Source organism: Myotis daubentonii, chromosome 6 (assembly GCF_963259705.1).
Source record: "Myotis daubentonii chromosome 6, mMyoDau2.1, whole genome shotgun sequence".
NCBI lineage: Eukaryota > Metazoa > Chordata > Mammalia > Chiroptera > Vespertilionidae > Myotis > Myotis daubentonii.
Window position 1 is genome coordinate 77,077,793 of NC_081845.1, and position 143,523 is coordinate 77,221,315.

At 48.2% G+C, this 143,523-nt stretch overlaps 3 protein-coding genes and 1 pseudogene across 8 annotated transcripts; all 4 read left to right on the forward strand.

The window, feature by feature from the left end:
- The first annotated feature begins 11,069 nt into the window (after positions 1-11,069).
- Positions 11,070-102,172, forward strand: LOC132237214 (class I histocompatibility antigen, Gogo-B*0103 alpha chain-like). Of its 6 annotated transcripts, none has more exons than XM_059701389.1 (8): positions 11,070-11,221; positions 11,488-11,757; positions 11,950-12,225; positions 12,817-13,092; positions 13,211-13,330; positions 13,768-13,800; positions 13,933-13,980; positions 101,554-102,172. In XM_059701389.1, exons 1-8 carry the CDS (start codon positions 11,149-11,151, stop codon positions 101,556-101,558), a joined length of 1,101 nt encoding a protein of 366 aa, XP_059557372.1. In that variant the 5' UTR covers positions 11,070-11,148; the 3' UTR covers positions 101,559-102,172. The 6 variants fall into 6 exon arrangements, with proteins under 6 accessions (XP_059557372.1, XP_059557373.1, XP_059557374.1 ...); XM_059701390.1 differs by lacking the exon at positions 101,554-102,172 and adding an exon at positions 49,268-49,830; XM_059701388.1 differs by lacking the exon at positions 101,554-102,172 and adding an exon at positions 14,133-14,246 and having other exon boundaries at positions 11,082-11,221.
- LOC132237218 (ADP/ATP translocase 3-like) lies at positions 14,327-15,801 on the forward strand (annotated as a pseudogene).
- LOC132237211 (class I histocompatibility antigen, Gogo-B*0101 alpha chain-like) lies at positions 46,215-49,224 on the forward strand. Its single transcript, XM_059701383.1, has 7 exons — positions 46,215-46,330; positions 46,588-46,857; positions 47,088-47,363; positions 47,952-48,227; positions 48,347-48,466; positions 48,901-48,933; positions 49,067-49,224. Exons 1-7 carry the CDS (start codon positions 46,261-46,263, stop codon positions 49,207-49,209), a joined length of 1,188 nt encoding a protein of 395 aa, XP_059557366.1. The 5' UTR covers positions 46,215-46,260; the 3' UTR covers positions 49,210-49,224.
- LOC132237215 (patr class I histocompatibility antigen, A-126 alpha chain-like) lies at positions 98,637-102,172 on the forward strand. Its single transcript, XM_059701394.1, has 8 exons — positions 98,637-98,767; positions 98,941-99,210; positions 99,388-99,663; positions 100,251-100,526; positions 100,644-100,760; positions 101,186-101,218; positions 101,354-101,401; positions 101,554-102,172. The coding sequence occupies exons 1-8, from the start codon at positions 98,695-98,697 to the stop codon at positions 101,556-101,558; spliced, it is 1,098 nt and encodes a 365-aa protein (XP_059557377.1). The 5' UTR covers positions 98,637-98,694; the 3' UTR covers positions 101,559-102,172.
- Positions 102,173-143,523: the final 41,351 nt, after the last annotated feature.

Consider the following 143,523-nt stretch of genomic DNA (forward strand, 5'->3'; position numbering starts at 1 on the left):
CTTCCCCAGGTATCCAATCAAACACTACTGTATGGCTGTTGGGAAGGGATTTTGCAGATGGAAATAAGGTCTCAAATCAGTTGAGCTTTGCACTACCTGCTGGGACTGTCCTAATCAGATGAGTGCTGACTGGGGTTCCTCCTGAGCAAAGAAATTCCAAATGTGAGAGGAATTCAATGTGAGCCATTTTCCCCACTGGGGGCTTTGAAAACAAAGGGCCACATGGTATAGACTGCTGGTGCCACCAGGTGTTGGGAGCATCCTTCCCTAGGCTCCTCCTCCCTGACAGTTGCCAAGGAAACAGGGACCTCAGACCCACAACAGGAAAAACTAAATTCTGCTGACAATATATTTATTTAAAAACCCTGGGCGTGACGTCACGACCGAGGCTCGAGCAACCAGAAGGATGTCAGTCCTGCAGGGGCCGGCTTGGAAATGGCTACACCCTCCCCGAGCTGTTTCCCGCGAAGGTGGCAAGGTTTCAGGCAGGAACCCGCCCTCGGAGCATGGATGCACTGAATTCTGGGTCCTCTTAGCAAACAGCTGCACCCTTCCTGAGCTGTTTCTGGTAAGGGCGAGTGTTGAGGCAGGAACCAGCTTTCAGAGCATGGACGCACTGAGTCCTGGGTCGCGTTGCCAAGGGCTGTGCCCTCCCCAAGCTGTTTCCCAGGAGGGCGAGGTTTGAGGCAGGAACCAGCCCTCAGAACGTGGAGGCATATCTTTATAAAGTTTTAATACATTATATTAGAGGTTGTGGTAGTACTGTTTTACCCACAACGTCTACAGGAATTGCTGCAAATGTACTTCTTGGTGGAAGCACCTTTCATTCCCAATATAAATTACCCACTCCACTAAATGAAACTTCAATTTCTAGACCCAATATAAACAATGAAGTTGCTAAAACTATTAAAAAGGCCCAACTTCTCATTATTGATGAATGCACAATGGCATCCAGTCATGCTATAAATGCCATAGACAGATTACTAAGAGAAATTTGAATGTTGTATTTGGTGGGAAAGTTCTCCTTCTTGGAGGGGATTTTCGACAATGTCTCAGTATTGTACCATATGCTATGCAATTGGCCATAGTACAAATGAGTTTAAAGTACTGCAATGTTTGGGGATGTTTCAGAAAGTTGTCTCTTATAACAAATATGAGATCAGAGGATTCTGCTTATAGTGAATGGTTAGTAAAACTTGGAGATGGCAAATTTGATAGCAGTTTTCATTTAGGAATGGATATTATTGAAATCCCCTGTGAAATTTGTGATGGATCTATCATTGAAGCTACCTTTGGAAATACTATATCTATAGATAATATTAAAAATATATCTAAACGTGCAATTCTTTGTCCAAAAAATGAGCACATTCAAAAATTGAATGAAGAAATTTTGGATATACTCGATGGAAATTTTTACACATATTTGAGTGATGATTCCATTGATTCCACAGATGATGCTGAAAAGGAAAATTTTCCCATTGAATTTCTTAATAGTATCACTCCTTTGGGAATGCCATGTCATAAATTAAAATTGAAAGTGGGTGCAATCATCATGCTATTGAGAAATCTAAATAGTAAATGGGGATTTTATAATGGTACCAGGTTTATTATCAAAAGATTACGACCTAACATTATCAAAGCTGAAGTACTAACAGGAACTGCAGAGGGAGAGGTAGTTCTGATTCCAAGAATTGATTTGTCCCCATCTGACACTGGCCTCCCATTTAAATTGATTCAACGACAGTTTCCTGTGATGCCAGCATTTGTGATAACTATTAATAAATCGCAAGGACAAACTCTAGACAGAGTAGGCATGTTCCTACCTGAACCCGTTTTCACACATGGTCAGTTATATGTTGCTTTCTCTCAAGTTCGAAGAGCATGTGATGTTAAAGTTCTAAATACTTCATCACAAGGGAAATTAGTCAAGCACTCTGAAAGTGTTTTCACTCTTAATGTGGTGTACAGGGAGATATTAGAATAAGTTTAATCACTTTATCAGTCATTTTTTGCATCACTGTTGTTTTTATATCATGTTTTTGTTGTTTTCATATCATGTTTTTGTCATTTTTATATCATGCCTCTGTTGTTGTTATATCCTTTTGTTACTATTTACTTATTAATAAATTTATATATTATTTTCATATACATTTTACTAATTTCCTTTCATCTCTCATACTTCTATTATAGAGAAAGGGCAAACAGCAATATTAAAATATTTCCACTAATTAATTCCCTTTTAATGTGCATGAATTTCATGCACCAGGCTACCGGTCTCTATATAAGCTTATACAAGGGTCCTGAGTTCAGATGAGGAAACAGCCTTGTGACCCTGACCAGAGACCCCATCCACACCACGACTGCATTTCCCATTAAGGTAATGTTAGCAAATAAATAAGGGTCTACAGAGCTAGCAGGGTGTTCTTTACATTTGGTACTTAATACATTCTGTGGGGCTGCCTATAAACTAATTGCCACCTTATGTTAATCAGTTAAAAAATAATGTGTCCTGAGGAAAAAAGATGGCAGCTGGCAGGACGGAGGTGAGGGATAGGAAGTGAGTGAGTGATGGGATGAAAGGAGACTGTGTGGATGTGTGTGGTATGTGTGTGAGTGAGTGAGGGACAGTTAAATCCAGCAGGAGCAGCAGAGGCTGGCAGACCAGGCTCTCTGGGACAGAGAGAGACTACCACCACTGTGGACACTCCACAGACTGTGGGACCAGGGCACGGAGCCCAGGCCATCTTGAAGGGGAGAGGGGCCACTTCTAGGAACTCATCAGCACCACCACCCAGACAGGCCTTGGATACTGCCCAGGACCCAGCTGCGACTCCAGCCAAAATCCTGCTGCCCCACCCGCAGACTCGCAGACCCTGGGATCTCCACCTCCAAAGGAGCACCGTGCCTGCAGCAGTAATGCCACCTTCCCCCTCCGCAGCAGCAGACCTCTGACATCGCATTAGCGTGTCTCCAGCATGCGGGTCTCTGAGGCACACTACTACTTGGGAGTCACTGTGAGCCCCAGCTGGCTGTGATTTTGTACAGACACAGGCGCACTAAACCCCCAGTAGAAATTCTGAATTCCCTCTGCCTGAATAACTGCCCCCACACACCCAGTTGTACAACTTAAGTGCCAGGGCCCTTCAGCACCAGGGCCCCTCAGAGTGCGTCAGAGCTCAGCACCGGCAAACGCCCACAGTTGCTCATTCCCCCTGAGCCCATCTATCCACAGGGCACTTTGGAAAGCCACAGTGAGCCTCCGCTGGGTCTGATCTTGAACAAATAGGGACGCACTCCCCTGGGCAGTAGAAATTCTGAATTCACCCATCCTGGATACCTGCCCAAAGACACCTTGATTAAGCGTGCCAGGGCCCTTCAGACTGCTTCAGTATGCCTGCGCTAGCACACTCACTGAGGGTGCTCCTGTGTGCCACCACTGGGAGCACGTGCCTATCCACCACAGGTGCATCAGCAAAAACTGAGTTTCTCCACCCCACAACTGCAGAACTCTGGACACTATAGTTGCATGCTTTTCCAGTGTGCAGGTCTCCCAAGACCACCGCTCCATAGGCAGCCCTGGGGCCCCACTGTGAGCCCTGCTGGACACGCACTTAAACAAACAGGGGTGCGCTGCTAGGCTGTAGAAACATTGAATTCTGTCTTGTGGGATACCTGCCCACAGACACTGAAATCCAGTGGCTTCAGTGCCAGGGCCCTTCAGAGTGTGTCAGTACACCCTGCTGGCAAACACACCACAGGTGCCCCTGTGAACTGCCGCTGGGATTGCGTGTATCCAACCATAGAGGCAGCAGCAAAATCTGAGTCTACCCACCCCACAATGAAAGAACTCTGGACACCACAGTCACGCCTTTCCGGAACGCAGGCCTCTTGAGCACCACCACCCCAACAGACGGTTCCTGGGTGCCACTGTGAGTCCCCGCTGGGCACATGTGATTTCAAACAAGGGCACAAAACAGCAAAAATTGAGACACCCCCTCTAGGGCTGCTGACTTCTAGACACCTCAGTTGCACCTTTCCAGCTCGCAAGAGAACCCAAATAGCTCAGGTAGAGAGCTACACTAGACTACCAAGCCCAGGAGACCTGAGAGGTCACACCAGTAGCACCATGCCCAAAAGAAACTGGGTAGCAAAGCAATCAGAGCTACAATTAAAACATTACAGCAAAACATGGGAAGATATAAAAGCAATCCACAAAGGAAAGAAAAAGAGGAATCACCAGAAAGGGAGTTAAATGAAATTGAAGGTACTAACTTATCAGAGAAAGAATTCAGAGTAATGGTTATAAGGATACTCAAACGGCTGGATGACAAATACACACAACTCAATGAGAATTATAAGGAGCTGAATGAGAATGTCACCAACATGAAAAGGAACCAAGAGGAAATGAAGAACGACATAGCTGCAATAAGGAACACAATAGAAGGCTTAAACAGCAGACTAGAAGAGGCTGAGGACCGCATCAGTGAATTAGAAGACAAGGTAGGAAAAAACACACAAACACAGGAGCAACTGGAAAAAAACTTAAAAAGCAAGAGGAGAGCCTAAGGGAGCTTTGGGACAATGCAAAATGAAACAACATTCGCTTAATAGGGATACCAGAAGGAAAGGAGGAGAAGCAAGGAATAGAAAACCTGTTTGAAGAAATAATGACAGAAAACTTCTCTGATACTGGCAAGAAAAAAACTACACAAGTCCAAGAAGCACACAGAGTGCCAAACAAGATGAACCCCAAAAGACCAACACCAAGACACATCATAATTAAATTGGCAAACACCAACGACAAAGTAAAAATCTTAAAGGCTGCCAGAGAGACACAGAAAGTTACCTACAAGGGATCTCCTATTAGAATGTCAGCTGACTTCTCAACAGAAACACACCAGGCAAGAAGGCAATGGAATGAAATATACAAAGTGATGCAAAGCAAGGGAATGAATCCAAGAATACTATACCCAGGAAGACTATCATTCAAAATTGAAGGTGGAATCAGGAGCTTCACAGACAAAAAAAGGCTAAGAGAGTTTATTACCACCAAACCAGCAATGCAAGAAATGCTAAAGGGACTGCTGTAAAAAGAAGAAACAGAAAGACAAGAAGAAACACAAACATTAAAAATAAAAATGACCACAAACAAGTACTTTTCAATACTAACATTAAATGTAAATGGATTAAATACTCCAATCAAAAGACACAGGGTAGCTGAATGTGTAAGAAAACATGACCCATATATTTGCTGTCTGCAAGAGACCCACCTCAGAACAAAGGATTCACAAAGACTGAGAGTGAAGGGATGGAAAAAAATTTTTCAGGCAAATGGAAATGAGAAAAAAGCTGGGGTTGCAATACTTATATCTGACAAAATAGACCTCAAAGTAAAGGCCATAACAAGAGATAAGGAAGGCCACTACGTAATACTAAAGGGAGCAATTCAACAAGATGATATAATTCTGGTAAACATATATGCACCCAATACAGGAGCACCTAAATACATAAAACAACTTCTGGAACATATCAAGGGAGAGATCTATAGCAATACAGTCATAGTAGGGGACTTTAATACCCGACTGACACCACTGGATAAATCCTCTAAACAAAAAATCAGCAAAGAAACAGCAATCCTAAATGATTCACTAGATCAGATGGACTTAATATTTCACCCCAAAGCTACAGAATATACACTCTTCTCCAGTGCACATGGGACATTTTCAAAGATAGACCATATATTAGGACACAGGCAAAGTCTCTTCAAATTCAAGAGAATAGAAACCATAACAAGCATCTTCTCAGATCACAATGACATAAAACTAGAAATCAACTACAATAAAAACATTGAAAAAAATCAAACACTTGGATGCTAAATAGCATGCTACTAAACCATGACTGGGTTACCAGAGAGATCAGAGAAGAAATAAAAAGCATCCTGGAAACAAATGACAATGAAAACACAACAATCCAAAATCTATGGGACACGATGAAAGCAGTCCTGAGAGGGCAGTTCATAGCTCTACAGGCCTACCTCAAAAAACAAGAAAAACTGGTAATAAATGATGTAACTCTACAACTCAAAGAGTTAGAAAGAGAGCAACAAGAAAAGCCCACAGTATCCAGAAGAAAGTAAATAATAAAGATCAGAGCAGAAATAAACAACATAGAGACCAAAAAAAAAAAAAAAAAACCAATACAAAAGATCAATGAAACCAAGAGCTGGTTCTTTGAAAGGATTAACAAGATTGATGAACCTCTGGCCAGGCTCACCAAGAAACAGAGAGGACCCAGAGAAACAAAATCAGACATGAAAGAGGTGAAGTAACAACTGACCCTACTGATATACAAAGGATTGTCAAAAAATACTACAAATAACTCTACTCCAACAAACTGGAGAACCTTGATGAAATGGACACATTCCTAGAAAAATACAAGCTTCCAAAACTCAATCAAGAAGAATAAAAAAACCTGAATAGGCCAATAACTACTGATGAAATTGAAACAGTAATCAAAAAGCTTCCAGCAAACAAAAGCCCTGGACCACATGGCTTCACAGGGGAGTTTTACCGAATATTCAAAGAAGAACTAAAGCCAATCCTTCTCAGACTATTCCAAAAAATTCAAGAGGAAGGCACACTTCCAAGCTCTTTTATGAAGCCAGCATTACCTTAATCCCAAAACCAGATAAAGACACGACAAAGGAAGAGAATTACAGGCCAATATCCCTGATGAACATAGATGCTAAAATACTCAACAAAATCCTAGCAAATCAGATCCAGCATTACATTAGAAAGATCATACACCATGACCAAGTGGGATTTATTCCAGGAATGCAAGGCTGGTACAATATCTGCAAATCAATAAACGTGATACATCACATAAACAAATTGAGAGACAAAAATCACATAATCATATCGATTGATACAGAAAAGGCATTTGACAAAGTCCAACACCCTTTCTTGATAAAAACTCTCAGCAAGATAGGAATAGAGGGATCATACCTCAACATAATAAAAGCCATATATGACAAACCTACAGCCAACATCATACTCAATGGGCAAAAACTAAAACCACTTCCCTTAAGAACAGGAACAAGACAGGGATGCCCACTTTCACCACTCCTGTGTGACATAGTACTGGAAGTGCTAGCCAAAGCGATCAGACAAGAAGAAGAAATAAAAGGCATCCAACTTGGAAAAGAAGAAGTAAAACAGTCATTATTTGCAGATGACATGATACTGTACTTAGAAAACCCTAAAGACTCCATCAAAACTTATTAGACCTAATAAATGAATTTGGCAATGTAACAGGATACAAAATTAATGCTAAGAAATCTATGGCATTTTTATACGCCAATAGTGAACTTACAGAAAGAGAAATTAAAAAAAAACAATCCCATTTACCATTGCACCAAAAAATTTAAGATACCTAGGAATAAACTTAACTAAGGAGGTAAAAGACCTCTACCCAGAAAACTACAGGACATTGAAAAAAGAGAGAGAGGAAGACATAAACAGATGGAAGAACATACCGTGTTCATGGATTGGTAGAATCAACATCATCAAAATGTCCATACTACCCAAAGCAATCTATAGATTCAATGCAATCCCCATTAAAATACCAACAGTATATTGCACAGATCTAGAAAGAACTCTCCAAAAATTCATCTGGAATTAAAAAAAAAAAAACCAACAAAAAAATGAATAGCTGCTGTGATCCTGAGAAAGAAGAACAAAGTAGGAGGGATCTCAATACCAGATGTCAAGCTGTATGACAAAGCCATTGTTCTAAAAACTGCCTGGTACTGGCACAAGAACAGACATATAGACCAATGGAATAGAATAGAGAACTCAGGAATTGACCCAAACCACTATGCTCAATTAATATTTGACAAAGGAGGCAAGAGCATACAATGGAGTCAAGACAGTCTCTTCAATAAATGGTGCTGGGAAATTTGGTCAGACACATGCAAAAAAATGAAACTAGACCACCAACTTACACCATACACAAAAATAAACTCAAAATGGATAAAGGACTTAAACGTAAGACGGGAAACCATAAAAATAGTAAAGAAATCCACAGGTAGCAAAATCTCAGACATATGCCGAAGGAATTTCTTCACTGACACAGCTCCTAAGGCAATGAACAATAAAGGGAAAATAAACAAATGGGACTATATCAAAATAAAAAGCTTCTGCACATCAAAAGAAACCATAATCAAAACAACAAGAATGCCCACAGCATGGGAGAACATATTTGCCAACGATATCTCTGATAAAGGTTTAATCTCCAACATTTTCAGGGAACTCATAGAACTTAACAAAAGGAAGATAAACAACCCAATCAAAAAATGGGCAATGGACCTAAATAGACACTTTTTGAAAGAGGACATACATAAGGCTGGGAGACATATGAAAACATGCTCAAAGTCACTAATCATCCGAGAGATGCAAATCAAAACGACAATTAGGTACCATCTCACACCTGTCAGAATGGCTATCATCAACAAATCAACAAATGACAAATACTTGCGAGGATGCGGAGAAAAAGGAACCCTCGTTCACTGCTGGTGGGAATGCAGGCTGGTGCAGCCACTGTGGAGTTTCCTCAAAAAACTAAAAATGGAACTCCCATTTGACCCAGTGACCCCACTTCTAGGAATATATCCCAAGAAACCAGAAACACCAATCAGAAAGGATATATGCATCCCTATGTTCATAGCAGCACAATTTACAATAGCTAAGATTTTGAATCAGCCTAAGTGCCTATCAGCAGATGAATGGATTAAAAAACTTTGGCACATCTACACAATGGAATACTATGCTGCTGTAAAAAGGAAGGAACTCTTACCATTTGCAACAGCATGGGTGGAGCTGGAGAGCATTATGCTAAGTGAAATAAGTCAGTCAGAGAAAGATAAATATCACATGCTCTCACTCATTTGTGGAATATAATGAACAACATAAACCGATGAACAAAAACAGATGTAGAGACAGAGAAGCATTGATCAGATGCTGAAAACTCAGAGGGAAGGTAGATGAGGGTGGGGGTGATGGGGAGAGATCAACCAAAGGACTTGTATGCATGCATATAAGCATAAGCGATGGATGTGGACAATAGGGGGTGAGGGTGAGGGCAGGATTGGGGAGATGAGAGGACATTGGGGGGATAAGGACACATTTGTAATATCTTAATCAATAAAGAAAAAAAAGAAAAAAATAATGCATCCCAACTATGTGGAATGATATTTATCTTCCAAGTACATGGTCACCATTCTAACTGGAGTTTAAGCTATTAGAAGGCACAGGCCATGTGTCATAGACCCTTTTGTTTTGAGCACTCTATCCTGCAGTTAAAGGGCTGGCCAAAAGAAATGTTTGGGCTGTGATGGTGGTGGTGGTGGTGGTGGTGATGGTAAGAGTCATTGTGGTCGGTACTAAGTAAAGAAGCAAAAAGGTTAGAGACAATTTGTTCCCTCAATACCAACAAAAGGAAAAGTTTGTAGAAACATATAATACTAGGGGTCCAGTGCACAAGTTTGTGCACCTTGAAAGAAACTGTGGGCCACAGGGCTGTGGTAGGTATGGGGCAGGTCTAGGCCCATCCTTCACTGTCCGGATCGCCCCTCAGGAGCAGCGGGAGGTGTAGAAGCCCTAGGGCTGATCAGGGCCTGCACCAGCAGTGGGTGTGAGAGGTGACTGCCAAATCCGATCTCCCCTCAGGAGCAGGGTGAGGGAGAGAAGCGCTAAGGGGCACTTGGAGCCAGTGACCACTGCTCACACTCGCTAACAGCACCGAGGGATAGGGGCTGGCACTGGGCGCTGGCAGTGAGTGTGAGCAGTGGCTTTGGTGCCAGCAGCAGGTGCAAGCGCTGGGTGGGACAGTGGTGTGTGGGAGCAGAGAATTTCTAGTAACCACCAGAGGCTCACCCTGATGACAACTACCAGTGCCCTGCCTTGGTCTGGTGCACCTGGTCACCTGCTGCACCATCCCGCCGTGACCAATGCCTGGCATGTTCTGGGCACGCCCCCTGGTGGTCAGCTCACATCATAGCGACAGTTGTTTGGTTGTTCCAGTTGTTCCACCGTGGGGTTATTTGCATATTAGCCATTTTTTAAATAGGATGATTAAAACTCTTTTAAGAAAAGCACTACAAACTAGTAACCTATAATTCAGAATACAGGCTCTTGAGCCAGACTACCTACATTTCAAAGCCATTCCAAACATCTATTTATTAGATGTCTGACCTTAAGCACATTATTCTATCTCTCTGTGCCTCAGTTTCCATGTCTGTAAAATGGGAATAATAGTGAAACCCATGTTTGTGAAAAAAAATAATAATGTATTCTGATAAAATGTGCTCACCGCTTCCATGTGAGTAAATCATAAGGATGGGCAGGGCAGGGGCGCTGGTGAAGGGCACTGTGACCCACTGAGCACCTGCCACTGTGAGGATGCACAGGCTCCTGCTGAAATGCACAGTCACACATGCTCCCTGGGCTCCTGTAGGGAGGGTGTGGGGGACTCAAAGGGACAAGCTCAGGGCTGGGGAATGCGGGTCACTTCACAATGTAACAGCCCCAGCCACACACTTCCTGTGCGGGAAGGAGAGTGAGGAGCTTTGTAGCTCTGGCTGCTGGGCTGTTTAGACACTTTGCCTATGAAGCCTCTGAAATCACTCATTTTACAGATTAGCTTCCTGATGTCCAGGCTTCCCAAGACTGTGGTCCCCCTGCCCTTCACTGGTCTTTTCAGGCCCAGCTCCCCCAGGATTACAGAGGAGACCCTGTCCTCCGCCTCCTCTCACAGGGAGCTCACTCTCTGCCATCAAGGTCCCAGGGTGAGTTTCCCTCTAGAAGAGTCCAGGGCAGAGGTGAGGGTGGGAGGCAGAGTGCATTCCAGGGAGAGGGGTTCCAGGAGGAGAAGGGGAGGAAAGGGCTGGTCCCAGCCTGGGGAGTCTCCCTGGTTCTCACACAGCCCCTGGGCAGGACTGAGGGAGAGGGAGTGACAGAGAGCTCTGCGTGCAGGGGAGGGGTCAGGGCAAGGTCCCAGGTCCCAGGCGATACAGAAGCCAATCAGGGTCACCTTTGTCCCCAGTTAGAAGTCTCTGCGGAGACTCAGACTCAGACTCCCCAGACCCTGAGGATGCTGCTCACGGGGCCCCCAATCCTCCTCCTGCTGCTCTGGGGGCCCCTGGCCCTGACCCAGACCTGGGCGGGTGAGTGCGGGGTCCGGAGGGAATGGCCTCTGGGGAGGGGGGAGTGGGGGCCCGGCGGGGGCGCAGGACCCCGGGAAAGGGCGTCTCCACCCCCCACCCCCGCCCACACCCCAGACCCCACCCCGTCCTGACCCCTCTCTTCTCCGTCCCGCTGCCCCTGTTCCGTCTCCGGGGCCCCTTCCCCTCTCCTGTCCCTGCGACCCCGGACCCCGAACCCGCGCCGGGAGGAGGGTGGCGGGTGTCAGCCCCTCCGCCCTGGCCCCCAGGCCCCCACTCCCTGAGATATTTCTTCACCGCCGTGTCCCGGCCCGGCCGCGGGGAGCCCCGGTACCTGGAGAACGTCTACGTGGACGACACCCAGTTCGAGCGGTTCAACAGCGACTCGGAGAGTCAGAGGGCGGAGCCGCGGGCGCCGTGGATGGAGCAGTTGGAGCCTGAGTATTGGGACCAGAGCACCCGGAACTCCAAGGCCACTGCACAGATTTTCCGACTGAGCCTGCACTACCTGCGCAGCTACTACAACCAGAGCCAGGACGGTGAGCCACGGGGGCCGGGCCGGTCACCACCCCCATCCCCTCAGACGGGCCGTCGCCCCGAGTGTCCGAGTGCTTCACACCCCATCCCCCCCATAGACACACCCCGGAGGAGCCCGTGGGGACTTGGACCCGGTATACTCTCAGTTTCCGATTAATCGCCCCCACCCCCCCACCGCCCTCGGGGCGGGTCAGGGTCTCACACGCTCCAGTGGATGTTGGGCTGTGACATGGGACCGGATGGCCGCCTCCTCCGCGGGTACCACCAGTACGCTTATGACGGCACCGACTACCTCGCCCTGAACGACGACCTGCGCTCCTGGACCGCGGCCGACACCGCAGCTCAGATCACTTGGCGCAAGTGGGAGGAGGCCGGTGAGACTGAGCTAGTCAGGAACTTCCTGCAGGGGGAGTGCCTGGAGTTTCTCCACAGAGTCCTGGCGATGGGGAAGGAGGTGCTGCAGCGCGCAGGTACCAGGGGCCTGGGGCCTCCCCCCTCTCCCCTGGGGCTGGGGCCCCACAAGGAGACAGGACACAGGGTCAGTGTCAGACCCCCCTCCTGTGAGCCAGGAGACTGAGTCCGCCTGGCTTTTCAGATCCAGGGACGCCCTCCCTTCTCTCAGGGACACCTAGGGGTGCAGTCTCTCAGGGACAATTAGAGGGGAGACCAAGCCTGAAGTAACTGAGCAGCGGTTCCCACTGACCCTGCAGTGGCTCAGGGACCCATGGGGGACCTGCTCTCTCAGGCCCTGCTCCCTGCCCCTCCCCCAGTGTATCTGAGGTCTGACACCCACTCTTCTGAGTCCTTTGGCCTCCACCCAGGACAGGACCAGAAATCCCTTTCTCCCCCTGAGACCTGCCTCCTGCCCTGGGCTGTGTCACTCTGACTAGAACTTTCTAAAGAGGAGAGGTCATCCCCAGGTGCTCTGTCCAGGCTGGTGGTGCTTGTGTGCTCACTCGCCCACCCCAGGTGCCCTGTCCACGCTCAGGTGGTCACATGAGGGCTGCTGGAGGGTCCCCTGACAGTGCCAAGTTCCTGAATTTCCTCCCCCTTCTCCTCAGACCCTCCAAAGACACATGTGACCCACCACCCCATCTCTGACCGTGAGGTCACCCTGAGGTGCTGGGCCCTGGGCTTCTACCCTGCGGACATCAGCCTGAGCTGGCAGCGTGATGGGGAGGACCAGACCCAGGACATGGAGCTGGTGGAGACCAGGCCTGCGGGGGATGGGACCTTCCAGAAGTGGGCGGCCCTGGTGGTGCCCCCTGGAGAAGAGCAGAGATACACGTGCCATGTGCAGCACGAGGGGCTGCCCGAGCCCCTGACCCTGAGATGGGGTGAGGAGGGGCGTGGGCGCAGAGCCTGTTCTCAGGGAAGCAGGGGCCTGTGGAGGACCTCAGTGGGGTCGGGGCTGAGGCCTGAGGGTCAGGGCCCTCACCCCCCTTCCCTTCCCAGAGCCGCCTCCTTGGGCCACCATCCCCACTGTGGGCCTGGTTGTGGGCCTGGTCATCCTTGGAGCTGTGCTCACTGGAGCTGTGGTCACTGGAGCTGTGATATGGAGGAGAAAGCGCTCAGGTAGGGAAGGGGTGGGGCCTGAGTGTCTTGTCTCACTGGGTGTTGCAAGCCCAGGTAGAAGTGTGTTCTGCTTCATTAAGGGCAAGTACCATCCCCACACGTGTGGTTGCCCAGTGTGGGGCCCTATTTGCTGACACTCACCCTTTAGTAAGACACGTGTGGAAATGAGGGACAGAGTCATCACCTGATGATTCTAGTGATGGGGCCTGGTTCCCAGCACTCCCAGGTCAGGGTGGAAGGTCCCTGCTGAGGACAGACCTCCAGGAGGATGGTTGGTCCAGTCCCCACACGTGTAGTTTCCTCAGGTTTCCTGATCCTGCCCTGGGTCTTTAGTCACAGTTCTGGAAACTTCTCTGGGCTCCAGGACTAGGAGCTCCTTTAGGACCTCATGGCCCTCCCTCCTCCCTGTCTTCTCACAGGATGTTTTCTTCCCACAGGTGGTAAAGGAGGGAGCTATGCTCAGGCTGCCAGTGAGTATGGATGGGTGACCCCTGAGACCATGTAACAGTGCATAGGGGAGCCCATGGGGGACCTCACCCCCATAGTTACTTCCTTAGTCTCTCCTGGGGGCTCTGACCCCGTCCTGTTTTGTTCTACCCCAGGCAGCGATGGTGCCCAGGGCTCTGATGTATCTCTCACGGCTTCTGAAGGTGAGTCCCTGACGATAGCAGGGGTTGGGGCAAAAGGGACAGGACTGGTGATGGAGATTCTTTGGGACATAGTGAGCCTGTGGTGGGCTGTTGAGAATGTCACTGCTTACAGCCACAGAACTGAGTTTGTTCATGATCATTTTCTTCCACAGCGTGAGGCACTTGTTGGGAACTGAGTGATGGGAGATTTGTTCACGCCCCCACTTTGTGATTCAAGAATCTCTGAGTTTCTGACCTTTTGGTCCAGGGGCGGCTGCAGGGCTGAGCCAGCAGCGCCCACCCTCCTGGCTCCTCTCTGCTCCTCTGCTCCCCTCTGTGCCCGGGCTCCCTGCGCTGCGCGGCCAGGATGGAACAGGCCGTCTCCTTCGCCAAGGACTTCCTGGCCAGAGGCGTCGCTGCCGCCATCTCCATGACCAGGGAAGCGGGTCAAGCTGCTGTAGCTGGTGTAACATGCCAGCCAGCAGATCACGGCCAACAAGCAGTACAAGGGCATCATGGCCTGCATCCTGCGCATCCCCAAGGAGCAGGGCGTGCTGTCCTTCTGGCGGGGCACCATGGCCAACGTCATCCGCTACTTCCTCGCCCAAGCCCTCAACTTCCCCTTCAAGGATGAGTATAAGCAGGTCTTCCTGGGGGGCGCGGACAAGCACACCCAGTTCTGGAGGCACTTCGCGGGCAACCTGGCCGTGGGTTGGCCCGCGGTGCCACCTCCCTCTGCTTCGTCTACCCCCTGGACTTCGCCCGGACTGGCTGGCGGCCCACGAGGGCCAGTTCAAGGGCCTGGGACCCTGCCTGGTGCACATCACCCAGTCGGACGGCATCCGGGGCATGTACCAGGGTTTCAACGTCTCCGTGCAAGGCACCATCATCTACCCGGCAGCCTACTTCGGGGTGTAGGACACGGCCAAAGGCAGGCTCCCCGAGCCCAGGAACACCCACATCTTCATCAGCTGGATGATCGCCCAGTCGGTGATGGCGTGGCGGGCGTGGTGTCCTACCCCTTTGACACCGTGCGGCGACAGAAATGATGCAGTCCGGGCACAAAGGAGCGGACCTCATGTACACAGGCACCATGGACGGCTGGCGGGAGGTCTTCAAGGACGAGGGCGGCAAGGCCTTCTTCAAGGGCGCCTTGTCCAACCTCTGAGGGGCATGGGCGGGGCCTTGGTGCTGGTCTTGTACGAGGAGCTGAAGAGGGTCATCTAGGCGCCCCGCCTGCCCGGACATGGGACCCCAGGGCCGCGGAGGCCCCTCACGGTTACAGACCATTGACCTTCCAGAAATTCCAACGTCCCCGCCCGGCCAGATCATGGTAGCGCAGGGCGGTGCTCTAGGATGAAGCCCTTCTGATCATGACCACTGACACCCCATTCCACGCCTCCATGGGGGGGAGGGCACCCCCACGCCCTGCGGGGTCCCAGGCAGGGCCGCCCCTCCCTGCCTTGGGGGCCGTCGTGTGTAGCATTTATTTAAGGGATATCATGCCACCATCTGTGCTTCCGCTCTGTCCTCTCTGCACAGCTGAGTATCCGCAAATCCCTTCTCAGTCGAACATTCCGCAAACAATTAAACCCAGATACGGAGAAGAAGAAAAAAAGAACCTCTGATTTCTTTCTGCAAACGGCATTTGAATGTGTGAGTTCCTATCAGCATAACGTGAGGAGGTGGGAGGCTGGCCCACCCCTGTCCACCACACCCCCTCCCCAGCCTTTCCTGTCCAGTAGAGGTGGGGGCTGGGCCCTCCCCATTCCTTTTTTTACTTCCTGATGCGCTCAGCTGCAGCTTCTTACTGCCTGATTGAAATAAGAGTCTGGATATGCATTCTTCTTCACTTCTTGCAATGAAAGGGGATGGGTTCCTTAAAGGAGAACAGCCCGGCTGGTGTGCCTCAGTGGTTGAGTGTCCACCCAGGAACCAAGAGATCATGGTTGGATTCCCTTTCAGGGCATATGCCCAGATTTCAACTCAGTTCCCACCAGGGTCGTGCAAGGGACAGCCAATGGATAATTCTCTGTCATCATTGATGTTTCAGTCCGTCTCTCCCTCTTCTTTCCTCTCTCTCTGAAAATCAATAAAAACATATTTTGAAAAATGAATTAAAGGAGAAGATCCTAAATTTGAGAGGACATAAAGGGAAGCACCAAGAACTTGTCAGGTCCTGTGTGTTTGCTGTGCTGAGGCTGCTGCAGGGGGACAGGAGAGGCTGTGAGGACCGAGTGTGGTCAGGGCTGTGCCCAGGTGGTTTCCTGGTCTCTTCAGCTGGGTCACCTCTCTGCTCCTTTGTTCTCCCTTCAGTAGAACCTTGTCCCCCCAGGACTTTCCATCACAGGGACTCAAACCTCCCCAGGCCTTGTACATTGTCCTAATGAGGAACATCTCCAAACCCATGGGCAGCAAGGCCTTCCTGTGTCCGGGTCAGCCTGGGCTCAGGCCTGGGTCCTGCCCTCAGCCCTCAGCCTCTGGAACTGTATTTGTTGTTTCTTTGTTTGTGGAGAGGATTGTGCCTGTTTGTGTTCATGTTTTAAGTTTTGGTCTCATCCTTCTTTAGAGTGTCCCCTATCCAGCATTAGCAGAGGTGAGTTGTCTGTCATTGTGCCCACAAGGCTCAGGGGTCCCTGCACACAAGAGTCTATGGTATGGAGAGATGACTTTTCAATCTCATCCTGCTCTTGGCTCCTTCTAGGAATTGATTGTTCTTTCCATCTTTTCCTAAACTCTCCAAGGAACCAGGTCCTGGAATTAGCAGGAGGAGGGGGTCCTGTAATTGGTCATCTTAGATAAGTTCCTGTTAGAATTCTGCTCTGCTCACCCATCCTTTCTCCCTGCCCTTCCCTCTAGCGCTGGCTGCAGTGGGAACCCTGGGATTTCTGAAGCAGAGTCTCCTGTAGATTCAGGGAGAGCCGCTCTGTGGGAAGAGCAGGTGCCCTGATGTCAATGTGAGAGCTCGCTGTGCTGTAGCTGCCACAGGACAGCTGTGGTCTGGGGCCACGTTAATGAAGACGTGTCTCTAGCATAGGGAGGTGCTCTACACTGACCATTCATGAACCAGTATTAGTTGTGTGACAATGTTTCTGCATGTGGGGAACATTGAAGGAAAATCATAAAAGGTGCTTTCCTGTGGGACATACGTTGTGTGGGAAGACACAGAGTAAATGAAAAAGCACAGTAAACAAGGAAGGCGTCTGTGTGACAAGGGCTAAGTGTTCTGGGAAAAAATGCCATGGGGTAGGCAATCCCAAGTGTGGCTGTGGGGGACACGGAACATGGGTGTTTTTTGTTTGTTTTATATATATTAGTAGACCAGTGCACAAAATTCATGCATGGGGGTGGGGCAGAAAGGGGGCCCTCAGTCTGGCCTGCACCCTCTCCAATCCGGGTCCCCTCGGGGAATGTCTGACTGCCTGTTTGTGCCCGCACTTTAACAGATGAAGCTCCATTGTTGTTTCTTCTCATGCTTAAACCCATTGGAATTAGTAGATATTCAAAGTGTTTATACATTTTGGGGGGGCACCCTGTATATCTCTAGTCATCGGTGAAAGGAACTAACAGTGGATTTGGAACCCCCAGACAGGGAACCTCGCTCACTCCCCGCATGTTTCAACACTTCACTTTCCACCTTCATGGGCAGCGAGAGAATCAGTGTTTTTTCTCATTAACTCGGAAAAGCACATCTGGTCACCTGCTGCCCTGCAGAAGTGTGCTAGGACCCATGTGAGCGAGGTTCAGTCAGGGCAGCCTTCGCTCATGGGTGCTGGCACCCAAAGTGCACAGTCCTCCTCTGCAGTCGCCCCAACTATCCCACCATTTCAGTGAGAGAATGGAACTCCTCGCCTCCTCTGGGTCCCTTATCTTGAACTCTGAATAAAGGCACCTCAGCAAGGGCCGCCGGCAACTACCAGGTGTGTCTGTCTGCACCTGCTCCCACCTCAGCACCTGCATTAGCCCCACGGAGGTGATCTCGTCACTGCACTGGCCTCCGAGGGAACAGGGCGTCACCTCTCTGCCTGCTCACTGTCATCTCACAGGCACCCACCCTCAGCACCCAGAATACCCAGACACTCTCCAAGGACATGAGCATGTCAAAGGGGATGTGTACACATCCTGTGGGGGACTTAGGCATGCTGGGGTTGATGGAAGTGCAGCGGACGGGTGTAGGTAACTTGTGCACGCCTTGGTCCGGGACTGTTGCAGGTGTGCAAGGGTGACAGCATGCTGTGGGATGTTCACACTCCAGGGGGGCATGGAGAGGATGTGTGCACCAGAGGCCTGTGGCTTTGCAGATCTGCAAACCCCTGTGGTGCGGCCAGGAGGACATCAATCTGGCCTGTCAGGATGGCTATCCCTGCGACCCATCGTGCACCTTCTGGGCCAGGAGGCAGGACTTGCATGGCCACTCCCCGGCGCTGATGGCCTGCAGGTGCTACTTCAGCTCAGCCCCTAGGCTCCGCTTGGCTTACTCACAGCTGCCACCGCAGCCATGTGGGGAGTACAGGCTTCCCACCGCCGGCCCACCCACCCTGCACAGAGGCTTTCCCCACGCTGCCCACGGGCCTGGAGCAACCTGGACAGGGTGGGATGCTGGTGCTTGCTGCTCATCTGCCATCTTTGATTAATTTACATAGTCACTCTGATTGGCTGGTGAGCATAGCGGAGGGATGGATAATTTGCATGTTTCTCTTTTATTATATAGGATTATTGATTTCAGAGAGAAAGGGAGAGGGAGAGAGAGAGAGAGAAACATCAATGATGGGAGAGAATCATCCTACTCTTGGCTTCTGCACGTACCCTGCTGGGGATTGAGCTCGCAACCCAGGCATGTGCCCGTGACCAGAATCCAACCCAAGACTCTTCAGTCCACAGGCCGATGCTCTATATTCACTAAGCTAAACCATCTAGGGCATGTCTGTTTGATTTGGGTGGCCAGTCGGGCGGGGGGGGGGGGGGGGGGCTCACTGGGAAGGTGAGCTTGAGGAAAGCATTGAAGGACATGAGGAATTATCCCTGAGGATGTCAGAAGAAAGTCCTTTCCAGCAGTGGACCCTCCAGTGGGAATGACCTGGGGCAGGAGTGTGTCTGGTTTAAGAGGGAGGAGGCCAGAGTGGGAATGGAGCAGAGAGCAATGAAGATGAGATAAAGGCAAGGCCAGACCTCCTGGGCCTGGAGGATGGAAGACGGGCGGGGACTGTGCTCTGAGTGTGGAAAGAGCCACAGGAGCGTTCAGAGCAGGAGAGGCCCGGCCTGATACCCCTTTAAAGGATCACTGTGTCTGCTGAGCTGAGAACACGGGAGGTGAGGGGGCAGTGGGGAGGCAGGAGGATTCTGTGAGGGGCTCCAGGCTGGAGAGGCTTCCAGGGGCTGAGGGGTAGAAATAGTGGGTGTGCTGGGGTTCTGGTTCCTTCTGAAGATGGACTTTAGAGCGAGCCTAATGATTAATCTGGGGCATGCGAGAGAGGGGCCAAGGTCACCAAAAATCTCAGAGGGTACACGTAGAGAGACAGCGTTCCCATTAGCAGAGATGGGGAGACTCTGGAGCAGCCTATTTGAGGGGCATCACAGGCCTTCATTTTAAGAGATGCTGGAGCTGAGCATTTTAAGTGTCTGTTAGCAACACAAGGGAGTCGTCGGATTGGCAGTTGGACAGATGAGTCTGGAGATCAGAAGAGATGTTGGTTGGAGAAACAGACTTGGGAGGCGACACAGGTAAATGACATTTAAAGCCTTAAGAATGGACGAGGTCACCAAGGGACTGATGCTACAGGAGACCAAGGAAGAAGGACTGAACCCAGGACCCAGTGCTGAGCCGTCTGATCAGATCACACACCAGACCTGACTGCACTGTTCTGTCTCCAGGTCTAGAAGGCACAGGGCCCACGGAGCCCCCAGCGTTCCTGTGCGCAGGAACCACCTGGACCTCTTGTTGGCTCAGGACGCCTGGAGCAGAGTGTGAGAGGCCGGCTCTGTCCCAAGTTGCCGATGCTGCTGGTCTTCAGATCCCACATTGAGCAGCGAGAACCCAGACCAGGATCCCTGTGTCTGCGTGTCAGCCTCGCCTGCAGGTGTGACACAGGTGGTTCCTGTCTGTGCCTAATTCTCTGGGTCTGTGGGTGTGGGAGAGGCTTGGGTTTTGTAAGAAGCTCACAAGCAATCCTGGGCTCAGCCAGCCTGGGAACCACTGAGGCAGTGCCAGAGCTCAGGGTGGGGACTGGTTTTACGTCCACATTTAAAGGTTTCATTTTTCCTCAGAAAGAGAAGGGAGGGCATGTATCACCTGTTATGAGACACGATGTTGGGAGTTACATGTTGTTCTTGCTGCCATGGGGTAGAGTCAGGTGGAAGATTTAGGACATGGGCCCTGGGTCCCAATAATAACATCTCTGAAGGCTTGCTCTCTGAAACTCTTCCCCAGACACAGTTCTTGGAGCAAACAATGGAATCCCACTCTATTCTAGTTTAGATATAAAGTAGTATATATTTGATATTGGGGTCTAATAGTATTTTGGGGAAAAGTACAAGATTCAGGTCATACAGCCAGAAACTGATCCACATTCATCCCAGGTGGCATCCTATACAGGAGCCACTGCCCTGCTGCTGGGCACCGATGTCACTGCTCACACCACTGACCCCTGATGCTGAACCCTGGCCCTGTGGCTAGGATGGCTCCCTCTGCTGCTCCTGACACCGGCACTGTTACTGCCAGTCCCACCACCCTTCCCAGATGCAGCCTGCACAGTGCCAGCCACTCTGTTACCTGGTCCTGAGTCAGAGTCTGCCATGTGGTTATGTGTGTAGATGCATGATTTTGGGGGGACGTTGGTTTTCCTCTTTTATGGAGGGACATGATAGCTGCCCCTCACCAAGTCTCTTTGTGTGTGGAATTCTCCTCCTGTCAGAAGGGAGTTCAGTTGCTGCAGTGAGGGATGGATAAGGATGATAAATTTCAAATGGAGCAAAGATCTGAGCCTGGAACTTTGGTACTTGGCAGGCACTCAGGTTTGGCTGGAAATCAAATGACGAATAAATGACATCCCATCTGGAGGGCTACTTGCTTGCTCCTTGTGGGATGGTGAGGAATTTTTGCCTGCACTCACCAAATTAGCATTACAAGACATGTTAAAGGAACTTCTTTTTAAAAAAAAATAAAAAAAATACATAAATCTTAATAATAAAGCAGTAAAAACTACATCCTATTGATATTCACTTTAAATGTAAATGTATTAAATGCTCCAATCAAGTCATAGGGTAGCTGAATGAATGAGAAAACAAGACCTTTATATACACAAGAGAATGACTTCAGATTGAAAAACAGACCTAAAGTAAAGAGATCACAGAGATATTTCATGCAAATAGGAACAAACAAACTAAAAGCTGGGGTAGCAATACTGCCACCAGATAAAATAGATTTTAAAACAAAGGTTTGGGGAGAAACCAAGATGGCGGCATAGGTAAACACCAGAGTTTGCTGCCTCGCACAGCCACTTCAAAAATACAACAAAAGACAGAACGGACATCATCCAGAACTACAGGAAGGCTGGCTGATTGGAAATTCTACAACTAGAAGGAAAGAGAAAAGCATACCGAGACTCAGAGGAGGCGCAGTGTGAAAGTAAAATACTAAGGTACAGAGGCACATGCGGAGCAGGCTGGCGGCTGAGGGCGCGGTTATCTTTTTCAATCCTGAGGGAGTCTCAAGCTCTGAGCTCCAGTTCTGGGTGAGTCTTTGGGGACCCAGACTCATACAGGAGAAGCGGGATTGTCTGGCATCGGTCAGAACTGGAGGGCAGCTTTCTCTCCGAGGTGCTTGCAGTGATTGCCGGAACACTGAGAAGCAGGGCCTGAGGGTAGGACTGAGAGCAGCCATAACTGCTAGCCCCGCCCTGTTGATCCCCTGAGACCCGGCCCCGCCCAAGCCGTGCACAGAGGCTTTTGCTGGTAGCCTCAGGCAGAGGCTAAATTAGCACCTCCCTAGAGATCCAGGAGCTGGTGTGCCCGGTGGTCAGAGTGGGACCATCCAGTTTGCAGCTCCTCGGATCAATAAAGGACACACTCAGGGGGCAGACTCAGTGAGCATCAAAGCCCCACTGAAGCAAGTCTTTCCCCAGAAGGGTGTCTCCAGCACAGAAATTCTCCCACTGCAGACATAGCTGATTCCAACAGCCAATTGGCCTGGAGGTCAATTCCTCCTAGTGATACCTACAATAATCAAGGCTTAACTACAACAAGACTGTGCACAAAGCCCACAAAGGGGTGCACCAAGAGTGTCCACCTCAGGTAATTGGGGAGGCTGAGCCTCTGAGCCCTATAGGATACCTAGCACAGAAAGCTACTCTATCAACACAGGGAAGCATAAAAAAATGCAGAGACAAAGAAATAGGACACAAATGACAGAAATGGAGGAAAGCAAACGACTGGATATAGAGTTCAAAACCACACTTTTAAGGTTTTTCAAGAACTTTCTAGAAGCTGCCAATAAACTTAGTAAGACCCTCAAAAAGACTGGTGAGACCCTCGATGTTATGATAAAGGACCAATTGGAAATTAAGCATACACTGACTGAAATAAAGAATATTATACAGACTCCCAATAGCAGACCAGAGGAGTGCAAGAATCAAGTCAAAGATTTGAAATACGAAGAAGCAAAAAACACCCAACCGGAAAGCAAAATGAAAAAAGAATCCAAAAATACGAAGATAGTATAAGGAGCCTCTGGGACAGCTTCAAGTGTACCGACATCCAAATTATAGGGGTGCCAGAAGAAGAGAGAGAGCAAGATATTGAAAACCTATCTGAAGAAATAATGACAAAAAACTTCCCCTACCTGGTGAAAGAAATAGACTTACAAGTCCAGGAAGCACAGAGAACCCCAAACAAAAGGAATCCAAAGAGGACCACACCAAGACACATCATAATTAAAATGCCAAGAGCAAAAGACAAAGAGAGAATCTTAAAAGCAGCAAGAGAAAGAAACTCAGTTACCTACAAGGGAATACCCATACAACTGTCAGCTGATTTCTCAACAGAAACTTTGCAGGCCAGAAGGGAGTGGCAAGAAATAGTCAAAGTGATGAATGCCAAGAACCTACAACCAAGATTACTTTATCCAGCAAAGCTATCATTCAGAATTGAAGGTCAGATAAAGAGCTTCACAGATAAGGAAAAGCTAAAGGAGTTCATCACCACCAACCAGTATTATATGAAATGTTGAAAGGTATCCTTTAAGAAGAGGAAGAAGAAGAAAAAGGTAAAGATACAAATTATGAACAACAAATACACATCTATCAACAAGTGAATCTAAGAATCAAGTGAATAAATAATCTGATGAACAGAATGAACTGTTGATTATAATAGAACCAGGGACATAGAAAAAGAATGGATTGACTATTCTTGGGGGAGGGGGGTGTGGGGGATGCGGGAAGAGACTGGACAAAAATCGTGCACCTATGGATGAGGACAGGGGGTGGGGATTGAGGGTGGAGGGTGGGGTGGGAACTGGCTGGGGAGCTATGGGGGGGGGAAGGAAGAGGAACAACTGTAATAATCTGAACAATAAAGATTTAATTTAAAAAGAATAAAAAAAATAAAACAAAGGTTCTAATAAAAAAACAAAAAAGATCATTTCATAATGATAACAGGATCAATCCAACCAGAGGACATAACCCTTGTAATGCACCCAGCATAGGAGCACCTAAATGCATTTGTAAAGCAAATATTAATGGATATAAAAGGAGAGCTTGACAGTAATATAATCATAGAAGATCTATACATATAAAATGGAATATTACTCAGCCATAAAAACAATGAAATCTTATTACTTGTAACAACATGGATGGATTTAGAGAGTATTATGCTAAGTGAAAGAATTCACTTTTATGTGAAATTTAAAAATCAAAATAAATGAACAAACAAAATAGAAACACACCCAGATACAGAGAACAAACTGGTGTTTGCTTGAGGGGAGGGGGTTTGCATTGGAAGAAAAAGGTGAAGGGCTAAAGAATTTCAAATTTGCTATCTTGTAGAGGCTAAATACAGACTGACAGAAAAATAGATGAACAATTCACTAAAGAAATAATTCAAACAGCCAAAACTCTTATTTTAAATATTCAACATTTTTAGTTATCAAAAACAATAATTGCAACAATGATATAACTTTAAAAAAAAGAGAATTTCAAATTGGCAATTACAAAATAGTGCTGGGATGTAACGTACAGTATAGAGAATATAATTGATAATATTGTAATAACGATTAATGGTGCCAGTGGGTACTTGACTTATCAGGGGTCACTTTGCAGATTATATAAATGTCTAACCACTATATTGTACACCTACAACTGATATAAAATTGACTGTGAACTGCAATTGAAAAATGAAAATAATAAAGGTGTCACCTCTACCATCACCATGCACTGATTGTCTAGTGTCAATTATTTTTTCTCTGTATCTTCTATCACTACCTAACATACTGTGAAGGGTTCTTTTCCAAAGATGGCCTCAGCCACATCCCCCTCCCCACATGCTCTTTTGCCATGTGACCTAATTCCCTCCCCTTGCCTCTGGGACTAGCTCTGATGACTATCACCTGAAGAAGGGGGCATTGCTTGGCCTTTGAGGCTGTGACATAGATGCCTTGTGGTTTCTGAGTTGGGCACTTGGAACACACCCATGTGTGTTCAGGCTAGGAGCAGCCACATTAGGTGGAGAAGCAGGTGGAGAGCGCCTAGGCCACCCGGTTAACAGCCCCAGTGAGTCCCAACTGACAGCCAAAACCAGCTGCAGCCCCAACAGGGACCTTCTAGAATGTTCTGGACCAGTCAGGCCCCCAGTGACTGCAGTCCAACCCCATATGACATGGAGCAGAAGAACTGCCCCCTGAGCCCAGTCAACCAAAGAACAGGAGAGAATAAAAAGGTTGTTTTACTGTGGGAATGTTTGTTACCCAGGGGTGATAACAGGAACACAGACCATAGAATTCACTGCTGTTCCTCTGTTCTCCTTATTGTCTGTCTCTCCTGTCAGACTGTCAGCATCAGGAGAGCTGGCGTGTGTCTGTTTTCATGAAATGTTCACCAGGCCTAACGTGAAGCCTGGCACAGAGGCCTCACGACATCCTAGTGGATGAAGGAGTGAGTAAATGCTGACCAGGCTCCTTACAGCTGGTCTGAGATGGGAAGGAGGGTCACTGTGTTTGGTTTGGAGCCTGTCTCAGTCCGATGGGACTGCCATAACCAAACACCACTGACTGGGCGGCTGAAACACTACAAGTTTATTTTCTCCTAGTTCTGGAGGCTTCAAGTCCAAGATCAAACTGCCAGGCAATGTGGTTTCTGGTTGAGGGCCCCCTTCCTGCCTGGCAGATGGCTGTCTTCTCCCCATGTCTTACCAGGGCCTCTCCTCTGTGTGTGCAGGGAGCGGGGAGTGTAGGTATCTGATATCTTTCTCTTATAACCACCTGTCCTATCCAATTAGAGCCCCAACCCATGACCTCATTAAACCTTAATGATCTCCTTAAAGGCTCTGTCTCTAATTGCAGTCACATTGGAGGGTTGATGCCTCAACATATGAATTTTGGGGAACACAAGTCAGTCCATTAATGCTTTTCCTCTGATGTGTGATTTTGTTACCTACCCGCTGGTCTCCGTTTCCGGAGCCCCTCCTCAAGCCTGATGCTCAGTGCCCCCAGACTCTGGTCTCCCACAGAGCTCGGCACCTGCCCACCACCTGCCTCTGAGTCCTTTGGGCTGGGGCTGGGGGTCCGGGTAGGTTTCGGGGTCAGGGATGACTGATGCTCAGAGGCAGCCATAGCTCAGCTGCCACACATGGGGCTCTGCGGAGCCCTCCCCTGGCTTGCGGACACCCTGCCTGTCCAGCAGCTTAAACAGTAGCATAGCCTGGCTTATGAATGACAGAGCTTATTTCACACGGTTCTAGAGGCTGCGAAGTTCAAATCAAGTTGCCAGCAGATTCAGTGTCTGGTGAGGGCTTCCTGATTCATAGACGCCTGTCCACTCACTGTGTCCCCACATGGTGGGCAAGGCCAGGCAGCTCTCTGGAGTCTCTGTTATCAGGGCTCCACCCTCACATGCCAATCGCCTTCCAAAGGCCTCGCCTCCAAATACCAACACATGGGGGTTAGGTGTCCACCTGTGAATCTTGAGGGGACACACACATTCAGCCTATAGCACCCACAGCATCCTGGTTCAGCTGACAGGGTAGGAATGAGGCTTAGGGCTGAGGCTGCAGAGTTCCTATGTTCAGGGATGGGGGGAGCAGAGAGCAGGGTGGGGAGGGTCCTATCTGAGGAGGCGGGTGGGTGGGTCCCCACAGAGGCAAGAGATGGGACCCCAGAGTCCTCTGGCCACAGGCTGTGGAGGGTGACGGGACGGCAGCTGGGCCATGGGCAGCCTGGGTCCTCTTGCTGAGGTCCTTGTCGCCCAGTGAGGTGCGCAGCCCACACCCAGGTTCAGCGCCTGGTCCTCAGGGCCCTTGGCCTGTCCTGTCCCAGGGGAGGACGAGACCACTGAAGGCCAGGACAGCCTGCTGCTTGGGTTGGGCTCAGACTTGGCAGGGATACTGGCCCAGTTAGTGGGGCCTTGGAAACCCCAAAATGTTGGGGCCAGGGCTCATCCCTACAGGGACAGCCCAGCTCTTTGCTGTCTGAGACCCGGAGGACCCCTTCCAAACACCAGCAGGGATCCCCAAGGCACACCCTCCCCTGCTGCTCTCCTCCCTGAAACCTCTACCCCTCTGCGTGCTGACTCCCCCCGTCCTGACCTCCTCAGGGGCATCCTTGCCTTCCCAGGCCTGACACCCCAGCCCCACCCCCATCCCAGCTCTGAGACAGCAGCACTAGTTCCCAGGAGGAAGGATGCTCTCGCTCCAGAGGCAGCAGTGGGAACACGTGCATATGTAACGAATGCAGCCCATAACAGGTAACACTTAGCAGCTGGAATGCTATATAAGGTGGAGCAGAAGAGTCAGAAACAAGGTGGTCAGGGGACTGAACAGGAGAGAGGAGAGGAGAAGAATGTTCACTGAGCACCTGTGCTGTGCTAGGCACTGTGCCAGCACCTCACAGACACACAGACACATTTCCCATTCATTCTCATTACAGGGTAACACTGGCATCATTATCCCACGTTACGTTTGAGTAACCTAAGGTTCAGAGGGTTAAACAATGTGCCCGACTTTATACCGCTAATGAGTAGCCAACACCAGCTTTCTGATCTCTGTATTTATTCTCCTGCTTCTGTTACCACCCTCATGGCAATGAGAAAGGACAGTATGTGCTTCCTAACACTGGTCATGAGTGAAAATGGACCCAGCTCACCCTGTCAGACACACACCTGGCATTGATGTGGTCAGAGCAGAAGGAGGGGGTGAGCACAGTGCTGTAGGAACATGTGAAAGGCGCACCGCCCGCCTCTCCGGGTGGTGCGGGGGGAGGAGTCTGACCGCCCGCTCTGAGATCCCTCCGCGCCTCCCCGGAGCGGGTCTGAGTGTCCGGAGGGCTGCGTGGTGGCCTGCGGCGGGCCGAGGGGTGGGGCTGGGCGGCGACCGACCACGGGGGAGGTCATAGGAGCGGAAGGCCTCACCGCCTGGCTCTTTCCTCCCTTCCCCCGTGGTCGGCCGCCGCTTGCCCGCGCTGGGGCCGGGGGTCCATGCGGCCCTCGGGCCAGTGGGGGGGGGGGGCCTGGGTGGGCCGGCCGCCGGGCCCCATGGGGGGGGGGGCATTGGCTCCCCGGCCCACGGGAGCCCGGCGCCGGCTGCCACCCGCCCGCTGCCCTCCGGACCAGGCCCAGTGTGGCGGCAGCGGAGTGGGGCGCGTGCCCTGGCTCGGGGAGGCCGCCATGCTGCAGTGCGCTGGCCTCATGGACCGGGCCTGCTCCGAGCGGATGCCGCTCCCCCAGAGCTGGGCCGCTCCACCGGCCGCACCCCGTTTGCTGGGCCTGTGCCGCCCAGATGCGCTGGAGTCCCGGTCTGCCCGCAGGCCAGCTGCGGGTGCTGTGCGGGAGGGCCATCCTGCCTTGTGGCGAGTTCGAGCGGAGGCAGCAGGAGCCGAACAAGGACTGCGCCCTCCATCTTGCCTTGGGTCCTCCATCTTGGGACAGAGCCATGTGCGCCCTCCATCTTGCCTTGGGTCCTCCATCTTGGGACAGAGCCATGTGTGCCCTCCATCTTGCTTTGGGTCCTCCATTTTGGGATGGTGCCATGTGCTTCCTCATGGGAAGAAGCCGCTGCTAGCCATACCCAGGATTTCTCTGGACTAACCAATGATGATCAAGGGAAGTGCATGCCATCACTATGACCACATCCTGTACCGACTTGCGCCTGGCCAATCGGCGGGGCCCACAGTGCCCTCTCCTGCCCTCACTCCACCCCCCTTTAAAACCCCCTGTCCCATCAGGCCTCTCTCTCTCTCGGCCACTGGACTTTCCGCTGTGTCGGTGGGTCTGGTGAACGGGGAGCGCAGGCCGGCTTGCATAATAAAGGACTCTTTGCTTTTGCATCGGACTGACTGGCTCCCTGGGGGTCTTGGGAACTTTGAAATCTGGGCACAACACATGAAGAGAACCACTGCTTGTGGTGTGGGAAGGGGTGAAGGGAACACCCCACGGAGGGGTCACATTAGCCATGAACAGCTGTCTTTCTGTCTCCCCTGGTAGAGCCTGGTCTCTGATCAGACTGATGAGGGTTCAGACCAGGTACTGTCTCTGTGACCTGGACAAGTTACTTCTTGCTGCCATAGTTTCATTATCTGAACTGAGTGAATGAGGAAGTGCATATGAATTGCTTGGCAGAGTGAGGTATATGATAAACACTTGATAAATGTTCACAATCAATAGTATTATTGTTTTTCCTTTAAAATTGACTTTCTCTTAATGAGTGTTTAGTTATCAGTTCTACTGTACATGCTCACCCACCAGTGTGTTTCTATAAGGGGGGAAATAGCTCCCTACATGAACTGGGTAAGCGTTGAAAGAAGAAGAGAGGAGAGGGCCAGGGGCAGAGGCGTCGCTTCTGCTTTATGCTTTGCTGAGCCTGCGGCGGAGGCGGCGGGCTGAGCCCAGAGAAGATGGGGTTTGCACCCGCCCCGACATTGCTCCTCGCAGCCCCGGCGCCGCCGCTGCAGTCCCTCCCCAGGAAGCGGCGCCTGTTGGGCCGCGCAGGGTGAGCGCGGCGGCACCTCGCCCCGAGCTGGAGGGGAGGGCGCAGCGGGGCGCGGCGGGGACTCCGTGAACCGGGAGGCCTGTGCCTCCCCCGAGCGCAACAGCTCCCGCTGCCGCCAGATCGCGGCCAGGACCGAGCTCCGCCGCGCCCCTCGCGGACCGGCGGCATCTGGGAGGCAGCCCGGGGCTGGGCTCCTCCGCTCCGCAGCTCCCGGCTCCCGGCTCCCGGCGGCGCCTGTTCCTGGGACTATGCCCGCCACCCGCTCAGTCTCATGGGCCGCGTCACCCTGATGTGTTTACCTGTTGGATATTCCTTTGTGCGCCGGGACCTGCTTCCCACCGCGTTGTGCGAGTGCAGTTCATACCAACGGACCAAAACAGAGTCTCTGGATCCCCATCCGTGAATGCGACTTATTTTTACGCGTTTAAAACGGAGTGGTCTTCTTAGCATTTTAATTTTCATGCGTTTTACTAAACTCTTGCAACATATTTCATTCTATCTTTTCGTTTTCCTGGCTGTTTGGGACCCGTGCATGATACCAGACTTGGAAATATTACTCAAAGGACTAACTCGTCCCTATTGGAAAACCCCCACAAGCCCCAACATCGGGAAGCTGTAGGATTGACCTGTGTGGGCACAGGTGGCTGATAACTGCTGTATTTGTATTTTATTTTTTTATTTTGTGGTGAGGAAGTTCTTCAAAGCAGAGGCCAGTGATTTTTACAAGATTCAGCAAAATGTTGTGGTTTAATGGTGTGTTTACTTTCTTTTGAATCCAATTTCTCTTTAATTCCTTGCCATATTTATCGAAGACTGCTGAAATCTAGTGTCTTGTACTCCTGAAACTACAGTTCATAGCTCTTAAGTGCCTCCCTTCTAGCCTACAAAGTGGAAAGAAACTGACAAATGTGAAGCCATCCTATGAACTGATGTTTAAATAAGTCTTTTCTAGCGACCCCAACAGGTGACACTGTGTTAAGTGTGTGATCTCCATCCGGGAAATGGTGGTTTTCCAACGTGGGTCAGCCTTAAACTCCGAGGTTGATCAGATCCTATGTTACCTGTGGCCATCCATGCTTGTTACTGTGAAATAATATAAAATGTTTACCTTCCATGTCCAAGGGCCAAGCCCAATTACACCGGCTCCCGGAGGCACCTGTTCCTGGGACTATGCCCGCCCAGGAGTGTTCAACTCTTAGGGCCCTTTCTCTGTGGAGCTTCAAGAGTAGAAACAATTCCTTGAAAGAACATGAACTTGAACGTTCGCCCTAGTTGCATTAGGCCTACCTGTTGTCTGAGTATTTCTGCCATGGCTCACTTTTAAACATTTTTCTTTTTCCTTCTGGGACCACTCAGAGTTCTTGGGCGAAGCCCAGTGTGTAAGTCAAACTATACATTGATAGTGTTTTGGTGACTCATTATTAATGTCTGCAAGTCCCAAAGTTAAATGAGATGATGTAAAACATTTAAAGAAATCATGTCTAAACTATTAAAAGTGTATTTAAGGTTAAAAAAAAAAGAGGAAAGGAGAGAGAGAGAAAAAGAGAGAGAGAGAGAGAGAGAGAGAGAGAGAGAGAGAGAGAGAGAGAGAGAGAAGGAAGGGGATAAAGCCAACAGGTGTGTGCTTTGAGACAATGAGTGTGTGAGGCGAATGAGCACCTCTGGGAGCAGAGGCAGGGAGGAGGGAGGGAGGGAGGCTGGCATGGGACTCTGTAGGGAGCAAAGGCTGCATTTTATTCGCCTTCATATTGTCATCACAGCATCAGGTCCACAGTCATTCAGTAAATGAGGGAAGCCATTCACTCTTCCATTCAGCAAACACTAACTGAAACCTATTGTGTGCCATCATTTTTTCTGTGAGGCAACCGCTTTAATGAAGGCCTCGTCCTCCTGATATACCATGACGGGGCCATTTAAGTCTGTGTCTCTGTTATGATGACGGTGACACTTAAAGGAAGAAAAATAGGATTCACATTCTGGGCTGCCTTCTGCAGTCACCCATCCTTCATGCTGCTGTCTTCCCAGGACTGAGGCTGGGTTTGTATTAGTTTCCTGTTGCCACTGTTAACAAATTACCTCAACCTTAAATGGCTTAAAAACAGCACACATGCATTGTTTTACATGTGGAGATTAGAAGTCTGAAATGGGTCAAAGAGCTAAGATCAAACCTGTGGAGAGTGGCTACAGGGTTGAAACAGTTTCAAGCCTCGGATTAATGAGAGGGCAGGGTCCTCTCGTGGCAAAGCCATGCGCCAGTCCCAGCTTGGAGGGCAAAGCCCTCCCAGCACAGTTATAGACAAAGGCTATAGTTGTCAGCTTGACCTTATGGTCTGAACCTGTGGTCCCAGGTGACTAAGTGACATAGGCTGCGGGAGGTGCAGCTAGTGCTGCCAAAACAAAGCTTGATAGAGTTCAGGTGCATATAATTGAGGAGATTCAAAACCGGGAGAACATTGTAAACACATTGACCATGCCCATACTCTGCCCCATAAAATCTGACTATAAAAGAAAGACTCTGCTTGCAGGCTGTGGCACTCTCTCTCCATCTGAGAGCAGTGTCCTATCCAGCCCCAGCTTTATTCTCTTGTCTGTCTTCTTTAATCCTTCACCCCTGGCCGTGCTGAGTGGGGCTCACCAACCTATTCTGGAGATGCTAGGACAGATCCATTTCCTTGCATTTGCCAGCTTCTTGGGCCCAACTGCATTCCGTTGGTTTGTGGTTCCTTCCTTCGTCTTCAAGGCCAGCAGTGGAGCATCTTCAAAATTTTCTCTGATCCTGAACTTTGGCCTCCCTCTTCCACATTTTTTAAAAAATTGATTTCAGAGAGGAAGGGAGAGGGAGAGAGAGAGAGAGAGAGAAACATCAGGATGAGAGAGAATCATTGACCTTCTGCACACCCTTCACTAAATGAAGTAAATTAGTTGTTAAGGCCACTCTTGAGTATGGTGAGGTTCAACTATCCTATATAACAGTGATGGCAAACCTTTTGAGCTCGGCGTGTCAAACTTTTGAAAAACCCTAACTTAACTCTGGTGCCATGTCACATATAGAAATATTCTCTTTTTTTTTGATACTTGCAACCATAGGAAAAAAATTATTTATATTTTTGATATTTATTTTATATATTTAAATGCCATTTAACAAAGAAAAATCAACCAAAAATATGTATAAAGTGAACAAAAACAGAAAAACAATGTACATTTAGGAAAAAATAATAATAAAAACAATGATAATCAAATGGTACAAAAACTAGAAATTAGTGACTTTTTTGGTGCTGAAGTTTGTCTGCTAATTCTTCGATTACAGGTTCATACTTGGTGCACTTTATCTGTTAGCCAGTTTCTTTTGTTCGTTTTAATATTATTTAATGCTGAGAACAAAGTCTCACAAAAATATGTTGATGAAAAAATTGTTAGCAAAGCCATCGCTAGATTTTTTTTATGTTGCTAAAAGTGTCAGGTACTCTGTTCCAAGCACTCAAAATTTCTTGTTTGTAGTTGCACTCTTCTTCATTATTCAAATGATTTCGTTCCAGATTTTCAAGTTTCAACCTTAAGTCGACAAACACATGAGTCCAAAGGCTACCTTGAAAATCGGCAAGTTGCATCTCTAAATCGTCAATTTGCATCCATTGGAAATCCTTTAATCCCAAAGTACTGTAAACAACTACATCCAGATACTTAATTATTTAAATGGTCTGTTCTAGGCTTCTAAATTGGTCGAATCTTTCGCTGAACTGTTCAAATAACGAGTTTACTATATTCTGGTACATAAGTATGGACTCCATTACATTCATTGTAGTGGCCTTCTCAAAATACTTTTTTATTCAAGGAAAATACTTACAAGTTTTAGTTTCAATATCTCACTTGAAAATTTTAAGTTTACTTTTAAAAGATTTGATGTATCCAGACATAACATCAATACTTTTGCCAAAACCTTGTAATTTTAAGTTCAGTTCATTCATATGAACAGAGAGATCTGTAAAAAACATCAAATGCTGACGCACTCATGATCATTGATCTGAGGAAAGTTTGCCCGATCCTTATTCTCAATAAATACCATAATTTCTTCAAAGCACTCCACAAATCATTCAAGTACTTTACCTCGACTCAGCCATCTCACATTATTGAACATCAGTAGTCCACTGTAGGTTGAATCAACTTCCTGTAAAAGTGCAGAAAATTCTCGCTTGTGAAGGGGTCGAGAAGCTATAAAATTCACAATTTTTGTTACAACTGACATTAAATCATTCAATTCTGAGAATCCCGATTTGGCACACAACACCTCCTGATGAATAATGCAATGAAAAGTTACAAGTGGATGTCTAATAGCTTCCATAAACAATTTCAGGAATCCCACATTTTTTCCCCACCATATTTGGTGCCCCATCTGTCGTGACTGACACAATTTTAGAGATACCAATGTTTAGGTCACTGAATGTTTTTATAACACCCTTACATATTTCGTTTCCTGATGTACTTATTGTCACTGATTCTAACTTTATCAACTCTTCTCTCATTGTGAGACCATCAGAATATCTAGCAATAATGGCCAACCGAGCATTTGATGTGACATCAGTAGTTTCATCAAGAGAAAGTGAAAAATGTTTACAACTATTTAAGTCTTTTTTTAATTGATGTACATTTTTTAAGATCGATTATTCTGTCTTTGATAGTATTTCTACTGAGTGGTAACTCAGAAATTCTTTTAATAATATCATCTTTATTTTTCATATCGTGAAATAGAGCTGGTGCACATCTTAGAAATGTTTCCATCACTGAGGGCTTTTCCATGCTGAGCTATGGAGTGAGCAATACAGTAACTTGCTGATGTTAAATTTGTAGAGCATCTTACAAATTAAATGATGGAATTTGATTGACTTTTATAGAGGTGTAGCTGCCTAGAAATGTATTCCTTCCTTTCATAGATACTTTTTTTCAAGAGCTGACAATGATTAGCTTCAAAATGTCTCTTTACATTCCACATTCTGCTTACTACCGTTTCATTACACAGTATGCAAAATGATCTGTTGTTGCTGTCGACAATCCCGTACATCTTGGTCCATAGTCTTGAAAGGGTCGGCTACTGCTACTTCCACTTCCTTTATCATTCAATCTTGCTTTTTTATTTTTTTGATTCTCCAACACTAGGCTGCAAAAATAAATAAATAGAAATCATGGCGGGTTTTATAAAAGGTTGATAGGTTCCTTACCTATTAACTTTTTGCAGTGTTGCGCTGACTCCTGGTGCAAAACAACTCAAAGATAGTATGTATAACCAACAAATATATGGTGCTGCAGTCAATTATCCGACACCCAGAATGTCTCGTCGAGCACTGTTGCACTGTATATCTTTTTCTACTAACCCTCCCACTCCCGTCTCCTAATGAACATGGCGATCAAGTGGGTCCATTTGCCGAATGCACCCGAACGCAGGGGAAGCTTACCCAAGGCACATGTTGACAATAACGAGGTCGTTTCCAGAATTGGGCATTTTGTCACTCAAGTAAAAATAAAGTGTCATGAGTAAAGATTAATCTCTTTATAGTGCAATTCTTAACCTTTTTATATTAATGTCAATATTGGAACAATGTATCTTGGATTTTTTCACTATGTATCTTTGCTACGCAACACCGATGTACATGTTTACATCCGGTTTTAGAATTGTATTATTGATCATGAGTAACGTGAGTAATAACATTACTTGAGTGATGCCCAACTCTGGCCGTTGCCTGAGACAAATATTTGAATTATGCAATTTTTTGTCTGTCGATGCGTGTCACCCAAAATGAGTTCGCGTGTCACCTCTGACACGCGTATCATAGGTTCGCCATCACTGACCTAGCCAGTGGTCGGCAAACTCATTAGTCACCAGAGCCAAATATCAACAGTACTTCTTCAAAATAGACTCGCCCAGGCCGAAAACCGACTTCTGCGCTTGGACCACGAAGTTTCAATTACACTGTACGCGTGCCTGCACGTGGTATTTTGTGGAAGAGCCACACTCAAGGGGCCAAAAAGCCACATGTGGCTCGCGAGCCGCAGTTTGCCGACCACGGAAGACCCAGCTTATTCTCTTTGTCTTTTCTACATCCTTCGCTGCCCCTACGCCCTCAGGCTCATCAAACCTTTGGCTGTGCTGGCACTGCACAGGGTTTAATTCCCAGGCGCTTCCCATAAATTGTGGAAGGCCACCGCACAGAGAAAGACAAGCCTTTTTCCTGTCCTTACAGCAGGAACCTTTGCAATTTCGCCAGGAGAAGAGTGGGAGCTAGAGGGAAAGATGACATTTGCTTTCAACAACTTTGAGTAATGAGACTTCCTGCCGTGCACATGACAGGGGGCTCTGGTAGAGATGAGGAGAGAGGGAATGGGAGGTCATCTGTGAAAGTGGTTTTCCTCACCAGGCACAGGGCACACGTCCACTGCAGGGATATAAGTCAGCTGCTCCGGGGCCACGCTGGCCTTCCTGGGTCCCAGGAAGCACTCCCAGTCACTCCTCACACGTGCCCCGATGTCAGGCAGCAAGCCCTAAGGGAACCATAGACATAGGGCTGTTTCACACTGGGACCACCCCGTCCTTTACCGAACATTTCTCCCCTGAGCACAGCGCTTTGTAAGAGAATTAAAGCAAGGGGATGTGTGCTCTTGCTCTCTGAGAGTTTCCACAGAGTCCTGGACAAGCTGGAAAGAGTTTCAGGCAGGGTCCCCACAGGAAGCAGGTGGCATGCCCAAGGGAGGGTAATTCACAGAGGGTTTGTGCACTAATGTGTGGGAAGGTGCAGGGACCCAGCAGAGAGCGTGCAGGAAGGAACCCAGAGCTTTAGCAGTGGAGCAGTCACTGCCCCTGGATCGGGGACAGAGGGAGGAAGCAGTAATGGGGAGGCTGAAGGGGAGAGTCATGGAGAGCAGGCCTCCTTGTGAGGAACTGATAACCTGTGCTCATCAGTTTCATCAACATCACAGAGGGCACTTATACAAACCAGATGGTAAAGCGACTGCACACTTGGCCATATGGTGGAGCCTGTGGCTCCTGGGCTACATACTGTACAACATGTTACTGCACAAAACAACACAGGATCAAATCACGCACAAGAGGAAATGATGTAATTAAGGGGTACAATAGCCATGAGATGTATGAGGCTGCTGCCAGCACAACACTTCCACAGCAAACGTTTTTTCATGAGTAGAAAGAGTAGACTCTAAAATAACAGTGACTGTGGGAAGGTGGGGGTAGGGGGATGAATGGGGAGTGATTAACGTGGGAATTCATTTATTTGCATATATGCATAGCCCATGGACTCAGACTATAGAGTGGTGAAGGCCTGGGAGGGGCGGTTCCTGGAGGAGCAGGTCAATTGTAAAAGAAAACAAATGGAACATCTGTAATACTTTCAACAATAAAATTTTTTAAAAAGTAAAGTAAAATAACAATGAAATATGAAGTACAGTAAATACATAAACCAGTAGTATAGTCACCATTATCAAGTTCTATGTACTGTGTGTAATGGCATGCACCATACTTTTTGCCATTGGCAGCCCAGTAGGTTGTTTCTACCAGCATCCCCCACAAACACATGAGTAACGTGTTGCCCTATGACCTATGGCAGCTACAGTGTCCCTAGGCAATAGGAATTCTTCAGCTCCATTGTAAGCTATGGGGCCTCCTTTGTATGTGTGGTCCCTGACTGACAGACACCTCACTACGTAGCCTGTGACTCTAACAATGCTGACCTCACTCTCTGCCCTCCCTCCAGGCCCTTTCGGGGTCCTCACTGGCCAAGCCTAATGGAAAGCCAGAGGGCAGGGGATTCGGATGGGAGAATCCTTTAGGTCAGACTTCTGGGTGAGACATCAGGCTGGACATAGTCACGCTCACCTGAGAGAAGCCATTGGCACGTCATCCCTGTGGTGCATGCAGAGGCTCACCTGGGCTCACTGCAGCCAGTCTGGTCGGTCGCCAGAGAGTAATGAGGGCCGCTGGCTGGTCTGTGGGAACTGTTTCTTCCCAGGAATCAGGATGTTGAGCAGTTGTTCTCAGTCTGTGTAGTTCTTTGCAGGTAATCTACCTTTTCTCTGGCTGTTTCTCAGAGTGTCTCTTTATGTTTGATAACGTGAAACTTTATGATGATGTATCTTGGTGAGGATTTCTTTTTATTTATTTTATTTGAGGCTCGTGAGGCTTCCGGAATCTCTGGAATATCACATCCTATCAGGTCACTTTTGGGAAATTCTTAGCGAATATCTTGTACCTCATTCCCTTTTCCTCCTTCTGGAACTTCCATGTTGGATCTTTCCGTTTTGTTTGGTTAACCTCTCTGTGATATTTTCTATTTATCTTGTCTCTCCGGAGTGCAGTCTGTGCAGTTCTTCAGCTCCTTCCAGTACACCAGTGCTCTGCCTGAACCCAACCTGCTGCTCAGGACATTCACTGAGTATGATTTTCATTGTTTCCTGTGTGTTCAGTGAGTGGGTGTACAATGTGCTTCTGTTCAAATCTCCCTTGTCAGTGGATGGTCTCTTCTTTAGTCATAATTCTGATTTCCACATTTCTTTCTTCAAAAATGTAAGACATGTGTGTTCTAGAAACACTGACTTCGATACCTGAAGCCTCTGTAGACCTGACCCCTCAGCAGGTTATCTCAGCTAACGCTTATTGTTGGGCCAGGTTTCCTTTTTATTTTTAAAAAGTAATTATTTGGATTGTGAGTTCAGAGTTCTTGGAACGTCATTTGTAGGAATGCTCTGATAGCTGGTGTTGGTGGTTTCTCTAAAAGGGATTTATGTTTGCCTTGGCGGGTACATGGGGGATGGGCTACTACCAGCCTGTGATGTAACCTCACCTTCTTTGCTTGGGATTTTGGGGGCCCATGAAGATAGGGTGAGTTTGATCTCCAAACTGGCATGGGAACTGGCTTCTGTTACACATTCTTAATAGAAATGTTTGGTGTTTCTCATGTTATTAAGAGGAAAGGGAGAGACCAGCAAGTTTCCCTACTTTTAATCTTTGTGGCATTCCTTCAGGATTCTGGCTAAATAGGGGCACCCACATACTCACCTTGCTAATTCCCTGCCTGTTTTTGCACCCTGTCTTCCATGTAGCCATGCATCCCGGTATATTATTAAAACCAAACTTCTAGGTCCCAGCGGATGTCTTTAGAGCAGCCTGTGGTTTCGGTGCACAGTTTCCTCTGCATTTTGCACTCTGTACGTTTGCATGCATGGATTTTCCTTTTTCCCTTCTCAGTTGTTTTTTAATCCTCACCCGAGGATATGCTTTTACTGGTTTAGAGACAGAGGAAGGGAGAGAGAGAGAAACATCGATGTGAGAGCCAAACATGGATCAGTTGTGGCCAGTATGAGCCCCAACCAGAGACAGAACCTGCAACCGAGGAATGTGCCCTGACCAGGAATAAAACCTGCAACCTTTTTGTGCACAGGACAACACTAACAAACTGAGCCACCTGGTCAGAAATTCCCTTATCAGTTTTAACTCTTCATTTTGAAAAATCTTCTAATAATTTTTAATCTAGCATTCATAGTTAGGTTAAGCATGGATTTTTAGAGTTGTTTTCTGTTATATGCCCAGAGACTTTCAGATCTGAAAAAAGAACTCTGATAGTAGTTTTTGTTTTTAAACTTTGTGGCAAGTACTGTCTAAATACAAAATGAATTATTTTATTTAATCCTCGAAACAATCATATCAGGAAGGAATGATCAATCTCACACTTTATAGAGGGGCAATGAGGCTCGGAGAGAATAAATAAGTTGCCCAGAATGGCATGGTTATTAATTGATGAAGCCACAGTGAACACAGCTGTCTTAAAGCATTGGAGACTCTAGTACATGGTAGCAGATCTCTGCATCCCTAAGCACTTAACCAAGTTGTTTGTTTTTTCTTAACCAAAGTCAGACCTAAGGTGGCAAATCTCCATCGGAGTTCAAACAGGAAAACAGCCATTACAGTCTTACAGGGACGTGGGGGGCACTATTGACCTCAGAGCCCACAGAATGGGAGGTGGGGGGTGAGGAAGGCCTGGGTGTAGAGCTGGGGGACCAGAGACACAGTCACCCACGGGCGAACACCCAGTGTTCCTCTGTGTTGCTGTGTAACAAACATTGAATTAGTGACTCACACTTTATATTATCCTTCCACTTGTCACGGCCTTTGGTTTGTTTTCAGGGTGTGGAAATTATAAACAATGTTGCTTTCAGTTTTCTTTTATGCTCATGTATCTCTCAAAGGTATTCACCTAGGAGTGCTCTGTGCCCTGGGAGGGGGATCTCGTTGTGTCACTTTATGGTATGAACTCTGTACCCCAGTGCTCCCCGCCTTCTGGAAAGCTGGGAGCATAAGAGCATTTATCTCTTAGCCCATTGTATGCCATAAGCGTCTGCTGACTGGCCCACATTCAGGGTGACATGGAGGCTGCCAGCTCTGAGTGGGACGGGGACCTGGCAGGACACGGCAGCGGATCCACATCCCGGTGCAGTCAGCCTCCACCCAGCAGCCCCCCTGGCGCTGGAGTCAGTGGTGGGAAAGACGCTGTGGAGCTGAGCCAGGCACCAGTGGAGCAGCACAGTGCGGGCCCCGGGGGCTCTGGGTGAGGCCCCACCATCCACAGCAGACACATGTACCCCTTCGGAAGCTGCTCTGGGTGTGTGACTGGGACCTGAGAAGACAGAGCACGTGGCCATGGGACACCAGCAGCCATGTGACTACAAGTGCCCACATGCCCGGTTCTGGGTCCCCATGAGGTCATAACTCTACAGGCCACCAGCCCATCATGAGGTGGACAAGGCGCATCTATGGCTGAGACTGAACCACGTCAGCACCCACCAGAAAACACCCTCCCCTCATAAGGCTCTGAGCAACTAGGCAGACAGACAGACCTCAGCCAGCCTGCATCACCGCTCAGCCCAGGACGGGCAGGACGGGCACAGGAATGCAGGGACCTCATGGCAGAGATGAGGGCCAGCAGCACTGACTCCCTCTGACCAAGGCTGTCCCAGGTATGGCCACGCCTCCATGTCCAGATGTCAGAGTCAGACCAATACTGGGCCCTTATGTGGCTCAGTTTCCTTAGGTGACCAATTAGCCACCAGGTGACAAGGTGACTACAGTGAGCCCTGCCCTCTTGGAGGGTCAGAGGGTCATCCTTACAGGACAGCTGCGTAGTCCACGGTGGGCTCTCCTTTCCTGTGCTCAGACTTCAGCCAGAACCACGATCTGGGGGCTCCAAATGCCTGCTCCATGGGCTTGGGCCTGCTCTTAGCACAGTATCAGACCTGGGGCCCCAGCTCCCAGGGAAGGAGGTGCAGGCTGGGCTGTGACCATGGGATCCCCTGGTCATATCCCATCTGCACCGTCCAGGGGCTGCCGGCCACACAGGACCTTGGACAGGCTTCTGAAGCGGTGATGGATACACCAGCTCTGAGGAAACGCCCTGAGAGGCCGGGTTACATCTCCCGGGACCCCGTGGATATTGGGGCAGGGACCTCTGTGTGGTGCCGACTTCTCAACAGGAACAGTGTGAGGGCCCAGGACCAAGGGATGGAAGCAGGGTGACCCCACTGTCCATCACTCAACATCACCCACTGGGGATGTTGCACTTCCTGTCTGCACATCTCTGGGCTCTCCAGGGTGGGAGGTCCAGGTTCTCAGAAGTGGGAGTGCTCTACAAGGGGCCACCCGAACTATATTATGTTTGTTACCAGGGAAGTGTGGACTTCAGGTGCCTAGAGGAGTCCCCGCTCCGTGAGGCAGGAGGAATGAACCTGATCCACAGGGTGTGGGGCTGCTGTCACTCAGTGGGGGCAGGAGGAGCATGTGGGGAACTGGGTACAGCACTTCCCTCCTGCTCCCTGTGCCTGTGGATGGACATGTACAGCAGCCCAGCATGAGGAGGGCTGCAGTTCCAGGACCCAGACCCCTCAGGAGGAAGGTTAGGATCACACCCCAGGCAAGTCATAGGGGTCCCCACCCCTGAGCTGGGAAACCCATGGCAGCCCCTGTGCAGAGGCCCCGCCTCCCACAGGCTGTTCCCAGACAGTGACCGTGCCCTGCAGGGACCCAGGCAGCCATTCCTGGGGTCAGGGCCTCCTCTGATGCTGACAGTGACTCAAGGACTGTCCTGTGGCCTCGCTCAACTTCACTGAAATCGCACCGTAGTGACCTAAGACACGTCTGACAACCTCCTCTTCCTGACCATCGGGTTGGATCTGGGTCTGCTGTCTCGCCCAGCGAGTTCTGGCTCCCTCTCCATAGGCTCTGACAGGTGTCCCCCTGGTACACACCGCTGAGGGCAATCCCACCTGAGAATCTGCTACCTGGGGGACTCGGACTCACAAAATCATTTGCATCTCTCTGCCAGCGATCTCTTACTCCATCGGGTCACATCCTTCTCTTTCCCCAACTTCTCCTCCAGCATCAGCCCCCTTGTGCTGGCCTTTGTATTATCTTTCTGAGGTAACAGATGCTTATGTTTCAAGTCACTAAAGTTCAGGAAAGTTCTGTGCTCTGCAGGGAATAAGTCACAAGGCTCTCTTTAGTTTCTTTTAGTCTGCATCGCTGTTTTCTTGCACTTGGAAAACGTTACCTGCACTCACTATTTTCAGTTCCTCTCCTCCTGTTCTCTCTTTTATTCTGTCTTTTCTCTATTCTTCCTTTTCTCTTTCTTTTCTCTATGCATATTATCAGATGTCTCAACCATCCTATATAATAAAACCCTAATGTGCAAGTTGACCGAACGGCGGAACAACCGGCAGAATGACCAGTCACTATGAGGTGCACTGACCACCAGGGCAGACGCTCAGCGCAGGAGCTGCCCCCTGGTGGTCAGTGCACCACCACATTGGTTTTGCTGCTCAGCCATAAGCGAGGCTCATGGCTGGTGAGTGCAGGGGTGGTAGTGGGAGCCTCTCCTGCCTCCGTGGCAGCGCTAAGGGGTGACAAGCCAATCAGTAAGGAGCAAGCAGGCGGGCAGTAATGAGTGAGCTGGAGTGCGGTTAGGAGCAAGGGGTCCTGGACTGTAAGAGGGTGCAGGCCGGACTGAGGGACACCCCCTTCCTCCTGTGCACGATTTTGTGAACCAGGCCTCTAGTATGAAATAATACTCTGTGGTTATGCTAAAGGAAGAATTACCTGGGTGTATATGTTAAAAGTATAAACACAAGAGATATGGAATAAAAGGAAAGGAAAGGAGTAATTAATAGTCTGAAAAGAAAAATCCCCAGGTGATTCTGCAACCAAGGACCTGACAATCCACTTTCAATGCTTCTATTTAAGCTGAGGTTGGTTTATTTTCAGAACAACTACATCAGCAACATAAAGTCTTCCACATTCCTGGTTAAAGTTTAAACTGGCACTCGCACTTCTAAATCACATGAGCATCATCAGGTCTGGCTAAAGTTACAGGCCCCACAGGGCCCAGCATTGCCACCCCTGTGTACCCCCTCTGGGGAATTTCTTGCTTTGTGCCCCAGGAGACATGTACACAAATGGTTGCAGCAAAAACTGGAATGACCACGTATACATCAATAGGAAAATAGCAAAATTTCACTATAACCATCTATAATAATAAAAGTGTAATACGCTAATTAGTCCAGACGTACTTCTGGATAACCTTCCAGACAAAGCCTGGGCTGAGAGCACTGAGACAGAGGCAGCCACCGCAGCGGTGGGGGCCGAACCCCTTGCACGAAATTCGTGCACCAGTCCTCTAGTAAAATATAAGACTTCAGCACTTAAAGTGTAAGGAGAGCCTCACAGATGAGAGATGACCCTTATGTAATGCTGAGCCTCAGAAGACTCCATGCAGTACAAGTTCACTTTACAGGAAATTTAAAGCTGGTAAAACTGAAAAACATTCGTTTGGGAGATTATATATATATATATATATATATATATATATATATATATATTAGATAGATAGATAGATAGATAGATATAAATTATAAAATCTTTAGGGAGGCTCAAGGGTGTAAAAAACACAAGACGGAGAACAGAGATTACATCTGGGGGACAGGGCTGTGAGTGTCAATGCCAACAGGAGTCCCACAGTGAGGTGGCTGAAGGACACTGTATTCACTGCAGACAGCTGGATGGTAACACAGCTCATCAGCGAGACCCGCACGGCTGTGGGACAGCTGGGTGGGATACAGCAGGGCTGTTACGCTCTCTGCCCGCAGCGTCTCACCCAATTGCTGTCAGGATGCCAAGGTGGTGTGTAGATCGAGTTTAAGATCCACATTTTTCTGATTAAAAATTGATTTCCTGACACACAGGTTTTTGAAGATGCTGAATACGAAAAAACTGACACTTTAGCCAATGTTTTTACATTCATAATGAACTAAATTTGAAAATTCTGAGAAATAGCAAAGAATTATTTTAAAGGCATTATTGTTATGGAGCCAGCCTTTAAACTGTTTGATCTAGCTACCATGTGTTCTCAATGTTGTTGCCACTTAAGTAGGGAACATTATTACTAAAGGCAGCTCTAAGAAAAATGTACAAATATTGTTGTATCTCCTTGCTCTGTCTCAAACTTTTAATCATTACTTTCCATAAGTGAAATTTAGAGCATTGAATGAAATAATCAGATAAAGGAAACATTGACTTACAGCATCCTGAAACAGCATGTAGTGAGAACTTTGGTTTTCACATGTGTGTGAATTCTGTGACACTCCCCCTTCCGGAGGTGGAGCGATTTTCTCCTCTTGAGGGCGGGGGCTGGACTTGCTCATTCACTTCTAACTGAGCAGTAAGGCTGATGTAATGTGTGTGACTCTCAGCCTAGGACATTCACCTCACTCACCTTCCACACTGGTTGCTGTCTCTCATCACTTGCTCTGGGACAAGAAGTTCTAGTCATTCACTGCCTTATGGCCGAGTCCCCATGGCTAGGATCTGAGGGCTCCTGGGACCATCCAGGGAGGAAATCAGGCCACTGCCAACAGCCCTAGGAGTGAGCCATGTGTCAGCGAGTCCTCCAGCCCAGCCACCCTTCAGACCATGCAGCCATGGCTGACAAGTGACTGCAACCTTGAGAGACACCTGAGCCAGAAGCACTCAGGACAACCCCTCCTGGGTTCCTGACCCTGGGAAACTGGGAGATAACACACATTTGTTGTTTTTAGCTGCTGAGTTTAGAGTAATTTAAGCTGAAAACATGACCAATACAGTGTCCAAAGAGAGAATGAGTGATTGCACTTAATTTCCATTTGTTCTAAATTAATTATATATGATACTAGGTGCTCAGTGCACGAATTCGTGCACCTTGAAAGGAATTGTGGGCCACGAGGCTGCAATGGGCACAGGTGAAGGTCTTGGCCCAACTTCTGTGCCCTGCCCGGCCCCTCCATCCATGACCCATGCCCCTGTCTGCCCACAGCCCTGCTCACACATGATGATGGAACCGGCCCTGCTCACACCCACTGACTGGCCCAGAGCAATTGGGGCCAGCACCAGCAGTGGGTATGAGTGGGGCCGGCACTGTCAGCAGGTGTGAGGTACCCTGATCGCCACTCAGGGGGAGATGGAGAAACTCTCAGGGGCAATAGAGGCTGGCAGCAGCCACTTGCACCTGCTGACAGCGTTGAGCAATCAGGACTGGCGCTGGGCGCCAGGAGCGGGTGCAAGCAAGGCTGGTGCCAGCAGCAGGTGTGAGCACTGGGCGTTATCATAGGGCATGGAAGCAAAGAATATTCAGTAACCACCAGAGGCTTGCCCCGATGACAGTGACGGGCGCCCCGCCTTTGTCTGGCTCCCCCAATCACCTGTTCCACCATCCCCCAGCTGCCGACACACAGCATGTTCCATGCACGCCCCCTGGTGGTCAGCACACTTCATCGCGACCAGTTGTTCAGTTGTTTGTTCAGGTTGTTCCCCTGTTCTATTTGCATATTAGCCTTTTATTATATAGGATGATTAAAACTCCTTTAGGAAAAGCTGTACAAACTACTAACCTATAATTCAGAGTACAGGCTCTGGAGCCAGACTATCTTACATTTGAAAGCCATTCCAACATCTAATTATTAGCTGTGAGACCTTAAGTACATTATTCAAACTCTCTGTGCCTCAGTTTCCTTGCTGTAAAATGGGAATAATAACCGTAAAACCCATGTTTGTGAAAAAAATAATTATGTGTCCTGATGAAATGGGCTCACTGCTTCCATGTGAGTAATTCATAAGGATGGGCAGGGCAGGAGCGCTGGGAAGGGCACTGTGACCCACTGAGCACCTGCGACTGTGAGGATGCACAGGCTCCTGCTGAAATGCACAGTCACACATGCTCCCTGGGCTCCTGTAGGGAGGGTGTGGGGACGCACAGGGACAAGCTCAGGGCTGGGGAATGCAGGTCACTTCACAATGTAACAGCCCCAGCCACACACTTCCTGTGCGGGAAGGAGAGTGAGGAGCTTTGTAGCTCTGGCTGCAGGGCTGTTTAGACACTTTGCATATGAAGCCTCTGAAATCACTCATTTTACAGATTCGCTTCCTGGTGTCCAGGCTTCCCAAGACTGTGGTCCCCCTGCCCTTCACTGGTCTTTTCAGGCCCAGCTCCCCCAGGATTACAGAGGAGACCCTGTCCTCCGCCTCCTCTCACAGGAAGCTCGCTCTCTGGCATCAAGGTCCCAGGGTGAGTTTTCCTCTAGAAGAGTCCAGGGCAGAGGTGAGGGTGGGAGGCAGAGTGCATTCCAGGGAGAGGGGTTCCAGGAGGAGAAGGGGAGGAAAGGGCTGGTCCCAGCCTGGGGAGTCTCCCTGGTTCTCACACAGCCCCTGGGCAGGACTGAGGGAGAGGGAGTGACAGAGCTCTCCGTGCAGGGGAGGGGTCAGGGCAACGTCCCAGGTCCCAGGCCTGGTCTCAGGGTCCCAGTCCGAGGGCGGAGACTGAAGCGGGAAGCTCAGTTTGGGGGGGTCCCCACCTCCCTGCAGTTTCACTTCTCCCTCTCACAACCTGTGTGGGGCCCCCCTTCCTGGATACTCGTGACGCGTCCCCAGTTCTCACTCCCATTGGGTGGCAGGTGCTACAGAAGCCAATCAGGGTCACCTTTGTCCCCAGTTAGAAGTCTCTGCGGACTCCCCAGGACTCACAGACTCCCCAGACCTGGAGGATGCTGCTCTCGGGGTCCCCAACCCTCCTGCTGCTCTGGGGGGTCCTAGCCCTGACCCAGACCTGGGCAGGTAAGTGCGGGGTCGGGAGGGAATGGCCTCTGTGGAGCAGGAGCGAGGGGACCTGGCGGGGCGCAGGACCTCGGGAAAGGGCGTCTCCACCCCACACACCCCAGACCCCACCCCGTCCTGACCCCTCTCTTCTCCGTCCCGCTGCCCCGGTTCCGTCTCCCGGGGCCCCTTCCCCTCTCCTGTCCCTCCGACCCCGGACCCCGAATCCGCGCCGGGAGGAGGGTGGCGGGTGTCAGCCCCTCCGCTCCGGCCCCCAGGCCCCCATTCCCTGAGATATTTCCTCGCCGCCGTGTCCCGGCCCGGCCGCGGGGAGGCCCGGTACCTGGAGGTCGGCTACGTGGACGACATGCAGTTCGAGCGCTTCGACAGCGACTCTGAGAGTCAGAGGTCGGAGCCGCGGGCGCTCTGGGTGGAGCAGGTGGAGCCGGGCTATTGGGACATGACCACCCGGAACGCAAAGGCCAATGCACAGGATTTCCGAGTGAGCCTGCAGATCGCCCTGGGCTATTACAACCAGAGCCAGGAGGGTGAGCCACGGGGCCCGCGGCCGGTCACCACCCCCATCCCCACGGACAGGCCGGGGTCGCCCCGAGTGTCCGAGTGCGAGGTTCACCCCGGACCCCCCCCCCCTCCATTGACACGCCCGGGAGGAGCCCGCGGGAACTTGGACCCGTTTTCATTTTCAGTTTCTGTTTAATCCCCGCGAGCGGGGCGGGGGCGGGGCTCAGTGGGCGACACTGACCTCGGGGCGGGTCAGGGTCTCACACGCTCCAGGGGATGCGAGGCTGTGAGATGGGACCAGATGGCCGCCTCCTCCGCGGTTATTTCCAGACCGCCTACGACGGTACCGACTACATCGCCCTGAACGAGGACCTGCGCTCCTGGACCACGGCCGACACCGCAGCTCAGATCACCCGGCGCAAGTGGGAGGCAACTGGTGAGGCTGAGGGAATCAGGAACCAACTGGAGGAGAACTGCATGGAGTGGCTGCGCAGATTCCTGGCGATGGGGAAGGAGGTGCTGCAGCGCGCAGGTACCGGGGCCTGGGGCCTCCCTCCTCTCCCCTGGGGCTGGGGCTCAACAAGGAGACAGGACACAGGGTCAGTGTCAGACCCCCCTCCTGTGGGCCAGGAGACTGAGTCCGCCTGGCTTTTCAGATCCAGTGACGCCCTCCCTTCTCTCAGGGACACCTAGGGGTGCAGTCTCTCAGGGACAATTAGAGGGGAGACCAGCCTGAAGGAACTGAGCAGCGGTTCCCACTGACCCTGCAGTGGCTCTGGGACCCATGGGGACGTGCTCTCTCAGGCCCTGCTCCCTGCCCCTCCCCCAGTGTATCTGAGGTCTGACCCCGACTTTTCTGAGTCCTTTGGCCTCCACCCAGGACAGGACCAGAAATCCCTTTCTCCCCCTGAGACCTGCCTCCTGCCCTGGGCTGTGTCACTCTGACTAGAACTTTCTAAGGAAGAGAGACCATCCCCAGGTGCTCTGTCCAGGCTGGTGGTGCTTGTGTGCTCACTCGCCCACCCCAGGTGCCCTGTCCACGCTCAGGTGGTCACATGAGGGCTGCTGGAGGGTCCCCTGACAGTGCCAAGTCCCTGAATTTCCTCCCCCTTCTCCTCAGACCCTCCAAAGACACACGTGACCCACCACCCCATCTCTGACCGTGAGGTCACCCTGAGGTGCTGGGCCCTGGGCTTCTACCCTGCGGACATCAGCCTGAGCTGGCAGCGTGATGGGGAGGAGCAGACCCAGGACATGGAGCTGGTGGAGACCAGGCCTGCGGGGGATGGGACCTTCCAGAAGTGGGCGGCCCTGGTGGTGCCCCCTGGAGAGGAGCAGAGATACACGTGCCATGTGCAGCATGAGGGGCTCCCCAAGCCCCTGACCCTGAGATGGGGTGAGGAGGGGCGTGGGCACAGAGCCTCTTCTCAGGGAAGCAGGGGCCTGTGGAGGACTTCAGTGGGGTCGGGGCTGAGGCCTGGGGGTCAGGGCCCTCACCTCCCCTTCCCTTTCCAGAGCCGTCTCCTTGGGCCACCATCCCCCCTGTGGGCCTGGTTGTGGGCCTGGTCATCCTTGGAGCTGTGCTCACTGGAGCTGTGGTCACTGGAGCTGTGATGTGGAGGAGGAAGCGCTCAGGTAGGGAAGGAGTGGGGCCTGAGTGTCTTGTCTCACTGGGGGTTGCCAGCCCAGGTAGAAGTGTGTTCTGCTTCATTAAGGGCAAGTACCATCCCCACACGTGTGGTTGCCCAGTGTGGGGCCCTTTTGCTGACACTCACTCTTTAGTCAGACACGTGTGGAAATGAGGGACAGATTCATCACCTGATGATTCTAGTGACCGGCCTGGTCCCAGCACTCCCAGGTCAGGGAGGAAGGTCCCTGCTGAGGACAGACCTCCAGGAGGATGGTTGGTCCAGTCCCCACACGTGTAGTTTCCTCAGGTTTCCTGATCCTGCCCTGGGTCTGTAGTCACAGTTCTGGAAACTTCTCTGGGCTCGAGGACTAGGAGTTCATTTAGGACCTCATTACCCTGCCTCCTCCCTGTCTTCTCATGGGATGTTTCCTTCCCACAGGTGGAAAAGGAGGGAGCTATGCCCAGGCTTCCAGTGAGTATGGAGGGTGACCCCTGAGATCCTGTGATAGTACAGACTGGATCCCATGGGGACCTCACCCCTGTAGTTCCTCCCTTAGGCTCCTCTCCTGGGGGCTCTGACCCCATCCTGTTCTGTACCACCCCAGGCAGCGATGGTGCCCAGGGCTCTGATGTATCTCTCACGGCTTCTAAAGGTGAGACTCTGGTGATAGCAGGGGTTGGGGCGAAAGGGACAGGACTGGGTGATGGAGATTCTGTGGGACATAGTGAGCCTGCGGTGGACTGTTGAGAATGTCACTGCTTACAGCCACTGAACTGAGTTTGTTCATGATCATTTTCTTCCACAGCGTGAGGCACTTGTCGGGAACTGAGTTATGGGAGATTTGCTCAAGCTCACACTTTGTGAATCAAGAACTTCTGATTTCTTTCTGCAAATGGCATCTGAATGTGTGTGTTCCTATCAGAGTAATGTGAGGAGGAGGGAGGCTGGCCCACCCCTGCCCACCACTCGCCCTTCTCACACTTTCCTGTCCTGTAGAGGTGGGGCTGGCCCTCCCCATTCCTGTCTTTATTTCCTTGTGCGCTCAGCTGCAGCTTCTTACTGCCTGATTGAAATAAGAGTCTGGATATGCATTCTTCTTCACTTCTTGCCATGAAGGGGTGATGGGTTCCTTAAAGGAGAACAGCCCGGCTGGTGTGCCTCAGTGGTGAGTGTCCACCCAGGAACATGGAAGTCATGGTTGGATTCCCTTCCAGGGCAAATGCCCAGATTTCAGCTCAGTTCCCACCAGGTTGTGCAAGTGAAACCAATGGATGTTTCTCTTTCATCACTGATGTTTCAATCCGTCTCTCCCTCTTCTTTCCTCTCTCTTGGAAAATTAATAAAAATATATTTTTGAAAAAAATTAAAGGAGAAGATCTTAAAATTTGAGATGAAATAAATGGAAGCCCTAAGAACTTGTCAGATCCTGTGTGTTTGCTGTGCTGAGGCTGCTGCAGGGGGGACAGGAGAGGCTGTGAGGACCGAGTGTGGTCAGGGCTGTGCCCAGTTGGTTCCCTGGAGTCTTCAGCTGGGTCACCTCTCTGCTCCTTTGTCCTTCTCCCTTCAGTAGAACCTTGTCCCCCCAGGACTTTCCATCACAGGGACTCAAACCTCCCCAGGCCTTGTACATTGTCCTAATGAGGAACATCTCCAAACCCGTGGGCAGCAAGGCCTTCCTGTGTCCGGGTCAGCCTGGGCTCAGGCCTGGGTCCTGTCCTCATCTTCTGGGACTTTATTTGTTGTTTCTTTGTTTGTAGAGAGGATTGTGCCTGTTTCGTTCCTGTTTTGAGTTTTGGTCTCATCCTTCTTTTGAGTGTCCCCTATCCAACATCAGCCAGAGGTGAGTTGTCTGTCATTGTGCCCACAAGGCTCAGGGGTCCCTGCACATAAGAGTCCGTGGTATGGAGAGAGGAATTTTCAGTATCATCATTCTCTTGGTTCCTTCTAGGAATTGATTGTTCTTTCCATCTTTTCCTAAACTCTCCAAGGAACCAGGTCCTGGAATTAGCAGGGAGGAGGGGTCCTGTAACTGGTCATCTTAGATAAGTTCCTGCTGGAATTCTGCTCTGCTCACCCATCCTCTCTCCCTGCCCTTCCCTCTAGCGCTGGCTGCAGTGGGAACCCTGGGATTTCTGAAGCAGAGTCTCCTGTAGATTCAGGGAGAGCCGCTCTGTGGGAAGAGCAGGTGCCCTGATGTCAATGTGAGAGCTCGCTGTGCTGTAGCTGCCACAGGACAGCTGTGGTCTGAGGCCACGTTAATGAAGACGTGTCTCTAGCATAGGGAGGGCTCTACACTGGCCATTCATGAACCAATGTTAGTTGTGTGCCAGATGTGTGACAGTGTTTCCGCATGTGGGGACCATTGAAGGAAAATCAGAAAAGCTGCTTTCCTGTGGGACATACGTTGTGTGGGAAGACACAGAGTAAATGAAAAAGCACAGTAAACAAGGAAGGCGTCTGTGTGACAAGGGGTAACTGTTCTCAGCCCAAAAGTGGGGAAGGCAATCCCAAGTGTGGCTGTGGGGGACACAGAACATGGGTTTTTATATATATGTATATATATATATGTATATATATGTATACACACACACACACACACACACACACACACTAGTAGCCCTGTGCATGAAATTTGTGCATGGGGGTCCAGGGGGAAAGGGGGCCCCTCAGTCTGGCCTGCACCCTCTCCAATCCGGGACCCCCTAGGGGAATGTCTGACTGCCTGTTTGTGCCCGCACTTTTAATAGATGCCAACTCCATTGTTGTTTCTTTTCATGTTTAAACCCATTGGAATTAGTAGGTATTCAAAGTGTGTATACATGTTGGGGAGACACCCTATATATCTCTAGTCAGCGGTGAAAGGAACTAACAGCGGAACCTCGCTTACTCCCCACATGTCCCCCCACTTCACTTCCCACCTTCACGGGCAGCGAGAGAATCAATGTTTTCTCACATTAACTTAAAAAAGCACGTCCTGTCACCCGCTGCCCAGCAGGAGTGCTGTAGGATCCACGTGAGTGAGGCTCAGTCAGGGCAGCCTTCATTCATGGGTGCTGGCACCCAAAGTGCACATTCCTCCTCTGCAGTTGCCCCGACTATGCCACTATTTCACTGAGAGGACAGAACTCCTTGCCTCCTCTGGGTTCCTGATCTTGAACGCTGACCAAAGGCACCTCAGCGAGGGCCGCCTGCCCCCACCAGGTGTGTCTGTCTGCACCTGCTCCTGCCTCAGCACCTGCATTAACCCCCTAGAGGTGATCTCATCGCTGCACTGGTCTCCGTGGAAACAGGGCATCACCTCTCCGCCCTCTCACTGCCATCTCACAGGCACCCACCCTCAGCACCCAGAATACCCAGACACTCTCCAAAGGACATGAGCATGCCAGAGGGGATGTGTGCACATCCTGTGGGGGACTTAGGCATGCTGGGGTTGATGGAATGCGGCGGAGGAGTGGGGGGAACTTGTGCACGCCTTGGTTTGGGACTGTTGCAGGTGCGGGAGGGTGACAGCATGCTAGGGGATGTTCACACGCCAGGAGGGGAGGAGAGGATGTGTGCACCAGAGGCCTGTGGCTTCACAGATCCACAAACCCCTATGGCACGGCCAGGAGGACATCAATCTGGCCTGTCAGGATGGCTGTCCCTGCGACCCATCGTGCACCTTCTGGGCCAGGAGGCAGGACTTGCGCAGCCACTCCTGGGCGCTGATGGCCTGCAGGTGCTACTTCAGCTCGGCCCCCAGGCTCTTCTTGGCACGCTCTCGGCTACCAATGCAGCCATGTGGGGAGTATAGACTGCCCTTCGCTGGCCCGCCTCCCCTGCACAGAGGCTCTCCCCACGCTGCCCACAGGCCCGGAGCAGCCTGGGCGAGGCGGGATGTAGGTGCTTGCTGCTCACCCGCCGTCTTTGTCTGGTTAATTTGCATACTCACTCTGATTGGCTGGTGATCATAGCGGAGGGATGGATCATTTGCATGTTTCTCTTTTATTATATATGATTAGTGGCCCGGTGCACAAAATTCGTGCACGGGGGAGGGTGTGTTGCTCAGCCTGGCCTGCACCCTCTCCAATTTGGGACCCCTCGAAAAATGTCCTGCCAGTTTACAGGGATTGGGCCTAAACCAGCAGTTGGACATCCCTCTCATAATCCGGGACTGCTGGCTCCTAACCGCTCACCTACCTGCCTGCCTGCCTGATTGCCTCTAACCACTCTGCCTGCTGGCCTGTTCACCCCCAACTGCCCTCCCTGCCCCCGCTGCCGGCCTGCTTGCCCCCAAATGCCCCCCTGCCAGCCTGATCACGCCAAACTGCCCCCCCGCTGGCCTGCTCACTCCAAATTGCCCCCCTGCTGTCCTGATCACCTCCAACTGACCCCCACTGATGGCTTGCTTACCCCCAACGGCCCTATCCCCCACCAGCCTGATCACCCACAACTGCCCTCCCCTCTTGACCTCTAACCGCCTCTACCTCGGCCCTGCCACCATGGCTTTGTCCAGAAGAACATCTGGAAGGTCTCCTGGAAGGTCTCCCAGTCTAATTAGCATATTACTCTTTTATTAGTATAGATTATATTTGTCTGTAAATATGGTTATGATTGCAGATATGAGTAGGACCAGGTAAAATTTTATAGAATGGGCCTTTTATTACAGATGGTTTGCCATGTATGCATTTTTTCTAAAGAAGTGAAAATTACTTTAAAAAATGTTTCAGGAAGACTTTGAGGAATTTACAGTATCTGCTTTTCTTCCAAGAAAGTTGTCAGTTTTATGCCAGAGTGAGAATTATTTGTATGCTTTGTATGTCAGCATTGGGCCACTGTGACTGGGGGGCACTTAGCTTGACCTCAGAGTAATTATCTTGCTCACTGGCTAGGAGGGAGGGTGTGTGACAGAGGAGATAAATACTGGGTTCTGGATTATTCATAGATTGCAGACTTTCTGGATTGATTGTGCAAGCCCCTCCTTTTATTGATGTCCACCTTCTGTTAACAGACATCTACCCTGGGAGAGAAATGAGATGAAACTCTCTTTCTTGTCATTGTAAAAAGCATTTGAATTCCTAAGGTGTGCTAAGGCCACCCAGCCATCCACAGTCAAGGTACACATTTTCATGGAGGATGTTCCCACTCTTGAATAAATTAAAACAATTTTTTTCTTTTAATTTAAACTTTCTTATATAACTGTTTTCTTGTTACTTAAAAGCTAGTTTTTTTAAAAACTGCTTCCAAAGCTTTTAAAGCTGTATATATCCTTGGACTGAATCAACACTAATAAAAGAGAAAAATGGTAATTGGCGTACGACGATACCCTTTTCATTGGCTAATCAGGGCTATATGCAAATTAACTGCCAACTAAGATTGGCAGTTAACTGCCAACTAAGATTGGCAGTTAACTGCCAACAAGATGGCGGTTAATTTGCATATGTAGGCACAATGCAGGGAGGCGAAAGGGAAAGCAGGAAGAAGGCCCCTGCCACTGACAGTGATCGGAAACCCAGGGGGGAGCTAAGAGCTGGGGGGCAGGGCAAAGGCGGCCCTGGGGCCGCCTTTGCCCTGCCCCCCAGCCATGATCAGAGAATCAGGTGCCTTTTCCGCCCTGGCCAGTGATAGCAGGAAGTAGGGGTGGAGCCAGCGATGGGAGCTGGGCACAGTCGAAGCTGGCAGTCCCAGGAGCTAGGGGCCCCTTGTCTGGGCCTAAAGCGGAGCCCACAATCGCGGGGCCGCTGCAGCTGTGGGTCCCCGCTGCCGGGCCAGACGCCTTGGCCAGAGGCATCAGGCCTGGGCTGGGGGCAGAACCAGTGATGGGGGGAAATGAGGGTCCCCTGCCTGGGCAAGGGGCCGATCCTGCGATTGGAGGGTGATGGGGGTCAACGCCTGAGAGTTCCCAGTATGTGAGAGGGGGCAGGATGGGCTGAGGGACACTCCCCCCCACACACACACCCAGTGCACAAATTTCGTGCACCGGGACCCTAGTTTATAAATAAGAATTGAGCCCTGCGGGTGTGACTCAGTGGTTTAGCATCGACCTATGAACCAGGAAGTCACAGTTTGGTTCCAGGTCAGGCCACCTGCCCAGATTTTGGCCTGATCCCCAGTACGGGGTGTGTAGGAGGCAGCCGATCAATGATTCTTTCTCATCATTGATGTTTCTATCTCTCTCCCTCTCCCTTCCTCTCTGAATCAGTAAGAATATATTTTAAAGAGAGAGAAAGAGAGAGAGAGAGAGAGAGAGAGAGAGAGAGAGAAGAGTATATATGTTTTTAAATAAGAAAACATGTATTTGATGCTCTTAGAAAGTCTTATTTTTCTTTCATTAAAACTTGTGCAGTATAGGGAACTCCATAGATTCTCTTAATTTGAAGAAAGTTAGAGGGAAAGGTACTAATTCAGAGTACCTTGGGAAAATGTGTCACTTATATTTTTTTATGTTTTTTTTAATCAAAAACTGGAATATTTTCTATTCAGAAAATATATTTGGATCTAAATATCTTCTATAATTTTAACCCTAAAATATCAATTTAAATATTTTAAAAATGGTTGGGATGTTTGTTTTTTTAAATAAGTTGGGTTACTGGAGTTCTACATGTTACTGGATCACCTGGGGTAATTTTCTGATTGGAAAATTAAGAATTATAGTCAGAGGGAAGGACATTAGAATTTTAAAAGAACATATTCAATTTACTTTAGAAGCCGAACCTATCTTAACATGTGACTTGTTTTGTATGTCTGTTAAACTATATTATCACATAAGCATTGCTGCTATTGGGACAAATAGTGACAGTTGATTCAGGTCATTTGAATGTCCACCGTCTGTTTTAATTTGTATGTTCGTTTTGACTCTGTCATATGTTCAATCTTCAGTGGAAGTCATGAGAACCTATTATTTTTGCCTGCTCTTACCTTTACATTGGAAATATTCTTTTTTACCCAGAGGGACCTTAACTTTGATGTAAGGGATTGTTTCCGTTGCCAACTCTTTTCTTCCTTGCCAAGTAAGAGAGTTGTGAACTCCTCAGTGATGCTTTCCCCAGGATATTTGCAGATGTGGTTGAGAAAAGTCATTTCATCCCTGACCTTTGCATGTCAGGTGCTGGGGTGCCCGGGTGCCACCTGGCCTGCACCCCAGCTCTCCCGCCCTCCGATCGCCATGGCGATCACGGGGCCGCAGAGTTTTATTTTTTTTTTTCCAGAAGAGTATAAATTATTTAAGAATTAAAGCTATGTGCACACGGCCAAAAAAAAAAAAAATAGAAAGAAAAATAAAATCAGCTCCACCAGTCCCACCTGTTCCACCCGTCCCGGCAGGGACTGACAGCAAAGCCCCTCTCCATCCTGAGCCCTCCAGCCCCGTGCAGACGGAGCCCCCCCTTCCCCGGGCGAGAGCCGAGCAGCGTGGACCTGAGGGCAGTGCACCTGGAGCGACTGCAGAGGGAGAGGGGCAGGCAGGAGCAGCGAGCCAAGTAGGGCCCACGGGCCGCAGGCCGGGGGCTGCAGAAGTTACCAGAAAAGAAAAAAAAGAAAGATGCAAAAGGACCCCGGCCCTGGATCTGCCCTCCACGGTGGACTTCGAAGCCCTGGTCTCGGCTGCCATGAAGGCTGATAACACCTGTGGCCTCGCCAAGTGCCGGGCCAGCGTCGTGACTCTGGGCCAGCTCTGGCCACACGGCTACTGCCTCAGCCACTGCCTGCCCGAGATCCATGGCTGTGGGGAGAGGGCCCACGCCCACGCCCAGCAGACAATCAGCCAGGAGGGAGTGCTGTACGCCGGCAGTGGGGCCAAGGACCAGTCCCTGGACCGCACCAAGAGGGCCCAGCTGCATAGGAGCCTGGATAAGAAGCTGGGCGAGCTGAACAGCCAGAGGAGGAGCAAAAGGAGGGAGCAGGAGATGTGAGCCGGCCCTCACACCCTCCAGCCTTGTCTTTACAAATGCGGGTGGGGGCAAGCAGTCATCCCTGGTGCTTTCTGTGCCTTGTAGCTGCTCTGGTGACGTGACCAGGGCTGCATGAGCAAGCGAGGGGCCTCTGGGAGGGGGTGGGTCCTCAGGCCCAGCTCGCCCTGCCTTGTGCTGGGGTGGGGGTGGGCTGCAGTGGCTGTTCCCTGGACCTTCCTGGAAGAGAGTTGCCCCAGGTCTCAGCTTTGCTGGCACAGGGCCCCTTGGGGGTCTCCGAGGTCCCTTGCCAACTGCTTTAAGAGAACCTTTAAGAGAGGTTCTGGGGGACCGGGGTTGCCGCCAGGCCTGCCTCCCGGCTCTCCCGCCCTCCGAACGCCATGGAGGTCACAGGCCGCAGGCCAGCTGGTAAGCCCGGCCCCCCGGCCTGGCTTTCCGATGGCCATCACCGGCTGGGGGTGGGGAAAGGCGGCCTTTGCCCACCCCCCAGCTCTTGCCTGCTGCCTGGGTTGCTGATCACCATTCTTCCTCTTTCCCCTTTCGCCTCCCATCATTGCACATATGCAAATTAACTGCCATCTTTGTTGGCAGTTACTTTGCATATCGCCCTGATTAGCCAATGAAAAGCATAGCAGAGGTATGGTTAATTACCCTTTTTGTCTATTATTAGATAGGATTATATAGGATTATTGATTTCAGAGAGAAAGGGAGAGGGAGAGAGAGAGAGAAACATCAATGATGGGAGAGAATCATCCTGCTCTTGGCTCCTGCACGTACCCTGCTGGGGATCGAGCCCGAAACCCAGGCAGGTGCCCTTGACCAGAATTGAACCCAGGACTCTTCAGTCTGCAGGCCCACACTCTATCCACTGAGCTAAACCACCTAGGGCAGGGGTGGGCAAACTTTTTGACTCAAGGGCCACAATGGGTTCTTAAACTGGACCGGAGGGCCGGAACAAAAGCATGGATGGAGTGTTTGTGTGAACTAATATAAATTCAAAGTAAAGATCATTACATAAAAGGGTACGGTCTTTTTTTTCAATAGTTTTATTCATTTCAAACGGGCTGGATCCGGCCCTCGGGCCGTAGTTTGCCCACGGCTGACCTAGGGCGTGTCTGCTTGATTTGGGTGGCCAGTCGGGCGGGGGGGGGGGGGGGGGGGGCCTCCCTGGGAAGGTGGCTTGAGGAAAGCATTGAAGGACATGAGGAATTATCCCTGAGGATGTCAGAAGGACGTCCTTTCCAGCAGTGGCACCTCCAGTGGGAATGGCCTAGGGCAGGAGTGTTTCTGGTTTAAGAGGGGGGAGGCCAGTGTGGGAATGGAGCAGAGAGGAATGGAGATGAGATAAAGACAAGGCCAGACCTCCTGGGCCTGGAGGAAGGAAGAAGGGCGGGGACTGTGCTCTGAGTGAGGAGGGAGCCACAGGAGAGTTTAGAGCAGGAGAGGCCCGGCCTGATTCCCCCTTTAAAGGATCACTGTGTCTGCTGAGCTGAGAACACGTGGGAGGTGAGGGGCCATGTGGAGGCAGGAGGAGTGTGTGAGGGGCTCCAGGCTGTAGAGGCTTCCAGTGGCTGAGAGGTGGACAGAGTGGGTATGCTGGGGTTCTGGTTCCTTCTGAAGATGGACTTTAGAGCGAACCTAATGGTTAATCTGGGGCATTCAAGAGAGGGGCCAAGGTCACCAAAAATCTCAGAGGGTACACGTAGAGAGACAGCGTTCCCATTAGCAGAGATGGGGAGACTCTGGAGCAGCCTATTTGAGGGGCATCACAGGCCTTCGTTTTAAGAGATGCTGGAGCTGAGTGTCTGTTAGCAACACAAGGGAGTCGTCGGATCGGCAGTTGGACAGATGAGTCTGAAGATCAGGAGAGATGTTGGTTGGAGAAACAGACTTGGGAGGCGACACAGGTAAATGACATTTAAAACCTTGAGAACGGACGAGGTCACCAAGGGACTGATGACTACAGGAGACCAAGGAAAAAGGACTGAACCCAGGACCCAGTGCTGAGCCGTCTGATCAGAACACACACCAGACCTGACTGCACTGTTCTGTCTCTGGGTCTAGAAGGCACAGGGCCCACGGAGCCCCCAGCGTTCCTGTGCGCAGGAACCACCTGGACCTCTTGTTGGCTCAGGACGCCTGGAGCAGAGTGTGAGAGGCCGGCTCTGTCCCAAGGTGCTGATGCTGCTGGTCTTCAGATCCCACATGGAGTAGCGAGAACCCAGACCAGGATCCCTGTGTCTGTGTGTCAGCCTCGCCTGCAGGGTGTGACACAGGTGGTTCCTGTCTGTGCCTAATTCTCTGGGTCTGTGGGTGTGGGAGAGGCTGGGGTTTTGTAAGAAGCTCACAAGCAATCCTGGGGCTCAGCCAGCCTGGGAACCACTGAGGCCAGTGCCAGAGCGCAGGGTGGGGAGGGGTTTCACGTCCACATTTAAAGGTTTCATTTTTCCTCAGAAAGAGAAGGGAGGGCATTTATCACCTGTTATGAGACATGATGTTGGGAGTTACATGTCATTCTCTCTGCCATGGGATAGAGTCAGGTGGAAGATTTAGGACATGGGCCCTGGGTCCCAATAATAACATCTCTGAAGGCTTGCTCTCTGAAACTCTTCCCCAGATACAGTTCTTGGAGCAAACAATGGAATCCCACTTTATTCTAGTTTAGATATAAAGTAGTATATATTTGATATTGGGGTCTAATAGTATTTTGGGGAAAAGTACAAGATTCAGGTCACACAGCCAGAAACTGATCCACATTCAGCCCAGGTGGCATCCTATACAGGAGCCACTGCCCTGCTGCTGGGCACCGATGTCACTGCTCACACCACTGACCCCTGATGCTGAGCCCTGGCCCTGTGGCTAGGAGGGCTCCCTCTGCGCTCCTGACACCTGCACTGTTACTGCCACTCCCACCACCCTTGCCACATGCAGCCTGTGCAGTCCCAGCCACCTGGTCCTGAGTCAGAGTCCGGCATGTGGTTATGTGTCCAGATGCATGAATGTTGGGGGACGTGGGTTTCCCTCTCTTGTGGAGGGACATGCTATCTGCCTCTCACCAAGTCTCTTTGTGTGTGGAATTCTCCTCTTGAGGGAAGAGAGTTCAGTTGCTGGGTGAGGGATGGATAAGGATGACAAGTCTCAAATGGAGCAAAGATCTGAGCCTGGAACTTTGGTACTTGGCAGGCACTCAGGTTTGGCTGGAAATCAAGTGACCAATAAAGGACATCCCATCTGGAGGGCTACTCGCTTGCTCTTTGTGGGATGGTGAGGAATTTTTTGCTTGCACTCACCGAATTAGTATTACAAGACAAGTTAAAAGGGATTCTCCTTAAAAATATAAGGGGAAAAAAGACATAAATCTTAATAATAAAATGGTAAAAACTACATCCCTATTGATATTCACTTTAAATGTAAATGCATTAAATGCTCCAATCAAAAGTCATAGGGTAGCTGAGTGGATGACAAAACAAGACCCTTATATACGCTGTCTATAAGAGACTGACTTCAGATGGAACAACACAGACCAAAAGTAAAGAGATCACAGAGATATTTCATGCAAACAGAAACAAACAAACTAAAAGCTGGGGTAGCCCTAACCGGTTTGGCTCAGTGGATAGAGCATCAGCCTGTGGACTGAAGGGTTCTGGTTCAATTCTTGTCAAGGGCATGTACCTTGGTTGCAGGCACATTCCCAGTGAGAGGTGTGCAAGAAGCAGCTGATGGATGTTTCTCTCTCATCGATGTTTCTAACTCTCTACCCCTCTCCCTTCCTCTCTGTAAAAAAATCAATAAAATATATTTTAAAATAAATAAATAAATAAATAAAAGCTGGGGTAGCAATACTACTACCAGATAAAGTAGATTTTAAAACAAAGGTTTTAATAAAAGATAAAGAAGAACATTTCATAACGATAACGGGATCAATCCAACCAGAGGATATAACCCTTGTAAACATTAATGCACCCAACATAGGAGCACCTAAATGCATATGGAAAGCAAATATTAATGGATATAAAAGGAGAGATTGACAGTAATACAGTCATAGAAGATCTATACATATATAATGGAATATCACTCAGCCATAAAAAGAATGAAATCTTATCCCTTGTATCAACATGGATAGATTTAGAGAGTATTATGCTAAGTGAAAGAAGTCACTTATATGTGATATTTAAAAATAAAAATAAATTAACAAACAAAATACAAATAGACACAGATACAGAGAACAAACTGGGGTTTGCTAGAGGGGAGGGGGTTTGCATTGGAAGAAAAAGGTGAAGGGATAAAGAATTTCAAATTTGCTATCTTGTAGAGGCTAAATAGAGACTAACAGAAAAATAGATGAACAATTCACTAAAGAAATAATTCAAACAGCCAAAACTCTTATTTTAAATATTCAACATTTTTAGTTATCAAAAACAAAAATTAAAACAATGATATAACTTAAAAAAAGAGAATTTCAAATTGGCAATTACAAAATAATGCTGGGATGTCAAGTACAGTATAGAGAATCCTATATAATAAAACCCTAATATGGAAATTGACCAAATGATGGAATGACCGGTTGCTATGATGCACAGTGACCACCAAGGGGCAGATGCTCAAAGCAGGAGCTGCCCCCTGGTGGTCAGTGGCTACCACAGAAGGAGCGCCACTCAGCCAGATGCTGGGCTCACAACTGACGAGTGCAGCGATAGTGGCAGAAGCCTCTCCCTCCTCTGTGGCAGTGCTAAGGACCCCTCAGGGGGGGATGTCCGACTCCCGTCTTTGGGGGAGCTGGCGTAAGCTAGTAAGCAGATTTCCCCTGAGGGGTCCCGGAATGCGATAGGGTGTAGGCTGGGCTGAGGGACTGGCCTTCCCCCTTTGTATGAAAGTGGTACACCAGGCCTCTACTATAGTTGATAATATTGCAGTAACAATGCATGGTGCCAGGGGGGACTAGATTTATCACAGATCACTTTGTAGATTATATAAATGTCTAACCACTATATGGTACACCTATCCTATATAATAAAAGAGAAACATGTAAATTGACTGTCCCTCCACTATGCTCACCAGCCCAGGAGTGAGTATGCAAATTAACCTGGCAAAGATGGTGGGTTAATTTGCATACACAGGTGTCAAGCACCCCGAGAGGCAATGGCGGCTGCAGGCTCACAGGACATTCGCTGGCCTAGGAGGTGAGGCCGGCCATGCCAAGCCATGCCCACGGGCTCTGGGGACCTTCACAGGTGGTGAGCAGAGCAGGAGAGTGAGTGGAGAATGGGAGGTTTGGAGGACTTGGCAGAGCAGGAGGCTGCTGGACATAGAGCAGAGCGAGAGAGGATGGCTTGGGGGGGCGTGATTCCCTCTGTCACCCCAGCTTCCTCATCACAGCTGTGGAAACTGACAGCAGGGAGGAGGAAGTCCCACCCCCACAGAATCAGCCAGAATCAGCTGTTGGTTAGACAGCTCTCAGCGGCCTGACAGCCAGGACTCTCATTCACCTGCATCTCAGACTGTGACAGTAGAGACGGACTATGTCTAAAGAACAACTGTTGATACAACGTAGCTCTGCAGCCAAAAGATGCCAGTGTTATCGACAAAAAATGTCTGAAGAGCAACGTGCCTTTGAAATTGAAAGAAGGCGGTGGCAACGACAAAATATGTCTAGAGAACAGTCATCAACAAGTACTACCAATACTGGTAGGAACTGCCTCCTCAGCAAAAATGGAGTACATGAAGATGCAATTCTCTAACATAGTTGTGGTGGAATGACTGTTAGATTTGAATTTTGCCTATCACTAAATTTCTCTGATGAAAAACCATCCAATGGGAAATTTACTCGATGTTGTAGCAAAGGGAAAGTCTGTCCAAATGATATACATTTTCCAAAATACCTGCCATATTTAACAAGATTAATGACAAAGATTCTGACAGTAAAAAATTCATGGAAAATATTCATTCCATAGTTCTTTTGCTTTTGCTTTCATGGGTGCAAATATTGCCTCGCCATCAAGATGTGGGCCATACCGTTTTAGAATACACGGACAAGTTTATCACCGTACTGGAATTTTACATCCTTCAGATGGTGTTTCTCAGAAGTTTGCTCAACTCTATATTTTGGATACAGCCAAAGCTACAAGTAAAAGAATAGCAATGCCAGAAAACCAAGGCTGCTCAGAAAGACTCATGATCAACATCAACAACCTCATACATGAAATAAGTGAATTAACAAAATCGTACATGAGGTAGAAAAGGAAGCCCAATCTGAAGCAGCAGCAAAAGATACTGCTCCCACAGAAGTAACAATGGCAATTAAATATGATCGTAACAGTGACCCGGGTAGATATAATTCTCCCCGTGTAACCGAGGTTGCTGTCATATTCAGAAACAAAGATGGAGAACCTCCTTTTGAAAGGGACTTGCTCATTCATTGTAAACCAGATCCCAATAATCCAAATGCCACTAAAATGAAACAAATAAATATCCTGTTTCCTACATTAGATGCAATGACATATCCTATTCTTTTCCCACATAGTAAAAAAGGCTGGGGAACAGATACTGCATTAAGACTTGGAGACAACAATGTAATCAACAATAATACTAGACAAAATGTAAGGATAAGAGTCACACAAATGCAGTATTATGGATTTCTTCTCTCTGTGTGGGACACGTTCAATTCTATTTTAAATGCAGGAAAATTAACTCAACAGTTTATCGTGGATTCATATTAAAAAATGGAGGCCAAATCGGATACATCTCATCAAAGCAAACCAATCTAAGTTGAAAGTTGAAAAATATAGTGTTTTGATGGATTATCTCAAATCTAAATCTGAAAATGACAACGTGTCGATTGGTAAAATGATAATACTTCCGTCATCTTTTGAGGGTAGTCCCAGAAATATGCAGCAGCAATATCAGGATGCTATGGCAATTGTAACGAGGTATGGCAAGCCCGATTTATTCATAACCATGACATGCAACCCCAAATGGGCAGATATTGCAAACAATTTACAATGCCGGCAAAAAGTTGAAAACAGACCTGACTTGGTAGCTAGCGTTTTTAATATTAAGCGGAATGCTCTTTTAAATGATATCTGCAAAATAAATAAATAAATAAATAAATAAATGATATCTGTAAATTCCATTTATTTGGCAAAGTAATAGCTAAAATTCATGTCATTGAATTTCAGTAAAGCAGACTGCCTCATGCTCACATCCTCTAATTAATTCCCTTTCAATGTGCACAAATTTTGTGCACCGGGCCACTAGTAACTAATATAAAATTGACTGTGAACTGTAATTGAAAAATGAAAATGAATAAAGGTGTCACCTCTTCCATCACCATGCACTGATTGTCTACTGTGAATTATTTTTTCTCTGTATCTTCTATCACTTTCTAACATACTGTGAAGGGTTCTCTTTCCAAAGATAGCCTCAGCCATATACCCCTCCCCACAAGCTCTTTTGCCATGTGACCTCTCCATCCCCTGGGTAGAGGTGGGGCCTATTTCCCTCCCCTGGCCTCTGAGACTAGCTCTGATGACTAGAATCTGAGGAAGGGGGCATAGCTTGGCCTTTGAGACTGTGACATAGATGCCTTGTGGTTTCTGACTTGGGCACTTTGAACACACCCATGCCCTTGCTCTGGCTGGGAGCAGCCACGTCAGGTGGAGAAGCAGGTGGAGAGCACCCTAGGCCACCCAGTTAACAGCCCCAGTGAGCTCCCAACTGACAGCCAACACCAGCTGCAGCCCCAACAGGGACCTTCTAGAATGTTCTGGACCAGTCAGGCCCCCAGTGACTGCAGTCCAACTCTGTGTGACATGGAGCAGAACTGCCCCCTGAGCCCAGTCAACCAGAGAACGGGAGAGAATCAAAAGGTTGTTTTACTGTGGGAATGTTTGTTACCCAGGGGTGATAACAGGAACACAGACCATAGAATTCACTGCTATTCCTCTGTTCTCCTTATTGTCTGTCTCTCCTGTCAGACTGTCAGCATCAGGAGAGCGGGCGTCTGTCTGTTTTCATGAAATGTTCACCAGGCCTAACGTGAAGCCTGGTACAGAGGCCTCACGACATCCTAGTGGATGAAGGAGTGAGTAAATGCTGACCAGGCTCCTTACAGCTGCTCTGAGACGGGGAAGGAGGGTCACTGTGTTTGGTTTGGAGCCTGTCTCAGTCCGATGGGGCTGCCATAACCAAACACCACTGACTGGGCGGCTGAAACACTGCAAGTTTATTTTCTCACAGTTCTGGAGGCTTCAAGTCCAAGATCAAAGTGCCAGGCAATGTGGTTTCTGGTTGAGGCCCCCTTCCTGCCTGGCAGATGGCTGTCTTCTCCCCATGTCTTACCAGGGCCTCTTCTCTGTGTGTGCAGGGAGAGGGGGGTGTAGGTTTCTGATATCTTTCTCTTATAACCACCTGACCTATCCAATTAGAGCCCCAACCCATGACCTCGTTTAACCTTAATGATCTCCTTAAAGGCTCTGTCTCTAATTGCAGTCACATTGAAGGGTTGATGCCTCAACATATGAATTTTGGGGGATACAACTCAGTCCATAACAGGCTTTTCCTCTGATGTGTGATTTTGTTACCTACTCACTGGTCTCCGTTTCCTGAGCCCCTCCTCAAGCCTGATGCTCAGTGCCCCCAGACTCTGGTCTCCCACAGTTCTCGGCACCTGCCCACCACCTGCCTCTGAGTCCTTTGGGCTGGGGCTGGGGGTCCGGGTAGGTTTCGGGGTCAGGGATGACTGATGCTCAGAGGCAGCCATAGCTCAGCTGCCACACATGGGGCTCTGCGGAGCCCTCCCCTGGCTTGAAGACCCCCTGCCTGTTCAGCAGCTTAAACAGTAGCATAGCCTGGCTTATGAATGACAGAGCTTATTTCTCCCAGTTCTAGAGGCTGCGAAGTTCAAATCAAGTTGCCAGCAGATTCAGTGTCTGGTGAGGACCACTCCTGGTTCATAGACGCCCGTCCACTCATTGTGTCCCCACATGTGGGCAAGGCCAGGCAGCTCTCTGGAGTCTCTGTTATCAGGGCTCGACCCTCACATGCCAATCACCTTCCAAAGGCCTCACCTCCAAATACCATCACATGGGGGTTAGGTGTCCACCTGTGAATCTTGAGGGGACACACACATTCAGCCTATCGCACCCCAAGCGTCCTGGCTCAGCTGTCAGGGTAGGAATGAGGCTTAGGGCTGAGGCTGCAGAGTTCCTATGTTCAGGGATGGAGGAGCAGAGAGCAGGGTGGGGAGGGTCCTATCTGAGGAGGCGGGTGGGTGGGTGCCCACAGAGGAAAGAGATGGGACCCCAGAGTCCTCGGGCCACAGGCTGCGGAGGGTGACGGGACCGCTGCTGGGCCATGGGCAGCCTGGGTCCTCTCGCTGAGGTCCTTGTAGCCCAGCGAGGTGCGCAGCCCACACCCAGGTTCAGCGCCTGGTCCTCAGGGCCCTTGGCCTGTTCTGTCCCAGGGGAGGGAGGAACCAATGAAGGCCAGGATGGCCGGCTGCTCGGGGCTGGGCTCAGACTTGGCAGGGATACCGGCCCAGTCAGTGGGACCATGGAAACCCCAAAATGTTGGGGCCAGGGCTCATCCCTACAGGGGCAGCCCAGCCCTTTGCTGTCTGTGACCCGGAGGACCCCTTCCAAACACCAGCAGGGGTCCCCATGGCACACCCTCCCCTGCTGCTCTCCTCCCTGAAACCTCTACCCCTCTGCGTGCTGACTCCCCCCATCCTGACCTCCTCAGGGGCATCCTTGCCTTCCCAGGCCTGACACCCCAGCCCCACCCCCATCCCAGCTCTGAGACAGCGGCACTAGATCCCAGGAGGAAGGTGCTCCAGCTCCAGAGGCAGCAGTGGGAACACGTGCATATGTAACGAATGCAGCCCATAACAGGTAACACTTAGCAGCTGGAATGCTATATAAGGTGGAGCAGAAGAGTCAGAATCAAGGTCGTCAGGGGACTGAACAGGAGAGAGGAGAGGAGAAGAATGCTCACTGAGCACCTGTGCTGTGCTAGGCACTGTGCCAGCACCTCACAGACACACAGGCACATTTCACATTCATTCTCATTACAGGGTAACACTGGCATCACTATCCCACGTTACGTTTGAGTACTAAGGTTCAGAAGGGTTAAACAATGTGCCCTACTTTATACCGCGAAGTAGCCAACACCAGCTTTCTGATCTCTGTATTTATTCTCCTGCTTCTGTTACCACCCTCATGGCAATGAGAAAGGAGAGTATATGCTTCCGAACACTGGTCATGAGTGAAAATGGACCCAGCTCACCCTGTCAGACACACACCTGGCATTGATGTGGTCAGAGCAGCAGGAGGGGGTGAGCACAGTGCTGTAGGAACATGAAGAGAACCACTGCTTGTGGTGTGGGAAGGGGTGGAGGGAACACCCCACGGAGGGGTCACATTAGCCATGAACAGCTGTCTTTCTGTCCCCCCTGGTAGAGCCTGGGCTCTGATCAGACTGATGATGGTTCAGACCAGGTACTGTCTCTGTGACCTGGACAAGTTCCTTCTTGCTGCCATAGTTTCATTATCTGAACTGAGTGAATGAGGAAGTGCATATGAATTGCTTGGCAGAGTGAGGTATATGATAAACACTTGATAAATGTTCACAATCAATAATATTATTGTTTTTCCTTGAAGATTGACTTTCTCTTAGTGAATGTTTAGTTACCAGTACTACTGTACATGCTCACCCACCAGTGTGTTTTTATAAGGGGGGAAATAGCTTCCTACACGAATTGGGTAAGTGTTGAAGGAAGAGAGAGAGAGAGAGAGAGAGAGAGAGAGAGAGAGAGAGAGAGAGAAGAAAGGGGGATAAAGACAACAGGTGTGTGCTTGTGAGACAATGAGTGTGTGAGGCGAATGAGCACCTCTGGGAGCAGAGGCAGGGAGGAGGGAGGGAGGGAGGCTGGCATGGGACTCTCTGTAGGGACAAAGGCTGCATTTTATTCGCCTTCATATTGTCATCACAGCCTCAGGTCCACAGTCATTCAGTAAATGAGGGAAGCCATTCACTCTTCCATTCAGCAATCACTAACTGAAACCTACTGTGTGCCATCATTTTTCTGCAAAGAACCAATTCCCTTGACGGGAATCAGACCTCTGATCCTTCAGTCTGGGAGCCAACGCTCTATCCACTGAGCCAAACCAGCAGGGGCAGTCTTCGGGGACTTAAAGGCTGGGAGTTAGGGGAGGTCTTAGATCAGGATCTCAATAGAATATTCATGATTTTTCCCAGGTGTGTTCTTTCAGGGTCATGTTCTCTACTGATTGGTCAGCAGCAAAGCAAGGGGTCATTAGTCATTGTCCCTGGTCCTGGCATCACATAATAACAAGCAACTGCACACTTGTTACTTTGAAATACAGTTTTTATTCCATTATCCACAATAACTGTTATGGATACCTGAAAAAATATGATGTATTCAGTCAACCAACACAGCTTGGCCCTTATGTATTTAATGATGTTTGCAGTGGCCCATTAATTGTGATTTCCTCCTGCCCCTCACTGCCCCTACTTCGAGGTCACAAACCTGGAATAGTGTGTTCCTTGTATTCATTCATTGGTTTCTTCAATTATTTCTTTTCACTGAAAACAAAAAAACGTATTAGGAGCCTCCTATATTCTGAGCATCATGCTAGAGGTCATAGATATAAAGTCAACAAACACCTGGTGTCTGCCCCCAAGGACTTTAAGTCCAAGTAGGGAGATAGATATCAAAGGAGGATGTGGTCAGCTCTACTGGGGGAGAGGTGTAGCAGTCAGCTACTGCCACAATAATGCTATGCCATAAATTGCTCAAAGACATGCTGGCTTAAAACAGTAATCTGCAGGCTCATGGTCTGCAAGATGATGGCCAAATTCCTGTCTGTGCTGGACTCCAAGCTGTGAGCTCCAGGCTCTATGTTGCTTCTCAGGGCTCTCATCCTTCTTAGATCAGATTATGTTTCCTTACATTAAGGTTGGGGAAAGTCTGTCCCGAGGGCCAAAATCATTTGGTCTGGCACTGCCAAGGCATTAGGGGCGAGTAAATTTAAATCAGCAGTCACCAACCTTTCGGACCTCACGGACCACCAGCTGGTGATCGCTGAATTAAATGTTTGGCCAAACATAGCAGGCTAATTGTGTATGGCCAAATGATGTTATAAATACCCAAATGGCCCTTGGCATAAATAAAAGGTTCTCCACCCCTGTCACAGATAGAGGTCAGTCAAGAGCCAGAGTGCCCAGTTGGGCAAAAGTTGTTCAAGTCTTTGTTCTCGCTGCCGTCACTAAATGCCATTGACCAAGACAAGTAGCACGCCAAGCCCAGCGTCAATGGACGGGGGTATACTCCGCCTTCCCATGAGGCAGCTGTGGATGCTACTACAGAAAAGTGAAGACCTGGGACCCAAACTATAATTTGCCACAGGAGAGAAGCTTCAATCTATATCCTGAGAGGTGATTACAAGCTTATCAGGTGGATCTAAATATCTGAAATACGGAGCAGGAGGAATTAAGGACGGTTGGTGCACAGTATTTGGCCTAAAAGAAATGAGGGGTAGGAGTTGGGACTGCTTGGAGGCATCCATGCTCGGTGTCCGTCATGGAATATACTGGGGCCATTGGTGTGTAGAGGTGGGCACAGCCTTTGCATGCCAGAGCCAGATGGATCTAGAGCTTTAATGAAGGCCTCATCCTCCTGATATACCATGATGGGGCCATTTAAGTCTGTGTCTCTGTTATGATGACAGTGACACTTAAAAGAAGAAAAGTGGGACTCACACTCTGGGCTGCCTTCTGCAGTCACCCATCCTTCATGCTGCTGTCTTCCGAGGACTGAGGCTGGGGTTTGTGTTAGTTTCCTGTTGCCACTGTTAACAAATTACCTCAAACTTAAATGGCTTAGAAACAACACACATGCATTGTTTTACAGTTCTGGAGGTTAGAAGTCTGAAATGGGTCTAAGCTGAAATCAAAAGTGTGGAGAGTGGCTACAGCGTTGGGACCGGTTCAAGCCTCGGACTAATGAGAGGGCAGGGTCCTCTCGTGGCAAAGCCACAGGCAAGTCCCAGCTTGGAGGGCAAAGCGCTCCCAGCACAGTTTAGACAAAGGCTATAGTTGTCAGCTTAACCTTATTGTCTGAACCTGGGGTCCCAGGTTAAGTGACACAGGCTGCAGGAGGTGCAGCTAGTGCTGCCAAAACAAAGCTTGATAGAGTTCAGGTGCATGTAATTGAGTAGATTCGAAACCCCCAAGAACATTGTAAACATTTTGACCACACTCTTACTTTGCCTCGTGAAATCTGGCTATAAAATAAAGACTCGGGGTTCAGGAGAAAATGGCGACCAGCAGGAAGGTAGGGAGGGAGAGAGTGTGAGAGCACAAGGAAGTGATAGAGGAGTGTGTGGACGGGTGTGGTGTGTGTGTATGAGCTCGGGACAGTTAGATTCTGCAGGTCTTCTAAGGGGCTGCTAAACCGGGCAGTCTTAGGCGGCGGAGTCCCGCTCCCTGCACGGACACTCCTGGGAGGCCAGCACAGGCATGGCGACCATGCCATCTTGGGAAACATAGCTGCTTGAGACTGCGATCCTGGCCTCAGCACCACCCAGTCTGACCTCAGACGCATACAAGGACCCTGCAGCCACTGGGGACAGAGACCTGCGACCACAGCTACAGACCTGCGGACACCAAAAATTCAGAAATCCCTGAGTAACAGAGCCCATCCCCCCTTCCCGCAGGCTTGCGGGCAGCGCCAGAGTAACTAACTGATAGACCCACCCCTTGCCGGGCCTCAGCGCTCCAGGAACTTTAGCCTGGAAGTGCGCGAGCACCTTGGAACTGATCCCATGCGCACTGCCAGCTTCTGAGCCTTGGGCTGGGAGCAAACGCGCGAACCCCAGGAACTGAGCCTACGCACACTGCCGGCTTTGGAGCCCTGGGCTGGGAGCAATCGCAGGAACACCGGGAATTTGTCCCGCATATCACAGGCTCAGGGACCCCAATTCTCTGGGCAGGAGGCAGCACCAAGCACCAGTGACTTGACTGTGTTTCTTATCACCTGCGCCTGAGATCCTGATTCCCTGTGCATTCATACTAAGAGCCAGTGACTCCAATTCCTGGTGCAAGGGCACACAGGGACCCTGATTCTCAAGGCAAGGTCGTGCGAAGCAACAGAGACTCTGATACTGGATTCTGGGGAACTCTGACTCCTGGCGCACGCTAGGGGGCTCTGGTTTTCAACACGCTTCAGGGGGGTCTCTGTTTCAGCGCGGTGCAGGCAGGGTTCCTGATTCTAAGGGCGCGTTCGAGGCCACATTGAGCGCTGACAACACTGACTCTGAGCGAGCCTGGTTCCCACCAACTCACCACAACCACACATCTTAGTGTCAGAGCTCTTCAGTGACACTAGGGTGGTGGGAGGCTCCCACTGCACACGGCCCAGGCCCACGCAACTCGACGTTTGAACCATCGGGAGATAATCAGAATGAAGAGATGAAACAACACCCAGAGGAAAGACAATGAGGAGTCACCAAGAAAGGACATTAATGAAGTTGAAGCATGCAACATGACAGAAAAAGAATTCAAAATAATGGTTGTACAATTCATTCACCGGATGGATGAGAAAATCAACAACCTATGCAAGAATCAGGAAGAAATGAAAAATGATATAGCTACAATCAAAAACACCATGGAAAGTTTCAACAGCAGACTGGAAGAAGCAGAGGACCGAATTAGTGAATTAGAAGATAAGGCAGAATAACAAGCTCAATCTGAACAGCAACTGGAGAAAAAATTAAAAAGCAGGAGGAGAGCCTAAGGGAGCTTCGGGACAATATGAAACGAAGTAACATACGCATAATAGGGCTGCAAGAAGGACAAGAAGAGCAGCAAGGATTAGAAAATCTATTTGAAGAAATAATGTCAGAAAACTTCCCAGATATGGGGAAGAAAAAAGTTACACAAGTACAGAGAGTCCCAGGCAAGATGAACCCCAAAAGACCCACACCAAGACACGTCATAATAATGATGGCAAATGTACAAGACAAAGAGAGAATCTTAAAGGCTGCAAGAGAGAAACAGAGAGTTACCTACAAAGGATCCCCCATCAGATTATCAAATGATTTCTCAACAGAAACACATCAGGCCAGAAAAGAATGGACAGAAATTTACAAAGTGATGCAAAGCAAAGGACTGAATCCAAGAATACTCTATCCAGCAAGGCTATCATTCAAAATTGAAGGGGAAATAAGAAGCTTCACAGACAAAAAAAGGCTAAGGGAGTTTATCACCACCAAGCCAGCAATGCAAGAAATGCTAAAGGGACTGGTGTAAAAAGAAGAACTAAAAAGCCCAGAAAGAAAACAGCCACACACAAAAAAAATAGATATGGCTACAAACAAGTACCTTTCAATAATAACTTTAAACGTAAATGGACTAAATGCTCCAACCAAAAGACATCGAGTGGCTGAATGGATAAAAAAACATGACCCATATATTTGCTGTCTGCAAGAGACCCACCTCATTAGAAGGGACTCACACAGACTGAAAGTGAAGGGGTGGAAAAATATCTTTCAGGCAAATGGAAATGAAAAAAAAGCTGGGGTAGCAATACTTATATCAGACAAAATAGGCCTCAAAGTGAAGGCCATAACAAGAGATAAGAAAGGCCACTTCATAATACTAAAGGGATCAATACAACAAGAGGATATAACCCTGATAAACATATATGCACCCAATGCAGGAGCACCCACATACATAAGAAAACTCCTGGAAGATATCAGGGGAGAGATCGACAACAATACAATCATAGTAGGGGACTTTAATACACCACTGACATCACTGGATAAATCCGCTAGACAAAAACTCAGCAAAGAAACAGCAATCCTAAATGACTTACTAGATCAGATGGACTTAATTGACATTTTCAGAACACTTCACCCCAAAGCCACAAAATATACGTTCTTCTCAAGTGCTCATGGGACATCTTCAAAAATAGACCACATATTGGGTCACAAACAAAGTCTCCCCAAATTCAAGAAGATTGAAATCATACCAAGCATCTTCTCAGACCACAAGGCCATAATATTAGAAATAAACTACAATAAAAACAACTCAAAATACTCAAACACTTGGAAGCTGAATAGCACGTTATTAAATATTGATTGGGTTACCAATGAGATCAAAGAAGAAATTAAAAACATCCTGGAAACTAATGACAATGAAAACACAACAATCCAAAACCTTTGGAATGCAATGAAAGCAGTCTTGAGAGGGAAGTTTATAGCTCTACAGGCCTATCTCAACAAACAAGAAAAAATGGTAGTAAATCATCTAACTCTACAGCTCAAAGAATTAGAAAGAGAGCAACAAGAAAAGCCCAGAGTGAGCAGAAGGAAGGAGATAATAAAGATTAGAGCAGAAATAAATGACATAGAGACCAAAAAAACAATAGAGAAAATCAATGAAACCAAGAGCTGGTTCTTTGAAAGGATAAACAAGATTGACAAACCTCTAGCCATACTCACCAAGAAGCAAAGAGAAAGGACCCAAATCAACAAAATCAGAAATGATAGAGGCAAAATAGCAACAGATCCCACAGAAATACAAATGATTGTTAAAAAATACTATGGACAACTCTACTCCAACAAACTAGACAACCTGGAGGAAATGGACAAATTCCTAGAAAAATACAACATTCCAAAACTTAATCAGGAAGAATCTAAAAATCTCAATAGGCCAATAACTATGGAAGAAATTGAAGCAGTCATCAAAAAGCTTCCAGCAAATAAAAGCCCGGGACCAGATGGCTTCACAGGGGAGTTTTACCAAACATTCAAGGAAGACCTAAAACCTATCCTCCTCAGACTATGTCAAAAGATCCAAGAGGAAGGAGCACTTCCCAGCTCATTCTATGAAGCCAACATCACCCTAATCCCAAAACCAGATAAAGACAATACAATGAAAGAGAATTATAGGCCAATATCCCTCATGAACATAGATGCCAAAATCCTCAACAAAATCCTAGCAAATCGGATCCAGCAGCACATCAAAAAGATCATACACCATGACCAAGTAGGATTTATCCCAGGGATGCAAGGATGGTACAATATCCGCAAATCAATAAACGTGATACATCACATAAACAAATTGAAAGAAAAAAACCACATGGTCATATCAATTGATGCAGAAAAAGCATTTGACAAAATTCAACACCCATTTTTGATAAAAACTCTCAGCAAGGTGGGAATTGAAGGATCATACCTCAACATAATAAAAGCCATATATGACAAAACCACAGCCAACATCATACTCAATGGACAAAAACTAACACCATTTGCCCTAAGAACAGGAACAAGACAGGGATGCCCACTCTCACCACTCCTGTTCGACATAGTACTGGAAGTGTTAGCCATTGCAATTAGACAAGAAGAAGAAATAAAAGGCATCCAAATTAGAAAAGAAGAAGTAAAACTGTCCTTATTTGCAGATGACATGATATTATACATACAAAACCCTAAAGATTCCATCAATAAACTATTAGACTTAATAAAAGAATTCGGCAATGTAGCAGGATACAAAATTAACGCCAAGAAATCTATGGCATTTCTATACACCAATAGTGAATGTGCAGAAAGAGAGACTAAAAAAGCAATCCCATTTACCATCGCACCAAAAAATTTAAGCTACCTAGGAATAAACTTAACTAAAGAGGTAAAAGACCTCTTCTCAGAAAACTACAGGACGTTGAAAAAAGAGATAGAGGAAGACATAAAGAGATGGAAGAACATACCATGTTCTTGGATTGGTAGAATCAACATCATTAAAATGTCCATACTGCCCAAAGCAATCTATAAATTCTACACACTTCCCATTAAAATACCAATGGCATATTTCACAGACCTAGAACGTACTCTCCAAAAATTCATCTGGAATAAAATACGACCCCGAATAGCTGCAGCAATCCTGAGAAAGAACAAAGTAGGTGGAATCTCAATACCAGATATCAAGCTGTATTACAAAGCCACTGTTCTCAAAACTGCCTGGTACTGGCACAAGAACAGACATATAGATCAATGGAATAGAATAGAGAGCCCAGAAATCAGCCCCAACCAATACGCTCAATTAATATTTGACAAAGGAGGCAAGAACATACAATGGAGTCAAGATAGTCTCTTCAATAAATGGTGTTGGGAAAATTGGACAGATACATGCAAGAAAATGAAACTAGACCACCAACTTACACCATACACAAAAATAAACTCAAAATGGATAAAGGACTTAAATATATGACGGGAAACCATACAAATACTAGAAGAATCCAAAGGCAACAAAATCTCAGACATATGCCGAAGCAATTTCTTCACCGATACAGCTCCTAGGGCATTGGAAACTAAAGAGAAAATGAACAAATGGGACTACATCAAAATAAAAAGCTTCTGCACAGCAAAAGAAACCATCAACAAAACAACAAGAAAACCCACTGCGTGGGAAAACATATTTGCCAATGTCATATCTGATAAGGGCCTAATCTCCAAAATTTATAGGGAACTCATACAACTTAACAAAAGGAAGATAAACAATCTAATGAAAAAATGGGCAAAGGATCTAAATAGACACCTTTAGAATGTCCTCAAAAGAGGACATTCAGAAAGCCAAGAGACATATGAAAACATGCTCAAAGTTACTAATCATCCGAGAGATGCAAATCAAAACAACAATGAGGTATCATCTCACACCTGTCAGACTGGCTATCATCAACAAATCAACAAACGACAAGTGCTGGAGAGGATGTGGAGAAAAAGGAACACTTGTGCACTCCTGGTGGGAATGCAGACTGGTGCAGCCACTATGGAAGACAGTATGGAGTTTCCTCAAAAAACTACAAATGGAACTCCCATTTGGCCCTGTGATCCCACTTCTAGGAATATATCCCAAGAAACCAGAAACACCAATCAGAAAGGATATATGCACCCCTATGTTCATAGCAGCACAATTCACCATAGCTAGGATCTGGAAACAGCCTAAGTGCCCATCAGTAGATGAATGGATTAGAAAACTGTGGTACATCTACACAATGGAATACTATGCTGCTGTAAAAAAGAAGGAACTCTTACCATTTGCAACAGCATGGATGGAACTGGAGAGCATTATGCTAAGTGAAATAAGCCAGTCAATGAAGGAAAAATACCACATGATCTCACTCATTTCTGGATAATAAAGACTATTATAAACTTTTGAACAATAATAGATACAGAGGCAGAGCTGCCTTGAACAGACTATCAAACTACAGCGGGAAGGCCGGGGAGGGAGCCAGGGCAGGAGGGGGGTGGGTAAGAGATCAACCAAAGGACTTGCATGCATGCATATAAGCATAACCAATGGACATAAGACACTGGGGTGTAGGGGAGGCCAGGGGATTGTCAAGGGCGGGGGGGGGGGGGGGAAGGGAGACATATGTAATACTCTTTGTAATACTTTAAGCAATAAAAAAATAAAATAAAATAAAATAAAGACTCGGCTTGCAGGCTGTGGCACTGTCTCTCCATCCAAGAGCAGTGTCCCACCTACCCCCAGCTTTATTCTCTTGTCTGTCTTCTTTAATCCTTCACCCCTGCCCCCCTTTCAGGTTCACCTCTGGCCGTGCTAACCACGGCTCACAAACCTATTCTGGAGACTCTAGGACAGATCTTGCCTTTGCCAGCTTTTTGGGCTCAACTGCATTCCTTTGGTTTGTGGTTCCTAACTCTGTCTTCAAAGCCAGCAGTCACACATCTTCAAATTTTTTCTCTGACCCTGAACTTCTGCCTCCCTTTTTCACATTTTTTTATTGATTTAAGAGAGGAAGGGAGAGGGAGAGAGAAAATCATCAATGATGAGAGAGAATCATTGATCAGCTGCCTCCTGCACAACCCTCACTGGGGATCAATCCTGCAAATGGGGCATGTGCCCTTGACCAGAATCAAACCCAGGAACCTCAGTCCACAGGCCAATACTCTATCCACTGAGCCAAACTAGCTAGGTCCCTCTAACACATTTAAAGGACGCTTGTATCCATACTGGGCTCACCCGGATAACCCAGGCTGACATTATTGTCAGGACAGGCGGTGAGCCACCCCAATTCCTTTTTGCCATGTAACATAGGCCTTAGTCTCCCTACCACCTGGTTCTGGGGTGAGGCATGTAGGAGGGCAAACTGAGCAATGCCTCCTATTAGTACAATGCTTATGACAGGCCAAACACTTTCATTTTTTATGCTCTCACTTTTGAATTAGTAGCATGGTGAGCTGCCGGGGTCCAACCCCAGCGGGTCCAGGGGTTCCCCAAGGTGTGGACGGAGTCGGCAAAGAAGGAAGGGCACAGGGACTTCTCCAGCCAGGTTTGGTTGCCAGGTTCTAGTCAAGTTCTCTTGCCAATTTCTGTAGTCAGGTTCAGTCCAGGATCTTTTGCCATGTTCTCTCCAGTGAAGTTCTTCTGTCTCCAGGCTCCATGTAGGTTCTGTCTTCTGAATTCTCTTCTAAGCTCTGTCTCTTTCTGTCTTGTTACATCTGTATTTATACCAGTTGATTCAATCCCATCAATCTCTATTCCAAAGGTTAGGGCGTTTCTTATCTCCATTCCAGGGAGTAAAGATTATGTAGCTTAAGCATGATTTGTTCGTAGTTAAAGTGATTAATTACCCGCCTGGCACTTAGTTAAGGGGTTTTATTCCCTCCCTAACTTCAGGGGAAAATCCCTACCTGGGGATTCAACCTTTCTCGGAGAGGTGACCTTGTTTAAAACACAGCGCCAAGAAGGTGAGCAAACATATTAAGAACTGTATGCTATATATGCCAGGTCCCTTGAAACAGCAAGGATGGACCGGCTCCCGGCAGTGAGCAGACAACCATTTTACAAGGGAAGACATTGAAATCCGGATTTGCTAAGAGGTCACACAACATAGTAGTTACTTGCTGCTTTTCAATTACTTCAGAGCACCCAGAATGTGTCCAGATTGGTCCCTGTCTCACTCTATTGCAGTTATTGGTTCCCCATCTGCCTCACCACCACCAGGCAAGCATAGAGTCTTCTATGCCCTGTGCCTCGGTAGTTAAGGATGGTGAAAGAAAATAATATTTTTAAGGCACTCTTTGGGTCCATCATGTGCTGGGGACTCTATGTGTGTAATTGATTCTCCCCCCTGCTTTGAGGTAAGTAAATGTAGGCCCAGGGTCACGCAGGTCACAGCCAAGGCCGAGGCTGGAGTTCACACCGAGACCTGCTGACTCACAGCCAGGGCTCTATCCAGGCTTCCTATGGGCCAGAGATTTTCAAGCCACATTTTCAAGCAGCAGCAGTGTGGGCTACATGGAGTTCAAACCCAGACCTGCAGAAGCACGGAGCAGTTTCCATACCCTAATTTCCTTTTGTTTGGTTCACAATGTTTCATGACTCTCCTAGTGGAGAGAATGTCTAACGCCAGTCGTTTCAGGAACAATCAGTGTGGCCTCGGTGCATTCACTGCATCTGTGAGCTGGTTCCTTCATGATGAGGGGTGGGAGGAGGTGACCTGCTTCCCTCTGTAACTGGAGACATTGATATTCGCATTAGCACAGGAAGAGCTCGGGCTGAGACACAGATGCTCTATGTTCAGAAGGGAGCAGCTTTTCCCATTAAGTCTTGGATCATTCCAGTTTTAAAACAGAACTTTGTAACGGAAACTACATAATTAATACATTTGTCCAAACCATAGTGAACAACACCAAGAGTGAACCCTAGTTAAACTATGGACTTGTAGTGATGTGTCAGTACATCTGTCACAACAGATGAACCACTCGGGGGGAAGGGGGTCATAATGGGGGATGAGATAGAGCCATTAGCATGTAGGGGGGGCATATGTGGGATATCTCCATACCTTCCCCTCAATTGTTCTGTGAACCTAAAATCTAAATTAAGTTTATGTCTCTAAAGCTACATGTGTTCTGCCCAAATAAACTTTGACACAACTGTTTCAATTTTTCAAAGACATAGTGAATTTCCTTGAACTGTTTTCATTGCCTTTTTAAATTAAAAATCATAAAGTAATTCAAACATCTTAAAAAGGGAAAAAACATGGCACCCAGGTACCTAATACCTAGATTTAGCAAATATTTATATGATACACTATCTGTTTCAATGTTTTATAGAAATAAGACATGACAATAAAATCCAAGTTCCCTAGTCTCCCATTCTTTCTCACTCTCCTAGAGGAAAATCACTGACCTGAAGGTGGTGTGTGATCTCCCGTTCCTTAATATCCACAAGACCTTTATCTAATGACACATTAACTATTTTTGAAATTCATATAAATGGCTTATACAAGAAATATTCTTTTGACAATATTTTTCATTCAGTGTTTTGATTTCAAGATATATCCATGTTGGATAATAGAGACCATTATAAACTTTTGAACAATAATAGATACAGAGGCAGAGCTGCCTCAAACAGATTGTCAAACTGCAGCGGGAATGCCGGGGAGGGTTGGGGGGCAGGAGGTAGGGGGGTAAGAGATCAACTAAAGGACTTGTATGCATGCATATAAGCATAACCAATGGACATAAGACACTGGGGGATAAGGGAGGCTAGGGGACTGTCTAGGGCGGGGGGGAAAAATGGACACATATGTAATACCCTTTGTAATACTTTAAGCAATAAAAAAAAGATATATCCATGTTAATATGTGTAAATCTAGTTTATTCATTTCCATTGTGTTGTATTTCATTGTCTGACTATAATGCTCATTTTCCCCTATGCGAGTGAATTTTTAAATTTTTACATTTAAAATAGTGCTGCAGCGAACGTCCTTCCTTGAATGCATCTCCTCCTTGCTGTGGGCTGGCGTGACCTCTGGCCCCTGCTCCTCACACTGGGGACAGCGCACTCCTTCCGGCCCAGGACCCGGTGAGTGCAGACTGAGAACAGCATCTGGAAACTGTAAAAGCAACGCAGCTGAGTACTCTTCTGTCTATTGGGTCTAAGAATTTAAAAACTACCCAGGCTTTTAATTTATATGTGTGTTTTTACATTTCTTGTAGTTTTTTCATTTTTATTGCATTTTATAAAAATATTGAGCCTCAACAAGTTGGAATTTTTTATAAAAAAAACCTTGGATTTTCTTATAGACAGTTTGAGAATCTCTGCACAGTTCCTTCTTAACAGTGGCGTTTCTGTCTTGATGGGTAGGTGCATCTCTGGCTCGACAAGCTGTTACCAAGTCGCACTCCAGAATGGTCAAGTCAGTGTCCAATCTCATCTGCAGCCTAAGAGTTTCCTTTTCGTCACTGTCACACTATTAGACGTTAAACCTTCGCCCCTCGATAGCTGTGAAATATTTGCTTTTAATTAGCATTTCTCTGATTGATAGTGGTTTGTTAGGTTCCCATTTGTTAAATCTCCTTAGCAAGGTGGGTTTTCTCAAGTGCAGTTGTGGGGAAAGTGTGTCTTTAACAATCTAGCTATAAGGTAAAGTGTTATTACAGGCATCACTGGTTTGATGAGGAAGAGCCTAAGGATAGCTAGTTCTGACTCGATGGAGGACAGGAAAAGCAGGTTGTCGCAGATTCATGCACAGGCAGTCCTTCAGTGTTGCTTTTTTTCCTGATATTTCATTTTGGGGACAATCGTTTCTGAATTGCCTGATTGCATCTTCTCCCCATTTTTCCTAAGTAAAACAGAACCCGAAATGCAATGTGTATACACCAGAAAGCTTTTCAGTTCCTGGTCTGTGTTCTAATTTGTCCTGGGTGCGTATTACAGAGTTTGACAGGATGGGCTAGAGGTGACAGCAAGTGAGGCAACACTGGTTCTGAGAAAAGTCACATGACCGACGCCAGCAGTGCAAAGAGCAGCTCGGTTTGTGGCCCTGATGCAAAGATGACACCAAGACCGTGCCCTGGGAAACATAACTGCCAGGGGCGCCTCAATAAAAATGTATTTTTGAAAAAAATCCTAAAAATTACCACACCACCACCACTGTCAACAACAAAAGTAACTTTCTTATTTATTTATTTATTTTTAATATATTTTTATTGATTTCAGAGAAAGAGAGAGGGAGAGAGAGATAGAAACATCAATGATGAGAGAGAATCATTGATCAGCTTCTTCCTGCAGGACCACTAATGGGGATGGAGCCTGGAACCTGGGCATGTGCCCTTGACTAGAATCGAACTCGGGACCCTTCAGTCCGCAGACCGACGCTCTATCCACTGAGCCAAACCAGCTAGGGCCAAAAGTAACTTTCTTTACCTTGATGAGGCTTGATGAAACACCTCTGGTGCGTACTGGGTCATTTGAGTTGCATTGTTACTGTGGAATTGTATTTGAATATTTACCCTGAGGGACTTTAATAACCAGAGCCTTGGCAAACTTTCTCTGCACAGGTGGCCCATGCATCTGGGGAAACATCTGTGGTACAAGAGGAAGGAAACATCTAGAGTGGCCTACGGGATGCTGCTGGCACCCTAACATTCAGTGTGGCGGGAAATCTGTTCTTAAACACACTGACTCCCTTCCTGGGAAGCCCTCCTGCTGAATGTGACCACAGACTCTTGACCAGAGGTTCACAACCTGTCCTAGAAAGCAGCAAACGAAGCTGAGAGGACAGCTGGGTATGCAGTGCTCAGGTTATTTACAGGCTGGAATCCAGTACCCTCTGGAGAGCTTTTACATAGTAATTCAGTCTTTGAAGGTGTTCTGCAACCTGACCACCACCAGAGGGCGGAGCAGACCACTTCAGTTTTCAAGCACTTTCTCCAGAGTGAGGTTGAAAGAAAGTTGTGAGGATGACGTGCTGGGCAGACCTGTACACTTAGATATCTCTCCAGCCCGTGACTTTACCCCACGGTGTGCTGGAGTGCTACGTGCTAACACAGGGGTTCTCCATCCTGCTGCACCCTCACTTGGGAGCTTCTGAAAAACACAGATGTCCAGCTCACCACCCCTCCTTCATTCTGATTTCATGTTTGAAAATTTTCTAGATTATTCTAACGTAAAGGCGGGATGGAGGCCTCTTGAGCTGTACACTGGTCATATTTCATAGCGGAAAGAAAAAATTCCAATTAGGATATGGGCATCACCTCTTACTTTTCTTGAGCCCCAGGAATGAATTGAAACTTCTATGTAGCTTTTCCTTCCACCTTCAATACCTGGAGTGTTTAGTAGGTAAAATCTGTTATCACAAATAAAATGATATCAAAATAAAAATGAGTAGGGTTGGGAATGCTGCACAATATTTATTTTTACTGTTCTCATGAGTCACCTTCTCATTTCTAGAGCTCCCCCTCAGCTGGGCATGGTCAGGTCCTCCCTTCAGGATGCTCTGTGTACTGCTCTGCCCTCCCCTGGGGATCCCAGGCTCACCTCTGAACAGCAGGGGCGATGCTCAGCCTCCCAAGCTCCCTCTTGCCTCCTCCTGGACTATGGGTGGCAGCGCCGCTGTGCTTTCCTATAGAGAACATGTGGGGACAGCCATGTGGAATTCTTCATCTTAGAGCATCTGCAAGACTTTCTTTTGCTATCAGTTACCTCCTCTCATTATTACGCTAACACCTTACTTGCCTTTGTCACCTGACTTAGTCTTTCAAATAACTTTCCCCTGTGATGGTCAACTTGGTATGTCAACTTGCCTGGACCATGGGACACCAAATATCTAGAGAAACGTTATTTCTGGGTGTCTGTGAGGATGTTTCCAGGAGAGATAAGCATTTGACTTGGTGGACTGAGGAAAGCAGATTGCCCTGTCAGGGTGGGTGAGCACCATCTAAAGGTTGAATTCTCATTCTCTCTCTCTCTGACTGATACATTTCCCATCAGGACAGAGTGTGAGAGGAGGATAGAGATACAGGCGGTGGGAAGAAGGGGACTGGCCCTGCCACATGTCTCCGGTATCCAGCAATCCCTCCTCCAGTGTGCTGAATGGGAGGCTCATGGCAAGGGGCCGGGTCCCATAACTGTTACTCCAAAATGGCGTGTTCTGTGCAGCAGGATGTCCGACATTTCGCGGGCACTTTGACTGAAACTAGGGCCCAAGACGGCTGCTGTCCATTAAAGGCGTCCTCTTCTGGCCGGAGAGCTGCATCAACCACGAACTCCAGCAGAGCTCTACTGAGAAATAGCCAGGGCTGAGCCTTTCCTCCCTGGAAGCCTCATGCAGCTGAAAGGCAGAGCAGCCGCGGCACTGGCACGTCTCTGCCACTAGAGGGCGGGGCAGAGCCGCGGCTCAGGCACTGGATGCTGGGAGCTCCCTGTTGGGGCAGCTGTAGCTGTCAGGGACTGGAGCTGCTCATCAAACAGGCACAGAATAAAGTGTCCAGCCAGGAAGGTGTTAGGGTTTGGCCAGTGATGTGCGATGGGAAAGAATTCACAACTGAGAGAAGAGAGAGAGGCCGGGAGGAAATTTAGTCTACTTTCCAAGGGAGGTAAGGGCCTGTGTATTGCTAGTCAACACAGGCAGGAAATAAAGGATCTCCTGCTCTTACAAAGCAGAGGCTTTTTGCTAAGGGACAGTGAGGGGAGGGGAATTCTATTGAGGTTGAGCAGATATCCGGCGTTGTCTTGAAGAGTTACGTTTTCTCTGCTTTCCAGGAGACAGTCTGGCAGGTGTTCTAAAGAGGTGTCCCATTAGTATTTCCTCCCAAACCCCTACAGCTCAGAGCAGCGGTTATGAAAAGCTCAAAAGAGGCTCGTTTGAAGGGGACAGGAGAAGGGAACTTTCTGCTAACTAGAGACTCCTTGGTGCTAATTTTCCCTGAGCTATGACAACAGTAGGTAGGAGAAGGGGGTGCGACAACGTAGCCTGGAGAGTAGCTTCTCTTGGTCCTGCTGAGCTGTTTGAATCAGAAGAGCTAAAAATTTGGGGTTTAATTCCCAGGAGCTTCCCATAAATTGTGGAAGGCCCAGCAAAGAGACAGACAGGCCTTTTTCCTGTCCTTACAGCAGGAACCTTTGCACTTTCGCCAGGAGAAGAGTGGGAGCTAGAGGGAAAGGTGACATTGGCTTTCAACAACTTTGAGTAATGAGACTTCCTGCCGTGAACATGACAGGGGGTTCTGGTAGAGATGAGGAGAGAAGGGAATGGGAGGTCATCTGTGAAAGTGGTTTCCTGCACTAGGCACAGGGCACACGTCCACTGCAGGGATATAAGTCAGCTGCTCCGGGGCCGCGCTGGCCTTCCTGGGTCCCAGGAAGCACTCCCAGTCACTCCTCACACGTGCCCCAATGTCAGGCAGCAAGCCCTAAGGGAACCATAGACATAGGGCTGTTTCACACTGGGACCACCCCGTCCTTTACCGAACATTTCTCCCCTGAGCACCGCGCTTTGTAAGAGAATTAAAGCAAGGGGATGTGTGCTCTTGCTCTCTGAGAGTTTCCACAGAGTCCTGGACAAGCTGGAAGGAGTTTCGGGCAGGGTCCCCACAGGAAGCAGGTGGCATGCCCAAGGGAGGGTAATTCACAGAGGGTTTGTGCACTAATGTGTGGGAAGGTGCAGGGACCCAGCAGAGAGCGTGCAGGAAGGAACCCAGAGCTTTAGCAGTGGAGCAGTCACTGCCCCTGGATCGGGGTCAAAGGGAGGAAGCAGTAATGGGGAGGCTGAAGGGGAGAGTCATGGAGAGCAGGCCTCCTTGTGAGGAACTGATAACCTGTGCTCATCAGTTTCATCAACATCACAGAGGGCACTTATACAAACCAGATGGTAAAGCGACTGCACACTTGGCCATATGGTGGAGCCTGTGGCTCCTGGGCTACAAACTGTAGAACATGTTACTGCACAAAACAACACAGGATCAAATCAAGCACAAGAGGAAATGATGTAATTAAGGGGTACAATAGCCATGAGATGTATGAGGCTGCTGCCAGCACAACACTTCCACAGCAAACGTTTTTTCATGAGTAGAAAGAGTAGACTCTAAAATAACAGTGACAGTGGGAAGGTGGGGGTGGGGGATGGATGGGGAGTGATTAACCAGGAAACATATATGCATATATGCATAGCCCATGGACTCAGACTATAGAGTGTGAAGGCCTGGGAGGGGCAGGTTCCGGGTAGAGGAGCTCAATTGGAAAAGAAAACAAAGAGAACATCTGTAATACTTTCAACAATAAAAATAATTTAAATAAAATAAATCAAATATGTAGTATAGTAAATACATAAACCAGTAATATAGACATCCATTATCAAGTACGATGTACTGTGTGTAATGGCATGCACCATACTTTTATGACACAGGCAGTTCAGTAGGTTGTTTCCACCAGCATCCCCCTCAGACACATGAGTAACGTGTTGCCCTATGACCTATGGCAGCTACAGTGTCCCTAGGCAATAGGAATTCTTCAGCTCCATTGTAAGCTATGGGGCCTCCTTTGTATGTGTGGTCCCTGACTGACAGACACCTCACTACGTAGCCTGTGACTCTAACAATGCTGACCTCACTCTCTGCCCTCCCTCCAGGCCCTTTTGGGGTCCTCATTGGCCAAGCCTAATGGAAAGCCAGAGGGCAGGGATTCGGATGGGAGAATCCTTTAGGTCAGACTTCTGGGTGAGACATCAGGCTGGACATAGTCACGCTCACCTGAGAGAAGCCATTGGCACGTCATCCCTGTGGTGCATGCAGAGGCTCACCTGGGCTCACTGCAGCCAGTCTGGTCGGTCGCCTGAGAGTAATGAGGGCCGCTGGCTGGTCTGTGGGAACTGTTTCTTTCCAGGAATCACGATGTTGAGCAGTTGTTCTCAGTCTGTGTAGTGCTTGGCAGGTAATCTACCTTTTCTCTTGCTGTTTCTCAGAGCGTCTCTTTATGTTTGATAACGTGAAATTTTTTTATGATGTGTCTTGGTGAGGATTTGTTTTTATTTATCTTATTTGAGGTTCGTGAGGCTTCCGGAATCTCTGGATATCACATCATATCAGGTCACTTTTGGAAAATTCTTAGCGAATATCTTGTACCTCATTCCCTTTTCCTCCTTCTGGAACTTCCATGTTAGATCTTTCCGTTTTGTTTGGTTAACCTGTCTGTGATATTTTCTATTTATCTTGTCTCTCCGGAGTGCAGTCTGTGTAGTTCTTCAGCTCCTTCCAGTACACCAGTGCTCTGCCTGAACCCCACCTGCTGCTCAGGACATTCACTGAATATGATTTTCATTGTTTCCTGTGTGTTCAGTGAGTGGGTGCACAATGTGCTTCTGTTTAAATCTCCCTTGTCAGTGGATGGTCTCTTCTTTAGTCATAATTCTGATGTCCTCATTTCTTTCTTCAAAACTGTAAGACATGTGTGTTCTAGAAACACTGACTTCGATACCTGAGTCCTCTGTAGACCTGACCCCTCAGCAGGTTATCTCAGCTAACGCTTATTGTTGGGCCTGGTTTCCTTTTTATTTTTAAAAAGTAATTATTTGGATTGTGAGTTCAGAGTTCTTGGAACGTCATTTGTAGAAATGCTCTGATAGCTGGTGTTGGTGGTTTCTCTAAAAGGGATTTATGTTTGCCTTGGCGGGTACATGGGGGATGGGCTACTACCAGCCTGATGTAACCTCACCTTCTTGGTTTGGGATTTTGGGGTGGGGGCCATGCAGATAGGGTGAGTTTGATCTCCAAACTGGCATGGGAGCTGGCTTCTGTTACACATTCTGTGGGAAACCGCCTATTGTCTTCACTGGCAGAGAAGTATAGACAGAGAACCCGGAAAGCTGGTGACCCTTGGAGCCCTAGCAAAGGTCGGAGCTGTGCACCCAGTTAGTCCAGACAATGGTAGCTGAAGCAACTCCCCCACCAGATAGTCATGTAAATCCTTATTGATAAGATAGTTTGCCTTTTACTGGAAATTGCCTACTGATGGGCTAGTCTGTGTGTTACTGGAAATTGCCTGCCTAAGGGCTATGCTATGGGTGTATCCCAGATCAATAAAAGCTTGGTGAGGCCTGAGCACCAGTGGAAGTCCTTGCTCTTGAGTTGGATTTACCCGCCTGGCCCCCCAATATTTCCAAATAATCTCTTATCTCTTCTCTTTCATTTGTGTGCGGCTCCTCTTCCAGATCCTGAACCCTGAACCACGCGGAACATGGAGGGAAACATTTACAACACATTCTTAATAGAAATGTTTGTTGTTTCTCATTTTATTGAGGAAATGGAGAGACCAGCAAGGTTCCTTACTTTTAATCTTTGTGGGCATTCCTTCAGGATTCTGGCTAAATGGGGGCACCCACATATTCACCTTGCAAAGTCCCTGCCTACTTTTGCACCCTGTCGTCCATGTAGCCCTGAATCCCAGTATATTATTAAAATCAAACTCCTAGGTCTCAGCGGATGTCTTTAGAAAAGCCTGTGGCTTTGGTGCACAGTTTCCTCTGCATTTTGCACTCTGTATGTTTGCATGAATGGATTTTCCTTTTTCCCTTCTCAGTTGTTTTTAATCCTCACCTGAGGATATGCTTTTACTGGTTTTAGAGACAGAAGAAGGGAGAGAGAGAGAAACATCGATGTGAGAGCCAAACATGGATCAGTTGCCGCCAGTAAGAGCCCCAACCAGGGACAGAACCTGCAACCCAGGAATGTGCCCTGACCGGGAATCAAACCTGCAACCTTTCGATGCACAGGACAACACTCTAATGAACTGAGCCACCTGGCCAGGAATTCCCTTATCAGTTTTCACTCTTCATTTTGAAAAATCTTCTAATAATTTTTAATCTAGCATTCATAGTTAGGTTAAGCACAGATTTTTAGACTTGTTTTCTGTCATATGCCCAGAGACTTTCAGATCTGAAAAAAGAAAAAAATCTAATAGTAGTTTTTGTTTTTAAACTTTGTTCCAGGTACTATCTAAATGCTAAATGAATTATTTTATTTAATCCTCGAAACAATCATATCAGGAAGGAGTGATCAATCTCACACTTTATAGAGGGACAGTGGGGCTCTGAGAGAATAAATAAGCTGCCCAGAATGGCATGGTTATTAATTGATGAAGCCACAGTGAACACAGCTGTCTTAAAGCATTGGAGACTCTAGAACATGGTAGCAGATCTCTGCATCCCTAAGCACTTAACCAAGTTGTTTGTTTTTTCTTAACCAAAGTCAGACCTAAGGTGGCAAATCTCCATCGGAGTTCAAACAGGAAAACAGCCATTACAGTCTTACAGGGTGTGGGGGGCACTATTGACCTCAGAGCCCACAGAATGGGAGGGGAGGGGGGGTGAGGGAGGCCTGGGTGTAGAGCTGGGGGACCAGAGACACAGTCACCCACTGGCGACAGCACCAGCTGGGCCCACGCCTGGGGGAGCATGTGAGAAACTGCTCGTGTTGGCTGCTGAGACGCGACTGTGGAAACTGTCACCACCAGAGGCCCCCGTCCTGTGGGCTTCAGCCAAGGGCCGGCTGCTGTGGGCAGGTCAGACCGGCAGCTGGGAGGACGGGCTAGACCAGGAGCAGAGGACAGCGGGACGAGCTGCCTCTTGTCAGCGGGTCACAGAGTCCGAGCACCACCGCCCCCAAGAGCAAAGGCCTCCTGCCCACCTGACTTCATAGTCGTCATGTTCACGCTTTTCTCTACTTTTTACCCCGGTGTGTGCGTCTCCAAGCAATACGGGTTATCTTGAGTTTTACGTAAATTTTGAATATTTAATACAAATAAAAGCATGCCATATACACACTTATAAGGCTGTGTTTTAGCTCAGCAGTATGCCTGACAAGTCGTTATATGTATCTGAAGAGTGTTTGTCTGTGTTGCTGTGTAACAGAACATTGAATAAGTGACTCCCACTTTATATTATCCTTCCCCTTGTCTTGGCCTTTGGTTTGTTGTCAGGGTGTGGAAATTATAAACGATGTTGCTGTCAGTCTTCTTTTACAGGTATGCTTGTGCACATAAGCATATATCTCTCAAAGGTATTCATCTAGGAGTGCTCTGTGCCCTGGGAGGGACTCTCGCTGTGTTACGTTATGGTATGAACTCTGTACCCCAGTGCTCCCCGGCCTTCTGGAAAGCTGGGAGCATAAGAGCATTTATCTCTTAGCCCATTGTATGCCATAAGCGTCTGCTGACTGGCCCACATTCAGGGTGACATGGAGGCTGCCAGCTCTGAGTGGGACGGGGACCTGGCAGGACACGGCAGCGGATCCACATCCCGGCGCAGTCAGCCTCCACCCAGCAGCCCCCCCGGCGCTGGGGTCAGTGGTGGGAAAGACGCTGTGGAGCTGAGCCAGGCACCAGTGGAGCAGCACAGGGCTGGCCCCGGGGGTTCAGGGTGAGGCCCCACCATCCACAGCAGACACAAGTACCCGCTTCGGAAGCTGCTCTGGGTGTGTGACTGGGACCTGAGAAGACAGAGCACGTGGCCATGGGACACCAGCAGCCATGGGACTACAAGTGCCCACATGCCCGGTTCTGGGTCCCCATGAGGTCGTAACTCTACAGGCCACCAGCCCATCATAAGGTGGACAAGGCCCATCTGTGGCTGAGACTGAACCACGTCAGCACCCACCAGAAAACACTCTCCCCTCATAAGGCTCTGAACAACCAGGCAGACAGACCGACCTCAGCCAGCCTGCATCACCGCTCAGCCCAGGACGGGCAGTACGGACACAGGAATGGAGGGACCTCATGGCAGAGATGAGGGCCAGCAGCACTGACTCCCTCTTACCAAGGCTACGGTCACCTCTGCATGTCCAGATGTCAGAGTGAGGCCAATACCGGGCCCTTATGTGGCTCAGTTTCCTCAGGTGACCAATTAGCCACCACGTGACAAGGTGACTACAGTGAGCCCTGCCCTCTTGGAGGGTCAGAGGGTCACCCTCACAGGACAGCCCCCTAGTCCATGCTGGGCTCTCCTTTCCTGTGCTCAGAACTTCAGCCAGAACCACCATCTGGGGGCTCCAAATGCCTGCTCCATGGGCTTGGGCCTGCTCTTAGCACAGTATCAGACCTGGGGCCCCAGGTCCCAGGGAAGGAGGTGCAGGCTGGGCTGTGGCCATGGGATCCCCTGGTCATTCCCCATCTGCACCGTCCAGGGGCTGCCGGCCACACAGGACCCTGGACAGGCTTCTGAAGCTGCAATGGAAGCACCAGCTCTGAGGAAACGCCCTGAGAGGACGGGTTACCTCTCTCGGGACCCCGTGGACATCGGGGCAGGGACCTCTGTGTGGTGCCGACTTCTCAACAGGAACAGTGTGAGGGCCCAGGAACAAGGGGTGGAAGCAGGGTGACCCCACTGTCCATCACTCAGCATCACCCACTGGGGATGTTGCACTTCCTGTCTGCACATCTCTGGGCTCTCCAGGGTGGGAGGTCCAGGTTCTCAGAAGTGGGGGTGCTCTACAAGGGGCCACCCGAACTATATTATGTTTGTCACCAGGGAAGTGTGGACTGCAGGTGCCTAGAGACCAGTAGGGGAGGAGTCCCCTCTAAGTGAGGCAGGAGGAATGACCCTGAGCCACAGGGTGTGGGGCTGCTGTCACTCAGTGGGGGCAAGAGGAGCATGTGGGGAACTGGGTACAGGACTTCCCTCCTGCTCCCTGTGCCTGTGGATGGACATGTACAGCAACCCAGCATGAGGAGGGCTGGAGTTCCAGGACCCAGACCCCTCACGAGGAAGGTTTTGGGTCACACTCCAGGCAAGTCATAGGGGTCCCCACCCCTGAGCTGGGAAATCCATGGCAGCCCCTGTGCAGAGGCCCCGCCTCCCACAGGCTGTTCCCAGACAGTGACCGTGCCCTGCAGGGACCCAGGCAGCCATTCCTGGGGTCAGGGCCTCCTCTGATGCTGACAGTGGCTCAAGGACTGTCCTGTGGCCTCGCTCAGCCTCACTGAGATCGCCCAGTAGTGACCTAAGACACGTCTAACAAACTCCTCTTCCTGACCATCGGGTTGGATCTGGCTCTGCTGGCTCGCCCAGCGAGTTCTGGCTCCCTCTCCAAATGCTCTGACAGGCGTCCCCCTGGTACACACTGCTGAGCGCAATCCCACCTGAGAATCTGCTGCTTGGGGGACTCAGACTCACAAAATCATTTCCATCTCTCTGCCAGCGATCTCTTACTCCATCAGTAAAATCCTTCTCTTTCCCCAACTTCTCCTCCAGCATCTGCTCCCTTGTGCTGGCCTTTGTATTATCTTTCTGAGGTAACAGACGCTTATGTTTCAAGCCACTAAAGTTTGGGGAAGTTCCTTGCTCTGCAGTGAATAAGTCACAAGGCTCTCTTTGGTTTCTTTTAGTCTGCATCGCTGTTTCCTTGCATTTAGGAAATGTTACCTGCACTCGCTATTTCCAGTTCCTCTCCTGTTCTCTCTTTTATTCTGTCTTTTCTCTATTCCTCCTTCTGTCTTTTCTTCTTTTATGCTTATTATCAGATATCTTAACCATATAAAATAATGCTCTGCGGTTATGCTAAAGGAAGCATTACCTGGGTGTATATGTTAAAAGTATAAACACAAGGGATATGGAATAAAAGGAAAGAAAAGGAAGTAATTAATACTCTGAAAAGAAAATGCCCAGGTGATTCTGCAACCAAGGACCTAATGCTTTCAACTCCTAATGCTTCTATTTAAGCTGAGGTTGGTTTATTTTCAGAACAACTATATCAGCAACATGAAGTCTTCCACATTCCTGGTTAAAGTTTAAATTGACACTTGCATTTTTAAATCACATGAGCATCATGGAGTCTGGCTAAAGTACAGGCTCACAGGGCCCAGCATTCCCACCCCTGACCACCCCCTCAGGGGGATTTCTTGCCTTGTGCCCCAGGAGACATGTTTGCAGCTAAAACTGGAATGACCACACATAAATCAGTAGGAAAATAGCAAAATTTCAGTCCAAACATAAAATTTAAGACTTCAACGCTAGAAATAGAAGAAGGAGAGTCACAGATGAGAGATGACCCTTATTAATGCTAAGCCTCAGAAGACTCCATGCAGTACAGAAAATTTAAAGCTGGCAAAACTAAATTACATTTATTATGGAGATATATACACTGATTATAAAATCTTTAGAGAGTCTCAAGGCTGTAAGAAATGCAAGACTGAGAACAGAGATTACATCTGGGGGACAGGACTGTGAGTGTCAATGCCAACAGGAGTCCCGCAGTGAGGTGGCTGAAGGACACTGTATTCACTGCAGACAGCTGGATGGTAACACAGCTCGTCAGTGAGACCAGCACGGCTGTGGGACAGCTGGGTGTGATACCGCAGGGCTGTACCCTCTCTGCCCACAGCGTCTCACCCAATTGCTGTCAGGACACAAGGTGGTATGTACACCGAGTGTAAGATCCACATTTTTCTGACTGAACATCAGTTTCCCGACACACAGGTTTTGAAGATGCTGAATACGCAAACTGACATTTTAGCCAATATTTTTGACATTCATAATGAACTGAATTTGAAAATTCTGAGAAAAATCAAAGAATTATTTTAAAGGCATTATTGTTATGGAGCCCAGCCTTTAAACTGTGTGATCTAGCTACTATGTGTTCTCAATGTTGTTGCCACCTACTGTACGGAACATTATTACTAAAGGCAACTCTAAGAAAAACTTACAAATATTGTTGTATCTCCTTGCTCTGTCTCAAACTTTTAATCATTACTTTCCAAAAGTGAAATTTAGAGCATTGAATGAAATAATCAGATAAAGGAAACATTGACTTACAGAATCCTGAAACAGCATGTAGTGAGAACTTTGGTTTTCACATGTGTGTTAATCTGTGACACTCCCCCTTCCGGAGGTGGAGCGATTTTCTCCTCTTGAGGGCGGGGGCTGGACTTGCTGACTCACTTCTAACTGAGGAGTAAGGCTGATGGAATGTGTGTGACTCTCAGCCTAGGACATTCACCTCACTCACCTTCCACACTGGTTGCTCTCTCTCTCATCACTTGCTCTGGGACAAGAAGCTCTAGTCATTCACTGCCTTATGGCCGAGTCCCCATGGCTAGGAACTGAGGGCTCCTGGGACCATCCAGGGAGGAAATCAGGCCTCTGCCAACAGCCCTAGGAGTGAGCCATGTGTCAGCGAGTCCTCCAGCCCAGCCAGCCTTCAGACCATGCAGCCCTGGCTGACAAGTGACTGCAACCTGAGAGACACCTGAGCCAGAAGCACTCAGGACAACCCCTCCTGGGTTCCTGACCCTGGGAAACTGGGAGATAACACACATTTGTTGTTTTTAGCTGCTGAGTTTAGAGTAATTTAAGCTGAAAACATGACCAATACAGTGTCCAAAGAGAGAATGAGTGATTGCACTTAATTTTCATTTGTTCTAAATCAATTTTAAGATATACAAACATGTCATTTCCTTTTAAGATGTAAGACTTTCCATGGCTAGGAAAGACGAAGAAGGTGGAAGAGGAAGCAGAGAAGAAGAAGAAAGAGGAAGAAGAGAGGGAGAGGAGGAGGAGGAAGATTAAGAAGGAGGAGAATTTCCATGGCTAATAGGCAGGATGCATTTTATTACCATTGACAACAATCTATTTATTTGCACTTCCATTTCCAACCATGACCAATAAACACTAAAGGAAGGACAGGTCATGCTATGCTGACTCTGTGATGGTCCTGGCAGGCAGCCAGGAGAGCTCTGGGCACTTGCTGGGGACGGGGAGAGGGCAAAGCTGGAGCGAAGATCTTTCTGCTTTGCCTTGCCCCAGCCGAGTGGCACTGCGCTGGTCACTCGCTGGTGTCCTCCTCCTCTGGCCCCCAGCAAACAACAGCAGTGCTGCATCTACCTCTAGTGTCTGCTTGTTTGTTTAAATTCTCAGGCAGAGACATGCTGTCCCGGGGGTGGGGAGTGGGGGGGTGCGGGGGGAGGGAGGGGGGGAGAGACACTCCAGCTGGGTGGGCTGCTTGGCCTCAGAACCTTCATGGCACTCTGTGCCTCGCTCAGGGGCTTCTCTCTCATCGTACCTTCTGGGTAACTGTGTGCACAGCCATCTGTGCAGCAACCCTCCTATGCCGGCATTTTCAGTCACTTTTACAGACAAGGGGAACTGTAGACCAGAGAGGTTGAGTAACTTGCCTAAGGTCACACAGTTAAAAAGTGGCAGAGCCAGGAGTGCCATTTGTGTTCATCTGGACCCAAAGCCCCTGAGCTTTCCACTAACCTCCTGAAGGTCTCCCTGTACCTCCTACAGTACCAGCACAGTGTCTGGTGCCTGGTAGGCCCTGGAAAAGAGACACAGGTTGAAATGAAGCTTGGTCCAGGCAGGAACCAGGTTGGAAGGGGGAATATATCTTTAGGACGTTCGCTACCACCTTGTACCATCATCTTCTTCCCAGCAGAGAGACTCCCTCCAAGACTGGGCAGGGGTGTGGATGGGGCAACAATGGGCAGGATGGGGGTCTGACTTTGAGGGTTAGCAAGGACAGGGGCGTCAGGAAGTGGACATGTCTGGCGCTGACAGGGAGAAGCAATCCAGGGAGACAGCCTGGTGTTAGGGGGTTACACTGAGGCCCAGGAAGGAGAGGCAGAGATTTGGCTGATGGGGCAGGGGGTGGTGTGCTCCCCAGTTAGTCCCTGCCCAGCCCCTCTGCCCTGTCTCCCGCCTGCTTCCCATCCTGCTTCCCTCCCTTTTCCTGATTGGATTCTGAAGGGAGTTAACCTCTCTGGCTCCCTCTGCTCCCATCGTGTTACCATTCGGCACGATTACCTGTCATTAACCGAGTCAAGCCTCCAGGTCCAGATGTGGCTATGATGCTGGCCCTGGAAAAGAGGCCCTTCCTCCTGGCTTTTGCTTTGTCTCTCCATTGCTTTGTTGCAAAGACCTAGTGAGAGACACAGAGAGAGACTGACCCACGGCCAGATGGTATTGAGAGGAACCCACCCCATTCTCTCTCCTTCAATTCAACTGGCTGGTATTCCTGCCCTTGCTGCGAGTGAGATCTGTGGACCACTCCGCGTCTGGGGGTCGGGAGTTGAGTGGAGGGAGAAGACCTTCCTTCCATCACAGAGAGACCACGTGGAGAAATGTTTAGACAACAGCAAGACTCAGGACCCTCTCCTCACTTGAGAGGGGCTCTGTGCCTTTATGCACAGGCGTGGAGGTTCACTGTTCACACCCACACGGGCGGGAGAGCTTCCCTGAACATCAGAGGTGACAGGACCTCAGGACAAAGTACAACTATTGTGCCTTGGGCCAATCACTGCTTCCTTTGTTTGGCTCCTGGCCACCTTTCACGTTCTTTTCCACCCCATCCCTGCCCCTCTTTTCACTCCCCCCTCACCTGGAACACCTTCCCCTTCCTCCTAGGCGCTTTCTGAACTGCACAGAGCCTTCTGTGGAGGCCTCCTCAGGCCTGAGTGCAGATGAGGTTGCCTCTGAGGGGCCCAGCATGACCTCTGTTTGGGCTGCTCTCTGCTCCTTGCCCCATCCCACACCATGTTGTTGGGTGATCTTGGGTCCCTCTGTGCCCGTGGGATTCTCTGGAGCAGTGGTCGGCAAACTCATTAGTCAACAGAGCCAAATATCAACAGTACAACGATTGAAATTTCTTTTGAAAGCCAAATTTTTTAAACTTAAACTATATAGGAGGTACATTGTTATTAACTTAATTAGGGTACTCCTAAGCTGGCCTTTGCTAAAAACGTCCTCAGTCTGACTGAGGTACATTCGAGGAGGTCGACCTCTTCCAACTCTCCCATCCACACTTGTCTTGTATACTTGTTTCCTCTATCTCCTTTCGTTCATCCTCTCTATATGTCCACCCCCCACTTCTTCTAACGCCACTTCTTCAAAATAGACTCGCCCAGGCCAAAAACCGACTTCTGCGCATGGGCCACGAAGTTTCAATCGCACTGTACCTGCGCGCCCGCACATGGTATTTTGTGGAAGAGCTACACTCAAAGGGCCAAAGAGCTGCATGCGGCTCGCGAGCCGCAGTTTGCCGACCACTGCCCTAGCTGGTTTGGCTCAGTGGGTAGAGTGTCAGCCTGCGGACAGACTCCTTCCCCCGCCCGGGCCCTGGTCAGGGCGCTTGTAGGAGACAACTAATCGATGTGTTTCTCTCACATCGATATTACTCTCTGTCTTTCCTTCTCTCTTCCGCTCTCTCCAAAACTCAATGGGAAAATATCCTCAGGTGAGGATAAAAAAATATACAATTGTCATTCATCCATTCATTCATTCAACAATAATTAACTTACTGTCTACTATGTACCAGAAGCAGCTTCATGTGATAAGAGACAACTTTGACCCAAAGCCTCTGTGCTCCCATGTCTTACCTGCTAGAGGCTTCTCAGAGTGAGATGCATTTTTAGAGCTGAAACTGAACAACCTGAGGGGGTGCACCAAGGAAGCATAACAAAATGCGGAGACAAAGAAACAGGACAAAATTGTCAATGGAAGAAATAGAGTTCAGAACCTCACTTTTAAAGTCTCTCAAGAACTGTTTAGAAGCTGCCGATAAACTTAATGAGATCTACACGAAAACTAATAAGACCCTCGATCTTATATTGGGGAACCAACTAGAAATTAAGCACACACGGACTGAAATAACGAATATTATACAGACGCCCGACAGCAGACCAGAGGAGCGCAAGAATCAAGTCAATGATTTGAAATGCGAGGAAGCAAAAAACATCCAACCGGAAAAGCAAAATGAAAAAAGAATCCAAAAATGCGAGGATAGTGTAAGGAGCCTCTGGGACAGCTTCAAGCGTACCAACATCAGAATTATAGGGGTGCCAGAAGATGAGAGAGAGCAAGATATTGAAAACCTATTTGAAGAAATAATGACAGAAAACTTCCCCCACCTGGTGAAAGAAATGGACTTACAGGTCCAAGAAGCGCGGAGAACCCCAAACAAAAGGAATCCAAAGAGGACCACACCAAGACACATCATAATTAAAATGCCAAGAGCAAAAGATAAAGAGAGAATCTTAAAAACAGCAAGAGAAAGAAACTCAGTTACCTACAAGGGAATACCCATACGACTGTCAGCTGATTTCTCAACAGAAACTTTGCAGGCCAGAAGGGAGTGGCAAGAAATATTCAAAGTGATGAATACCAAGAACCTACAACCAAGATTACTTTATCCAGCAAAGCTATCCTTCAGAATTGAAGGTCAGATAAAGAGCTTCACAGATAAGGAAAAGCTAAAGGAGTTCATCACCACCAAACCAGGATTATATGAAATGCTGAAAGGTATCCTTTAAGAAGAGGAAGAGGAAGAAAAAGGTAAAGATACAAATTATGAACAACAAATATGCATCTATCAACAAGTGAATCTAAGAATCAAGTGAATAAATAATCTGATGAACAGAATGAACTGTTGATTATAATAGAATCAGGGACATAGAAAGGGAATGGACTGACTATTCTTGGGGGGGGAAAGGGGTGTGGGAGATGTGGGAAGAGACTGGACAAAAATCGTGCACCTATGGATGAGGACAGTGGGTGGGGAGTGAGGGCGGAGGGTGGGGCGGGAACTGGGAGGAGGGGAGTTATGGGGGGGGGGGGGAAAAAGAGGAACAAATGTAATAATCTGAACAATAAAGATTTAATTAAAAAAAAAAAAAAAGAGAGAGAAGACCCAAATTACAATATCAGAAAAAAAAAAAAAAAAAGAAAGAAACTGAACAACCTGACTCACATTAGCAGGACAGCTGATCCTGTGAGGATAATAGACCCCAGGTGGCAGGTGAGGGGGTGACACTAATGCCACGGTCAGGAGTGGGAGGGTGATAGAGACAAAGGGGTGAAGAGGCCTGAGGGGTGAGAGACAGAGGGCTGGACAAGCAAGGGTGAGTAAAAGAAGTGGAGGTAGAGATTCTAAAGCAGTGGAACTCTGAGATTTAAATGTGGTTTATAGATCTATAGTAACTATATCCACAGAGCTAGCAGGGTGTTCTTTGGATTTGATACTAAATACATTCTGTGGGGCTGCCTATAAACTAATTGCCACCTTATGTTAATCGGTTAAAAAGTACTTTGTCCCGACTATCTGGAATGATATTTATCTTCCAAGTACATGGCCACATTTCTAACTGGAATTTAAGCTATTTGAAGGCAAAGGCTATGAGTCACAGACCCTTTTGTCTCCCTGTTTTGAGCACTCTATCCTGCAGTTAAAGGGCTGGCTCAGTACAAGTGTTTTGGTTGTGGTGGTGGTGGTGATAGTGAGAGTAATTGTGTTGATACTAAGTAAAGAAGCAAAAGGGTTAGAGACAATTTGTTCCCTCAATACAAACAAAAAGAAGTGTTTGTAGAAACATATATGATTAAAACTCCTTTAAGAAAAGCACTGCAAACTAGTAACCCATAATTCAGAGTACAGGCTCTGGAGCCAGGCTATCTACATTTGAAAGCCATTCCAACATCTATTTATTAGCTGTGAGACCTTAAGCACATTACTCAATCTCTCTGTGCCTCAGTTTCCTTGTCTGTAAAATGGGAATAATAATAGTAAAACCCGTGTTTGTGAAAATAATATTGTGTCCTGATGAAATGTGCTCACTGCTTCCATGTGAGTAATTCATAAGGATGGGCAGGGCAGGAGCGCCGGTGAAGGAAGGGCACTGTGACCCACTGAGCACCTGCGACTGTGAGGATGCACAGGCTCCTGCTGAAATGCACAGTCACACATGCTCCCTGGGCTCCTGTAGGGAGGGTGTGGGGGCCTCACAGGGACAAGCTCAGGGCTGGGGAATGCAGGTCACTTCACAATGTAACAGCCCCAGTCACACTTCCTGTGCGGGAAGGAGAGTTGAGGAGCTTTGTAGCTCTGGCTGCGGGGCTGTTTAGACACTTTGCCTATGAAGCCTCTGAAATCACTCATTTACAGATTAGCTTCCTGATGTCCAGGCTTCCCAAGACTGTGGTCCCCCTGCCCTTCACTGGTCTTTTCAGGCCCAACTCCTCCAGGATTACAGAGGAGACCCTGTCCTCCGCCTCCTCTCACAGGGAGCTCGCTCTCTGGCATCAAGGTCCCAGGGTGAGTTTCCCTCTAGAAGAGTCCAGGGCAGAGGTGAGGGTGGGAGGCAGAGTGCATTCCAGGGAGAGGGGTTCCAGGAGGAGAAGGGAGGAAAGGGCTGGTCCCAGCCTGGGGAGTCTCCCTGGTTCTCACACAGCCCCTGGGCAGGACTGAGGGAGAGGGAGTGACAGAGCTCTCCGTGCAGGGGAGGGGTCAGGGCAACGTCCCAGCCCCAGGGCGGAGACTGAAGCCGGAAGCTCAGTGTTGTGGAGTCCCCACCTCCCCGCAGTTTCACTTCTCCCTCTCACAACCTGTGTGGGCGCCCTCCTTCCTGGATACTGGTGACGCGCCGCCAGTTCTCACTCCCATTGGGTGTCAGGTGCTGGAGAAGCCAATCAGCGTCACCTCCGTTCCCAGTTAGAAGTCTCTGCAAACTCACCAGGACTCAGACACCCCAGACCAGGAGGATGCTGCTCACGGGGCTTCCAACTCTCCTCCTGCTGCTCTGGGGAGCCCTGGCCCTGACCCAGACCTGGGCGGGTGAGTGCGCGGTCGGGAGGAAATGGCCTCTGGGGAGGAGGAGCGAGGGCACCCGGCGGGGGCGCAGAACCCTGGGAAAGGGCGTCTCCACCCCCCAACCCCCGGCCCACACCCCAGACCCCACCGTCCTGACCCCTCTCTTCTCCGTCCTGTCCCCCTTTCCCGGCCCCCAGGCGCCCACTCCCTGAGATATTTCTACACCGCGGTGTCCCGGCCGTACCAGCTAAGACCCCGCTTCATCATCGTGGGCTACGTGGACGACACGCAATTCGAGCGGTTCGACAGCGACTCGGAGGGGCCGAGAGCGGAGCCGCGGGCGCCGTGGATGGAGCAGGTGGAGCCGGGCTATTGGGACGGGAGCACCAGGAACGCCAAGGACTCCGCACAGACTTTCCGAAGGAACCTGCACACCCTGCGCGGCTACTACAACCAGAGCCAGGAGGGTGAGCCTCGGGGCCCGGGGCCGGTCACGACCCCCATCTCCACGGAAGCCCCGAGTGTCCGGGTGCGAGCTTCACCCCGAGACTGCGGGCCCCGCGCGGCCCCCACCCGGGAGGAGCCCTCGGGGATTAGACCCGGTTTTACTCTCATTTTCTGTTTAATCCCCGCGGGCGGGTCAGGGTCTCACACGCTCCAGTTGCTGGTTGGCTGTGACATGGGACCGGACGGCCGCCTCCTCCGCGGTTATGACCAGTCCGCCTACGATGGCACCGACTACATCGCCCTGAACGAGGACCAGCGCTCCTGGACCGCGGCCGACACCGCAGCTCAGATCACCCGGCAGAAGTGGGAGGAGGCCAGTGAGGCTGAGCGATTCAGGAACCTCTTGGAGGGCAGGTGCCTGGAGTGGCTGCGCAGATACCTGGCGATGGGGAAGGAGGTGCTGCAGCGCGCAGGTACCGGGGCCTGGGGCCTCCCTCCTCTCCCCTGGGGCTGGGGCTCAACAAGGAGACAGGACACAGGGTCAGTGTCAGACCCCCCTCCTGTGGGCCAGGAGACTGAGTCCGCCTGGCTTTTCAGATCCAGGGACGCCCTCCCTTCTCTCAGGGACACCTAGGGGTGCAGTCTCTCAGGGACAATTAGAGGGGAGACCAGCCTGAAGTAACTGAGCAGCGGTTCCCATTGACCCTGCAGTGGCTCAGGGACCCATGGGGACGTGCTCTCTCAGGCCCTGCTCCCTGCCCCTCCCCCAGTGTATCTGAGGTCTGACCCCCACTCTTCTGAGTCCTTTGGCCTCCACCCAGGACAGGACCAGAAATCCCTTTCTCCCCTGAGACCTGCCTCCTGCCCTGGGCTGTGTCACTCTGACTAGAACTTTCTAAGGAGGAGAGGTCATCCCCAGGTGCTCTGTCCAGGCTGGTGGTGCTTGTGTGCTCCCTGGCCCTCCCCAGGTGCCCTGTCCACGCTCAGGTGGTCACATGAGGGCTGCTGGAGGGTCCCCTGACAGTGCCAAGTCCCTGAATTTCCTCCCCCTTCTCCTCAGACCCTCCAAAGACACATGTGACCCACCACCCCATCTCGGACCGTGAGGTCACCCTGAGGTGCTGGGCCCTGGGCTTCTACCCTGCGGACATCAGCCTGAGCTGGCAGCGTGATGGGGAGGAGCAGACCCAGGACATGGAGTTTGTGGAGACCAGGCCTGCGGGGGATGGGACCTTCCAGAAGTGGGCGGCCCTGGTGGTGCCGCCTGGAGAGGAGCAGAGATACACGTGCCATGTGCATCACGAGGGGCTGTCCAAACCCCTGACCCTGAGATGGGGTGAGGAGGGGTGTGGGCACAGAGTCTGGTCTCAGGGAGGCAGGGGCCTGTGGAGGACCTCAGTGGGGTCGGGGCTGAGGCCTGGGGGGCAGGGCTCTCACCCCTCTTCCCTTCCAGAGCCGCCTCCTCGGGCCACCATCCCCCCTGTGGGCCTGGTTGTGGGCCTGGTCATCCTTGGAGCTGTCGTCACTGGAGCTGTGGCTGGAGCTGTGATGTGGAGGAGGAAGCGCTCAGGTAGGGACGGGGTGGGGCCCGAGTGTCTTGTCTCACTGGGGGTTGCAAGCCCAGGTAGAAGTGTGTTCTGCTTCATTAATGGCAAGTACCATCCCCACACGTGTGGTTGCCCAGTGTGGGGCCCTATGTGCTGACACTCACTCTTTAGTCAGACACGTGTGGAAATGAGGGACAGATTCATCACCTGATGATTCTAGTGATGGGGCCTGGTTCCCAGCACTCCCAGGCCAGGGCGGAAGGTCCCTGCTGAGGACAGACCTCCAGGAGGGTGGTTGGTCCAGTCCCTACACGTGTAGTTTCCTCTGGTTTCCTGATCCTGCCCTGGGTCTCTAGTCACAGATATGGAAACTTCTCTGGGCTCCAGGACTAGGAGATCCTTTAGGACCTCATGGCCCACGTCCTCACAGGATGTTTTCTTCCCACAGGTGGGAAAGGAGGGCGCTATGCTCAGGCTGCCAGTGAGTATGGTGGGTCACCCCTGACATCCTGTGATAGTACAGACTGGATCCCATGAGGGAACCTCACCCCCATAGTTCCTCCCTTAGTCTCCTCTCCTGGGGGCTCTGACCACGTCCTGTTTTGTTCTACCCCAGGCAGCGATAGTGCCCAGGGCTCTGATTTATTTCTCACGGTTTATAACGGTGAGACCCTGACAATAGCAGGGGTTGGGGAAAAGGGAGAGGACTGGGTGATGGGGATTCTTTGGGACATAGTGAGCCTGTGGTGGGCTGTTGAGAATGTCACTGCTTACAGCCACTGAACTGACTTTGTTCATGATCATTTTCTTCCACAGCCTGAGGCACTTGTCGGGGACTGAGTGATGGGAGATTTGTTCACGCTCCCACTTTGTGATTCAAGAACCTCTGATTTCCTTCTGCAAACGGCATCTGAATGTGTGTGTTCCTATCAGCATAACGTGAGGAGGTGGGAGGCTAGCTCACCCCTACCCTCCACACCCTCTCCCCAGCCTTTCCTGTCCAGTAGAAGTGGGGGCTGGGCCCTCCCCATTCCTGTCTTTACTTTCTGGTGCACTCAGCTGCAGCTTCTTACTGCCTGATTGAAATAAGAGTCTGGATTTGCATTCTTCTTCACTTCTTGCCATGAAGGGGTGATGGGTTCCTTAAAGGAGAACAGCCCGGCTGGTGTGCCTCAGTGGTTGAGTTTCCACCCAGGAGCGAAAAGGTCATGGCTGGATTCCCTTTCAGGGCATATGCCCAGATTTCAGCTCAGTTCTCACCGGAGTCATGCAAGTGAAGCCAACGGATGCTTTTCTCTCATCATTGATGTTTCAATCTGTCTCTTCCTCCTCTTTTCTCTCTCTCTGAAAATCAATAAAAAGATACTTTTTAAAAAAAATTAAAGGAGAAGATCCTAAAATTTGAGAAATAAATGAAAGCACTGAGAACTTTTCAGATCCTGTGTGTTTGCTGTGCTGAGGCTGCTGCAGGGGGGACAGGAGAGGCTGTGAGGACCGAGTGTGGTCAGGGCTGTGCCAGTTGGCTCCCTGGTCTCTTCAGCTGGGTAACCTCTCTGCTCCTTTGTTCTTCTCCCTTCAGTAGAACCTTGTCCCACCAGGACTTTTCATCACAGGGACTCAAACCTCCCCAGGCCTTGTACATTGTCCTAATGAGGAACATCTCCAAACCCGTGGGCAGCAAGGCCTTCCTGTGTCCAGGTCATCCTAGACTCAGGCCTGGGTCCTGCCCTCAGCCCTTATCTTCTGGGACTGTATTTTTTGTTTCTTTGTTTGTGTAGAGCAGTGGTTCTCAACCTTCTGGCCCTTTAAATACAATTCCTCATGTTGTGACCCAACCATAAAATTATTTTCATTGCTACTTCATAACTGTAATGTTGCTACTGTTATGAATCGTAATGTGCAGGATGGTCTTAGGAGAACCCTGTGAAAGGGTCGTTTGAGAACCGCTGGTGTAGAGGATTGTGCCTGGACTCTTCAATCTGCAGGCCAACACTCTATCCACTGAGCTAAACCAGCTAGAGCATGTCTGTTTGATTTGGATGGTCAGTAAGTGGGGGCCTCACTGGGAAGGTGGCTTGAGGAAAGCACTGAAGGACATGAGGCATTATCCCTGAAGATATCGGAAGGAAGTCCTTTCCAGCAGTGGCACCTCCAGTGGGAATGGCCTGGGGCAGGAATGTGTCTGGTTTAAAAGCAAGGAGGCCAGTGTGGGAATGGAGCAGAGAGTAATGGAGATGAGATAAAGACAAGGCCAGGCCTCCTGGGCCTGGAGAATGGAAGAAGGGCGGGGACTGTGCTGGGTGAGGAGGGAACCACAGGAGAGTTTAGAACAGGAGAGACCTGGCCTGATATCCCCTTTAAAGGATCTCTGTGGCTGCTGAGCTGAGAACACCTGGGAGGTGAGAGGGCAGTCGGGAAGCAGGAGGACGCTGGAGGGGCTCCAGGCTGGAGAGGCTTCCAGGGGTGGAGGGTGGAAAGAGTGGGCATGCTGGGGTCTTGGTTCCTTCTGAAGATGGACTTTAGAGCGAGCCTAATGGTTAATCTGGGGCATTCGAGAGAGGGGTCAAGGTCACCAAAAATCTCAGAGGATACACGTAGAGGGACAGAGTTACTATTAGAGATGGGGAGACTCTGGAGCAGCCTATTTGAGGGGCATCACAGGACTTCATTTTAAGAGATGCTGGAGCTGAGTGTCTGTTAGCAACAGAAGGGAGCTGTTGGATTGGCAGTTGGACAGACGAGTCTGGAGATCAGGAGAGATGTTGGTTGGAGAAACAGACTTGGGAGGCAACACAGGTAAATGACATTTAAAGCCTTGAGAATGGACAAGGTCACTAAGGGACTCATGGCTACAGTGTTATAGAAAAACCGGACAAGAACCAAGCAACGCTCTGAGAGTTTGGAGTTACAGTTTTTTCACCGCGCTGGGCTTAGGGAAATGAATCCAAATTCTAAGCAAAGCAACAAGCAGAATGAAAGGGCGAAGACTACGCCCTCCATCTTGCCCCAGGGTAAGGGCTACGCCCTCCATCTTACCCTGGATCCTTCATTTTTGGGCAACCATGTGCTCAGCAAGGCTTCTTCCCGGAAACCCAAGCCTCTGCTAGCCACACCCAGGACTTCTTTAAACTAACCAATGACAATCAAGGGAAGTGAGCGCCATAGACATGACCACATCCTGTGTAACAAGACACCGACTTGAGCCTGGCCAATCGGCAGGGCCCAGAGTCCCCTCTCCTCCCCTTACTCCACCCCCCTAAAAAACTCCTCTTCCCACCGGGCTAGCTCTCTCTCTGCCACTTGCTGCTGTGCCAGTAAGTAGGGGAGCCAAGCCCCGGTTTGAATAAAAGTCTCTTTGCTTTTGCATCGGACATGGCTGGCTCCCTGGTGGTCTTTTGGGGATCCTGAAATCTGGGCATAACACAGAACTTCCCTTTTTATGGAAGAGCCAGCCCTTAGTGTGCTTGTTGGCAGCCTTGAAAACTACAGAGTTCTATCCAATTAAAAAATGCACCTGGCATGGCATTGGGTATATCTAGTCTCTGGCCTACAAGGTCAGACAGCTAAGTTTATCTCCCTCATTATTCAAGCAGGCTAGAAAGCAAAGTTATTTTTTCAGAATAATAGGCCGTCTAAAGAATAGCAGAGCATTCTGCTGGAAACCATTTACTGTCTTCATTAGCTGAGTATAGACAGAGACCCCAAAAGTTAGTAACCTTGAAGCCCGAGCAAAGTTCAGGGCTGTGTACCACCCAGTTAATGTAGATACCACCCAGTTAATCTAGATAATGGTAGCTGAAGCACCCTCCCCACCTTTAATCATGTAAATTGCCTAAGGGTCATGCTATGACCTAATCTGTGTGTCATTGAAACCTCCTTACCCTAGGGCTACCCCAGACCAAATAAAAGGTTGGAGCAGCCAGAGCATCGGAGGAAGTCTCTCTCCTTGAGTTGGACTTACCCGCCTGGCTCCCCGACATTTCCAAATTATCTCGTGTCCTTTTCTCTCATTTGCTGTGCAGCTCCGCTTTCAGATACCGAACCCTACTCCACACAGAATGTGGAGGGAGTGTTACTTGACATCTGGCGCCTGACGGGTAATCTGGAAGTGCAGGCTTTGCTGGAGCGAAAAAAGGAAGTTTTCACTGAAAAGGTGTGGAAAAGTCACCGAAAAAAGATGAGGGGAATTCTACCACATGCAATGCCCAGGATCAACTACAGAAGCCTGGCTCTGTAAGTAAACTGGGAACGTTTTCTTAACCAGGCTAACCAACGGGCAGGATTTGGCTTTAAAAAAGTAGATTTGGCTTTAAAAAGGTATATTTGGCTTTTAAAAACTAAGAAACTGTATTATAGGCTTTTGATTTGCATGTTTAAAGTGTTAAAAATTTTAGAAGGTAATCTCATATTTTTTGCATGTTATTATAGAACATAACCCTTGGTTTCTTGAAAAAGGTACTTTTTTAAATCAGGTTGAAAAAAAATAGTGCCATGGTCATCTTAATGTGTTTTCTTGTCCAAATTAAAATCTTAATTTGTATTTGGAGTCTAAAATCTAATGAAACCCCGCTGCCAAATCTCTCTGGTTTGGAGAAATTCAAAGGTGGGAAGAGAGGACAAAGCTTTCGGCTCACCCGCAAAAAGACTAGCTTTGTTTAAAAATTACCTGAGAACATGTCGGGAAGTGCAAAGTCTAGCCAAGGTCACCTTGGGTGCTAGCTATTACTTTGGAAAGCGAAAAAGAAAAATTAAAATCTGTTTTTCTATTAAGCTTGACTTTGGGAACATATATGCCATCTGAGTCATTTGCTGAAACTTTCCCCAAAGCAGGATGTGGGGGAAAGGAAAAGGGAGCACATGGTGATCCAATATGGATGCCTCCTCCCCAAGTATTCTAATTTAAAGTCTCCTTCTCATAAATGAAAAGTTTTACAAAATTTAAAAAATGCATCTGGGATTTCTGTTCATGTGTAAAGAGAAAACCTGGCTTGAAACTAATGCGTGCATCATCTGATTTTTGGACATCTAGGTAGAGTTTTGAGCTGGAGTCTCTTTACAACTGTACAAAATAAAACCCGAGACTGATTATTTCCTAAGGAAAATGGCGAATTTGACCCAGGGTAGAAATGCTAGCTAGATTCTAGCAACAAGATTGGTATTTTTCCATAATAAAGTGATTTTTGAAATGTTAATGAAGCCTGTTCCAAAGCTAACTTTAAGACCTCCAAAAGAAAATTCAGTAAAATTGTCTCTGTTATGAAAATTTGCTAAAGCAAATGCCTTAAAATAATAATTGGATTTGAATCAAAGTAGCCCAGTAAAAAACTGGCCCTTTGTTAATTAAAAAGGCTAGCCAAGACTTTCTAGAGGAGAAAGGGGCTAATCGCTTCCCGCCTGTAGCAAATTCTTAAAGAATATGGTCAATTTACATCTGATTGGTCCAGGGTAGGCCAAACCTATTTTGCCAGGGGAAAACAGTCCCCCCCACCCTGCAGGCTGCGATCTCATGGCCAATTTTGAAACTTCCCCCCAGCAAGCAACCGTAAGGAAACAATGTAGCTATAAGCTTGCTTCTTGACCTTCCCCCAGAGAAAAAATTATGGTCATTTTAAAATCAAGGGCTGGGCCAGGCCTGCCTTGCCAGCCTCAAGTGTGGTTTTCCAGAGCTGCTGGAAATTTGAGACCTTGGAGTTTACTGAATCAAATGATAAAAACTTATGTCTAGATATTTTGAAGTGACATAATACTGAATTAAATGAGATCTGAGTATGCCTTGTACAAAATCTAAAAGAACAGAATTGAATCTGTTGGTTGATTATGTCTTGCATTTTTAAAGTTTATTCTTAAAAATGTTACTGATTGGGAAATGCTAAATACTTGACTTGCCAGCTAAAAGTTTAAGATTTGGATTGAATTGGGAAAAATTGTATATTTATGATAGCTAAATGCCTAAAAAGTAAAAATTTATTTTTGAGAAAATAATTTTTGTTTTCTCTGAAATAATTAGAATTCAAAATATGTTGCTTATTGGTCTGATTAAAAAAGGATTAATTTTATGATCTCAACTGAAAATTTTTAATATAAAAACCATTTCAAATTTAATTGAAAAGAAGAATGTAGACAGCCACCATTTTGGGCTGTGTAACTTGGCAGCCACCATGTCAGCCACGTGGCTTGCCGCACCCCTGAGGGTTGCCATCTTGAAACAGCAAAGGCCCCTCCCTCTGATTTAGCCAAAAATGAATGTCTTCTCACTGAGGCAGAATGGGATTTCAGGGGTGGAGCTTTAAGGCAGAATTTTACTACAGAAATGCAGATGGGGCAGAAAGTGTGCTTGCCTCGGGGATTTATTTAATACTGTTTTTAAGAAGATATTTTTAATGCTTAATAAATTAGCAATCACGGTCTTAATATAATTTCAGTGGTATGATAGACCAATGTTTTGAGCAATTGGCCTATAAGGGCCAACAATAGAGCTCATATTCCTTTAAAAGGCTAAGTCATTTTTCTAATCTCTTAAATCTAGAAAACCCTACTTTCCTTAAACTAAGGACAATTAAAGGTTATATGTTCCCTCCCTAAACAAAAGTTAAGTAGCTTATGTCAAAGAATTTAAAAGGGACTGATAGCAGTAATCCAATTTCTGTGATCCCAGCGGAAATTTTAAAACCAGTTTAAATTTAATTAATATCTCTTAATAATTATAAGAAGTATATAACTTTAAATTATATATATATATATATATATATTTGATGGTCTTTCAAGTTTGATTTCAAAACTATAACCAAGGAATGACTTTGAGAAATTTCACAGGCCCTGAAATGTTTTCAAAAGTTTATTCTCTCTTTAAGTTTTTGCCTCTGAGAAAGAGCAAAACAATTTATTTTGTTTAATATTTCTTAAAATACAGCAGTGGAATTTTAAGATGTAATTTGAAATAACAAAAGCTCCTTGCTGCTGCATTTTAAATTGGGCTGGAGGTGCGGCAGCATTTGCCCCTTGTGAATCAGAAGTTTACTAAATACTAAATTTACTTTCTTTGCTTTGCTTTTTCAAAAATACTTACTTAAATAACTATCTTTGTAAGCAGTTGAATCCTAGTAAAGTAAATTCTTCAAAAAAGATTACTGAAAGCCGAAACCGGTTTGGCTCAGTGGATAGAGCGTCGGCCTGCGGACTGAAAGGTCCCAGGTTCGATTCCGGTCAAGGGCATGTACCTGGGTTGCGGGCACATCCCTGGTAGGAGATGTGCAGGAGGCAGCTGATCGATGTTTCTCTCTCATCGGTGTTTCTAACTCTCTATCCCTCTCCCTTCCTCTCTGTAAAAAATCAATAAAATATATTTTAAAAAAAATTTTAAATAAAAAAAAAAAGATTACTGAAGGCTTCCCATGATTCCTCTGTATACGCAAATAAGCCAAAGGGGATACGCTTTAAAAATATAATTGCTAACATTTACAGATTGTTGTTAAAATATTAAATCTGACAATAATTACAGTCACTATAAATGAAAAATCACTTGAAGTATATGGCTTTGCGGCAGTATTTGTTAAAATCTCAAAAGGCAACCATGTTTCTTACATTTGTTGCTTGTGTGAGAAAGAAGTGTCTGGAAGGAAATAAAAAGAGGTTTCCTTCATATGTCTAACTAAAATTAAAAATCAATATATTGGTTCTCATAAGCTAGAGTAAATAATTTGTGTTTTGTCTCCTTAAACAAAGTTTATGTAAATTTACCCAAAGACTAATACCAGAAATTTAATTAATGTCATTTACTGTCCATAACTTAGAAGTAAAGTTAAAAGAATAAATGTTATTTCAAACTGACTTAAAATTGGCAAATTGGGTTAAGTGTATATTTAGGGGAACTTAGCTTTCACCTATTAAAATATAAACTACTACAATTTTTATATAAGACCTCCATTATTATACCAAAAAATACTAGGCAGGAACCAATTCCTGGAGCCTTAACTGTTTTTACTGATGGGTCATCTAATGGGAAAGCTGCCTATCAGACTATAAAGTCTGACTGAGTCATACTGACCAGTCATACTTCTGTGCAAAGAATTGAATTAAAACCTATTAATGCTGGGTTGCAAGATTTCCAACAGCCTATTAATATAATTTCTGATTTCTCTTATGCTTCGGGCCTAGTAAGTAGAATTGAAACTGCTCGGTTGAAATGGCTTAGTGAGCAAAATTTATTCTTACTGTTTAAAAAGGTTCAGCAGATTGTGCAGCAAAGAAAATACCCTTTTTATATCACTCATATCAGGGCTCACAGTGTATTACCTGGCCCATTAACTAAGGGAAATGCACATGCTGATCAATTGGTTGCTTTATTAAAAGAGGCCTCAAAATCTCATCAGCTTTTACATCAGCCTGCTAAAATGTTGTCCAAACAATTCTCAATCTCAGAAAGCAAAACAGATTATCAAGGAATGTCCCACTTGCATGTTACATCTACCTCAAGGTCCTAATACAGGAGTCAACCCTAGAGGTTTGTTAATGGACCATATCTGGCAAATGGATGTAACACATTATACTCCTTTTGGATGTCTTAGGGCATTACATGTCTCTGTAGACACCTTTTCAAAAGTCCTATGGACCATATAATTCCCAAGGACAGGCCATTATTGAACGACAACATCAACGACTGAAATCTCAACTAGAAAAACAAAAAGGGGGGATGATGGAGAAATCACCTACGGATAGGCTGCACCAAGCCTTAATTACTAAAATGGTCTAGTTAAATGGAAGGATCCCAAATCTGGTTTATGGAAGGGACCTGACCCATTATAAACCTTTGGCAGAGGGTACGCTTGTATATCCCCAGTGAATTTTTCCAAACCCAAATGGATTCCTAATAGAAATATTAAAACACATTGTATGTGGGAAACGTATTTATACGTTTTACGTATTTATACATTCTACCAGTGTAGTAGAGCGCGGGACACATATTAATACGTTTTTTAATAGACTAGCGGTAGAATGCGGGTAACGTATAAATACGTAAACTAAAGTTATGGTAATTTTACTGAACATTGCCATTTGTGCAAAAAAAATTAGCAAAAATGGCCCGCACCACCTGTTAGCACGCGATAAAAACTACCCGCAAACCATGTGTTAAACTGCATCAGGAATCTAGCCAGACTGAAGATCTTGTGCCTGGAGCCATACCAGCTAGCTGTAAACAATCAACAACCAACAGCCTAGAGACCACCTGGGGCACGGTAAAGTGAAGTATGGTAACAATCATTTCAGGTAAAAACTATAGTTTCATACTGGTCTTAGAAGGCACATTTTTCCTTTACCTGGGAAGAACAGCACAGCTATCCCAAGGTCAGAGGGCTCCAGTTAATGTGTCAACTCAGTGTTCTGGAGACCCAAAACTGTAATTTAGGTAAAGTGCTAAGTTTAACCCAGGTCACTCAAGGGTTCGAGACCCAAAACTGTAATTTAGATAAAGTGCCTAAGTTTGACCCAGGTTGCCCAAGGGTTCTAGACCCGAGACTGTAATTTGGATAACATGCCTAAGTTTAACCTAAGTTACCCAGGGACTCTGGATGATGTGTTTGCCCAAAGCTGTGATTTGGATGGCATGCTGTCTCTGCTTCTGTAAATTGCTTTTTTTTTGAAAACTAGGTTCCTCATTCCAAACCTTGAGTTTAAAATTAAGTTGTCATGACCTAGAGCAAAGAATATTCTTGCATGGTATTATTCTACAAGTTTCATTAATAATTTTTGATGCTTTACAACAGTATATTGTGCATTTATCCCAAACAAACTTATAAATTAATTCTTTGAATGTTTGGAAGCAACTTAAGGACATGAAAGGGTTTATTCCCTTCCACTGTGTGGAAGGCCCCCTGGGGAAGGCACTTAAGCATTCTGTATTGACCTCTCTTGACCTTTTTTGCCAAAAGGATTCCAATTGTCTACAGCTGTTATCTGAGCTCTCCATTCAAGCTGAGATCATGAAAAGCTGGTACCATGGAAGAAACCTGGATTCCTTATGATCAATGCCAGGGCCCCGCCAGCAGGCGAGGGCATCCAAAGGCAGTTGCTGGGCATGAAGGCCAGAGGAACATAGGTTAACAAGGAGACAGAACTGAACCTCACATCACCCTACTTGGCCCAGAGGATGGCTGGTAGTCAATGACGGGTAAGATGCCTCAGGGAGGGACGACCTAAGACAGGCACAGTCGGGGGAGGCAGTAGAAGAGAACTTGGGGTCCAACAGAGGTGGGGCGCAGATCCTCACCCCCCCCATTGTGCAGGGGCTTGAACACTCACCCCTTCTGAGGAAGGTCTCCTGCCCCCATGGCTGCTTCTCTGCTTCCCATGCCCAGCCCAGATTGGGACCCAGGTAACAGAAAGAGACTTGGTCCAGCTGAAATCAGAATCCAGATAAACGGAGGCTTGGCTAACAGACCCTATGTCTAAATCTAGCCTAACAACAGGAATGCTCAGAGCCTTCACAAGGATGTAAAGTGATCCTTTCCATTAATATTTATAGTGTAAATTAAGATTATTGTTAAAATATTAAATTTGACAGAAAATAGTTGTCAAGTTTTCAAATTAATTAAATTTGGCTAATTTGAAATAAGTAATTATTCAAAAAGTATTAACCAAAATTTTCATTTCGTGGTAAAATTGCTTAACATTCTATGAACCTAAAGCAGTCATATTTTTGTGCAAAAAAATCAACATTTAAAGTTATGCAGGCTGCATTATAAATTTTCCAAAAAGCCTTCTAATTAAATCAAAAAAGGGGAGATAGTGGAAAAATATAGTGGAAAAATACCATGAAAGGAAATAGATCCTGTAACTAAATTACATTTAAATAAAATTTTTCGTTTATAATGCTAATAGCAAGACACCCAGGAAAAACACACATGATGCCAGGGTAAGCCAGGGAAAGATCATTTTAAAGAAAAAACCCCAAGTAAGGTTTCCTTTATTAACATTTGATTGAGAATACATTTGTATACTTTTAGAGAACAGCTCCAAGACTATGTGGATTCCTGCGACAACAAATCCCAGAGGGAATTGCTCCAGCCACAAAGACAGGAGAGACAGTTCAGAGATGGAGATGGTGAAGATGCCTTGCCATGCTAGCAGTCAGCAGCTGTGCGTTGCTGCAGGGTGCCCAGGACCAGACCAGAAAGGACCGGACCTGCATTACCACCGTTAGTCCACCATCCAGAACCAGCATCTCATTGCTGGCATGTACACATGAACTGTCAGACATTGAAACTTGGACTCAGAACTGTTGGACATTGAAATTGGGACTTGTTCTTATATTTCTAGATTTTTCAAAGAAAAAATAAAGGGGAGATGCTGGAAACCATTTACTGTCTTCACTAGCTGAGTATAGACAGAGACCCCAAAAGTTAGTAACCTTGAAGCCCTAGCAAAGTTCAGGGCTGTGTACCACCCAGTTAATGTAGATACCACCCAGTTAATCTAGATAATGGTAGCTGAAGCAACCTCCCTACCTTTAATCATGTAAATTGCCTGAGGGTCATGCTATGACCTAATCTGTGTGTCATTGAAACCTCCTTACCCTAGGGCTACCCCAGACCAAATAAAAGGTTGGAGCAGCCAGAGCATCGGAGGAAGTCTCTCTCCTTGAGTTGGACTTACCCGCCTGGCTCCCCAGCATTTCCAAATTATCTCGTGTCCTTTTCTCTCATTTGCTGTGCGGCTCCTCTTTCAGATACCAAACCCTACTCCACACAGAACATGGAGGGATTGTTACTTGACAAATTTCAAACAGTAGTTTTATAGAATAGGGGTTTGACTTCACATTCCCCCCCACCCCACCCCTTGTCCCACAAGCTTTTCAGCCTTGTGGTACAACAACCACAGGATGTTACAGTGAACAGGGGTGTCGATCGATCTTTTACTACTTCCTGCTGGAAAGGGATGACATCCAAGGGGTTAACATCCCGTTTCTTCCTCTTGGAGAGGTTGGTAGGGAATTCTTCTGGCTTGTAGGACCATTTGAAGTTTAAAGGCATCTAGACGGGATGAGATAAAGCGAATTAACAGATTTAGAAGACATGGTCCTAGGATTATGACCATGAGTAGCATTAACAGTGGTCCTGTCAATGGAAGGAGCCATTTCCAGATATCCCCCACCCCATGCAGCCCAGGTCTCAGATAACGCCTGTCTTATTTTTGAAGCTCGATCAGCTAGTTTCTTCTGTCAGCAAGGTCCTTGGATAGGCTCTGATAGTAGGAGAGGGAAATTGCTAGTCCCCCTGTTGAAATGCCAAGTGTTATAAGGAGAGGGTGAGGTTCTCAAGAGGCAGAGTGTAAACCTGAGAGTGGTCGAGATTAAGAAAGTTCAGTAACAGCAAAAGAGTTAGCCTTAGCTTCATCTTGTTAAGCAGTAATTTATGGCGCTTCTATATTCCAACAAGGGCAGAAGAGTTCTCCTCCTGGGACCATCCTTGGGTTCTGGCGGCACCCATAAAAAGACAAAATGAGAATTGCTTGAAAGATAAAAACAATGATTATCCAGAAATACCAGAGCATTTTGCCTTTACACTCTGATCCAGGACACCCTTAAGGACAAATCAGCCGGCCCCCACCCATGCACCAGGCCTCTATCCTATATAATAAAAGGGTAATATGCAAATTGATGCTGACAGCAGAACTACTGGGAATGACTGGTCACTATGACACACACTGACCACAAGGGGCAGACGCTCAATGCAGGAGCAGCCCCCTGGTGGTCAGTGCGCTCCCACAGGGGGAGCTCAGCTCAACCACAAGCCAGGCTGACGGCTGCCAGCACAGCAGTGGTGGTGGGAGCCTCTCTTGCCTCCTCAGCAGCGCTAAGGATATCCAACTGCAGCTTCAGCCTGCTCCCTGCTGGCAAGTGGACATCCCCTGAGGGCTCCCGGGCTACCAGAGGGATGTCTGACTGCCAGCTTAGGCCCGATCCCCCCTGGGGAGCAGGCCTAAGCCAGCAGGTGGACATCCCTCCAGGCATACCAGACTGAAAGAGGGCACAGGCCAAGCTGAGACCGGTCTATATCCTATCTAATAAAAGAGAAACATGGTAATTAGCCGTACATCCGCTACCCTTCCCATTGGCTAATCAGGGCAATATGCAAAATAACTGCCAGCCAAGATGGCGGCCGGCAGCCAGGCAGCTTGAAGCGAACATGAGGCTTTCTTGCTTCAGTGACAGAGGACTCCAATGTTCCCCGCCTGCTGCTGCCGGCCTCTGAGCTTGCAGTTTGAAACTTTGTTACAAATATAGAAGCTAAACAAAACCCCAGAAACCTGCTTTCAGCCAGCCGGTATCTCAGAGCTGGAGTTGAAACAGTTTTTCGATTATAGAACTCAAACAAACCAGATACCTGCTTTCAGCAGCCGAGGCCTAGAGCTGGAGCCAAGCCTCAAAGCTAAAGCTGGCCCAGAATTTAAAAAAAGAGAAAAAAAGGAGCGGTTGGGAGCTTCAGTCACTCGCCAGCCTGAAAACAGCCCTCATCCTCTCACCCAGACTGGCCAGGCACCCCAGTGGGGACCCCCACCCTGATCCAGGACACCCTTCAGGGCAAACCAGCTGGCCCAACCTGTGCACCAGGCCTCTATCCTATATAGTAAAAGGGTAATATGCTTTCCAGCACCGGGATCAGCGGAGCCGCGAGGCCTCCCAGCACCAGGATCAGTGTGACAGGGGGCAGCGCCCAAACCCCCTGACCGCCCTGCGGCTCTGTGTGTGACAGGGGGTGGGGCCACAGCCTCCCTATCCACCCTGCTTTGTTCGTGACAGGGGAAGGCACCCCAACCCCCTGATCAGGCCTGCTCTGTGCCTGATAGGGGGAAATCCCCAACCCCCTGATTGCCCTGCGGATCTGTGTGTAACAGGGTGTGGCACCCCAACCCCTGATCGGCCCTGCTCTGTGTGTGACAGGGGGCAGTGCCCCAACCCCCCGATCGGCCCTACTCTGTGTGTGACGGGGTAGAGCCATAACCTCCCCCATCGGCCCTGCCCTGAGTGTGACAGTGGTGGCACCCCAACCCCCTGATTGGCACTGCTCTGTGCTGGGGTCCAACCCCAGCAGATCCAGGGGTCCCCAAAGGTGTGGATGGAGTCGGCGAAGAAGGAATGACACGGAGACAGCATTCAGTTGATCAGCAGCCTCGCCAGGATCTCCAGTCAAGTTCTGTTCAGGATCTCCAGCGAAGTTCTGATTAGGATCACCAGCCAGGTTCTGTGTCCATGTTCTCTTGCTAGGTTCTCCAGCCAGGTTCTGTCCAGGTTCTCCAGCCAGGTTCAGTCACCAGGTTCCAGTCAGGTTCTCTTGCCATGTTCTATCCAGGTTCTGTAGCCAGGTTCTGTCTCTAGGTTCTTCAGCCAGGTTCTCTCGCTAGGTTCTGTCTCTAGGTTCTGTGGCCAGTTTCTGTCCAGGATCTTTTGCCATGTTCTCTCCAGCGAAGTTCTTCTGTCTCTAGGTTCTGTGTAGGTTCTGTGTCTAGTTTCTGAGTCCTGTTGTCTTGTTACATCTGTATTTATACCAGTTGATTCCAATCCTATCAATCTCTATTCCAAAGGTTAGGGCGTTTCTTATCTCCATTCCAGGGAGTAAAGATTATGTAGCTTAAGCATGATTGTTCGTAGTTAAAGTGATTAACTGCCCGCCTGGTACTTAGTTAAGGGGTTTTATACCCTCCCTAACTTGAGGGGGAAATCCCTACCTGGGGAAACAACCTTTCTCAGAGAGGTGACCTTGGTTAAAACACATAGTGCCAAGAAGGTGAGCAAACATATTAAGAACAGTATGCCATATATGCCAGGTCCCTTGAAATAGCAAGGATGGACTGGCTCCCGGCAGCTCTGTGGGTGATAGATGGTGGCGCCCAAACCCCCTTATCCGCCCTGCTCTGTGTGTGACAGGGGGGAGCTCCTCAACCCCCTGATTGGCCCTGCTCTGTGCGTGACAGGGGGTGGTGCCACAACCTCCCTATCGACCCTGCCTTGAGTGTGACAGGGGGCGGTGCTCCAACCCCCCAATCGGCCCTACCCTGAGCGTGACTGAGGGTGGCATCACAACCTCCCAATCCACCCTGCTTTGTGCATGCCAGGGGGTGGCGCCCCAGCTCCCCAATCAGCCCTACTCTGAGCCCGACCAGGGCCTGAACCTAGGGATTGGGCCTGCCCTCTGCCACCTGGGAGCAGGCCTAAGCCAGCAGGTCGTTATCTCCAGAGGGGTCCCAGACTGTGAGAGGGCACAGGCCAGGCTGAGGGACCCCTCCTCCCCCCCGAGTGCACAAATTTTTGTGCACCGGGCCTCTAGTCTATATAATAAAGAGGTAATATGCAAATTGGTCCTAACAGGATCACAGTATGACCAATTTGCATATTGACAGACCAGCAGGAGGCTGCGCATGTAGCAGGGTGACTTTCCATGCCCGACCGGACTCCCCAGGAGGGTTGAGACCCCTCGCTTCCGAGCCAGGGGCAGGTGTGGAAACCTGGGGCTTCATTAGGGCCCTGCCTACCCCTGCACCCCTCTCAGTGGGAGTCAGGCCCCCATTGGGAAGGGGAGTGGTCAGTCTGGTGCCCTGGAGGCCCTGCTCTGGGGGTTCTGCCCCACAGCAGGAGAGGGTGCTGGGCTGAGGGTGTGGCCTGCTCCTGGGTAATGGCTTCTTGTTCATTGAGAGGAACCTGGGTGGACAGTAAGCACCAACGTGGGATGGAAGCAAACACCCGCCACCCCGCTTGGCCTCAGTTGGCTCGGCACCTTCTGAGCAGCAATCTCAGGTGCTTCAGGGAAATGGGGCGCACTGGCCACCTTGCTTCCCTGCACCCGGCACTGGGCGGGGGGGGGAGTAAGGCTGCATCCCCCGCCTGGCACTGGAGTCCTCTTTTTCTCCCTGGTGCACACGCCAGACAAACAACCCGCATGCACCACACCCGATCTGAGAGCACTCTGCCTGGGGGCGCCACTAACCCTGTCCCCCATCATCCCCCCCCAAACTCCTGTAGGAGGAGAGATAAAGAGGGTGGGAAGAAAAGTTTTAAAGGGGAGTTGGTACAGCTTAAAAGGAGAATGGGAAGAAGGAAGAAATGGGGGAGGGAGCAAAACAGGTCCGAGGGAGGAAGTAAAGAAAAAAATTAAGGTGGGAAGGAAGGGAAAGGACAGGGAGGGCAGGGGTAAAGATAAAGGAAAGAAGGAATGTGGGGAGGGAGGGAGGGAGGGTAGGAGAAAGATGGGAAGAAGGATGATGGAACAGAACTAGGAAATAAGGAGGAAAGAAAAGTTTATAAATAATGAGTCAGTACGAAAAAGTGTTACATAAAGGAAAGAGAAATATTGTGTCAGAAGCCAATAAGAAAGTCAAATACAATTGTGTGTGAACAGGATAAGATTTTTTTAAAAAGTTAATAGGGGTGACCAGGCCAGTAGGGAGGGCAATTAGGGTGATCAGGCTGGCAGGGAAGGGTAGTTAGGGGTGACCAGGCCAACAGAGGAGGGCAGTTACGGGTGACCAGGCCGAGAGAGGAGGGCAATTAGGGGTGACCAGGCCGACAGGGGAGGGCAGTTAGGGGTGACCAGGTCAGCAGGGGAGGGCAGTTAGGGGAATCAGGCAGGAAGGCAGAGTGGTTAGGGCAGGCAGGCAGGTGAGCGGTTAGGAGCCAGAGGTCTCGGATTTTGAGAGTGAGGTCCTAACTAGGATCGGGCCTAACTAGGCAGTTAGACATCCCCTGAGGGCTCCTGGATTAGTGAGGGTGCAGGTTGGGCTGAGGGACCCCTCCCCCTGTCCCCCATGCATGAATTTCATGCACTGGGCCTCTAGTACATATATAATGGAATATTACTCAGCCATAAAAAGAATGAAATCTTATCACTTGTAACAGCATGGATGGATTTAGAGAGTATTGTGCTAAGTAAAAGAAGTCATTTATATGTGGAATTTAAAAATCAAAATGAATGAACAAACAAAATAGAAACAGACCCAGATACAGAGAACAAACTGGTGTTTGCTAGAGGGGAGGGGGTTTGCATTGGAAGAAAAGGGTGAAAAGATAAAAAATTTCAAACTTGCCATCTTGTAGAGGCTAAATACAGACTGACAGAACATATATGAACAATTCACCAGTCAGGCCCCAGTGACTGCAGCCCAACCCCATGTGACATGGAGCAGAAGAACTGTCGGCTGAGCCCCGTCAACCAGAGAATGGGAGAGAATTGTGGGATTGTTTGTTACCCAGGGGGGATAACAGGAACACAGACCATAGAATTCACTGCTATTCCTATGTTCTCATTATTGTCTGTCTCTCCTGTCAGACTGTCAGCATCAGGAGAGCGGGCGTCTGTCTGTTTTCATGAAATGTTCACCAGGCCTAATGTGAAGCCTGGCACAGAGGCCCTCACGACATCCTAGTGGATGAAGGAGTGAGTAAATGCTGACCAGGCTCTTTACAGCTGCTCTGAGACGGGAAGGGAGGGTCACTGTGTTTGGTTTGGAGCCTCAGTCCCATGGGGCTGCCATAACCAAACACCCCTGACTGGGCGGCTGAAACACTGCAAGTTTATTTTCTCACAGTTCTGGAGGCTTCAAGTCCAAGATCAAAATGCCAGGCAATGTGGTTTCTGGTTGAGGCCCCCTTCCTGCCTGGCAGATGGCTGTCTTCTCCCCATGTCTTACCAGGGCCTCTCCTCTGTGTGTGCAGGGAGAGGGCGGTGTAGGTATCTGATATCTTTCTCTTATAACCACCTGTCTTATCCAATTAGAGCCCCAACCCATGACCTCATTCAACCTTAATGATCTCCTTAAAGCAGTGGTTCTCAACCTTGGCTGCACATTAGAATCACCTGGGAATGTTTTTAAAATTCTGATTTCTGGGCCTCATCCTCTGGAAATTTTGTTTCTTTGTTATGGGGTGGGGCCACAACATTAGTAACAAAGAAACAGAATTTCTGGAGGATGAGGCCCAGAAATCAGGATTTTAAAAACATTCCCATGCCGAAACCGGTTTGGCTCAGTGGATAGAGCGTTGGCCTGCGGACTGAGGGGTCCCAGGTTCGATTCCAGTCAAGGGCATGTACCTGGGCTGCGGGCACATCCCCAGTGGGAGATGTGCAGGAGGCAGCTGATCGATGTTTCTCTCCCATTGATGTTTCTAACTCTCTATCTCTCTCCCTTCCTCTCTGTAAAAAATCAATAAAATATATTTTTTAAAAAAACACACAAAAAACATTCCCAGGTGATGCTAATGTGCAGCCAAGGCTGAGAACCACTGCCTTAAAGGCTCTGTCTCTAAATGCAGTCACATTGGAGGGTTGATGCCTCAACATATGAATTTGGGGGGGACACAGCTCAGTCCATAAATACTTTTCCTCTGATGTGTGATTTTGTTACCTACCCGCTGGTCTCCATTTCCGGAGCCCCTCCTCAAGCCTGATGCTCAGTGCCCCCAGACTCTGGTCTCCCACAGAGCTCGGCACCTGCCCACCACCTGCCTCTGAGTCCTTTGGGCTGGGGCTGGGGGTCCGGGTAGTTTTCAGGGTCAGGGATGACTGATGCTCAGAGGCAGCCATAGCTCAGCTGCCACACATGGGGCTCTGCGGAGCCCTCCCCTGGCTTGCGGACCCCCTGCCTGTTCAGCAGCTTAAACAGTACCATAGCCTGGCTTATGAATGACAGAGCTTATTTCTCCCAGTTCTAGAGGTGGAGAAGTTCAAATCAAGGTGCCAGCAGATTCAGTGTCTGGTGAGGACCACTCCTGGTTCACAGACGCCCGTCCACTCACTGTGTCCCCACATGTGGGCAAGGCCAGGCAGCTCTCTGGAGTCTCTGTTATCAGGGCTCCACCCTCATATGCCAATCACCTTCCAAAGGCCTCGCCTCCAAATACCATCACATGGGGGTTAGGTGTCCACCTGTGAATCTTGAGGGGACACACACATTCAGCCTATAGCACCCCCAGCGTCCTGGCTCAGCTGACAGGGTAGGAATGAGGCTGAGGGCTGAGGCTGCAGAGTTCCTATGTTCAGGGATGGAGGAGCAGAGAGCAGGGTGGGGAGGGTCCTGTCTGAGGAGGCGGGTGGGTGGGTGCCCACAGAGGAAAGAGATGGGACCCCGGGGTCCTCTGGCCACAGGCTGCGGAGGGTGACGGGACCGCAGCTGGGCCATGGGCAGCCGGGGTCCTCTCGCTGAGGTCCTTGTCGCCCAGTGTGGTGGGCAGCCCACACCGAGGTCCAGCGGCTGGTCCTGAGGGCACTCAGCCTGGCCCAAGGCCTGTCCTGTCCCAGGGGAGGAAGGGACCACTAAAGGCCAGGACAGCCTGCTGCTCAGGGCTGGGCTCAGACTTGGCAGGGGTACTGGCCTAGTCAGTGAGACCCTGGGAACCCCAGGACTTTGGGACCAGGGCTCATCCCTACAGGGGCAGCCCAGCCTTTTGCTGTCTGTGACCCGGAGGACCCCTTCCGAACACCAGCAGGGGTCCCCATGGCACACCCTCCCCTGCTGTTCTCCTCCCTGAAAACTCTACCCCTCTGAGTGCTGACTCCCCCCGTCCTGACCTCCTCAGGGGCGTCCTTGCCTTCCCAGGCCTGACACCCCAGCCCCACCCCCATCCCAGCTCTGAGACAGCGGCACTAGTTCCCAGGAGGAAGGTGCTCCAGCTCCAGAGGCAGCAGCGGGAACAGGGGACAGGTTCTTGGGTGTCCAAGGTCCCATCCGGGAGACTAAGGACTCCTGGTTTGATTGTGGGGTGCAGCTGGACCTGGGAGCCAGCGGTTATGGCCCAGGAGACCTCGCTCTTTCCTGAGGCAGCGTCCACGGTGACTCAATGGGGAGGAAGCATCGATATCAGTGTGCATTTGGAGAAACACTTTGCACCCCGAATTTGACATAGGACAGGGCCCCCTCCTGCGTTCAAAGTCCTGTTCTGGTGCTGGAGCAGAGCGACACCCTGGGAGGTCCTGGCTCAGCAGCAGAAAGGGGAGCGGGCTCTTCTGTCCTAAGCCCTGTGGCCACACGGGGGCGCGGTCGCTCCATTCCCGAGGCTGCCTGCGCCCTGGCAGGGGCTGTGCTGTGAGTGGGTCAGAGGAGACTGACTTGAAGGTGGGGCATCCGCTGGGGATGAAGCTTTGGGGAGTCCTGGGATCCACAGTATCAAGGTCAGGACAGGACAGGGATTGACTAAGAAGAGTGCTCAGGAGCCAGGAGCCATCTCTGAGATTTCCATCTCTCCACTGTCACCCCTTTCACCAATCCCTTGAGGACAACACCATGGGAACCTGAAAAGTAGAAACATTTTCTTCCACTCCCTATTCCTTCCTTCCTTCCTTCCTTCCTTCCTTCCTTCCTTCCTTCCTTCCTTCCTTCCTTCCTTCCTTCCTTCCTCCCTCCCTCCCTCCCTCCCTCCCTTCCTTCCTTCCTTCCTTTCTTTTTTCAAACTCAGTTTTCAAAATAAAATCATCTCTTATTTGGGAACCACATCTCAATGTCTACACAATCTTCCACAGCGCGGGGATGCGCACTGGGACTCTTGGGGATAAAGCACAGCCTCCCAGGTCCCTCTGTCCCCCAGAAGGACAGCAGAGGGTCCCCTGTGCCAGGGGTCACACCTGGTGCCCCAGAGGTCACAGCTCCAACCCCAAGCTGTCCCTGAGACCTCCTGTGAGCACAGCCCCTCTCTCAGGGTCCAGAATGAGCCCATGCACATCCACTAAGATCCCTCCTTTCCCTCAGGCATCCACCCCCTGATCCAGAAAGGCTCCACACACTGGAATGAAGACCCGACCACCCTAAACCTCCTCATCTCCATCCTCAGAGCCCAGTGACAGCCCCAAAACTGTGTTCCTCCCACCTCCTCTCTCACACACTCACCACCACCATCAGCCCTGAATCCACCAAGACTGACCTCATTCTGTCCTGTCCCTGTTTGTCTCGGTCACTCAATCTCCCAAACACCCTACATGCTCCTCTCCACAGGCACACCCCCCCACCACACACACACACACACACACACACACTGTCTCCTCACACAACACCTCCCCCACTCCTGAAACCTCCCCACTGCCCTTCCCAGGGTTCTCAGCCCAGGACCCGCCCAATGTGCACAGCCCTCCCAGGATGCTCCTGCACCTCACAGCTCTGAGGGAAACCTGGTCTCCCTGAGACACGGCTCCCTCTGAAGTATCTTCTTATGGGGTGTCTCCCCTCCCCAGACCTGGTGCTCCGTGTTCCTCACTCCTCCCTGAACATTTTCTCCCATGAATCTTCTGCCATCAGATTGAGCCCCAGTCCCCTCCTTGTAGGTATTCGCTGTGGGCCCCGAGGCCATTCCTGATTTCCTTCAGCTCCTGGCTCACTGTCACCCTCCCCAGAGGGCTCCCCCTTTGATCCTCGATTATTTCAATAAAGTCAGATGCAGAAGGCTGAACAGTGGTCCCCAGAGATGTCCAGTGGAATCCATGGATCCTGTGAGCAGGTTTCCTGACCCGGCAAAGGGACGAGGGTGAGGTAATGAAGGTGAAGGACCTTGCATGGGGACACTGTCCTGGGAGATCTGGGGGTGGGGGGTGGGGACAATCAGGGCACATGGACCCCGAAAGCAGAGAAGTTTCTCTGGCTGGAGGCACAGGTACTGCAGGAGGGATGGGGTGGAGGGGAGTCAGAGAGTCTCCACGTGGGGGAAGGCCTGGGTGTGCTGCAGGGGCCACGGTCCAGGGCCGCAGGCATCCTCTGGGAGCTCAGGGGCTCCAGCTGGCAGCCAGCAAGGAGACGGGGACCTCAGTCCCACATCTGCAGGAATCTGCCTTCACACAACCAAGTGAGTGAGCCTGGCAGTGGGCTCAGGAGGAGCAGAGACCTGGCCACACGTGTGCTTAGCCCAGAGAGGACATGTGGGACGTGGAACCTGCACAACCATGACCTAGTAAATGGGTCTGTTCACAGTAACTCGGTTTGTGGTCATTGTCCAGCAGGACAAGCACCACCCAGCAGTGAGGATGCTCTCAGCCCCTCTTCTCACGCCCCTGAGCTCCTCTCCTCCCTGACCTTCTGCTCTGCTCTCCCTGGGCCCCACTCCCTCCTCCCCTAGACCTTGACATTGCCAATTACCCAGCCCTTCCCCAGTCTCCATCTCTGCTTCCCACACTGTCCACCACCCCTACTCATCCCCATGGATTGGCCCCCTCCCACCTGCTCTAGCCCCCGGAAACCACCTTTCTACTCTCTGTTTCTATGAATTTTTAACTTTTTTAAAAGTCCACATATAAGTGATACCAGGCAGTATTTGTCTTTCTCTATCCAACTTAGTTCTTGTAGCATAATGCCCTCAAGATCTACCCATGTTGTTGCAAATGGCAGGATTTCTCTTTTCTCATAACTGAATAGTATTCGATTGCATGCATTCACCACATCTTCTTTATCTGTTATCCACTGTCACATTGTTTCCATCGTTTGGCTACTGTAAAGAATAATACAAGGAACATGGGAATACGGATATGGCTTCAGGACCCTCTTTTCATTTCCTTTGACTATACGCTCAGAAGTGGGCTTGCTGGATCACATGGCAGGGTTTTTGAAATTTCTTGAGGGACCCCACACTGTTCCCCATCGTGCCTGTGCCAGACTACATTCCCACCAGCAGTTTACAAGGCTTCCCTTTTCTATGCATCCTTGCCAACACCTGTTATTTATTTTTAATGAGAGCCATCCTAACAGGTGTAATTTGGACTGTGGTTTTTTATTTAAATTTCTCTGCTGATTAGTTATTTTAAAACCTTTTCATGTATTTATTTGAGATTTGGATGTATTCTTTAGAAAAATGTCTATGCCATCCCCCTGCCCATTTTTAAATTGGATGGTTTCCTATGTTCCTGTTGAGTTGTATGAGTTCTTCACATATTTTGGATATTAACCCCTTATCATATATATGATTTGCAAATATTTTCTTCCATTCCATAGGTTGCCTTTTCATTTTATTGATGGTTTCTTTTGCTTTGCAGAAACTTTTTAGTTTAAAGTAGTCCCACTTGCTTATTTTTGCTTTGTTGCCTTTTCTTTTTGGTGTCAAATTAAAAAATCCATTGTCAAGAAGCTCTATGTTTTGTTATAGGAGTGTTTTGGTTCCAGGTCATAAATTAAAGTCTTTATGCATTTTGAGTTGATTTTTATGTATGGAGTTAGATAGTGATCAAATTTTCTTTTGCAAATGGCTGTTCAGTTTTTCCAAATACAATTTATTAAAAAGTCCATCATTTCCTATGGAATATTTTAGCCTCCTTTATGCAAATTAATTGACCATATAAGCATGTGTTTATTTTAGGGCTTTTTATTCTGATCCATTGATCTCTGTGTCTGTTTTTATGCCAATACCATACTGTTTTGATTACTATACTTTGTAATATGGTTTGAAATTAGGAAGCTTGATGCCTCCAGCCTGTTCTTCTTTCTCAAGATTGCTATTCAGCACATCTTCCAGAATGGCTATCATCAACGAACAACAAGTGTTGGTGAGAATGTGGAGAAAAGGAAACCCTCATACAGTGCTGGTGGGAATGCAGACTTGTGCAGCCTCTGTGGAAAACAGTATGGAGTTTCCACAAATAATTTAATAATGGAACTCCCATTTGACCCAGTAATCCCACTTCTAGGAATATATCCCAAGAAACCAAAAACACCAATCAGAAAGGATATATGCACCCCTATGTTCATAGCAGTGCAATTTACAATACCTAAGTTTTGGAAACAGCCTAAGTGCCCATCAGCAGATGAGTGGATTAAAAAAATAATGGTACATCTACACAATGGAATACTACACAGCTGTAAAAAAGAATGAACTCTTAAAATTTGCAACAGCCTGGACCAACCTAAAGAGGATTATGCTACATCAAATAAGCCAATCAGAGAAAGATAAGTATCACATGATCTTACTCATAGATGGACTGTAATGACCAATAAAAACTGATGAACAAAAATGGATCCAGAGACACAGAAGCATTGACAAACTGTCAAATCTCAGAAGGAAGGCAGGGGAGGGCAGGTGGGTGAGAAGAGATCAACCAGTGAACTTGTATGCATATATGCATAACCCATGGACACAGACAACAGGGGGTGAACACCTGGGGTGGGGAGTGAAGGCCAGCTAGGAGAGGTCGGTGGGGGGAAAAGGGGGACATATGTAAAACTTTCAACAATAAAGATTTTTTCTTAAAAAGTCTGTGGCTTCCATCTTGGATGCTCTCCTGCTCTCTCTTGGATTGTGTGCTCTGGGGAAATAAGCTGCCAGAGGCTGTGACAGCCCCGTGGAGAGACCCACATGAGTCAGCTGGGAAGCCAGCCTCCTAAAGCAGGTCAACAGCCACATGAGCGAACCTGGAGCAGATGCTCCCGGCCTTGAGCCTTGAGATGACCACAGCTCCAGCTGACATCTTGGCTGCAGTCTCAGGAGGGACTGAGCCAGAACCAGCAGCGAAGCTTCCTGGATCCTGAACCACAGACACTTTGAGAAAATAAATGTTTGTTGTTTCAAGCTGCAAAGTTTAGGGCAATTTGTTGCACAGTAATAGATAACGAATGCAGCCCATAACAGGTAACACTTAACAGCTGGAATGCTATATAAGGTGGAGCAGAAGAGTCAGAATCAAGGTAATCAGGGGACTGAACAGGAGAGAGGTGAAGACAAGAACGCTCACTGAGCACCTGTGCTGTGCTAGGCACTGTGCCAGCACCTCACAGACACACAGGCACATTTCACATTCATTCTCATTACAGGGTAACACTGGCATCATTATCCCCACGTTACGTTTGAGTAACCTAAGGTTCAGAGGGTTAAACAATGTGCCCTACTTTATACCGCGAAGTAGCCAACACCAGATTTCTGAACTCGGTATTTATTCTCCTGCTTCTGTTACCACCCTCATGGCAATGAGAAAGGAGAGTATATGCTTCCTAACACTGGTCATGAGTGAAATGGACCCAGCTCACCCTGTCAGACACACACCTGGCATTGATGTGGTCAGAGCAGAAGGAGGGGGTGAGCACAGTGCTGTAGGAACATGAAGAGACCCACTGCTTGTGGTGTGGGAAGGGGTGGAGGGAACACCCCACGGAGGGGTCACATAAGCCATGAACAGCTGTCTTTCTGTCCCCCCCTGGTAGAGCCTGGGCTCTGATCAGACTGATGATGGTTCAGACCAGGTACTGTCTCTGTGACCTGGACAAGTTCCTTCTTGCTGCCATAGTTTCATTATCTGAACTGAGTAAATATAAATTGCTTGACAGAGAGTGAGGTATATGATAAACACTTGATAAATGTTCACAATCAATAGTATTATTGTTTTGCCTTTAAAATTGACTTTCTCTTAATGAATGTTTAGTTACCAGTTCTACTGTACATGCTCACCCACCAGTGTGTTTCTATAAGGGGGGAAATAGCTCCCTACATGAACTGGGTAAGTGTTGAAAGAAGAAAAGAGAGGAGAGGGCCTGGAGCAGGGGCGTCGCTGCTGCTTTATGCTTTGCTGAGCCTGCGGCAGAGGCGGCGGGCTGAGCCCAGAGAAGATGGGGTTTGCACCCGCCCCGACATTGCTCCTCGCAGCCCCGGCGCCGCCGCCGCCGCCGCAGTCCCTCCCCGGGAAGCGGCGCCTGTTGGGCCGCGCAGGGTGAGCGCGGCGGCACCTCGCCCGGAGCTGGAGGGGAGGGCGCAGCGGGGCGCGGCGGGGACTCCGTGAACCGGGAGCCCCGCGCCTCCCCCGAGCGCAACAGCTCCCGCTGCCGCCAGATCGCGGCCAGGACCGAGCTCCGCCGCGCCCCTCGCGGACCGGCGGCATCTGGGAGGCAGCCCGGGGCTGGGCTCCTCCGCTCCGCAGCTCCCGGCTCCCGGCTCCCGGAGGCGCCTGTTCCTGGGACTATGCCCGCCACCCGCTCAGTCTCATGGTCCGCGTCACCCTGATGTGTTTACCTGTTGGATATTCCTTTGTGCACCGGGACCTGCTTCCCACCGAGTTGTGCGAGTGCAGTTCTTACCAACGGACCAAAACAGAGTCTCTGGATTCCCATCCGTGAATGCGACTTATTTTTACGCGTTTAAAACGGAGTGGTCTTCTTAGCATTTTAATTTTCATGCGTTTTACTAAACTCTCGCAGCATATTTCATTCTATCTTTTCGTTTTCCTGGCTGTTTGGGACCCGTGCATGATACCAGACTTGGAAATATTACTCAAAGTACTAACGCGCCCTTATTGGAAAACCCCCACAAGCCCCAACATCGGGAAGCTGTAGGATTGACCTGTGTGGGCGCAGGTGGCTGATAACTGCTGTATTTGTATTTTATTTTTTTATTTTGTGGTGAGGAAGTTCTTCAAAGCAGAGGCCAGTGATTTTTACAAGATTTAGCAAAATGTTGTAGTTTAATGGTGTGTTTACTTTCTTTTGAATCCAATTTCTCTTTAATTCCTTGCCATATTTATCGAAGACTGCCGAAATCTAGTGTCTTGTACTCCTGAAACTACAGTTCATAGCTCTTAAGTGCCTCCCTTCTAGCCTACAAAATGGAAAGAAACTGACAAATGTGAAGCCATCCTATGAACTGATGTTTAAATAAGTCTTTTCTAGCCACCCCAACAGGTGACACTGTGTTAAGTGTGTGATCTCCATCCGGGAAATGGTGGTTTTCCAACGTGGGTCAGCCTTAAACTCCGAGGTTGATCAGATCCTATGTTACCTGTGGCCGCCCATGTTTGTTACTGTGTAATAATGTAAAATGTTTACCTTCCATGTCCAAGGGCCAAGCCCAATTACACCACCCCCAGGAGTGTTCAACTCTTAGGGCCCTTTTCTCCGTGTAGCTTCAAGAGTAGAAACAATTCCTTGAAAGAACATGAACTTGAACGTTCACCCTAGTTGCATTAGGCCTACCTGTTGTCTGAGTATTTCTGCCATGGCTCACTTTTAAACATTTTTCTTTTTCCTTCTGGGACCACTCAGAGTTCTTGGGCGAAGCCCGGTGTGTAAGTCAAACTGTACATTGATAGTGTTTTGGTGACTCATTATTAATGTCTACAAGTTCCAAAGTTAAATGAGATGATGTAAAACATTTAAAGAAATCATGTCTAAACTATTAAAAGTGTATTTAAGGTTAAAAAAAAAAGAGGAAAGGAGAGAGAGAGAAAAAGAGAGAGAGAGAGAGAGAAAGAGAGAGAGAGAGAGAGAAGGAAGGGGATAAAGACAAGAGGAGTGTGCTTGTGAGATAATGAGTGTGTGAGGCGAATGAGCACCTCTGGGAGCAGAGGCAGGGAAGAGGGAGGGAGGCTGGCATGGGACTCTGTAGGGAGCAAAGGCTGCATTTTATTCGCCTTCATATTGTCATCACAGCATCAGGTCCACAGTCATTCAGTAAATGAGGGAAGCCATTCACTCTCCCATTCAGCAAACACTAACTGAAACCTATCGTGTGCCATCCTTTTTTCTGCGAGGAAACCGAGGTATGTGCCTTTGGCTGGAACCAACCCTTGATCCTTCAGTCCTTGGGCCAACGCTCTATCCACTGAGCCAAACCAGCAGGGGGAGTCTTGGGGGACTTAAAGGCTGGGAGTTAGGGGAGATCTTAGATCAGGATCTCAATAGAATATTCATGAGTTTTTCCAGGTGTGCTCTTTCAGGGTCATGTTCTCTACTGATTGGTCAGCACCAAAGCAAGGGGTCATTAGTCATTGCCCCTGGTCCTGGCATCACATAATAGCAAGCAACTGCACATATGTTACTTAGAAATACACTTTTTATTTCATTATCCACAATAACTTTTAGGGATACCTGAAAAATATGATGTATTCAGTCAGCCAACAAAGCTTGGCCCTCATGTATTTAATGATGTTTGCAGCAGCCCATTAATTGTGATTTCCTCCTGCCCCTCACTGCCCCTACTTTGAGGTCATGAACCTGGAATAGTGTGATCCTTTTATTCATTCATTTGTTTATTTAATTATTTCTTTCCCCTAAAAACAAAAAAGTATTAGGAGCCTCCTATATTCTGAGCATCATGCTAGAGGTCATAGATATAAAGTCAACAAACACCTGGTGTCTGCCGGCAAGGACTTTCAGTCCAATAAGGAGATAGATATCAAAGGAGGATGTGGTCTGCTCTACTGGGGGAGAGGTGTAGCTGTCAGCTATTGCCACAATGATGCTATGCCATAAACTGCTCAAAGACATACTGGCTTAAAACAGTAATCTGCAAGCTCACGGTCTGCAAGATGATGGCCAATTCCCTAGCTGTGCTCGACTCCAAACTTAGAGCTCCAGGCTCTATGTTGCTTCTCACGGCTCTCATCCTTCTTAGATCAGATTATGTTCCCATAGATCAAGGTTGGGGAATGTCTGGCCTGAGGGCCAAAATCATTTGGTCTGGCCCTGCCAAGGCATTAGGGGTGAGTAAATTAAATCAGCGGTCACCAAGCTTTCGGACCTCACGGACCACCAAGTTGGTGACCGCTGAAAAATATGTTTGGCCAAACATAGCAGGCTAATTGTGTATGGCCCAAGAATGATATTATAAATACCCAAATGGCCCCTGGCATAAAAAAGGTTCCCCACCCCTGTCACAGATAGAGGTCAGTCAAGAGCCAGAGCCTCCAATTGTGCAAAAGTTGTTCAAGTCTTTGTCCTTGCTGCAGTCACTAAATGCCATTGACCAAGGCAAGTAGCATGCCAAGCCCAGCGTCAATGGACAGGGGTATACTCCGCCTTCCCATGAGGGAGTTGTGGATGCTACTACAGAAAAGTGAAGAACTGGGACCCAAACTTTAATTTGCCACAGGAGAGAAGCTTCAATCTATATCCTGAGAGATGATTGCAAGCTTATCAGGTGGATCTAAACATCTGAAATCCGGAGCAGGAGGAATTAAGGATGGTTGGTGCACAGTGTTTGGCCTAAAAGAAATGAGGGGTAGGAGCTGGGACTGCTTGGAGGCATCCATGCTCGGTGTCCGTCATGGAATATACTGGGGCCATTGGTGTGTAGAGGTGGGCACAGCCTTTGCATGCCAGAGCCAGATGGATCTAGAGCTTTAATGAAGGCCTCGTCCTCCTGATAGACCACGATGGGGCCATTTAGGTCTGTGTCTCTGTTATGATGACAGTGACACTTAAAGGAAGAAAAATAGGACTCACATTCTGGGCTGCCTTCTGCAGTCACCCATCCTTCATGCTGCTGTCTCCCGAGGACTGAGGCTGGGTTTGTATTAGTTTCCTGTTGCCACTGTTAACAAATTACCTCAACCTTAAATGGCTTAAAAACAGCACACATGCATTGTTTTACATGTGGAGGTTAGAAGACTAAAATGGGTCAAAGAGCTAAGATCAAACCTGTGGAGAGTGGCTACAGGGTTGAAACAGTTTCAAGCCTCGGATTAATGAGAGGGCAGGGTCCTCTCGTGGCAAAGCCACACGCAATTCCAGCTTGGAGGGCAAAGCCCTCCCAGAACAATTATAGACAAAGGCAAGAGTTGTCAGCTTGACCTTATGGTCTGAACCTGTGGTCTCAGGTGACTAAGTGACATAGGCTGCGGGAGGTGCAGCTAGTGCTGCCAAAACAAAGCTTGATAGAGTTCAGGTGCATGTAATTGAGGAGATTCAAAACCGGGAGAACATTGTAAACACCCTGACCACGCCCTTACTCTGCCTCATAAAATCTGACTATAAAAGAAAGACTCTGCTTGCAGGCTGTGGCACTCTCTCTCCATCTGAGAGCAGTGTCCTACCCAGCCCCAGCTTTATTCTCTTGTCTTTCTTCTTTAATCCTTCACCCCTGGCCGTGCTGAGTGGGGCTCACCAACCTATTCTGGAGATGCTAGGACAGATCTGTGTCCTTGCCTTTGCCAGCTTCTTGGGCCCAACTGCATTCCGTTGGTTTGTGGTTCCTCCTCCGTCTTCAAGGCCAGCAGTGGAGCATCTTCAAAATTTTCTCTGATTCTGAATTTTGGCCTCCCTCTTCCACATTTTTTTTTAAAAAAAATTGATTTCAGAGAGGAAGGGAGAGGGGGAGAGAGAGAGAGAGAGAGAGAGAGAGAGAGAGAGAGAGAGAAACATCAGGATGAGAGAGAATCATTGACCTTCTGTACACCCTTCACTAAATGAAGTAAATTAGTTGTTAAGGCCACTCATGAGTATGGTGAGGTTCAACTATCCTATATAACAGTGATGGTGAACCTTTTGAGCTCGGCGTGTCAAACTTTTGAAAAACCCTAACTTAACTCTGGTGCCATGTCACATACAGAAATATTCTTTTTTTTTTTTTTAATATTTGCAACCATAGTAAAAAAAATGATTTATATTTTTGATATTTATTTTATATATTTAAATGCCATTTAACAAAGAAAAATCAACCAAAAATATGTATAAAGTGAACAAAAACAGAAAAACAATGTACATTTAGGAAAAAATAATAATAAAAACAATGATAATCAAATGGTACAAAAACTAGAAATTAGTGACTTTTTTGGTGCTGAAGTAAGTCTGCTAATTCTTTGATTGCAGGTTCATACTTGGTGCACTTCAAGGCCAAGCAAGTGCCACTAACTTTATCTGTTAGCCGGTTTCTTTTGTTCGTTTTAATATTATTTAATGCTGAGAACAAAGTCTCACAAAAATATGTTGATGAAAAAATTGTTAGCAAAGCCATCACTAGATTTTTTTATGTCACTAAAAGTGTCAGGTACTCTGTTCCAAGCACTCAAAATTTCTTGTTCATAGTTGCACTCTTCTTCATTATTCAAAGGATTTCGTTCCAGATTTTCAAGTTTCAACCTTAAGTCGACAAACACATGAGTCCAAATGCTACCTTGAAAATCTGCAAGTTGCATCTCTAAATCATCAATTTGCATCCATTGGAAATCCTTTAATTCCAAAGTACTGTAAACAACTACATCCAGATACTTAATTATTTTAATGGTTTGTTCTAGGCTTCTAAATTGGTCGAATCTTTCGCTGAACTATTCAAATAACGAGTTTACTATATGCTGGTACATAAATATGGACTCCATTACACTCGTTGTAGTGGCCTTCTCGAAATACTTTTTTATCCAAGGAAAATACTTACAAGTTTTAGTTTCAATATCTTGCTTGAAAATTTTAAGTTTACTTTTAAAAGATTTGATGTATCCAGACATAATGTCAATACTTTTGCCAAAACCTTGTAATTTTAAGTTCAGTTCATTCATATGAACAGAGAGATCTGTAAAAAACATCAAATTGCTGACCCACTTATGATCATTGATCTGAGGAAAGTTTGCCAGATCCTTATTCTCAATAAATACCATAACTTCTTCAAAGCACTCCACAAATCGCTCAAGTACTTTACCTCGACTCAGCCATCTCACATTATTGAACATCAGTAGTCCACTGCAGGTTGAGTCGACTTCCTATAAAAGTGCAGAAAATTCTCGCTTATGAAGGGGTTGAGAAGCTATAAAATTCACAATTTTTGTTACAACTGACATTAAATCATTCAATTCTGAGAATCCCGATTTGGCACACAACACCTCCTGATGGATAATGCAATGAAAAGTTACAAGTGGATGTCTAATAGCTTCCATAAACAATTTCAGGAATCCCACATTTTTTCCCCACCATATTTGGTGGCTCATCGGTCGCAACTGACACAATTTTAGAGATATCAATGTTTAGGTCACTGAATGTTTTTATAGCAACCTTACATATTTCGTTTCCTGATGTACTTATTGGCACTGATTCTAACTTTATCAACTCTTCTCTCATTGTGAGACCATCAGAATATCTAGCAATAATGGCCAACTGAGCATTTGATGTGACATCAGTAGTTTCATCAAGAGAAATTGAAAAATATTTACAACTATTTAAGTCTTTTTTTAAATGATGTACGTTTTTGTTAAGATCTATTATTCTGTCTTTGATAGTATTTCTACTGAGTGGTAACTCAAAAATTCTTTTAATAATATCATCTTTATTTTTCATATCATGAAATAGAGCTGGTGCACATCTTAGAAATGTTTCCTTAATAAATTCTCTGTCAGTGAGGGCTTTTCCATGCTGAACTATGGAGTGAGCAATACAGTAACTTGCTGATGTTAAATTTGTAGAGCATCTTACAAATTTAATGATGGAATTTGATTGACTTTTATAGAGGTGTAGCTGCCTAGAAATGTATTCCTTCCTTTCATAGATACTTTTTTTCAAGAGCTGACAATTTTTAGCTTCAAAATGTCTCTTTACATTCCACATTCTGCTTACTACCATTTCATTACACAGTATGCACAATGATCTGTTGTTTCTGTCGACAATCATGTACATCTTGGTCCATATGTTTTGAAAGGGTCGGCTACTGCTACTTCCACTTCCTTTATCATTCAATCTTGCTTTTTTATTTTTTTGATTCTCCAACACTAGGGTGCAAAAATAAAGAAATAGAAATCACGGTGTTTTTTATAAAAGGTTGATAGGTTTCTTACCTATTAACTTTTTGCAGTGTTGTTGCACTGACTCCTGGTGCAAAACAGGAGTATGTATAACCAACAAATATATGGTGCTGCAATCAATTATCCGACACCCAGAATGTCTCCTCGAGCACTGCTGCACTCTATACCTTTGACTTCTAACCCTCCCACTCCTGTCTCCTAACGAACATGGCGATCAAGTGCGTCCGTTTGCCAAATGCACCTGAACGCACGGGAAGCTTACCCGAGGCACATGTTGACAATAACGAGGCCGTTTCCAGAATTGGGCATTTTGTCACTCGAGTAAAAATAAAATGTCATAAGTAAAGATTAATCTCTTTATAGTGCAATTCTTAACCTTTTTATATTAATGTCAATATTGGAACAATGTATCTTGGATGTTTTCACTATGTATCTTTGCTACGCAACACCGATGTACATGTTTACATCCGGTTTTAGAATTGCATTATTGATCATGAGTAACGTGAGTAATAACATTACTTGAGTGATGCCCAACTCTGGCCGTTGCCTGAGACAAATATTTGAATTATGCAATTTTTTGTCTCTGTCGATGCGTGTCACCCAAAATGAGTTCGCTTGTCACCTCTGACACGCGTGTCATAGGCTCACCATCACTGACCTAGCCAGTGGTCGGCAAACTCATTAGTCACCAGAGCCAAATATCAACAGTACTTCTTCAAAATAGACTCGCCCAGGCCGAAAACCGACTTCTGCGCTTGGACCACGAAGTTTCAATTACACTGTACGTGTGCCCGCACGTGGTATTTTGTGGAAGAGCCACACTCAAGGGGCCAAAAAGCCACATGTGGCTCGCGAGCCGCAGTTTGCCGACCACGGAAGACCCAGCTTATTCTCTTTGTCTTTTCTACATCCTTCGCTGCCCCTACGCCCTCAGGCTCATCAAACCTTTGGCTGTGCTGGCACTGCACAGGGTTTAATTCCCAGGAGCTTCCCATAAATTGTGGAAGGCCACCGCACAGAGACAGACAGGCCTTTTTCCTGTCCTTACAGCAGGAACCTTTGCACTTTCTCCAGGAGAAGAGTGGGAGCTAGAGGGAAAGGTGACATTGGCTTTCATCAACTTTGAGTAATGAGACTTCCTGCCGTGCACATGACAGGGGGTTCCGGTAGAGATGAGGAGAGAGGGAATGTGAGGTCATCTGTGAAAGTGGCTTCCCTCACTAGGCACAGGGCACACGTCCGCTGCAGGGATATAAGTCAGCTGCTCCAGGGCCACGCTGGCCTTCCTGGGTCCCAGGAAGCACTCCCAGTCACTCCTCACACGTGCCCCAATGTCAGGCAGCAAGCCCTAAGGGAACCATAGACATAGGGCTGTTTCACACTGGGACCACCCCCTCCTTTACCGAACATTTCTCCCCTGAGCTCAGCGCTTTGTAAGAGAATTAAAGCAAGGGGATGTGTGCTCTTGCTCTCTGAGAGTTTCCACAGAGTCCTGGACAAGCTGGAAAGAGTTTCGGGCAGGGTCCCCACAGGAAGCAGGTGGCATGCCCAAGGGAGGGTAATTCACAGAGGGTTTGTGCACTAATGTGTGGGAAGGTGCAGGGACCCAGCAGAGAGCGTGCAGGAAGGAACCCGGAGCTTTAGCAGGGGAGCAGTTATTGCCCCTGAATCGGGCACAAAGGGAGGAAGCAGTAATGGGGAGGCTGAAGGGGAGAGTCATGGAGAGCAGGCCTCCTTGTGAGGAACTGATAACCTGTGCTCGTCAGTTTCATCAACATCACAGAGGGCACTTATACAAACTTAGATGGAAAAGCAACTGCACACTTGGCCATATGGTGGAGCCTGTGGCTCCTGGGCTACGAACTGTAGAACATGTTACTGCACAAAACAACACAGGATCAAATCAAGCACAAGAGGAAATGATGCCATCAAGGGATACAATAGCCATGAGATGTATGAGGCTGCTGCCAGCACAACACTTCTACGGCAAATGCTTTTTCATGAGTAGAAAGAGTAGACTCTAAAATAACAGTGACAGTGGGAAGGTGGGGGTGGGGGATGGATGGGGAGTGATTAACCAGGGAATATATATGCATATATGCATAGCCCATGGACTCAGACTATAGAGTGGAGACGGCCTGGGAGGGGCGGTTCCTGGAGGAGGAAGTCAATTGGAAAAGAAAACAAAGAGAACATCTGTAATACTTTCAACAATAAAAATAATTTAAATAAAATAAATGAAATATGTAGTATAGTAAATACATAAACCAGTAATATAGACATCCATTATCAAGTACGATGTACTGTGTGTAATGGCATGCACCATACTTTTATGACACAGGCAGTTCAGTAGGTTGTTTCCACCAGCATCCCCCTCAGACACATGAGTAACGTGTTGCCCTATGACCTATGGCAGCTACAGTGTCCCTAGGCAATAGGAATTCTTCAGCTCCATTGTAAGCTATGGGGCCTCCTATGTATGTGTGGTCCCTGACTGACAGACACCTCGCTATGTGGCCTGTGACTCTAACAATGCTGACCTCACTCTCTGCCCTCCCTCCAGGTCCCTTTGGGGTCCTCACTGGCCAAGCCTAATGGAAAGCCAGAGGGCAGGGGATTCGGATGGGAGAATCCTTTAGGTCAGACTTCTGGGGGAGACATCAGGCTGGACATAGTCACGCTCACCTGAGAGAAGCCATTGGCACGTCATCCCTGTGGTGCATGAGAGGTTCACCTGGGCTCACTGCAGCCGGTCTGGTCGGTCGCCAGAGAGTAATGAGGGCCGCTGGCTGGTCTGTGGGAACTGTTTCTTCCAGGGGAATCATGATGTTGAGCAATTGTTCTCAGTCTGTGTAGTGCTTTGCAGGTAATCTATCTTTTTCTTGCTGTTTTTGTTTTGTTTTGTTTTGTTTTTTTAAATATATTTTATTGGAGGAACCAAGATGGCGGCATAGGTTAACGCCGGAGTTTGCTGCTTTGAACAACTACTTCAAAAGTGAAACCAAAAAACGGAAGGGACATCACCCAGAACCACCGGGGCGCTGGCTGAGTGGAAGTCCTACAACTAGGAGGAAAGAGAAACGCATACGGACACTCAGAGGCGGCGCAGTGCTGAAGTCAAATTCTGAGGTGCGGAGTGCGCGGAGCGGGCTGGCGGCGGAGGGCGCGGTTGTTGTTTTCAATCGGGAGGGAGTCGCAGACTCTGAGCTCCAGATCCGGGCGAGTCTTTAGGGACCCAGACTCAGGCGGAAGAAGCGGGACTGTCTGGCTTCGGTCAGAGCGAGTGCAGCTTTCTCTCCGAGCTTTGCAGCGGGTGCTGGGACTCAGAGAGGCAGAGCCCCTTGGGACAGGACTGAGAGCCGCCATAACTGCTCTATCCGGCCCACCCTGTTGATCCTGTTCGACCCGCCCTGCCCAAGCCCTGCACAGAGGCATTTGCCAGATAGCCTCAGGCAAAGGCTAGATTAGCACCTCCCTAGAGGACAGAAGTTCTCTCACCGCTGACACAGCTGAATCTCATAGCCACTTGGCCTGGAGGTCAAACCCTCCCTGGAATTAGCTACAGCAATCAAGATTTATCTATAAGACTGCGAACAAAGACCACTAGGGGGTGCACCAAGGAAGCATAACAAAATGCGGAGACAAAGAAACAGGACAAAATTGTCAATGGAAGAAATAGAGTTCAGAACCACACTTTTAAGGTCTCTCAAGAACTGTTTAGAAGCTGCCGATAAACTTAATGAGCTCTACACGAAAACTAATAAGACCCTCGATCTTATATTGGGGAACCAACTAGAAATTAAGCACACACAGACTGAAATAACGAATATTATACAGACGCCCGACAGCAGACCAGAGGAGCGCAAGAATCAAGTCAATGATTTGAAATGCGAGGAAGCAAAAAACATCCAACCGGAAAAGCAAAATGAAAAAAGAATCCAAAAATGCGAGGATAGTGTAAGGAGCCTCTGGGACAGCTTCAAGCGTACCAACATCAGAATTATAGGGGTGCCAGAAGATGAGAGAGAGCAAGATATTGAAAACCTATTTGAAGAAATAATGACAGAAAACTTCCCCCACCTGGTGAAAGAAATGGACTTACAGGTCCAAGAAGCGCGGAGAACCCCAAACAAAAGGAATCCAAAGAGGACCACACCAAGACACATCATAATTAAAATGCCAAGAGCAAAAGATAAAGAGAGAATCTTAAAAACAGCAAGAGAAAGAAACTCAGTTACCTACAAGGGAATACCCATACGACTGTCAGCTGATTTCTCAACAGAAACTTTGCAGGCCAGAAGGGAGTGGCAAGAAATATTCAAAGTGATGAATACCAAGAACCTACAACCAAGATTACTTTATCCAGCAAAGCTATCATTCAGAATTGAAGGTCAGATAAAGAGCTTCACAGATAAGGAAAAGCTAAAGGAGTTCATCACCACCAAACCAGGATTATATGAAATGCTGAAAGGTATCCTTTAAGAAGAGGAAGAGGAAGAAAAAGGTAAAGATACAAATTATGAACAACAAATATGCATCTATCAACAAGTGAATCTAAGAATCAAGTGAATAAATAATCTGATGAACAGAATAAACTGTTGATTATAATAGAATCAGGGACATAGAAAGGGAATGGACTGACTATTCTTGGGGGGGAAAGGGGTGTGGGAGATGTGGGAAGAGACTGGACAAAAATCGTGCACCTATGGATGAGGACAGTGGGTGGGGAGTGAGGGCGGAGGGTAGGGCGGGAACTGGGAGGAGGGGAGTTATGGGGGGGAAAAAAAAGGAACAAATGTAATAATATGAACAATAAAGATTTAATTAAAAAAAAAATAAAAAAAAAAAAATAAATATATTTTATTCATTTTTTACAGAGAGGAAGGGAGAGGGACAGAGAGTTAGAAACATCCATGAGAGAGAAACATTGATCAACTGCCTCCTGCACCCTCCCTACTGGGGATGTGCCCGAAACCAAGGTACCTGCCCTTGACCAGAATCGAACCTGGGACCCTTCAGTCCACAGGCCTACGCTCTCCAGCCGTGGGCAAACTACCTATGGCCCGTGGGCCGGACGTTTGAAAATGAATAAAACTAAAAAAAAAAAAAGACTGTACCCTTTTATGTAATGATGTTTACTTTGAATTTATATTAGTTCACACAAACACTCCATCCATGCTTTTGTTCCGGTCCTCCGGTCCAGTTTAAGAACCCATTGTGGCCCTTGAGTCAAAAAGTTTGCCCACCCCTGCCTAGCCACTGAACCAAACTGGTCAGGGCTCTATGGCTGTTTTTAAGAGCATCTCTTTATGTTTGATAACGTGAAACTTTATTATGATGTGTCTTGGTGAGGATTTCTTTTTATTTATTTTATTTGAGGCTCATGAGGCTTCCAGAATCTCTGGAATATCACATCCTATCAGGTCACTTTTGGAATATTCTTAGCGAATATCTTCTACCTCATTCCCTTTTCCTCCTTCTGGAACTTCCATGTTGGATCTTTCCGTTTTGTTTGGTTAACCTGTCTGTGATATTTTCTATTTATCTTGTCTCTCCGGAGTGCAGTCTGTGTAGTTCTTCAGCTCCTTCCAGTATACCAGTGCTCTGCCTGAACCCAACCTGCTGCTCAGGACATTCACTGAATATGATTTTCATTGTTTCCTGTGTGTTCAGTGAGTGGGTGCACAACGTGCTTCTGTTTAAATCTGCCTGGTCAGGTAGGTTTAATCTCTTCTTTAGTCATAATTCATATTTCCTCATTTCTTTCTTCAAAAATGTAAGACATGTGTGTTCTAGAAACACTGACTTCAACACCTGAGTCCTCTGTAGACCTGACCCCTCAGCAGGTTATCTCAGCTAACGCTTATTGTTGGGCCGGGTTTCCTTTTTATTTTTAAAAAGTAATTATTTGGATTTTGAGGTCAGAGTTCTTGGAACGTCGTTTGTAGGAATGCTCTGATAGCTGGTGTTGGTGGTTTCTCTAAAAGGGATTTATGTTTGCCTTGGTGGGTACATGGGGGATGGGCTACTACCAGCCTGTGGTGTAACCTCATCTTCTTGGCTTGAGATTTTGGGGGCCCATGCAGAGAGGGTGAGTTTGATCTCCAACCTGGCCTGGGAACTGGCTTCTGTTACACATTCTTAATAGAAATGTTTGTTGTTTCTCATTTTATTAAGAGGAAAGGGAGAGACCAGCAAGGTTCCCTACTTTTAATTTTGGTGGGCATTCCTTCGGGATTCTGGCTAAATGGGGGCACCCACATATTCACCTTGCAAAGTCCCTGCCTGCTTTTGCGCCCTGTCTTCCATGTAGCCATGCATCCCAGTATATTATTAAAATCAAACTCCTAGGTCCCAGCGGATGTCTTTAGAGCAGCCTGTGGCTTTGGTGCAGTTTCCTCTGGGTGAGGCCCCGCCATCCACAGCAGACACATGTACCCCTTCGGAAGCTGCTCTGGGTGTGTGACCGGGACCTGAGAAGACAGAGCACGTGGCCATGGGACACCAGCAGCCATGGGACTACAAGTGCCCACATGCCCGGTTCAGGGTCCCCCACGAGGTCGTAACTCTACAGGCCACCAGCCCATCATAAGGTGGACAAGGCGGATCTGCGGCTGAGACTGAATCAGGTCAGCACCCACCAGAAAACACCCTCCCCTCACAAGGCTCTGAGCAACCAGGCAGACAGACCGACCTCAGCCAGCCTGCATCACCGCTCAGCCCAGGACGGGCAGGACGGGCACAGGAATGGAGGGACCTCATGTCAGAGATGAGGGCCAGCAGCACTGACTCCCTCTGACCAAGGCTGTCCCAGGTATGGCCACGTCTCCATGTCCAGATGTCAGAGTGAGGCCAATACAGGGCCCTTATGTGGCTCAGTTTCCTTAGGTGACCAATTAGCCACCACGTGACAAGGTGACTACAGTGAGCCCTGCCCTCTTGGAGGGTCAGAGGGTCATAATCACAGGACAGCTGCCTAGTCCATGGTGGGCTCTCCTTTCCTGTGCTCAGAACTTCAGCCAGAACCACGATCTGGGGGCTCCAAACACCTGCTCCATGGGCTTGGGCCTGCCCTTAGCACAGTATCAGACCTGGGGCCCCAGGTCCCAGTGAAGGAGGTGCAGGCTGGGCTGTGGCCATGGGACCCCTGGTCGTACCCCATCTGCACTGTCCATGGGCTGCCGGCCTCACAGGACCCTGGACAGGCTTCTGAAGCCGCGATGGAAGCACCAGCTCTGAGGAAACGCCCTGAGAGGACGGGTTACATCTCTCGGGACCCAGTGGACATCGGGGCAGGGACCTCTGTGTGGTGCCGACTTCTCAACAGGAAGAGTGTGAGGGCCCAGGACCAAGGGTGGAAACAGGATGACCCCACTGCCCACCACTCAGCATCACCCCATGGGGATGTTGCGCTTCCTGTCTCCACATCTCTGGGCTCTCCAGGGTGGGAGGTCCAGGTTCTCAGAAGTAGGGATGCTCTACAAGGGGCTACCCAAACTATATTATGTTTTTCACCAGGGAAGTGTGGACTGCAGGTGCCTAGAGCAGTCCCCGCTCCATGAGGCAGGAGGAATGACCCTGATCCACAGGGTGTGGGGCTGCTGTCACTCAGTGGGGGCAGGAGGAGCAGGTGGGGAACCGGGTACAGGTCTTCCCTCCTGCTCCCTGTGCCTGTGGATGGACATGTACAGCAGCCCAGCATGAGGAGGGCTGGAGTTACAGGACCCAGACCCCTCAGGAGGAAGGTTTGGGTCACACCCCAGGCAAGTCATAGGGGTCCCCACTCCTGACCTGGGAAACCCATGGCAGCCCCTGTGCAGAGGCCCCTTCCCACGGGCTGTTCCCAGACAGTGACCGTGCACTGCAGGGACCCAGGCAGCCATTCCTGGGGTCAGGGCCTCCTCTGATGCTGACAGTGGCTCAAGGACTGTCCTGTGGCCTCGCTCAGCGTCACTGAGATCGCCCAGTAGTGACCTAAGACACGTCTAACAAACTCCTCTTCCTGACCATCGGGTTGGATCTGGGTCTGCTGGCTCGCCCAGCGAGTTCTGGCTCCCTCTCCATAGGCTCTGACAGGTGTCCCCCTGGTACACACCGCTGAGGGCAATCCCCCCTTAGAATCTGCTGCTTGGGGGACTCAGACTAACAAAATCATTTGCATCTCTCTGCCAGCGATCTCTTACCCCATCGGGTCACATCCTTCTCTTTCCCCAACTTCTCCTCCAGCATCGGCCCCCTTGTGCTGGCCTTTGTATTATCTTTCTGAGGTAACAGACGCTTATGTTTCAAGCCACTAAAGTTTGGGGAAGTTCCGTGCTCTGCAGTGAATAAGTCACAAGGCTCTCTTTGGTTTCTTTTACTCTGCATTGCTGTTTCCTTGCACTTGGAAAATGTCACCTGCACTCACTATTTCCAGTTCCTCTCCTCCTGTTCTCTCTTTTATTCTGTCTTTTCTCCATTCTTCCTTTTCTCTTTCTTTTCTTTATGCGTATTATCAGATGTCTCAACCATCCTATATAATAAAACCCTAATGTACAAATTAACCGAACGGCGGAACAACCAGCAGAATGACCAGTCACTATGAGGTGCACTGACCACCAGGGGCAGACGCTCAGCGCAGGAGCTGCCCCCTGGTGGTCAGTGCACTACCACATTGGTTGCACTGCTCAGCCATAAGCCAGGCTCATGGCTGGTGAGTGCAGTGGTGGTGGTGGGAGCCTCTCCTGCCTCCATGGCAGTGCTAAGGGGTGACAAGCCAATCAGTAAGGAGCGAGCAGGCGGGCAGTAATGAGTGAGCTGGAGGGCGGTTAGGAGCAAGGGGTCCTGGACTGCAAGAGGGTGCAGGCCGGACTGAGGGACACCCCCTTCCTCCTGTGCACAATTTTGTGCACCAGGCCTCTAGTATAAAATAATACTCTGTGGTTATGCTAAAGGAAGCATTACCTGGGTGTATTTGTTAAAAGTATAAACACAAAAGATATGGAATAAAAGGAAAGGAAAGGAGTAATTAATAGTCTGAAAAGAAAAATCCCCAGGTGATTCTGCAACCAAGGACCTGACAATCCACTTTCAATGCTTCTATTTAAGCTGAGGTTGGTTTATTTTCAGAACAACTACATCAGCAACATAAAGTCTTCCACATTCCTGGTTAAAGTTTAAACTGGCACTCGCACTTTTAAATTACATGAGTATCATCGGGTCTGGCTAAAGTTACAGGCCCCACAGGGCCCAGCTTTGCCACCCCTGTGTACCCCCTCTGGGGAATTTCTTGCTTTGTGCCCCAGGAGACATGTACACAAATGGTTGCAGCAAAAACTGGAATGACCATGTATACATAAACAGGAAAATAGCAAAATTTCACTATAACCATCTATAATAATAAAAGCGTAATACGCTAATTAGTCCAGACGTACTTCTGGATAACCTTCCAGACAAAGCCTGGGCTGAGAGCACTGAGGCAGAGGCAGCCACCGCAGCGGTGGGGGCCGAACCCCTTGCACGAATTTCGTGCATCAGTCCTCTAGTAAAATATAAGACTTCAGCACTAAAAGTGTAAAGAGAGCCTCACAGATGAGAGATGACCCTTATGTAATGCTGAGCCTCAGAAGACTCCATGCTGTACAAGTTCACTTTATAGGAAATTTAAAGCTGGTAAAACTGAAAAACATTCGTTTGGGAGATTATATATATAATATATATATATTAATATATATATTAATTATAAAATCTTTAGGGAGTCTCAAGGGTGTAAAAAACACAAGACTGAGAACAGATATTACATCTGGGGGACCGGACTGTAAGTGTCAATGCCAACAGGAGTCCCGCAGTGAGGTGGCTGAAGGACACTGTGTTCACTGCAGACAGCTGGATGGTAATACAGCTTGTCAGTGAGACCAGCACGGCTGTGGGACAGCCGGGTGTGATACAGCAGGGCTGTACCCTCTCTGCCCACAGCGTCTCACCCAATTGCTCTCAGGACGCCAAGGTGTATGTGTAGACTGAGTGTAAGATCCACATTTTTCTGATTAAAAATTGATTTCCTGACACACAAGTTTTTGAAGATGCTGAATACGAAAACTGACATTTTAGCCAATATTTTTACACTCATAATAAACTAAATTTAAAAATTCTGAGAAATAGCAAAGAATTATTTTAAAGGCATTATTGTTATGGAGCCCAGTCTTTAAACTGTTTGATCTAGCTAGGATGTGTTCTCAATGTTGTTGCCACTTACTGTAGGGAACATTATTACTAAAGGCAACTCTAAGAAAAACTTACAAATATTGTTGTATCTCCTTGCTCTTTCTCAAACTTTTAATCATTACTTTCCATAGGTGAAATTTAGAGCATT

Excerpts from the sequence above, each read along its gene's own strand:
- LOC132237211 (XM_059701383.1), top strand. The coding sequence starts at position 46,261 with ATGCTGCTCTCGGGGTCCCCAACCCTCCTGCTGCTCTGGGGGGTCCTA. Across the intron at positions 47,364-47,951 it reads GGAGGTGCTGCAGCGCGCAG|ACCCTCCAAAGACACACGTG; the intron begins GTACCGGGGCCT and ends CCTTCTCCTCAG. Across the intron at positions 48,228-48,346 it reads GCCCCTGACCCTGAGATGGG|AGCCGTCTCCTTGGGCCACC; the intron begins GTGAGGAGGGGC and ends TTCCCTTTCCAG.
- LOC132237215 (XM_059701394.1), top strand. The coding sequence starts at position 98,695 with ATGCTGCTCACGGGGCTTCCAACTCTCCTCCTGCTGCTCTGGGGAGCC. Across the intron at positions 99,211-99,387 it reads CTACAACCAGAGCCAGGAGG|GGTCTCACACGCTCCAGTTG; the intron begins GTGAGCCTCGGG and ends CGGGCGGGTCAG. Across the intron at positions 100,761-101,185 it reads GTGGAGGAGGAAGCGCTCAG|GTGGGAAAGGAGGGCGCTAT; the intron begins GTAGGGACGGGG and ends TTCTTCCCACAG.
- LOC132237214 (XM_059701389.1), top strand. The coding sequence starts at position 11,149 with ATGCTGCTCACGGGGCCCCCAATCCTCCTCCTGCTGCTCTGGGGGCCC. Across the intron at positions 13,093-13,210 it reads GCCCCTGACCCTGAGATGGG|AGCCGCCTCCTTGGGCCACC; the intron begins GTGAGGAGGGGC and ends TTCCCTTCCCAG. Across the intron at positions 13,801-13,932 it reads GAGCTATGCTCAGGCTGCCA|GCAGCGATGGTGCCCAGGGC; the intron begins GTGAGTATGGAT and ends GTTCTACCCCAG.